We start from the raw sequence: 136,421 nt of genomic DNA on the forward strand, positions 1-136,421 counted from the left end.
TGAAGTCTGAGACATTATCAGGCCCAAGCTCTCGGAGGAGGGACACTCACTCTGCAGCAGCCCTGGACTTAGCCTGCCGGGGCTGTGCAACCAAAGGTCACAGCTGGGTGGCTTAACCAGCAGGGACCTTTATTTTCTCACAGTTCTGAAGGCTGAAGTCCAAGATCAAGGGGCCAGCAGGTGGCCTCTCCTTGGCTGCACCCTCCCCCGCCTTCTCACCATGGCCTCACAAGGCCTTTTCTCTGTGTACACGCCAGGTCTCCTTTGCCCGTCCCAGGAGGATGACCGTCCCACTGAACGAAGCCTCCCCCACCCCCGCCTCATTGACCCCCTAACCGGCCTTCCAAAGGCCCTACCTTCAAACACAGCCTCCCCGAGGGCGAGGCCCCAGCACGTGAACTCCACTGGTTCACTCCTCAAATGCCTGCAATGGGGGCCAGGCTAAAACCAGGAGCCTGGAGCTCCATTCTGGTCTCCCACGTGGGTGGCAGGGACCCGAGCACCCGAGCCATCATCTGCTGCTTTCCCAGGCCCGTTAGCCGGAGGCGGATCGAAGGGCAGCAGCCGGACTTGAACCAGCGCTCGTGTGAACCCACTGTGCCACAACACCGGCCTCCGTAGCGTTCTGATCTGCCTGAGCTCAGGTAGCCCCACCTCGTACCCCAGGGATCAGACATCATAAAATCCATTTTAGGGCCATGGGTTCGGTGCAGGGGTAAAGACATTGCCTGGCGTGCCGGCAGCCCATAGTGCAGCACCTGTGTCGGGGTCCCAGCTCTGCTCCCAGCGCTGCCTTCCTGCGAATGCGCACCCTGGGAGGCAGCAGGCACAGGGCTTGGGCCCCCGCCAGCCACCTGGGAGACCTGGAAGAAGCACCTGGCTCCTGGCTTCAGCCTGGCCCAGCCCCAGCTCCTGTGGGCATTTGGGGAGTGAACCAGTGGATGGAAGATCTCTCAATCGATCTCCCTGTCTCTCTCTCTCTCTCTCTCTCTCTCTCTCTCTCTCTCTGCCTTTCATGTAAATATAAATACTTTTTTTAAAATGCAAAATAAAAGCTGCTTTGTGGGAAGGAAATAGGGCTGAGAGGTGACTTGTCCAGGCTCACAACAGAACACAGGAGAAAGCGCAATTGACACTCACGCTTCTCCAGGCCACACCCCCGATCCAGAACATTTTCGGAAGAAGAGGCAGAGAGGCAGCTCCGGGGCTTGGGGCGGGAAAGGTCTCTGTGAGGGCTTGGCAGCGGCTTCCTCCCAAGCTTTCTTTCTCTTTCCTAACCCCCCAACAGGCCGCCTGCCGGGAGTCCCAGGTTCTCCCCGCTGCTCCGCCAGCAGAGGCCTGACTCAGCCAGCGGGAGCCCCACAGCCGCAGGCAGGGGTGTAGAACGGCAGCTGGGAGACCCCCAAAGCCGGTGGCTGGGGGAGGGGCCGCCCAGCTGGGGCGCCCAGGTGTCAGTATAGCGGATGCTGCGGGAGCAGCTGGCGGCCCCCCTGGTGCCCTGCAGCAGACGCTCAGCACCTGCGCTGGCCACGCCCCCCGGGTGCTCCCCCAGCCCTCAGCCCCTGCCTCGTCCTCCCCAGCCCAGGGGCGCTGACCCCCACGACAAGGCCTGGCCCCTGGTGCGGGATTTCAGCTACAGCCCCGGCGCTGTGCAAACCACATGAGAGAGAGAGAGAGATCGAGAAAAAACCGTTTGCAGTCAGAACGAAAAGTGAGACTGAGAGAAACTGAGTGAGAAGCTCTCGGCCCCAGAAAAGCACACGTTGGCTTCCATGTAAGAAACACGGCCCGGAGGTGGGGGAATGACTCAGCTCTGGGGCCCGCGCGGCCGGGGCCGCGGGCTTCTGCCCTGCAGCTCCTGTGCGTGTGCCTGCGTGGGGGGTGGGGGTTGAGCGTGAGGGAGGCGTGTGCAAGGGTGCCCACAAGTGTGGGAGGTCATGGACATGTGCGTGCGTGTGCGTGTGCGGTGTCAGCCAAGCACGAAAGGCACCCTCTACCCCTTCACAGCAGCCTGGGCAGCTCCGCCCCCTTGCAGGGGTAAGCAGGGCTCGGAGGGGCGACTGGCCGGGAGCCCCTGGTGCAGCGGCCACAGACAGGATCTTCCTCCTCCCCGGCCTGGGGTTGGCCACTGGTCCCTGCTGAGCTGGCACCCGGCCCAAAGCCAGCTCCGGCAGGGTTATCCCAGTCTCTGGAGTCCATAGTGGTTTGAGATGAAACGCTGGCTTGATCCGTTGCTGGCTGTGTGGCCTTACGCAAATCGCCCCACCTCTCTGTGCCTGTTGCAGAATGTCCTCTCAGCTCCCGTTCCAGCAGCCGCTGGGCAGATGTCCCTGCAGGGATCTTGTGGGAGGCTGTGGTCCTGGCAGTGTCTCTGTGGTCGTTTGTTATCACCCTGCACACGGTGGCCCCTTCGCCACCTCCTGGCCTGGTTTAGCTCTATTCCCAGGCTACGTCACACAAGGTCCCAAGTCCCCAAGGTTCCCACCCAAGGAGTCCTGGAAGCACCTGCCTGGTTCCCAGGCCTCTGACCCTCCTGGGCACGCAGGCCTGCGCGGCCCCACCCCAGCAACCACACAGGAGCAGGGCCCTGTATCAGCCAGGGCAGCAGCACGTGGCTCTTAGCCCAGGGCTGGGTCACACTGCCCCCACCTCGGTGGGGAGGGCGTTCCCTGGCGCTGCCCCTCCCACTTATGGATGTGTGGGAATTTTCCAACAGGGGCCCCCTCTGAGCCAGGATTTTCTGTACCCCCCCCCCATCAGATCAGAGACCTGGAAAATTCTCCTAGCCCTCCCTGTTCCCGCCTCTACCACCAAGGTCTCTGGTCCCCAGGAATAGAAACCTCGGCAGGCCTTGGCTGCAGACGATGGGGGCTGCATGGGGCCTTGTGGTCAGGGCCAGCTCAGTGCCACGACAGGGGGATGTCCCCAGAGGCCACCCTAGCCACTCGAGTGCCCACTGTCTGAGGCCCCACCCTCACGCCACCGCCCGTGGGGCCTGGGCTTCCCCTCCTGACTTCCTGCACCCTCAGTCCCAGGTGCTGCCCAGGGGGAAGCTTCTGGGCTCCCCCAGCCCCACCCTCCACGTCTGCAGAACTCGAGTCAAGAGAACCCCAGGAAAGATGCTGTCTGCACGCGCTGGGGGCCAGGCCATTCAGTCAGGACGTCAGCCCCTCCCTCCGTGCACGCTGTCTGCGGGGGAAGGAGCGAGCCAGGGTGTCCCTGGGGACAGAGGAGCTGCTGACAGTCCTGGTGTCTCAACACGTGTTCAGTAGAAATTGCTTCTCCAAGCTGAGTGGGGTTCTCTTGTGTTTCTAAGATTTTGTTTGAAAGGCAGAGAGAGAGAGAGAGAGGGAGGGAGGAGGCAGGGAGGGGGAGGGAGGGGGAGGGAGGGGGGGGGAGAGGTCCTTCCATCCGTTCGTTCACTACCCAAAGGTTCACAACAGCTAAAGCTGGGCCTGGCTGAAGCCAGAAGCCAGGAACTCCACCAGGGTTGGTCTCAAATCCTCGCGCCATCGTCTGCCTCCCAGGGTGCACTTTAGCAGGAGGCTGGATCAGAAGGGAAGGCAGGACTCAAACCCAGGGACTCCAGCACTGGCTGCCATCGAGCGGCTCCAAAGTAGGAAGCTTTGTTGAACGAAAATGTTGCAAATTCTTAGACACTCCAAACGCCCAGGGCGGGGGTCATTGTGGGGAGTGCGCGCTTCATCTGGGTGACAGGGGCAGGAGTCGGCCACGCAGCCTCCCTCTGGAGCTGTGGGCATCAGGGACGCTCCCATTCCTGGGGGAGTTAGTAGTCTGAGGAGGACCACAGCAGTAGGATTGGGATCACACACTCCCAGCTGCACCCCCAGGGACTGGCAGCCCTGGGAGTCTTGGCTGTCCCCACCCAGCTCCACCCCCACCCCAGGAGGCTGCAGAGTCCCCTGAGGGCCTGTGCTGGGGGTGGGGGGACCTCCCTGTCCCTGCCACCATCTGCCCGAGACACAGGGTGACCCGACGCGTTGAAAGCCGGCACCAGCCAGAATCCAGCGCCAACTCCCCAGACACAGCCTGCAGGTCCCACAACCTAGACTCCTGCCTCCCTGCCTCCTTGCCTCGCTCGGTCAGGTCACGGTGTTACCAAACGTCTCTCACCCGTGCCGTGAGCTGTGTGCCACCCTGGCAGAGCAGGAGGACAAGACAGGCTGGGTCCCCACCCCAGGGATCTCACGGATGGGGCTGGCACTGAGGCGCAGCCGACTAAGCCACCGACTTCAGTGCCAGCTTCCCGTATCAGTGCTTATTCAAGTCCCAGCTGCTCCGCTTCTGATCCAGCTCCCTGCTAATGCGCCCAGGACGGCAGCAGCAGATGGCCCGAGTGCTTGGGCCCCTGCACCCACGCAGGGGACTCAGAGAGTTCCTGGCTCCTGACTTCAGCCTGACCCAGACCTTTGGGAAGTGAATCACTGGATGGAAGCTCTCTCTCTGTTACTCTGTCACTCTCTCTCTCTCCCACTCCCCTCTCCTCTTCTCTGTCTCTCTGCCTAAAAATAAATTAATTTAAAAAAAGAAAAAAGATCTCGCAGCTGAGGGTACCAGCTGGGTGGAGCAAGGCAGGCTACAGGACCCGGACCCCGGGTGCCTTGGCCAGTTCTTGGGGCTCAGGGGCCCCAGGGAGCAGACACGCAGTTGGTACCCAGGCAGGAGTTCGGGGGTTCTGAGAGCCTTGGGAAGCGGCGAGAGCGTGAATATGCCGATATATGACAGCTCTGACCTCTCCCGCATTCCAGCATCCCTGATGTCAGGAGTCTCTCGCGGCCAGCGAGGGGCAGGGCTTGAGCGGTGGCATTCTGCTGGGTGTAGCACGACGCGCGGGCGAGACTTCGACCCAAAGTCTCTGCAGGTTGGGTAAGACGCAGGGCGTCCCGTGCCCCGGCGCTGCAGCTTCCGGTCCAAGGAACCGAGTGAGAACAGAGACTGAAAGCCTTGGGAGGTGTTTTCCAGGACAACCACTTGTAACGATTTCCCGGATGCTTTAAAGCGTTCCAGCCTGAACACAGCCTGCCGAGGCCGACGCTACGCGGGCTCTGTCACACATGGGTGGCCTGGGAGCTGACCCTGGCCCCCTACAGTTTTGTAACTTTTCTTGTACATAATGGCTTCTAGAGTCTCTTCTCCCTCTGGTCAAAGAAATTCTATCCAGGCCGGCGCCGCGGCTCACTAGGCTAATCCTCTGCCTTGCGGCGCTGGCACCCCGGGTTCTAGTCCCGGTTGCCCCTCTTCCAGGCCAGCTCTCTGCTGTGGCCCGGGAGTGCAGTGGAGGATGGCCCAAGTGCTTGGGCCCTGCACCCCATGGGAGACCAGGAGAAGCACCTGGCTCCTGGCTTCAGATCAGCGCAGTGCCGGCTGTAGCGGCCATTTGGGGGGTGAACCAACCTTTCTCTCTCTCTCTCTCTCTCTCTCTCTCTGTCTAACTCTGCCTGCCAAAAAAAAAAAAAAAGAAAAGAAAAGAAAAGAAAAGAAAAGAAAAGAAAAGAAAAAGAAATTCTATCCAAGCCACTGGCTCCCACAGCTGTAAGTGGCTTTAATTTAAAGGCTCTGTGCATCACCTGCGGAACAACAAAAAACAATTTAAAACTGGGCAAAGGGCTTGAATGGACTTCTCTAAAGAAGACACACAATGGCCAACAAGCACTTAAAATCATGAAATGAGGCCTCACATCACTAATCATTAGGGAAATACAAATCAAAACCAGAATGAGCGACATTTCACACCCATTAGGATGGTGTTAAAACAAAAACTTGAGACAAATTAAACTTAGCGGAGTTTATATGAGCAATTTGCTGCCTAGGTTTACTGGCAAAATAAGCTTATGTCATTCAGTAGATACCAAAATTCGTCAGCAAGAAAACCTAAAATGGTAACTGGTTTGGGGGCCGGCGCTGTGGCATGGTGGGTAAAGCCGCCACCTGCAGTGCCAGCATCCCATATGGGTGCTGGTTTGAGTCCCCGCTGCTCCACTTCTGATCCAGCATCCCTGCTGATGTGCCCGGGAAGGCAGCAGAGGATGGTCCAGGTCCTGGGGCCCTGCACCTGCACGGGAGCCCTGGAAGAAGCTCCTGGCTCCAGTCTGGCCGAGTTCCAGCCGTCGCGGCCACTTGGGCCATGAACCAGCGGATGGAAGCTCTTTTCCTTTTCCCACTCTCTCTGTAGCTCTGCCTTTCGAATAAAATAAAAATGGACCTGGCTGTTTCATTTCTCATCTTCATAAGGAATCCAAGCACAGCTGCTGAAAAAAAATACATGTAAGCGAAGACGTCCCTCCCACCGCACGGTTTTGGCATTCTTATCACCGAGAACGGACGGCCGGAGCTGAGGGAAACCTGAACCAACGACTGAGCGTTGCACCCTGATCGCCAATGCAACCACACCCACTGGGGGTGAGAGGGAAATCCCGTGTGCAGGCATCCGAGGGAGGTGAGGAGAAGCTGCAAGGCTGAGGGCGACTTTTCACCCTAAAGCAGAATCACTGCTTGTTCCAAAATGTGACGAGGAAAAAGTACAGGGCCCCAAAACGCCACGGTGACGAGGTGCAGAACGGTCGTAAAAGACGAATCCTGCCACAGGAATTTTATGTGATTAAGTAGGCCAAGATTAGAAGGCACAATTTGTTTTTCTTTTAAAGATTTATTTATTTGAGGCCGGCGCCGCGGCTCACTAGGCTAATCCTCTGCCTTGCGGCGCCGGCACACCGGGTTCTAGTCCCGGTCGGGGCGCCGGATTCTGTCCTGGTTGCCCCTCTTCCAGGCCAGCCCTCTGCTGTGGCCAGGGAGTGCAGTGGAGGATGGCCCAAGTGCTTGGGCCCTGCACCCCATGGGAGACCAGGAGAAGCACCTGGCTCCTGCCATCGGATCAGCGCGGTGTGCCGGCCGCAGCATGCCGGCCATGGCGGCCATTGGAGGGTGAACCAACGGCAAAGGAAGACCTTTCTCTCTGTCTCTCTCTCTCACTGTCCACTCTGCCTGTCAAAAAAAAAAAAAAAAGATTTATTTATTTAAAGTCAGAGTTAAACAGAGAGAGAGAGAGAAAGAGAGAGGTCTTCCATCTGCTGGTTCACTCCCCAGATGGCCGCAATGGCCAGAGCTGCGCCAATCCAAAGCCAGGAGCCAGGAGCCAGGAGCTTCTTCTGGGCCTCCCACGTGGGTGCAGGGACCAAGGACTCGGGCCACCATCTGCAGCCTTCCCAGGCCATTAGCAGGAAGCTCCAACATGGGATATGGGTGACCCAAGAGCAGCTTAACCCACGGCACCGCCACCCCTGCCAACCACGGCCTCTAAAATCTTGTTGAATGACGAGATTCGCAGATGCGTCTTTTCTGACACTTTCCTGAGCGACGCTCAGCCCGGAGGATGTAGTCTTCAAGGAAATTAACAGAAACAACACTGACAAGTTAGGTTTCAGACAGCTCTCAGATCGCACCATCGGACTGAGTAAGAATTCCTGGAACCCAAATAAAGAAACTGATTGGTTCATAAAACGGCCAACTCAGCATCAGGCAGAACAAGCCACTGAACACCAAGGAAATGGCCTGGCCCGTTTTCATGCAACATCAGCCAGTATGAAATTGCTAAGATAATTACCTTGGGGGCTGGCGCTGTGGCACAGCAGGTTAAAGACCTGGCCTGAAGCGCCAGCATCCCATATGGCGCCGGTTCGAGACCCAGTTATTCCTCTTCTGACCCAGCTCTCTGCTGTGGCCTGGGAGAGCAGTGGAAGATGACCCGAGTCCTTGGGCCCCTGCACCCACGTGGGAGACCTGGAGGAAGCTTAAGAAGCTCCTGGCTTTGGATCGGCGCAGCTCTGGCTGTTGCAGCCATCTGGGGAGTGAACCAGCGGATGGAAGACCTCTCTGTCTCTACCTTTCTGTAACTCTGTATTTCAAATAAATCAAATCTTAAAAAAAAAATTATTTTGGGGGCTGGCGCTGTGGCATAGTGAATAAGGCCACCACCTGCAGTGCCAGCATCCCATATGGGCACCAGTTCGAGACCTGGCTGCTCCACTTCAATCCTGCTCTCTGTTATGGCCTGGGAAAGCAGTAGAAGATGGCCCAAGTCCTTGGGCCCCTGCACCCACATGGGAGACCCAGAAGAAGCTCCTGGCTCCTGGCTTTGTGGCCATTTGGGGAGTGAACCAGCAGATGGAAGACCTTTCTACCTCTCTGTAACTCTCTCAAATAAATCTTTAAAAAAAAAAAAAAAAGCCCTTTGTACCCCTCAAACTGATGACAACCACTCCTCCCATCAGCTCAAACTCTGGGTCTTTGAGAAACAACCCCAGAATAGCCCACCCTGGCGCTCCACTGGAAGGGGCCATAGTAAGTTTTTTGTTTTGTTTTGTTTTTTAAAGATTTATTTATTTATTTGAAAGGCAGAGTTACAGAGAAGTAGAGGCAGAGGCAGAGGAGAGAGAGAGGGAGAGAGAGGAAGGGAGAGAGAGAGAGAGAGAAAGAGGTCTTCCATCCACTGGTGCACTCCCCAAATGGCCGCAGTGGCCGGAGCTGCGCCCATCCAAAGCCAGGAGCCAGGAGCTTCTTCTGGGTCTCCTACGCAGGTGCAGGGGCCCAAGGACTTGGGTCATCTTCCACTGCTTTCCCAGGCCATAGCAGAGAGCTGGATCTGAAGAGGAGCAGCCAGGACTCGAACTGTTGCCCATATGGGATGCTGGCACTGCAGGTGGCAGCTTAGCCCACTACACCACAGCACCGGCCCCGGAAGTTCTTCTCTTGGGAACAATGTCAGGGCCTTGACTGTGAGGCCCTTTGCATTCACATCTCTCCACTCACAGAGAGCCCCTCCAGACTCCCGGCACTGTACACCTGTTGCAGACATCCAGGTAAACACAACGGCACCAGAGACAGGGATGGCCTTTCCAAGCTCATGGACCAAGACCTCTCTGCCATCAGGAAAGCTTCACCCCTTTTCCTATTTCCTGCTGTCCTAACCCACCCTCTTCCTTACAGGAAAACCCTGGGACAGTCTGTGGATGGCTCAGCAAAGGCTGTGCTCAAGCAGAAAACCAGAGAAGTGTGACGCGAGGGCTAACGCCCCCAAATCAGGAAACAGCTCCATTAACCTCAGGCCAATGTCCCCAGGAAGACGCCCTGAAAGCCACAGGGAGGACGGAAAGCCAGCTGTGACCCTCTGGACATCACCGCCACTCCCCGGAAACAGGATACAGGAAACCTCCCCAGCGACTCCCACCGGAGGTGTGGTGGGCGAGCAGGCCTCGGTATCCAGAGCGGGCACTGCCTGCCTGGGGCCGAGCAATTGCTTTGCTGTTCCGGACTGAAGCTGGTTAAATTCCCGCTCCACTCGCCAGGACTCCGTCCCCTTCCTGCAGGCTGGGAGGGGCCACACGAGGACCTCGGTTAGGGCCTACGCACCACAGGCGGTTAACAACCCTCCCCGCAAACACCCCCGGACGGCTCTTTTCCACCCCAAGGGCCTCTGCTGGCCCCGTGCTGCCTCCGCGCTGGCTCAGGCCTTGCCGTGCAGCTCACTCCTGCTTTCCAGAGATTCCCCCACAGAGCTCAGAACAGGACCCCCCGCACTCAGAGGCCAACCTCAAAGCAGATGAAGGCGCCCGTTTCCGCTGCCCCGCGCCGGCGGGCCACCAGCTGCATGGAACTTGAAGCTAGGCCATGCCAGAGGGGGAATCCTGGACGTTGTAGCCGATCAGCTCTCCCCAGGTTCGGCAGACTAGACGCGTTCTCCACAGGCTGGAAGAGGACGCTGGGTTCAACGGCAGCACCCAGGCAACCCGCGCGGCCTGAGCTCGCCTCACTGCCCGTGCTTCCCGCAACACAACTGGACGCCGCACCTGTCTTCCCGCAACGGTGCAGCTGCGGAAAGCCCGCCCGGCTGCCACTGCCACCAACACGGGAAGGGAACGGCTCGGGAGGAGGAGACTCGGGAGGCAGGGACGGGGGCGGCTAACGCCGGCCTGCGGGTACCCAGACTGCTGGACGGCAAGCGTGGCTGTTCCAGGGTTCCCGATCTTCACGTTTCCGGCAGTGGCTGCTCCAGCCGCTGCGACTTGTGTTCCCAGGTTAACTGCACGAGAAGGCACTCACTGCCCGAGGCCACTCTTACCGAGACACAGCCTTCTCCCATCACGCCCCAACAGACTACCACCAGCCTGGAACCTGTTGGCTCCATCGCCTGAACTTTGAACACGTTCTCACCAGTGTGGTTCAGGGAGACCCCGTTAGGGGGCGTTCTCGGGTTCCTGGCTTCATCCCGAGGGCCATCGTCAGTCTCAGCTGTGTGCAAACCTCCAGGACCCCCTGGCCTGCAGGCAGCCTCCCCCGCCCCGACCTCCCTGTGGTCAGCATGAACGCACAACCCTGTGATTCACCCGACACTGAGTCGCGGCGTCCACACCGGGGCCGCCACAGCCCGTGACAGGGCGGCAGGAAGCAGACTCAGTGCCCAGGCTCTGGTCAGTTTCTCGGCACACAGGGGGGAGGCGGGCAGGCTGAGGGTGAGGCGCCTCAGAGGCAGGGCAGACCAGCACATACAGGGATCGAGCTGTCCCAGGCAGCACGCTTTATTTACAGAGTCACAGAACCCCCGCCTCCCTGCCCAGGGCCGGGCCTCTCCGGATCCCAGGAGGGGGACAGGCTCGCGCCCACCCGAGCGGAGCCCGGCAGAGGCTTCCGTGCGTGGGCAGCCCCTGCTGGAGCAGAGGGGCCCGAAGTAGCAGCAGAAGCTCCACGCCGTGGTCCTCAGGGCTGCTGCTGCCGAGCGGCGTGGGGCTGGGGGCGCCGGGGATGTGACCAGATTGGGGTGGGGGCTGGACCCCGCACTGGCAACGCCTGGTGAATTGGAAGATAGCAGAGGAGCCACATCAGTTCCAGCCACCTTCCTGGGGGGAGCAGGGCGGGCGGTGGGGAAGGTAGAGACCCAGGGGACAGACCCCTGCACTGCCTGCCCAATCCGGTCCCCCAGGGGACCCTACGGTCCTCGGGCCTGCTCCACGCTACGTCCCTCCCAGGGGCACCCCAGGCTGGGACACAACCCGGGCCATACCAGGCGGGAAGGGCTGGCAGCCGACAGCTTCCGGTGCTGGGCCGTGGCGAACACCGACGACCACAGGTCCAGACTCTTGGGGGCCGAGCCCTTCTCTGACCTGGGAGGGAGGATGTCCCAGCCCAACAGGCAGTGCTGTGGAGGGCAGGGGTTAGAGAGCCGGCCTGAGGCAGGGCTCCCACTGGCCGGGCACAGCTCCGGGGGAGGGACTGTGCCCCCACCAGGGTAGAGGGAAGCCCTGAGCAGTGGGGGTTGCCCCCAGGACAGGGACCTGTGTACCCCGGATGACCCAGGGCCTGGTCTTTCTCATCCCTGCTGATCCTGCCACCCTGGGGCCCTGGGGGCTGGACACAGACACCGATGGCACCCAACAGTGATCACTTTACTGAACTGCCCACTCAGCCCAGCACCCCCAAGCATGTACTGCTACACCCATTTAACAGACAAACTGACTTTTCTCTGTACCCCTTCCCCTCCCCCAGCCTCAACAGAGGTGGGTGGGTGGTCCAGGACAACATCCAGGGGAAGCACTGTGGAAACGTTAAGAACTGAGTTCAAACCCCGGCTCTTCCGCCAAGGTATCTGGCCCTCGACCTCATCCTAGGGCAGGAGCCACCAGTGCCCTGAGCCCCTGAGGACTGTGCCCGGGGGTACACAGTGCTCCACCGCGGCACACCAGGGCTCCCTCGGGGAGCAGGTGCAGCCTGGGGAATCGGCCCTCCCCAAGCCCAGCCTCACTCTGTGGCCATCCCTGAGAACCTGAGCTGGGCCAGGGACAATCTCGCTCCCACCCACCCCACGCCCCGCGGCTGCTCACCCGAGGCAGGGACAGTGTGTCCGAGGCATCGAAGCTCTTGCGCCTGCGGATGCGATACCAGTGCGGGGGGTCCAGGATGGACAGCGGGACGCTCACCCTGTGCGGGGCAGCAGTGGCCTCTGCTGAGGCACCTCCCCCAGCCCCAGGCCCATCCTCCCCCCTCAAAGCCAGCAGCCCCCCAGGCTGAGGCCCCTCATGGCTGCCCCGAGATGTCCCACAGCTCTGCCACTCACCTGACCTGTGCCGGCTCCAGCAGGGTCTCAGGGCCCTGCTGCTCCCGCAGGGTCCCGCACAGGCGGCAGGGGGTGCCCGGATCCGAAGGCACCAGGAAGAGGCGGCGGTTGACGCGGTAACAGTACACACCTGCGGGCCCAGCAGACGCTGCCTCGGTGGCCCCAGCCCCGGCTACTCCCGCCCATGGGGCTGCCCCTCTGGGGAACAAGTCCTACAGTGGCTCTGGTCTTGGGCCCGTGTCCCAAGGGGTGCAGGTATGCTGTCCTCCCAGGGGCTCTCAGGAGCTGGAACGGGGGCCCAGCCAGCGCTGAAGGCTGCTGGGGAGGGGTGGGGTGGGTCAGCAGGTCACCGTCCCCAAGGCTCCCTGGGGCCGCAAGACCTCTACTGAGGCTGCTTTGGGACGTGAGGGCGGGGGCTCAGGCCAGGGCAGAGCGAGGCTGGGCTCCTCGGCAGCCCGGCGCAGGGCTCACACTCACATTCGTGGTCCCCGTCCACGCCATCGTTCTCGTGCAAACCCAGGAACCCGGGCCTGTGAGGATGAGGGGGGCGAGTGGGGCAGGTGGGAGGGCGGGAGCCCCCAGCCGCCCCAGCCGCCCCCGCCCGGCCCTGCTCACTCAGAGTGGCTGGCCGTGCACTCCTTCTTGTTGGCTTCTCGGAACTTCTGCAGTGTTGCAAAGAAGGCCTCGGGCTTGCTGGTGACGGGAGAGCTGCTGTCCAGGGACCCTGGCGAGGCCAAAGCAGCGGAGCTGCCGGGTAGCCCTGGCCAAGGCCTGGGGAGGTCCTGCCACGGCGCACCTGCCTCAACCCCGCTCTGCCCCCTCCTGGCCAGGACGGGCCCCTCCATCCGCTGTGGCCACGGGCTCTACCTCAGCCCGTCCACTCCCTCGCCACGGCTAGAACGTCTCACACTCTGGGAAATGGCGGTGAGGCAGGGCGACAGAGCCCTCGCCCTTGCAGGCTCACGGCCTTTTTTTTAAGGTTTCCTCCTTTGTTTTTTAAATATTTATTTATTTATTTATTTGAAAGGCAGAGTTAACAGAGAGAGGGAGGGACAGACTTCCATCCACAGTTCGCTCCCTAAACAGCCATAACGGCCAGGCAGAAGCCAGGAGCCAGAAACTTTCTCCAGGCCTCCCACGTGGGTGCAGGGGCCCAAACACTTGGGCCACCCTCCACTGCTTTCCCAGGCACATTAGCAAGGCGCTGGATTGGAAGTGGAGAAGCCAGGATTTGAACTGGCGCTCACGTTGGATGCCGGCACTGCAGGCTGGGGCTTTACCTGCTAACCCACAGCACTGGCCCCGATTTATTCATCTGAAAGTCAAAGTTACAGATATAAAGAGATCTTCCGTCTGCTGGTTCACTCCTCAGATAGCTGCTACGGCCAGGGCTGAGCCAGGCCAGAGCCAGGAGCTCCTTCTGGGTTTCCCTCAGAGATGGCAGGGCCCAAACACCTGTGACGTCTTCCACTGCTTTCCCAGGCACATTAGTGGAGACATGAACTGGTGCCCATGTAGGACCCCAGTGTCGAAGGAGGAAGCTTTACCTGCTGCGCCACATGGGCCCTGGGAGGCTTACATTTTATTTACATTTTATTTTTTTAGTAGTGTGTTCATTTTTTTTTTTTTTTTTTTGACAGGCAGAGTAGACAGTGAGAGAGAGAGACAGAGAGAAAGGTCTTCCTTTGCCGTTGGTTCACCCTCCAATGGCCGCCGCGGCTGGCGTGCTGCGGCCGGCGCACCGCGCTGATCCAATGGCAGGAGCCAGGTACTTATCCTGGTCTCCCATGGGGTGCAGGGCCCAAGCACCTGGGCCATCCTCCACTGCACTCCCTGGCCACAGCAGAGAGCTGGCCTGGAAGAGGGGCAACCGGGACAGAATCTGGTGCCCCGACCGGGACTAGAACCGGTGTGCCGGCACCGCAAGGTGGAGGATTAGCCTAGTGAGCCACGGCGCCGGCCAGTAGTGTGTTCATTTTGCCAGACGTTTTATCTGTGTTTTATTTGTTTTTAAAGATTTATTTTATTTATTTGAAAGACAGAGTTACATAGAGAGGTATAGCGAGAGAGAGAGAGAGGTCTTCCATCTGCTGGTTCACTCCCCAGATGGCAGCAATGGCCAAAGCTGGGCTGATCCGAAGCCAGGAGCCAGGAGCCTGGAACTTTTTCCTGGCCTCCTATGTGGGTGCAGGGGCCCAAGCACTTGGGCCATCTTCCTCTGCTTTCCCAGGCCACAGCAGGGAGTTGGATCAGAAGTGGAGCAGCCAGGACTCAAACTGGCACCATATGGGATGCCGGCACTGCAGGCCAGGGCTTTAACCCACTGTGCCACAGCGCCAGCCCCAAGGCTGACATTCTAACGTGGCAACAGGTGAAGTTGTCACCAAAGACATCTGTGATACACTATGAATGGTGACACCTGCCGAGGAGCGAGAGAGCAGGGCAGGGGCCTAGAGTGGCAGAGACACATACAGGACCCTCATCCCCCAGGTCACTCCCCAGATGGCCACAACAGCCAGGGCTGGACCAGGCGGAAGCCAGCAGCCAGCTTCTTCCGGGTCTCCCACATGGGTGCAGGGGCCCAAGCACTTGGGCCACCCTCCACTGCTCTCCCAGGTGCATTAGCAGGGAGCTGGATGAAAAGCTGAGCAGCTGGGATTTGCGCCAGCAACGCAGACTGCAACTTAACCTGCTGTACAATCACACCAGTCCTGAGCCATGTATTTTTTTTTTTTTAAGAGTTATTTATTTGAAAGGCAGAGTTACAGAGACAAAGAAGGAGACACACAGAGAGATCGTCTGTCTGCTGGTTCACTCTCCAAATGGCTGTAAAAGCCAAGAGCCAGGAGCTTCTTCCAGGTCTCCCACTTGGGTGCGGAGGCTCAAACACTTGGGCCATCCTCCGCTGCCCTCCCAGGTACACCAGCAGAGAGCTGGATTGGAAGTGGAGCAGCCGGGACTCGAACCGGCACCCACATGGGACGTGGGCGCTGCAGGTCGGGGCTTTAACCCGCTGAGCCACAGCACCGGCCTCCTGAGCCATGTAGCAGGCAGCAGCTGGGAGGCAGCGACAGGCATTCCAGTGGAGAGCAGCCGTTGAATTCTGGAAACCTGGTGAAGGCAGGGTCAACAAGAGGTACTAATGGACTGGGAGGGGGGGGACTACCTGGGGAGGAGGCGGAGCCCAGCAACCCCAGGGTCCCAGGCCGACCTCTCAGGGACAACAGCTGCTCACAAACCCCTGGAGCAGGAGCACTTCCAGACCCCCATCTGAGAATGCCCTGGGGGGGCACTGCCCTAGCGCACTACACTGCTCCTGGGAGGCCCCTTTGGAGCTGAGCCCCCAAGGACAGAAAGGAAGCAGCGGCTGTGAGTCCCCGGGGAACAGCAAGGGCCAAGCATGGCAGGTGCAAGAACCAGCAGGGGGTGGAGGCCGGACCGCAGGGAGACAGCAGGCAGGCAGGCAGGCAGAGGCACGCCACGGGCCAGCAGAGGCCAGACGGTGCCCGAGGCTGGGCGAGGTCTCTGGGTTTTGCTGCAAGTGCTGGGAAAAGCCCCTGAGGTTGGAGCAGCGTAGTGACAATCTCACTCCCGGGTTCAACACACGTCCTGGCTACTGTGTCAAAGACGCACAGCAGGGATGGGTGTTTGGCCCAGCAGTTAGACACTCGCCTCCCAGGTCAGACCGGGAGGTTCTGAGCCCTGGCTCTGCTCCTGATTCCAGGTTCCTGCCAATGCATACTCTGGGGAGCAGCAGGTGATGGCTCAAGTACTCAGGTCCCTGTCACTCACGTGGGAGACCCAGACGGAGTTCCTGGCTCCTGGCTTTGGCCTGGCCCAGCCCCAGCTACTACAGGCATTTGGAGAGTGAACCAGCAGACAGGAGAACTGTCTGTCACTCTGCCTCTCAAATTAATTCTTTTTCAAGACTCATTTTTTAAAAGATTTATAATTTTGCTGGTGCCGCGGTTCACTAGGCTAATCCTCTGCCTGCGGTGCCAGCACACCAGGTTCTAGTCCCGGTTGGGGCGCCAGTTCTGTCCCAGTTGCTCTTCTTTCAGTCCAGCTCTCTGCTGTGGCCAGGGAGTGCAGTGGAGGATGGCCCAAGTGCTTGGGCCCTGCACCCGCATGGGAGACCAGGAGGAAGCACCTGGCTCCCATCACGGCCACTTTGGGGGTGAACCAACGGAAAAAGGAAAACCTTTCTCTCTGTCTCTCGAACTCTGCTTGTCCAAACAATTAAAAATTAAAAAAAAAAAAAAAAAAAAGATTTATTTATTTATTTGAAAGGCGAAGTTACAGAGGCAGATGCAGAGAAAGGAAGGGGGGGAGGGGGAGAAGGGGAGAGGTCTTCCATCCTCTGGTTCACTCCCCAGATGGTCGCAATGGCCAGAGCTGGGCCAATATGAATCCAGGAGCCAGGAGCTTCTTCCGGGTCTCCCACATGGATGCAGGGGCCCAAGCACTTGGGCCATCCTCTACTGCTTTCCCAGGCCACAGCAGAGAGCTGGATCGGAAGTGGAGCAGCTGGGACTTAAACTGGTGCCCATATGGGATGCCGGCACTGCAGGTGGCGGTTTTACCTGCTACACCACAGAGCCGGCCCCTCAAGATTTATTTTTTATTTATTTGAAAGTCAGAGCTAGAGAGAGAAACAGAGAGAATGAGAAACAGAGAGATCTTCCATCCGCTAGTTCACTCCACAAATGGCCGCAGTAGCCAGGGCTGGGCCAGGCCAAAGCTGGAAGCCCACAGCTTCTTCCAGTTCTCCCATGTGGGTGCAGGGGCCCAAGTACGTGGGCCATCTTCTGTTGCTTTCCCAGGCCATAGCAGAGAGGTGGATCAGAAGTGGAGCAGCCAGGACTTGAACTGACACCCACATGGGATGCCACATCACAGGCAGAGGCTTACCTTGCCACACCAAAATGCCAGCCCTTCAAATTAATTTTAAATACTAAAAGCAAACAATAAACCATAGCTGCCTTATTCCTAAGAGCCAAGAGAATGGAAACAAGGCATCCACTGCGGATGAAGAGACGAAGTGCACTCCACGCATACAATGGGTATTCAGTCTTGAAAAGGAAGGGATGGGGCCGGGGCTGTGGCGCAGTGGGTAAAGCCACCACCTGCAGTGCTACCATCCCAAAGGGTGCCGGTTCGAGTCCCGGTTGTTCCACTTCCAATCCAGCTCTCTGCTATGGCCTGGGAAAGCAGTGGAAGATGACCCAAGTCCTTGGGCCCTTGCACCCACATAGGAAACCCAGAAGCAGCTCCTGGCTCCTGGCTTCAGATCGGTGCAGCTCTGGCCATTGCTGCCATCTGGGGAGTGAATCAGTGGATGGAAGACCTCTCTCTCTCTCTCTGCCTTTCAAATAAATAAATATTAAAAAAAAAAAAAAAAAAAGAAAAGAAAAAGAAAGATTGACACCAGCTGCAACACCAATGAACTTGAGGACATTATGCTAAGTGGAAAAAAAAAATACGGAGCAGGTCAGCTGTCTGATTTCACTCACATGAGCTTCCTAGAGCAGTCAAAGCCACAGACAGGGCAAGCGCTGTTAAGCCACCGACCGAGACGCCTGCACATACATGGGCCTGCCATCCTGAGTCCTGGCTACTCCGCTCCTGGTCCACCTGGGAAAGCAGCAGATGGTCCAGATGCTCAGGCCCCTGCCCCCACGTGGGAGACCCGGATGCAGTCCCCGGCTCCTGGCTCAGCCCGGCCCAGCCCTGGCTGCTGTGGGCATTTAGGGAGTGAACCCGCAGACCTCTTTCCCTGTGTCACTCCAGCTTTCAAATAAATAAATCTCAAAAAAGCAAGTCAGAGGCCGAGACGGCGGCTGCGGGGCTGGGAGGAGGTTTAAATCCGGACTTCTGGCTGGGGAGGAGGAAAAGGTCCTGGCGGCAGATGGGGGCGATGGCTGCCCAGCCGAGTGAATGCACTCAATGCCACTAACCTGCACCCCACAAAGTGGCTACGGGGTCCACTCTAAGTTCTATTTACAGACACAAGGGCAGTGGTGGGCAGAGGCCAGGGGGACACCGCCAGGCCACCGGGCTTCTGTGGGCAGTGCGAGCTGGGATAAAGGTGGAGAGAGCAGCGGAGGCCTGCAGGTGCACAAGGCTTGCCCGCCCAGGCATCCAACAGATGCGCCTTTTCTGTGCCCACAGCCGAGAGGGCGCGCACGGCCCAGCAGGTGCCCCCAGGAGGAGAAACGGGGGGGCACAGGTGGGAGCCCAGACGAGCCAGGCCTCCCCTCCGCCTCCCCCCCCGGGGGCAGCCTTACCTGCGATCCAGTCATAGCCCAGGTATGGCCTCAGGCGCCAACTGCTCTCGGGCACCTCCAAGTCCTCGCAGGTCACTGTGGACTGAGGCAGGAGACAGGGAAGGGCAGGGGCTGGGCCAGCAGGCCAGGCCCAAAGGAGGCCCCACCCTGGGGCAGGACACAAGCTGTGTCCTAACTTAAACCCTGGCTGGGGCCCGGAGCTCGGCTGGCAGCTCCAGAGCTGCAAGATGGAAGTCAGCCCTGCGTCACGGGTGGCTTGGACAAGCCTAGCTTCTGAGCCTCAGTCTTCCCGTCCACATGATGGGGCTCGTCCGCCTTCTTCCCAAAGTGTTGAGAAACTAACGACAGCCACTCATCGCACACTTGGGCTGAGCTGGACACAACTCACAATGTGTCCCGGAGGCCTATCATCCCGCAAGGGGCTGCCTGTGAGCCCATGTGTCAGACGGGGAAACTGAGTCTCAGGGGAGCTCCCCTGTGGACGCCCTGCTTCCCCTCGTTACCCTGGATACCTTGCTTGGTTGAGCCAGGACGGACCTTGGGGCCTGTGCCTCCTGGGACCCCAGGTCACCCTGCCCTGCAGAAGGTTCTGGGTCCCTGGAGTCCGTGATGGGCAGCAAGGGTGCCGAGCGGGCTCGTGGTTGGCCCAGGGACGCTTGGTGCTGGCGCCTGGCAGGAGGGAGCGAGGTCACCCTGGAGCTGACCCTGCCGAGCGAGGCCACATCACTGGGGTCAGCTTGCTGGGCGTCAGGGGGGCTGCAGGCCCTGGAGGAGGACGAGGAAGTCTCCGGGGACAGAGACACCTTGGAGTTGTAGCTGCTGCTGGGGTCCAGGCTAGACTGGAGAAAGGCGACCCGGTCACCCAGGGACCCCCTGCCAGCGCCCACCCACCCAGGCCTAGGAACTGCTCCAGGGTCGGCACTGGAGTGCCCGGGGCCACTCCCCCCCAGGCCTGTCTTCCCACCATTAGCACATCGGGCCTGCTGGACAAGAGGACCCTGGAGGCGTGGATGCTGCCTGAGGGCCAGGCAGCCCGTCCTCGCGCCCCGGGGTTCCGTGGAGGGCACCCACCTCCGAGGCTGCCTGGGCGACGAGGTGCCGCACGGCGTCCCGCCCGGCCCACAGCTGCCTCAGGAGCTGCAGGCTGAGCCGCCGCAGCCGCGCCAGCTCCTCTGTCTCCACCATGCCGGGCTCGGGCGCCCACAGCCAGCGTGGCTGCTCTGGGGGCCACAGCACGTCCTCAGCGCCGGACCCCGGGCCCAGCTCCTCCTCCTGAAGTGGCGAGAACAGGACAGGGGGCTGAGGAGGAGTCCCCGGCGCCAGGCGCTGCAATCAAAGCCCCAGACGCTCTTCAACTGTGAGGTCTGGGCTCAGTTACTACGGAAGCCGTCACTGCCTGGGCCCCTCACCTGCCTCACCAGGCTGGGACCCTCAGCACCGTGCCTGGCCCCTGGCTGGCACTGGATCCACCACGGCCAACACGGCCAGGGTACGTCCCCGTATCTGCCGAGAGAGCAAGTCCCGCCGCACAACCTTAACCGTGACCTTGGCCTGGGCGAAGCTTCCCAGCTGGTGGGTGCCATACCCCTCGGGCCTCTCCCGGCTGCCCACTCGCCTCCTTCTCTTTCCATCCAAGAAACAACCAAGCTCCAGAAAGGGCCAAGTCACGTACCCCGAGCCCCTCGGCCAGCAAGGGGCAGAGCCGATGCGCGGCTCCAGGTCCCATGGTCCGGACCCACTCCTCCCTCCCAGCCTCGGGCCCCAAGCGGTCCAAACGCCCGAGGCCCAGATTTACAACCCACCCCCCGCAGCACGCGCCCCTCCGCCTGACCCCGGTGCGCTCGGCCCTCCCGTCGTCGGGAGCCTGGACACGCGCGGGGCCTCCCCGCAGACGGCAGCGGCGCGGTGGGCAGCGGGCTCCACACACACACACACACACACACACACACGGGGTGCGGGCAGAGCGGGCGGCTCTGCAGGTGCAGCCCGGGAGGCCCAGCGGCCCGGCCCCGGCCGCAGCGTCGCCGTTTGCGCCAGGGGCCCAGGGCACGGCCCGCACCGCCCTCCTCCGGCTCCGGCCGCGCCGCGAGGTTGCACTGCGAAGGCGATGCCCCAGGCGGCCTCCCGTCCCTGCCCATCGAGCCCTTCGCGCAGACGCACCGTGGGCCCCCGGCCGAACCCCTCCTGCCGCGCTCGGCCTCGCGGGCCCCGCACTCACCACGCCTGCGAACGCCCGAGCGTTGCCCCGAGCTCGGCCCCGCCCCGCGCGCGACGCACGGCGTGGAGGCGGGGCCTCGTCTGGCCGCCCTGATTGGTCAGATGTGAGCCGCTGACAGGACGCCCAGGCGAGCGTTACTCCGCGACTGTTTCAACGTGGAGGCGGGCCAACAGCGGAGCTCCGTAGCTGATTGGTGGACTTGCGAGCCTATTGGAGGATGAGTTTTCGGAACGGGGCGGGGCTCCGTGAGATAGGCTGTGATTGGTCAGGCGCGGAGCCGGGGTCCACGCAGGGTCCGGCGGCCGCAGATTCAGAGTGTGTGGCGGACGCCGGCTGTCTCCGCGGTTGTTGGAAGTCAGGGGCTGCGGCGCGGGGCGGGTGGCCGCGGGTACCCCTCGATGCTGCTGTGGTCCACGGAATCGAGTGCCCGCGCTGTACCAGAGTCCCGGTGTACTAGACACTGATTGATTGATTGATTGATTGAGCAGAGTTAGGGAGAGACAGATGACTACAACGGCCGGAGCCGGGCCCATCTAAAGCCAGGAGCCTCCTCCAGGTCTCCCACGTGGGCACAGGGGCCTAAGCACTTGCGCCATCTTCCACCGCTTTCCCCCACAGCAGAGAGCTGGATCAGAAGTGGAGCAGCTGGGACTCGAACCCGCGTCTATATGGGATGTCGGGGCCACAGGTGGAGGATTAGCCCACCACGCCACCGCGCTGACGCTGCAAAAATTTCTTTGACGACCAAGAGCACAACTCATAAAAGGAAAAAATGGTAAGCAATATCACAATTAGTAACTTACTCTCTGAAAGACATTGTTTAGAGAATTGGAAGACCACAAGACTGGATAAAATATTTGCAAATCTCATTACCAAAAAAGAATCTATATCCAGATTATCTGAGGAACTCCCAGAAACTCATAGGAAAACGGCGCGGTTCTCTAGATCAGCGTAAGCATTGCACAGACTTTTCCCCAAAGAAGATGAGCAGGAGTCGGAGACGCACCTGCCACGCAGGCCGGCATGCTCCACGCAGCTTCATTTTCTTTTTCAAAGATTGATTGATTGATTGATTTCAAAGGAAGAGTAGCAGAGAAAGGTATCGATCTTCATCTGCTGCTTCTCTCCCCAGATGGCCGCAACAGCCAGGTCTGGGCCAGGCTGATGCCGGGAGCCGGGAGCCCCATCCAGGTCTCCCAGGTGGTGGAAGGCCTAGGCGTTCAGGCCAACATCCGCCGCTTTCCCTGCATTAGCAGGGGCTGGATTGGAGCACCTGGGGCCAGAACGGAGCAGCCAGAACTAGAACTGGCACTCCAGTATGGGAGGCTGGCGTCCCCGCGGCAGGCCGACCTGCCCCTGGATGAGCCATGCTCATCTCCCACAACCCCACAGCTCCGTCTTGCATCCCAGGCCTCCTACGGAATCTCCTCGTGCTCTGGGATCCATTCCCTAGGCAAGGGTGAGCTAAGACCACAGGGAGCGCCCACTGCCGTCCTACTGACCTGTCTGTACTGTGGTGTAGAAAACAGGAGACTCGCTGTCCCCAGTGTTGGCAAGGACGGGGCGAGGCCGGAACCCGCACGGACTCCTGGCAGGCATGCAGACGGTGCTGGCACCTTGGGAAACCGCTCGGCGGTATTTTTAAAAGTTCACCATAGGCCGGCCGGCGCCGCGGCTCACTAGGCTAATCCTCCGCCTTGCAGCGCCGGCACACCGGGTTCTAGTCCCGGTCGGGGCGCCGGATTCTGTCCCGGTTGCCCCTCTTCCAGGCCAGCTCTCTGCTGTGGCCAGGGAGTGCAGTGGAGGATGGCCCAAGTGCTTGGGCCCTGCACCCCATGGGAGACCAGGAGAAGCACCTGGCTCCTGCCATCGGATCAGCGCGGTGCACCGGCCACGGCGGCCATTGGAGAGTGAACCAACGGCAAAGGAAGACCTTTCTCTCTCTGTCAAAAAAAAAAAAAAAAAAGTTCACCATAAAGCCTTAGGGCCCAGCAGTCCCAGCCCCAGGGAAAGTGAGAACAGGCGCGGGGCTCCGGGCAGCGTTTGAAAGTCCTGCTTGGGACACCAGCACGCACGCGGGGGCCTGGCTCCATGTCCGCTCCATTCCTAACCCAGCTTCCTGCCAGCGAGCGTCGTGGGAGGCTCAGTACTTGGGTCCCTGCCTCTTACTGTGGAGACCCGGCTAGCGTTCTGGGCTCCCGGCTTTGGCCTAGCCCAGCTCTGGCTGCTGCAGGCATCTTGGGAGTGAACCGGGGACAGAAGACCTCTGTGTCTGCCTCTCAAATAAAATGTGAGGGAATAAAAAAAAAATGTTTAAGTGAAGACAGGCTCACACAGAGCCTGGTTCACAAATGTTCCCAGCAGCTTTACTCCCAACAGCTCCCCCAGCCGGCAACAATCGGAACACCCACCACCTCCTAAGGGATCCCACAGTGTGGCCCGTCCTCACAGGGGCACTCTGCGGCGGCATGCGGTACTGACACCTGCTGCCCCGTGGGCGAGCCTCAGACACCTGCTACGGGAACAGCAGAGACGCCCCAGACAAACGGGGGCAGAGGGCGACACGTGGGTCCTCGGGGGCTAGGGTGGGGACCGAGTTACTGCGTCCAGCATGAGGGAGCCCTCGCACAGGGCTGTGGCACAGCTGCACGACTTTGTCAGTTTACTAAAACAGCTGAATCGTGTGCTTATGAGTGGTGACTTGGGGTATGAAAATGACACCTCAATAAAGCTGTATTTTTTTTTTTTATTTTTATTTTTTGACAGGCAGAGTGGACAGTGAGAGAGAGAGACAGAGAGAAAGGTCTTCCTTTGCCGTTGGTTCACCCTCCAATGGCCGCCGCGGCCGGCGCGCTGCGGCCGGCGCACCGCGCTGATCCGATGGCAGGAGCCAGGAGCCAGGTGCTTCTCCTGGTCTCCCATGGGGTGCAGGGCCCAAGGACTTGGGCCATCCTCCACTGCACTCCCTGGCCACAGCAGAGGGCTGGCCTGGAAGAGGGGCAACCGGGACAGAATCCGGCGCCCCGACCGGGACTAGAACCCGGTGTGCCGGCGCCGCTAGGCGGAGGATTAGCCTAGTGAGCCGCGGCGCCGGCCAAAGCTGTATTTTTTTTTTAAGTTAAACACACCCACATCCTGTGATCCAGTCAGCCTATTTGTGGGCCTTTATAAAGCTAAGGGGAAAGCGTCGGTTGATTTTGTGTGGCCTGCGTCCCCTGTTGCACGTCCCAGCTCCTCTGCTCTGACCCAGCTTCCTGCTAATGCACACCCTGGGAGGCAGCAGATAACGGCCTCAGTGCTTGGGCCCTGCCACCCCTGGGAGGCCCGGAGGGAGCTCTGGCCTCAGCCTAACTCCAGCTGTTGTGGGCATCGGGAGAGTGACCAGTGGAAGGGCTCTCTCTCTCCTCTCTCTCCTTCTCTCTCCCTCTTTCTCTCTCTCTCTCCCCATGTCTTCTGTCGCTCTGCCTCTCAAATCAATCAATAAAACTTTCAAAAAAAAAAAGATTTATAATAAAAAGAAAACAACTAGAAGTGTAAGAAATTATCCGTACAGAGCCGGGATGTGCGTCCCCAGCAGGTGGATTTGAGTCTCGAGGCTATCCAGAGGTGGTGGCTTCATCAAAAGGCGGCCCGGACCCGATGCCCTTGAACAACCCCCGAGCGAAGCACCCTCCGGCCCTGCTGGGAAAGTCGCAGTCACCTGCGGGCTGCCGCCTTGCTCCGTCCTACCTGCCTGCTGCCTGCAGTCCACACAGCAGCCCAGAGCCTCGTGCAGAGGCAAGTCAGCTACGTCACGCCTCTGCTCAAGTCCCCAAGTCATCCACCTCGCTCACAGAAAAGGCCGAAGTCCTGCCCTTGGCTGCAGGACACCGAGTCCACCCCCACTTCCGTCCACAAGGAACTGTTCTCTCCATCCCTCGCTGTGCTCTGACCACACCTGTCCCATTTTGCTTCTCAGGGCCGCTCCACACGCTCTCACCTCAGGGCCTTTGCATATGTGGTTGCCTCTGCCTAGAAAGCCCCACCCAGGTGGCTCATGACATCATTCCCACTTCCTCATTTGTTTCTTCAAATATCTTCCCAGGGAGGGCCCCTCCAAGCACACTATTGTTACACTGCCCACATTTTTTTAAAGATTTATTTATTTATTTGAAAGGCAGAGTTACAGAGAGAGGGAGCCAGAGACAGAGTTCTTCCATCCAATGGTTCACTCCCCAAATGGCCGCAATGGCCAGGGTTGGGCCAAGCCGAAGGAGCCAGGAGCTTCTTCCGGGTCTCCCACGTGGGCGCAGGGGCCCAAGCCCTTGGATCCTCTTCTGCTGCTCTCCCAGGGCGTCAGCAGGGAGCTGGATGGGAAGGGAAGCAGTTGGGACACAAAGCAGCAGCCATATGGGATGCTGGGATTGCAGGCCAGCACCAGCCCCACATCTTCCTTTTTTACCCGGTTCATGTCTGCCTCACCCACAGAGAGTCCATACAGGCAGAGACTTCTGGGGCCAGCGCTGTGGCAGAGCGGGTAAAGCCACTGCCGGTTCGAATCCTGGCTACACCACTTCTGATCCAGCTCCCTGCTAATGATCTGGGAAAAAAGATGGTCCAAGTCCTTGGGACCCTGCACCTGTGCGGGAGATGCAGAAGAAGCTCCTGGTTCCTGGTTTCAGATTGGCCCAGCTCTGACCGTTGCAGTCATTTGGGGAGTGAACGAACCATTGGATGGAAGACCCTCCCCCCACAGCCCTGCCTCTCTGTAACTCAGCCTTTCTAATAAAGTAAGTAAATCTTTAAAAAAAAAAAAAAAAAGGCAGAGCCCTTCTGTCTGCTGTGTTCACATCTGTATCTCCAGCAGCCTGGAACTGTGCCTAGCACTTGTGAGGCGCTTGGAGATTTTGCTGAATTACAGGCTGGGCTCTTGCGTGCACGGTCCACACGTGTGACTGGGAGCTAAACGCTCAGTAACAGCTGGTTGTTCTTATCTCAAGTCTGGGTCTAACTCAGAGTCGGAAAACCGCGCCTGCGAGGACAGAGTGAGCCAGCCGACGTCTGCCACGAGGGCCCCTGTCAGGAGGAAGCTTGCAGAACCCGGGCTCTCCCCCTCCCCAGCGCGTGCAACAGTGGAACATTCCCGGCTCCGGACTCTGATGAATAACGTCACAGACATGATAACTGCAGGACGGAAACCCCCACCTTCCGCGTTTCCCAGAACTCCCAGGGACAGCTGAGGCAGTCTGAGCAGCCAGAGAGGAGCCTGGCCGTGACGGGGAGGAGGTCACGGGTGCCGCAGTGAGCTGCGGGGTGCGGCCCCGAGCAGGAGGGGGACAGCAGTCAAGTGCGTTGTAAGCAGCATCTTGCTAAGACCGGAAACTACTCATGCATTGCAGAAAACTGGCAACTCCTTTAAAAAAAAAAAAACTTCTTATTTCACTTATCCATGGTCGTGTGTCCTACATGACAGTGCATTTATAACTCTAGGTCAGGGTAAGAAGTGAGTTTGAGGGGCCGGCGCTGTGACACAGTGGGTTAACACCCTGGCCTGAAGCACCAGCATCCCATATGGCCGCCAGTTCAAAACCCGGCTGCTCCACTTTCAATCCAGCTCTCTGCTATGGCCTGGGAAAGCAGTAGAAGATGGCCCAAGTGCTGGGGCCCCTGCACTCGTGTGGGAAACCCAGAAGAAGCTCCTGGCTCCTGGCTTCGGATCAGCTCAGCTCCAGCTGATTGGGGAGTGAACCAGCAGATAGACCTCTCTCTCTCCCTGCCTCTCCTTTCTCTGTGTAACTGACTTTCAAATAAATAAATCAATCTTAAAAAAAAAAAAAAAAGTGAGCTTGAAGGGGTGTGTTCTGGTGTAGTGGGCTAAGCTGCCGCCTGGGATGCCGGCATCCCACCAAGTGCCTGCTACTCTGCTTGCCAGCCAGCTTCCTGGGAGGCGCAGGTCACAGCCCAAGTACCTGAGTCCCTGCCACTTACACAGGAGACCCCCGGATGGTGCTCCTGGCTTCAGCCTGGCCCAGCTCCAGCTGTTGGCATGGGGGGGGGGGGGAGTAAACCGGTAGATAGAAGCACTCTTTCAGATATATACTTTTTTAAAGGTATATATATATTTAAAGATTTATTTATTTGAAAGTCATAGTTACGCAGGGAGAGGAGAGGCAGAGAGAGAGAGGTCTTCCACCCGATGGTTCACTCCCCAAATGGCTGCAACTGCCGGAGCTGCGCTGATCCAAAGCCAGGATCCAGGAGCTTCTTCCGGGTCTCCCACATGGGTGCAAGGGCCCAAGGACTTGGGCCATCTTCTGTTGCTTTCCCAGGCCACATCAGAGAGCTGGATCGGAAGTAGAGCAGCCTGGACTTGAATCAGCACCCAAATGTGGATGGTGGCACTGCAGGTGGCGGCTTTACCCACTTATGCCACAGCGCCAGCCCCTCAAATACATGCTTTTTAAAAAGGTTAAGTTTGAAGGTCAGTGCCATGGCTCACTAGGCTAATCCTCCACCTGAGGCGCCGGCACCCCGGGTTCTAGTCCCAGTTGGGGCGCCCGATTCTGTCCCGGTTGCTCCTCTTCCAGTCCAGCTCTCTGCTGTGGCCCGGGAGGGCAGTGGAGGATGGCCCAAGTGCTTGGGCCCTGCACCCGCATGGGAGACCAGGAGGAAACACCTGGCTCCTGGCTTTGGATCGGCGCAGCACCGGCTGTAACAGCCACTTTGGGGGTGAACCAACGGAAGGAAGACCTTTCTCTCTCTAATTCTGCCTGTCCAAAAAAGTAAGTAAGTTTGAAAGTCACAGGAGTTGGGGAAATTAAGTCATGGGCTCCACCCCCTTCCACCCCAGCTGCCGAGTTGAGCCAGTCCTAACGTCTCTGAGCCTCATCTCCACACAGGCTGTGCACGCTGGTTAGTGAACACACAGTCCCAGCGCTATGCCTGCCCAGGTTTCCAGTGGCGTTGTTAGTTCTGTCCCTGAAAGGCAGAGGGCAGAACAGGGCATGGGCTATGCTAGGGCAGGGCTCTCGTTCAAGTTTTCCCTGTGGTCCGGTTCTGCATCACAGTCGTCTGGATGCCTGGCAGCTATCACTAAGCAAAACTCTGAGCACGTGTTCCAACAGGCATCACAAGGAGGGGTCTCCTAGCTGTTCAGTGCTGGCCGCCAGGAAAAATGGGACTGTCACAGACACTCGGGGACGTGGCCTGGGAACCTGGGAGGAGCAGCTGGCTGCCGTCAGCTACACCACAGGGCCTCTGAAACGGGTGTGCGGGGACAGAGAAACTATCACACCCTGGCCCACGCCTGAGGGCCCTGCAGAGAAGAGAGAAGGAAAAGCAAAGTTCGCAGCAGATCCTCCGGGGGCAGCTGGGCGGCCCGGCCGAGTCGTGCCAAGTGAAAGCTGGTTTGCAGTTACAACGCGGCAAAGAAATCTCTCTGGAGCTCCGGGCCTTAAAGACCAGTGACGTCCCTTGTTCTGCACATCTGATTCTCTCCGTGACTGAGGAGCCGCCCACGAGCAAGGCGCGGTGGGAACTCCCCAGAAACAAAGCCACCGTCACCTCCAAGCCCAGGAGTCTGCCCGAACCTCGAACTGACGGGAAGAGGTCTGATGGAAGGTTTCCAACTAGGTTTTATTTTAGGTTCCAATATTATGAGCAATGATACAGGAGTAATTCAGGCAAGTACACTGGAGAGGAATCACTGTGTGGGGGCCGCCTCGCACTCCAGCAAACGAACAGACAACAGAGAACAAAGGTAGCAGCATCGAAGTAAAGTGCTTCCGGCCACGTCTTTCTGAAAGGGTGGATCTCAGTGGCCCGGATTTGGCTTGTGTAAGAAGCTTCAGATTTCATTCATTCCCCAGGGGCTATGTTGAAAAAAATTCATGTTTATTCTAAATAACTTTTTCAAAAAGAGCACAAAATTCATTGGAATTGTGTGATACTGATTTTCCTGACATGGTGTGAGCTGACCCCACCCACCCAGGCCTGGCCCCGCTCCAAACCCCATCCCATCACCCGTCACCCTTGACAAAGTCCATCTCTCAGGCCGCAGGCCAAGGCAGACCCAGCATCTGAGGACAAGAGGGGATGCAGACATCACCTGCACGGAGGCCACCAACTCACTTCCCCGAGATGGACGCTGCCGGGACACGGCCAGCACGACACAACCAGCCGGGCCTGCCCTGCCTGGGAGCCCGATCCGGCTTTCCCCAGGCACTTAACCCCCTAGGCTGATGAAGACAACAAACACTTGCCAGGTCGGCGTGAGGCTCTGGGCGGCGGGGAGGTGGGGCAGGGGGTGCTGTTTCCCTGTTTCCTGGCCACCTGCAGAGCCTGGCACGGGAGAGTCCAGAGCACTGTGGCCAAGGAGGGGTGGGCAGTGCCTCGCAGGGCTGTAGCAGGGTGCAGTGAAGTTGGTGGGACTGGGGCCCAGGCCTGGGAACGCCTCACACAGCAAGGTCCATCGGGGTTCCTGTTTGTCCATTCCAGCGTCCAGCCAACCCAGGCAGGGCTCCCCTCAGCCTGCCACCAGGGTGCTCACCTTCCCCCACCTCCCTCCCACTACGTTCTTTAACCACCTGGACAGGCCAGCTTTCTCCAGGACCACACGGGCCGAGGGCTGAAAGCAGAGCAAGGGACATGTATCCCTCCTGGTCACGTGATGACCCACCCCCCACCCCACGGCACCACATGCATCCCACATCCTCCACGTCCCCCTCCTCAGCCCTGCACGTCCCTCCCTCCTCTGGGGTGCTGGGCCTGCCTCTGTTTTGAGGTCCTAAGACCAGCAGAAGAGTGGCAAACGGGAGGACGCACGGCGGCTGGAGGACCAAACCCAGCCGAGCCGCATGGCCTTCTCGATGGTTCCCGAGGCTTCTGGGGAGACCGCCCAGCGCCCCAGTGCAGCCTCCCTGCCGGCATGCTGGGGCACGAGGAGGGCAGGGGTGCAGGGCCACAGGGAGCTGAGGGTGTCTGCCTAACACGTGCCAGGTCCGGTCAGTCACCCTGAGTCGCTGACATCTGAGACCGCATCAAGTCACCAACTGATGCTCAGTCAGGTGAGGCTGACAAAGCGGACAGGGGCCCTGGCGCCCCGGCCCACGCGTGCCCAGCGTGGTCAGGTCTCCACGGGGTGGGGGATGGGCAGATCCTCCTGCAGAGCAGGCAGAGGGGAAATGACTAGTGCTGAGGGCTCGGGACAGTGGACACAGGGGTGTTTCATTAGGCAGTGGCAGGGACCAGAGCTGCACGCGTCCCCGGGGCCCCGGGAGCTGCGGACTGGCGGCCCGCCCTTCTCTGCGAGGCCCCGCTCCGCGGACTGGCGGCCCCGCCCTTCTCTGCGAGGCCCGCTCCGCGCTGCCCACTATCTGCTGGGCTGCAGGTACTGGTGCGTGAACATGTTCAGCTCGCTGTCCAACCAACCAGCCTTATTCCTGCAAAGAAACGGTTCGTTTGCAACACCGAGCCACTCCCCAAGGCCTGTGACGGGGTCCTCAATCAGCCTCCCTTACCCCGCCTACTTCGTGATGGCCAGGAGGGCACTAACGTTGCCAGGTCCCGTGCTCCGGGCTCTCCTGACCCTCGGAGCCGGGGTCTGCTTCCGGGGGCACTGCCTACCGCACTGCTGGGAGCTGTGTCGCCCCGCTGTCAGGCCAGGGCTTGGGGGCTGACACGTGGCCCTGCCAGGCTCAGCCGTGTCCCCAAGGCTGACAAGCAGCAGCCTGAGGGTCCCCAGTGGGGAGCAGCTGTCCCAGGGTGGGGCCGGGGTGGAGCACATCTGCACAGGCCGGGCACGAAGCGCGGGGTCCGCACATGACGTCACCACGGGCCGAGGACTTTAGCAGAGCCCTCCCACCAGCAGCTCATGAAGTCTGGCTCCCACTACTCAGATAACAACACTGACACAGGAAAGCTGAGCAGGACCAGACCCCAGGGCTCCTGTCTCACACTGGCACCCCCGCTCGCAAGCTGCTGAGGGAACTCCAGGCTCGGGAGATGGTTCAATCCTGCTTCTGCCAGTCCAGCCGGAAACCAGCGTCCCCATGGGGAAACATGGTGCTACTGCCCCTTCCTGGGCTCTGAGAGGGACTCAGTGGAACGTGGGGACAGGGCCAGCCCACTGCCAGGAGACTCACACGCAGGGTGTCAGGCCACCGAGCACAGGGGGCCTCGAGTCCTAGCCGGGCCATTTCCTAAGGGACTCTGGACAAGCTACCCATCTTCCTACTTAGGAAGCGGAGTTGACCGAGCTCACGGGACGGGCAGGGCGGAGCGGAGCAGCGCGTAAGTGCCTGAGGCGCTCCCTGCAGAACAGGGCCTGTGAGCTGCAGCCTCATGGGGGCGGGCCGCCTGCTGCAGTGACGTCAGCAGGTGCCGGGGCAGTGAGAACCTTCAGGGCCGGTCCTCATGCCCAGCAGGGCCTGGAAACATCTAACGCAAGTGAGCAAATCCTCGCCAGAGACGCCCGCGTCCGTGCCCCGGGAGGACGCAGCAGGGCCGCCCGCGTCCGTGCCCCGGGAGGACGGCAGCAGGGCCCCCCGTGTCCGTGCCCTGGGAGGACGGCAGCAGGGCCGCCCGCGTCCGTGCCCCGGGAGGACGGCAGCAGGGCCCCCCGTGTCCGTGCCCCGGGAGGTTGGCAGCAGGGCCGCCCGCGTCCGTGCCCCGGGAGGTCGGCAGCAGGGCCGCCCGCGTCCGTGCCCCGGGAGGACGGCAGCAGGGCCGCCCGCGTCCGTGCCCCGGGAGGACGCAGCAGGGCCGCCCGCGTCCGTGCCCGGGGAGGACGGCAGCAGGGCCGCCGCTCGGCGCCCGGGCAGCCTCACCTGAGCAGTTTCGCTTTGCTCTGCAGTGAGTCGAGGACCTCGATTTTCTTGTTCATCGTGGCGATCTCCTGCTCCAGGTTCTCCCGCGTGACGTCGACTTGCTGGCATAGGTGAGCAAAGGTCCCAGACAGTTCCCTGGTGGAGACGGGAAGTCAACCGGGCACCCCTCTGTTTGCACAGGACGCCATCAGTGGCCAAACCCCCCAGAGCAGGCCAGCAGCTGGGCCTGCTCACCTCACTGACATGGCTGTGCCCTGCCGCTTCTGGGACGAATCCTAACTCCCGCCCCCCTGGCATCACCACGGTGTGGGAAGCCGCAGCCCTGAGCAGCACAGCCCGGCCGGGCACAGACAGCAGCACTCGGGTCCCGCCTCTGCTGCGGCTCAGCCCCCAACCGGAGTGCCACACAGCAGCACAAACAAGGACGCAGCCGCATCCCACTGACCGGAGACACCTGCAGGAACACGCTGCTACGTCCGTGGCCACGCCCTGCAGGGAACCTCTACAAACTCCTCCATCAGATCCCTCTTCGTCCCGTCCCTTCCTCCCCGGGGGACCAGCATCCTACTGCCCCAGCCCAGGCGTCCCTGAGGGGCCTCTCCCTGCTGATGGCCTCCAGGCCGGGCGGGGCACTCACTGCTGGACCTGGTGGCTGCAGTTGGAGCCCGTGTAGCTGATGATGAGCTGCAGCTTCTCACTGGCGTACTCCACAAACTGGCGCTTGAAGGCCCTCTCCTTGGCCTTGGTGGTCCAGGTGAGACGCTCGTAGACGTAGAGGAGGCCATAGAGCCCGAAGGAGAGGGCGATGAGCCGCCAGCCCACGGCCTTCCACACCTGCAGAGGCACACGGTCAGCCCAGCCAGCAGCTCTCTCTGACCCAGCCCTGTGCTCCCGGGCCCGTCCCTGCCAGGGCTGTCTCCAGAGCCCCAGCCACGGAGCCCCCCCCGGGCAGCTGGAAACGAGGGAAACCTGGTGTCGGCTCGGTGGCTGACACCAAGAGGAGGTGGGGCCCAGAGCCCGGGGCCAGGTAAGCAGAATTCTTGGGTGAGTGCTGGCGTGCTCTGAGCAACGCCGCCCTGAGGGCCCTGACGCTGCACCTCAAGCACGGGTTCCCCTGGTCTGGGGTGCACAGCACGGTTCACGGCAACCGGCTGGGGTCCGAGACCACAGGGCTCAGAGCTCCCAGTCGAGTGGCCACCGTGCGGGCTGCATGAGCTGAGCAGGCCCCTGCACGCCTGGTTCCTTGTTCACGTGACAGACACGCGGGCTCCGACCACTCACAGGACGCCCCGAGCACGTGACAGACACGCGGGCTCCGACCACTCACAGGACGCCCCGAGCACGTGACAGACATGCGGGCTCCGACCACTCACAGGACGCCCTGAGCACGTGACAGACACACGGGCTCTGATCATTCACAGATGCCCTGAGCACGTGACAGACATGCAGGGTCTGACCACTCACAGGACGCCCTGAGCACGTGACAGACACGCGGGCTCCGACCACTCACAGGACGCCCCGAGCACGTGACAGACACGCAGGCTCTGATCATTCACAGATGCCCTGAGCACGTGACAGACATGCGGGCTCCGACCACAGATGCCCTGAGCACATGACAGACATGCAGGGTCTGACCACTCACAGGACGCCCTGAGCACGTGACAGACACGCGGGCTCCGATCACTCACAGATGCCCTGAGCACGTGACAGACATGCAGGGTCTGACCACTCACAGGACGCCCTGAGCACATGACAGACACGCGGGCTCTGATCACTCACAGGACGCCCTGAGCACGTGACAGACACGCGGGCTCTGATCACTCACAGGACGCCCTGAGCACGTGACAGACACGCGGGCTCCGACCACTCACAGATGCCCTGAGCACGTGACAGACATGCAGGCTCCGATCACTCACAGATGCCCTGAGCACGTGACAGACACGCGGGCTCTGACCACTCACAGATGCCCTGAGCACGTGACAGACACGCAGGCTCCGATCACTCACAGATGCCCTGAGCACGTGACAGACACGCGGGCTCCGACCACTCACAGGACGCCCTGAGCACGTGACAGACACGCAGGGTCTGACCACTCACAGGACGCTCTGAGCAAAAGACGCTGCACGATGGTAGCACAACTGCCAAGCACCGCACCTCAGCCCACGGCCCTCTGCCGGGTCCCTGAGGACCAGGGAATGTGCCACCTGCAGTGCAGGGGCAGGGCATCTTGCTCTGCACCCCTCGTCCCACACACTGGGAGTGCCATGGCTCCACCACCCCAGTGTCCACAGTAAAGAGAACGTGCCCTCACCCCGGGGTGTGCATGACCCCGCAGCAGCCAGGGCGTCTTCAGCCCGAGGCAGGGGGAACCTCTCTGACAGAGGGCAGCCTGCTACCCAGGCCTTGACGGGGGTGGGGGGGACAGGGCCACAACGCAGAGCTGGAGAGCTGAGGGTCCACGAGCCAGCTGCAAAGTTCTGCTCTGGTCTCCCCAGCTGCAAGTGAGAAAGCCTCTCTTTCAAGCCTACTCCTCTCAAAAACCAAGTTGCCAAAACCTCAGGCCACTCCCCACCCCACCGTGTAGCACAGGCCCTACAGGGAAAGAACGAGGCCTTACAGTCAGATGGGGCCAGGGTTCAAATCCTAGCTGGGCATCCTTGACAAGCCACTGCCAATCTGCCCACGTGGGAAACAAGAAAGCTACAACCCAAGTGTCCCGCTGGCCGAGGGAGGCTTCGACGGGTCGGTAACTTCCGTGAGGGGCTCCGGCCACACAGCCGTCCACAACAGCCTGCCAAGACCTGCGAGGCCAGTGCAGGGCTCCCCAGGCCCACCCACCCACCCCTCTCCCCACCTGCCCAAGCAGGCCTTGCTACTGACCACGCCTCCAACAACCAGGATGCCCATGGAGGTCCTGGACGTCAGGGAGGCCAGGCCCGTAACCATGGAGACCATGAGCTCCTCCTGGGTGAGTGAGCCCTGTGGCAGTGGGGGCATGCTGGGGTTGGCTGGTGTCAGAGGCACAGGGCGCTGAACCTGGAGAGAGAAATGACAGAGGTGAGCAGAGTTTGCCGAGCCTCATTCGCGGTAACCCTTGGTGACCCTCAAGGCTGGGGAGCTGGGACAGGAACACACAGGGCGGCTCATCCCTTTCCGAAAGGCAAGAGGAGGGGAAATGAGCCCTGCAAGCAGCAGACGGGAGAGGAAGCTCTTGCCCCACACAGCAGCAGCCACGGCCACGCCTGCTCCCTTGAGCACGGTGCCCACTCTGTAGACCCCAAGGCCCTGTCCAGAGACGGGTGTGCACTGCGACACGCCTGGGGTGGGGAGCCTGGCTTGCCTGGTCGTTGTAGCCCATCAAGGCCCGGCGGCTGTTCTTGGGGCCCAGGAACCTATTCACCAGCATGGTCCACCCGAGGGAGAAGTGGAACTCGATGTCCTCCTGGAAGTCGGCACACAGCTTGTCACAGTTCAGGTCGTAGCTGAGGGAGAAGCACTGGCGAGGCACCAGCACGTCTACCTGGCTCCGCATGGATGCAGGAAGCAGGGGCTTCAAGCCGTCTGCCGGGACACAAACGGGGAGAGCCGGGTCACCGAGCCCTGCCGCGCCGGCGCCACGCCCCCAGGAACCAGGGCACCCAGGTCCCCCAGGAACCCCAGGAACCAGCGAGCTCCTGCCAAGGATGCAGCACAGCTCCGCACAGAAACCACAGCCCGAGCGAGGCTTGTGTGTTTATTTTGGTGCAAAGAAATTTTGAAATCCATGCAGGTTTTTTTGTAATACACATTTCCATGAACTTCGTAAGACATACTGTCTGCACAGATTTCTAAACATTTTACACCAAAATTAATCTGTGTTTTCATTCCATTTCCTACGAACTCTGCAGTACTCTCGTACAGAATGAATTCACAGGTGCCGGCGCTGTGGCACAGCGGGCTAGGGTACCACCCGCAACGTCAGCACCCCTCACGAGTGCCAGTGTGGGGGTTGGCGCTGTGGCATGGGCGGTTAATCCTCCACCTGCGGTGCCGGCATCCCATATGGGTGCCGGCTTGAGTTCTGACTATTCCACTTCCCATCCAGCTCTCTGCTGTGGCCTGGGAAAGCAGTGGAAGATGGCCCAAGTCCCTGGGCCCCTGCACCCATGTGGGAGACCCAGAAGAAGCTCCTGGCTCCTGGCTTCGGATCAGCTCAGCTCCAGCCCAGCTGCAGCTGTCACAGCCATTTGGGGAGGGAACCAGCAGATGGAAGACCTCTCTCTCTGTCTCTCCCTCTCTTTGTCTGTAACTCTGCTTTTCAAATAAATAAATTTAAAAAAAATTTCCAGTGTTTTTGAACTTGCCAGTTCAAGTCTCGGGGCTGTGCCACTTCTGACCCCGTTTGCTGCTAATGTGCCTGGAAAAGCAGCCGCAGATGACCCGAGTGCTCAGACCAAGCCACCCACATGGGAGACTAGGATGGAGTTCCTGGCTCCTGGCTTTAATCTGGCATAACCTTGGCCATTGCAGCCACTGGGGAGTGAACCAGCAGACAAGGATCTCTCTCTCCCTAACTTTGAAATAAATAAATAAATCTTAAAAAAAAAAAAAAAAAATTCACAAGACGCACACCCGAACTCAAAGGCACAGCGCTGAATCCTTACCAGAGATGACAGATAGGAAACAGCCAGCATCTCTTTGGCCTGGCCTCCCACTCTGACCTCCGGGCAGTCCCCGAGCCCCGGGCCCCACACTCTCCGCACGCTAACCTATCATGTCCTGCTGCATGGTCTGCAGGGAGCTGGTGATGGCCGTGGAGCAGCGGTCAGACATGTTCCGGCCCAGGCCTTCCTCTATATGGCGATGAAGCTCCTGCAGGCAGAAGGGCGGGGCTAGGAGGAGCAGCACCCCTGCCCTCAGGGTTGCTCCCGCCCGCACCGTCAGGTGGCCGCAGAGGCTGGGGAGCACCAGTCTTGTGTCCCCGACTGCCGCTTCCACTTCCATGCTCTGCGTGGTGACTCCACCCAACAGCAAAGGTTGCAGGGGGAGGGGACCCGCCAGGAGCACCTGCTGCTTCGTGACTCACGTTCTTATAAACCTTGAGGACCACTGGGGAAGGGTGGAAATCCATCTGGTACTCGTCCACCAGCACGGACAGGCGCCTGATCTCCTCCGCCATGGCGGTGGACACCTGCAGAGAGGAAGTGTGCAGTCAGAGTGGCCCCATCCTGCCGCGCCAGGAGACTCCCACAGCCTTCCCGCAGCCACTGGTCTCCCTGGCTGCTCTGTGGAAGACCGGCTGTGCAGACACCCGTCTGAGAAGGGGAACAAGAGGCCCAGTGGCGGGGGACTTGCCCAGGAACCCAAGGGGACGTTCCATGTTCTCGAATCAGAGCCACCACTTCCTTCTGGAAAACTGAGAAGGCTCCAAGACGAGGACGTGTGACGATCTGTTGCCAGCACCCTGTGGACTCTCCGCACAATGCAACCTCTCCGAAGCACTTCCTCTGCGTCTCTCACCTGCCTTTCCACTTCCTCAGTAATCTGCTTGATTCGCAGTCGGTAGTCCTGAGCCAAGAGCTCCAGCTGCTTGTCGATGAACCTCAGCCGGTCTTGCCGCTCCTCACGCATCTCCAGGCAGTAAACCCTGCAGACAGAGGACTCGTTAGAGGAGCTGCCTTCCCACCTGAGTAAGCAAAGCAGCAAGCCGGATCAGGGCACACAGGCAAGGGTCTCCTCCCTCCACTGGGCCCGAGCAAGGATTCACCCACACATCCGGCGCACGGCCTTCCCCTTCCCAGACAGGAGGGAGACACCGCAGCGACCACTGCACTTCGCGGTCTTGCACTTGCGGGAAGATGTGGGAGGGACAGTGGGGAGGTGCTGAAGGGGCTTTAGGACAAGTTCCAGAGCTCAACCTCACTAGCGCTCACGACAACGATAAAAAGCAGCACTACTTTCCCCCGGGAAGTCTGGCCCAAGTGACCACGTCTGAAGTTCCGGCGAGAGCTAAGGAAATGGGAGTTCCCACAGGGAGCGCCTCTGGGAGGAGGAACGGGGCACAGCTGTGGTGGAGAGCAGCAAAGTAAAACCCAAAAGGCTGACTCTCCACCCTAGAGCAGCTGCCCTGAGGCCTGACTCCCGCAGGGTCCACGCAGAGCAGCTGCCCCGAGGCCTGACTCCCGCAGGGTCCACGCAGCTGCACAGGGGGTGCACAGGCAGCTGCCCGCTGCAGTGGGGTGTGTGAAGGCAGAGAGAGCAGAAACAACCCAGAAGAAAATGCCCCCCATCCCATACATGGGACACCTGCAAAAACTTAAAGTGAACAGTAAATATACAGCTTACGGTAATCTTACAACTGTGTCAATTTTGCTGAAATGTTCCCAGAACGTGGAACCTTGGGACTAATTAATATTCATAAACTCAAAACCAAGAAGCCTGGCAAAAATAACCAAGTCGCTGACCAACCAGGACCAAGGAGAAAACGGGTGAAAAGAGCCAGTGCAGTGATCTGCCCAGAGTGACCCCCGACAGAGCGAGGAGGCACCGCCACCCGTCGTCCAGGACACAGCTCGAGACGGCTGGGAGAGTGCGGACCCTGACGCTGTATCCGAGCGAACCTTCGACTCTTCCCGCTTCTGTTTACTTAAAACAATCAGATTCCAGCAGGTCCATCTTAGTGACACAGCGAGCTGGCGCCTTTCAAAGGACTGCCTATGGTTGAGTCACTTAGAAATCTTATTTTCTTATAACTGAAGTGCAGTAAAATAAGTGTTTGCTCATACCAAAAAAAAATTTTTTTCTGGAGCGTGTGGCGGCCGGCACTGCGGCATGGCCGGCTAAGCCACACCTGCAACACGGCTTCCACGTGTGCCGGCTTGCGTCCCAGCTGCTCTGCTCCCATCCAGCTCCCTGCTAATGCGCCTGGGAAAGCAATGGAGACGTCCAAGTGCAGGGGACCCGCGCCACCCACGTGGGAGACCTCAGTGCCAGGCTCAGCCCCACCCTTGTGGTCATCTGGGGAGTGAGCCAGCAGATGGAAGACCTTTCTCTCTGCTTTTCTCTCTCCTTCTCTATCACTCCACCTTTCAAGTAAGAAAAAAAAAATGTTTAAAAAAAAAAAAAAAAGAGTACTTTTTCAGTGGGAGGTGAGACTGCTATAACTTAATATAAAGCAAACATTGTCAATTCTGGTTGGAAGAAGCAAGTGTACTATATCATTCTCTGTTATTTGCTGTATTTTAAGTTTCTCGTAAAAATGTTGGCTTCACAACACGTGTCCAGGCTCTGAGAAGAGCCGCCGCGCTCTACAGGTGCAGACTGAGGTCTCTGACACCCACGACTGTGCTGCACAGGCCACGGGGCCCAGGCACCCAGCCGCCCTCCTCGCCAGGCCGTTCATGTGGCTCTAAGGCGCTCTGGCAGCTGGGGAAGGGCCTTGGACGGGAGCTCAGGGACTGCGCTTTGCCAGCCGGGCACGGCCTGGCGGCCTGGGCTGGGGCAGAGGGCACCACCTCTCGGCAGCCCTCTCTGCCCGTCCGCAGCCTTGGGCTCTTACCGCTGCTCCTGAGCCGCGATGTGCAGAGAGTCCATGATGAGACGCACGGCCTCCGCGATCTGCTTGGCCCGCACCGTGTGCTGCTCGAATTTGGTCTTCACCGCAGACTGAGAAATGCACTCCTGGAACAGGCAGAGGCACTGAGGGGGGTGGCGGCCGCCGGCGCCTGTAGCCAAGGGCCAGGCACTGAGGGAGGTGGGGGCCGCCAGCCTGTAGCCAAGGGCCAGGCACTGAGGGGGTGGGGGCTGCTGGCCTGTAGCCAAGGGCCAGGCACTGAGGAGGGTGGGGGCTGCTGGCCTGTAGCCAAGGGTCAGGCACTGAGGAGGGTGGGGGCCGCCAGCGCCTGTAGCCAAGGGCCAGGCACTGAGGGGGGTGGGGGCCGCCGGCCTGTAGCCAAGGGCCAGGCACTGAGGGGGGTGGGGGCCGCCGGCGCCTGTAGCCAAGGGCCAGGCACTGAGGGGGTGGGGGCCGCTGGCCTGTAGCCAAGGGCCAGGCACTGGGGGGGGGGGGGGGCGGCACCTGTAGCCAAGGGCCAGGCACTGAGGGGGGTGGGGGCCGCCGGCCTGTAGCCAAGGGCCAGGTTCTGCCTTTCACTGCCTGGACGCAGCAAGGGAGAGCTCAGAAGGCACAGGATTACCAGACACCAGCACCAAAGGACTCACCTCAAATCTCCTCTCAAAATTCTGAAACTCAAACATCCGCACTTGAAAGCCTTCAGCAAGAGCGCCCCCTGGGAGGAGAGTACGGCATCGGTGGGGAGATAAACAGGCCACGTGGAAACCACCCCGAAAGCCGCCGCCAGCAGGCACTTGGCTGGACACCGGCAGGACAGCCAAGACAGCCTCGCTCCAGGTCTTGCAGCTTCCTGTCCTTAGAGAGACTCTCTACCGACTGACTTGGCTGGAGCCCAGACCCTCAGACGTCAGGGAAGAGGAGGCTGTCTGTTCCCATAGTTACCTCCTTCGGGCATGCCCTGGGCCTTCTGGATCCTGGCATTGAGCACCTCCTTGGCAGACACAAAGAAGATGCGGTCCCCGGCCTGAGCGCGATCCACCACGCCCAGCTCGTCCACCAGGAAGCCGGTGCACCGCTCCATGTGCTGCCGCCGCACCTGGAGCCCAAACAGGCGAGTGTATGTGACCGGCTCTTCTGACGGAGCCGCAGCCTTCCCTGGACCGCCTCTCTAGAATACAGTGTAGTCACACAACTCGAGGTTCAAAGGCGCCAGGGTGCACACAGTGAGAGGTCTCCCACCACCGCTGCTCCCCAGCCCCGTGCTTGGGGGAACCCGTGTCCTCCCCGGGGGTTTCCTGGAACACGGCCTGCCAGATACTCTCCGTGTGCACAGCAGGAACCCGTGTACACAGCAGGGACCCGTGTACACAGCAGGAACCCGTGTACACAGCAGGAACCCGTGTACACAGCAGGAACCCGTGTACACAGCAGGGACGCTCCCACATTCCCCACCTGCCTCGCTGGGGGGCCCCGGAAGGAAAGGCACTCGCAGGGCAAGAAATCTAAGCCCGGGCTCGCGCTCTGACCAGCCGAGTCCTCCCTGGGCCTTAGACAGAAAGTCCCTCCTCGCTCCCACATCCTGGGGTCCCACTGAGAGCCGAGTGGAGACGCCCACCAAGCGTCAGGTGCTTCCAACAGATTTCACCCTCGGGACGCCCAGCTCACAGGGGAGGAGATGCGTCACCAGGAGGGCTAAGAAGCCCACCGCAGTCTCAACGCCCCGTGCAGGCCAGAACGTGGCCTCTGACCCGCAGGTGTGCGTACTTGATCGAGCAAAGCCATCACTGCTAATCTGTTGCCCTCTCTTTCTTTTCACGCTCATAAAGTGAGCTGTGACTGTCAGTGAGAACCAGCCATCTCTGCTCTTCTCTCCTGACGTCATCCTACGCGGCCCAGGTCAGTACTGAGAACCTATGAACAAAAGGAGCACCTGGCCCCAAACAGAGCCCACCACTGCGCTGGGGCTGCTTTCCCGACCTGGGGGAGAGCGCTGACTGAGGGACCCACCTAGGAAAGGGTGGGGGAGCGTTTCCAAAGCCAGCGGAGACCTGGGGAACACTTGGGGAATCTTTGGCAATGAAAGGAAGTCAGGGAAGTCAAACACCTGTGCCCGGGAGCGCAGGGAGCGGCCACCGGGGCCAGTGCTCACAGGGCCACAGCCCCCAGACTGCCCCGCGGCACCCACCTCCTCCATGTACTCGGGCTCTGAGGCAGATGCATCCCAGCGGTTGTTCAGGATGAAGATGTTGGGGCGGGACAGCCGCTCGCTGACCTTGTGGAAGAACTGCTTTTCCTAGACAAGGGGACGAGACCTCAGTGGAGGAGGGGCTGGGCCAGCCAAGGCCCCACCAGCTGCCGGCCCAGCCAAGTCCTGGGAGCGAGGGGAGGCAGGGAGGTGTTACCGTCTGCATCAGGGTGGACTCCGAGTTGGCCACCAGCACAAACACGTCAGCGTCCAGGCAAAACTTGTCAATCCAGCTGTCCAGCTCTGTGGTGACATCGATGCCGGGGCTAAGGGCACAGAGGTAAGCCAGCACGGTCAGACGCAGCACCAGCCGTGTCCTTTCTGCTGGGGGCACGCCAGGGGAGGGGGATCTGGCCCAGCCCTGGGTGGGGGGGTTACTTCCACGTCACATCGCCCCAGGGGGCCTGGAAGTGCACTCTTTAATATACCACCATTACTTCTGTGAAAACGGGGTAACTTGTCTTACTTTGGGGACGTAAGATTATAATGGAAGTTCTGTATTTGTATGAGTCGAGGTAGGCGCTATAATCCTGTATTGCTTGGTACAGTCACCGACTGCCCACAAAGCAGGGGCGAAGTGTTCCTTCAAGAGAAACAAAACCTCACGCCGACTCCCCTACCTCAGCCCCTCTGCAGTACCCACGTCAGGCCAACTCCCCTACCACACCCGCTCCCCAATACCCACCTCATGCTGACTCCCGCACCACGGTCCCCTCCGCAGTACCCACCTCACACCGACTCCCCCACCACGGCCCCCCCCTCCGCAGTACCTACCTCACGCTGAGCCCCCCCACCACACCCCCTCCCCAATACCCACCTCACGCCGACTCCCCTACCACGGCCCCCCCCTCTGCAGTACCTACCTCACGCTGACCCCCCCACCACACCCACTCCCCAGGACCCACCTCACGCCAACTCCCCCACCACACCCACTCCCCAATACCCACCTCACGCCGACTCCCCTACCACACCCGCTCCCTAATACCCACGTCACACCAACTCCCCTACCACACCCGCTCCCTAATACCCACCTCACGCCGACTCCCCTACCACGGCCCCCCCCCTTCACAGTACCCACCTCACGCTGACCCCCCCACCACACCCGCTCCCCAGGACCCACCTCATGCCGACTCCCCCACCATAGCCCCCTCCCCAGTACCCACCTCATACCGACTCCCCCACCATAGCCCCCTCCACAGTACCCACCTCACGCCGACTCCCCCACCACAGCCCCCTCTGCAGTACCCACCTCACGCCGACTCCCCCACCACAGCCCCCTCTGCAGTACCCACCTCACGCCGACTCCCCCACCACAGCCCCCTCCACAGTACCCACCTCACGCCGACTCCCCCACCATAGCCCCCTCTGCAGTACCCACCTCATGCCGACTCCCCCACCACAGCCCCCTCTGCAGTACCCACCTCACGCCGACTCCCCCACCATAGCCCCCTCCCCAGTACCCACCTCACGCCGACTCCCCCACTACGGCCCCCTCTGCAGTACCCACCTCACGCCGACTCCCCCACCACAGCCCTCTCTCCAGGACCCACCTCACACCAACTCCCCTACCACAGCCCCCTCCGCAGGACCCAGGAGCAGGGGCTGAGGTTCAGACCCTCCCCCATCTTGGGCACCCTCCCATCTCTCTGAGAGCCCCTCCCTGGACATCTGCAGGGCCCCTGGGTAGAAAAAGCACCCTCAGAGGAAGCCCACGAGGCAGGAGGGCCTGGCTGCACTGGCGACAGGCAGTGATACTTAAGTAGTGTGGGAACAGGGCCCGGGGCCTCCTGGGAAGGCCCGCCCCCTTACCTGTCCATCAGCACGAGGTCGTCCTTCAGAAGGGGGCACTTGGAGTTGGGCCACATGACGCTCACCAGGCTGCCGGCGTGCAGCTGCTCGTCCTGATGCAGGGCGTGGGCCAGCTGGTTCACGGTCTGACAGGCGGGAGGAGAGAGCGGCTAAGCGGGAGGCGCCCGGCCCAGGGGCCCCACGTGCCGCTGCCACGCAGCACAGCACAGCGCCGGTGCTGCCGCCCAGCCTCCCGGCACCTGCTCTTCCGTTTTACAGAGGCTGAGGGCTGCGAGGCGCCGGCAGAACCAACTTCACTCAGTCCCCTTCTGAGCTTCTTCCCTGGATGTCACCCCGGAGCTCAGTCTGTTCTACACTGGCTAATTCTTTATAACCAAAATGAGCTGTGGCTTACACAGGATTGCAGCTGCCACTCAGAAAAGCCCACGTGGCCCCGTCAGAATCACAGAGCACAGGAACACCCAGCGTACAGCAGGCTCCCCTCCTCGGTGCAGAGGCCAGCTACAGGCCCTCTGGGCGCCCTCACTCCTGGTGCTCCACCTTCCTGACCCTCCCCAAAGCGCTCTTAACGTCCCCAGGAAAGCTGGTCTTGGGGTCGGCGCTGTGGCAACAGTTCGAATCCCAGCTGCTCCACTTCCAACCTAGCTCCCTGCTAATGCGCTTGGGAAAGCAGTGGAAGATGGCTCAAGAGTCTGCGCCCCTGCATCCGCATGGGAGACCTGGATGAAGCTCCTGGCTCCTGGCAGTTGTAGCCATTTGGGAAATGAATCGGCGGATGGAAAATCTGTCTCTCTCTCTCTCTCTCTGCCTCTCCCTCTCTGTAACTCTGTCTTTCATATAAATAAGTCCTTAAAAAAAAAAGCAAAGCAAAGCAAAGCAGGTCTCAAATGGTTTCCCACACTTCACCACAAGGAGGCGCTGTCCTCTCTCAGAGGCGGGGTCAGCCCTGTCGCAGGGGAAGCCAGCCCTGGCCGGCCTGAGCCCAGGCCCCCTCACCAGCAGACAGGCTGGGGGCCAGCAGGGCCCTCACCTTCACGCTCCTCTTCTCCTCGGAGCCCTCCGTGAGCAGGAAGGCCTCGTGGCCGTCTGTGCCCTCCACTCGCAGGAAGCAGTTGGTGGTGTGGCCGATGCCGGAGGGCAGCACTTTGTCCCACAGCATGGCGTTGATCACAGTGCTCTTCCCGTTGCTCGTCCTGCGGAGGCCGCGGCCGTCAGTGACCAGCAGGGAGGTCCGACACCCCGCCTCCAGCATTCACAGTCTGGATCCGGGCCCACAGCCGGCGCTCTGCTCGTAAAACCCCATGGACAACCCACCTGGGGCGGGCCTGCCATGACCCTGGCTCCGTAAGTGCCGCGAGGCCATTCTCGACCGGCACAAGGGTAGCACCCAGATGCAAACCTGCCCCTGAATGGCGCAGCTGCCTCTCAGCCTCACACCCGGGGACTGCCGGTCTGAAACCACTCGCTGGCCCCCAGGGTGTCTCCCTCGGCCTCGAGGACCTCAGCTAAACACCCCAGCGTCCTCCGCTTCCTCACAGGGCAGTTGCTGCTCTCTTCCCATCATGCCCCCCTCACCTGGCCAGCTCCAGGCTAACGGGAAGCTTCCCTTAGCGCTCTGACCTATCACATCCCTTTTCCAAATTCTGCCTCTTGAAAAGAGCTCAACTTCTGCGCTGGGTCTCAGAAAGTTCAGTCTGCGTCCGCACGGTCTCTCGGCCGAGCTAGGGCCTCCCAGCCCCGTCACTCACCGCAGACCTCCCCTGCTTGCCGGCCGGCTCACCTAACGGGGCCATACCTCCCAGGTCCGGATGCAGAAATGAGAGCCCAGAGGAGCTCCCACCTGAGGCCACACCTGAACCCCGGTCACTAGGGACAGCGACCACTCCTCAGGCTGAGACATCTTCTTTCCCTGCGTTGGGTTTTAATTTTCTTACCCGTATCTAATAGACCTTGGGGTGTAAAAAGAAGGGCACCTGATGGCTGAAACTAGATAGCTCTTACAGGAAAACACAGGGGCGCTTCATGACATCAGACTTGGCAGTTATTTCTTGGATACGAAACCAAAAGCACTGGCAGAAACATATAAACAGAAAAACTGGGCTACACCAAAGTAAAAACACTTCTGAGCCCCCCAGGACGAGACCAATAGAGGGGGCCAGCGCTGTAGTGTAGGTTAAGCCACAGGTCATGCCGGCACCTCATGTAAGAGGACCAGCCTGAGTCCCTGCTGCGCCACTTCTGATCCAGCTCCCTGCTAAGGTCCCTGGGAAAGCAGCAGCAGATGGCGCAAGTGCTTGGGGCCCTGCACCCACATGGGAGACTAGATGGAGCTCCAGGCTCCTGCTGCAGCCTGGCCCAGCCCTGGCTCTTGTGGCCATTTGGGGAGTCAACCAGTGGATGGAAGACCTCTGTCTCTGTTTCTCTCTCTCTGACCCTCTTTCATCAAATAAAATAAAGCAAATCTTTTTTTTTTTAAGGGTGCTGGTTTAAGTCCTGACTACTCCACTTCTGATCCAGCTCTTTCCTATGGCCTGAGAAAGCAATGGAGGATGACCTAAGTGCTTGAACCCCCGTACCCACATGGGAGACCTGGAAGAAGCTCCTGGCACCTGCCTTTAGACTGGCCTGGCTATAGCCAATGTGGCCATCTGGGGAGTGAACCAGCAGTGGAAGCTCTCTCAGCCTCTGCCTTTCAAATAAATAAAATCTTTTTAAAAAAAAATTATTTATTTGAAAGATTTACTTATTTACTTGAAAGACAGAGTTACAGAAAGACAGAGGCAGAGAGAACTTCCATCTGTTGGTTCACTCCCCAGATGGCCACAACAGCTGAAGCCAGGAGCCAGGAGTTTCTTCTGGATCTCCCATGCATGTGCATTAGCAGAGAGCAGGATTGGAAGTGGAACAGACAGGATTCCAATTGGCACCTGTATGGGATGTTAGCACTGCACGTGGTGGCTTTACCCATTATGTCACAGCAGAGGCTCCACAAATTAAAAAAAAAAAAAAAAAAAAAAAAAACCTCAACAACAACAAAACAAACAACCCAATTTTAAAAAATGGGCAAAGGGCTGGTGCCGTGGATAGCTGGTAAAGCTGCCACCTGTGAGGCCAGCTTCCCACATGGGCATCAAAGTCCCGGCTGCTCCTCTTCCGATCCAGCTCTCTGCTATGGCCTGGGAAAGCAGTGGAAGATGGCCCAAGTGCTTGGGCCCCTGCACACACATGGGAGACTCAGAAGAAGCTCCTGGTTTTCGGCTTCAGATTGGCCAGCTCCGGCCGTTGCAGCCACTTGGGGAGTGAACCAGTGGAAGGACGACCTCTCTCTCTCTCTGCCTCCCTGTAGCTCTCTCAAATAAATAAATAAATCTTTTTAAAAAGTTGCTCAACATCACTCATTAGGGAAATGCAAGTCAAAACCACAAGGAGATGCCACCTCACATCCGTCAGCATGGCCATTACTGAGAGAAAACAGAAAACGTTAAGTGTCGGCAAGGATGTGAGACATCGGAACCCTCCCGTGCAGCCGCTGGGAACGGAGCGGCCGCCGTGGAAGTCCAGCGTTTCCCGAGGAGATGAAACACAGCACCACCACAGGATCCGGCAGCCCCACCGCTGAGCACAGCCTGAGGAACCGCAGTCAGGGGCTCCGCCTCGCTCACAGCAGCCGAGACGGCCGCAATCACGCGTCCACCCCGGGGGGAATGGATGCCCACGTGGTCCACGAACACAACAGAACCGTTCAACCTTAAGAAGGAAGCAGACCCTGACGCGTGCGTGCTACAACACGGACGAACTCTAGAGGACGTTACACCGAGTGAAACAAGTCAGTCGCCAAAAGACAAGCGCTGGACTTGCATAATTCCACGTACATGAACACCCAGAAAAGTCGATTCCAGACAGGACTGGGGGACGGGGAGCCAGCGTCTCCTGGGGACAGAGTTCCGGTTTTGCGAGATGCAAACGCGCTGGAGCCTGGCTGCACCGTGTGGGTCCACTTCCCACTCAGCTACACACCTAAGACAACTGAGACGCTAGGTTCTGTCACACAAGCCACCCTAGCTCCCTGCCTCGGGCGCTGACTGCATCCTGCACGCAGGGCCTCCCTCCCCGCCGGCCAGGAAAGAGGACGCTGTGAGGAGGCTTCAAGGACTCACCGGCCAAAAAAAGCCACTTTCATGTGCCGCCGGGCCAGCACCTCGCTGATGCCCCTCACTTTGGACAGGTACCCTTTGACGTCCAGAACCTGCTCCTCCGTCGTCACCGGGTCCAGCTCGGCATTCCTGTAGGTGTCTGCAGGGGACCGACAGCGGGTTACCATGTGATCAGAGGAGCGCCACCAGCCTGGGAGCCGGGCGCCTGGGCTCCCGCGCTGGTTCCACCACTTCCTGACTCTGTGGGCCTTTGTGGGACTCAGTTTTCTCATCCAGAAAATGGAGATAACAGCAGCGTCTACTTCCTGTGACTATTGTGAGAGCAAATGAAGTAAAACTCCGCGTGCTAAGGATGCTGCTGTGTCTTTTTCTTAGCAAATACTTAAACACTCTCGCCATACGCCAGGCCCTGTGCTGGTCACTTTTCAGACTAGGTCTCAGTCGACCCTGGTACCCACCCAGCTATCAGTAATGAAAGAGCCGGGGGAGGTGGGAGGTGAACCGGGCAGCCTGGTTCCGGAGCGTGGGCTCTCAACCACTCCGCGTGCTCCACGCCGGCCTCTCTCCACATCACCACATCTACACCCCCCCCCCCGCCCTTTCCCCCTCACTGCTGCCCGGCCCCCTCTTCCACACCCCCTGAAGAACTCATGCACCACCTGGGGCAGTTTAGCTTCTCCTACGTCCTCCCTGACTGCACCCCCCCAACCTGAGTTGGGTCCTCCTCGTCTATGCACCCACAGCACCCTGCACTCTGTCTCAGCATCACCTCACACAGCCTAACCATCTAACTCCCGTGTGCTGCATCGCCTGCCCCATGAGGGCCGCTACCTGGACCCAGCACTAGGACGTGCACAAACACTGGCCAAGTGAATGGGTACCTGGGCTTCCCCCAGTGCCATGACAGGCTGACAGCACCCTGCGACACTTGCTCCAGCCAGCTGCTGCAGCTGGCAGGGGTATGGATGGGTTCTGGCCCTTGGCACACTCCTGCCAGACATGCCCCAGCCGTGAGAACACTCTCAAAACTTCTAAAGCATGGCAAGTAACATGTCATAGACACCCAGCAGGTGCCCCCTGTGGCTAGGACCATGACAGGAAGTGCCCAAGCCGACCAGGCCCTCATCGTGTCCATCAGTCATTCCCACCCAGACCCGTCCAGATCCTTCCCTAATCTGGCCGTGAGCAATCTTGGGAACAGCCCTTGGAAGAAGCTGGCTCTCAAGTTTGTGGCTGAAAGGCAGGAGCCAGCAGACCCCCAAGCTCTTGGTCCCCGCCACGTGGAGAACCATCCTCTGTGCACCCCGAGCAATCCTAACCACAGCTCAGGCCACTCCAGGTCTTTCCCGTCCACCTAACCAACAGAGGCCTCACACTTCACAAGCAGGGTGAGCAGGGCACCCATCGCACCAGCGCCTCCCCGAAGCCTGTCTGCGCACAGCATCGTCCGAGGAGGCGAGCCAGGGTGCCAGAGCGGGTGCCAGCCTCGCCTCTGCATGCCCACGCCTGGGCCAGGGCCAGGCCCTCTAAAGCTACTGCTGAGCAAACAGGGGGTGACCCGCAGTCACTGCAGCCAGTGACCACACAACTTGAACGTTCAGATTTTTGACTCAGTGAATATTTAGGGGATACCTTCTCCTGCATAAAGAGACCTGCAAAGGGCAGGGCACAGGGAGAGAAGAGACAGGACACAGTCCCTGGGGCTCTGGGTGCAAGCAGGGTGGAGGAGGGAAGTGGCCAATCGAGGCAAGGGTTGACGAGAACCTGAAAATCCGGTCTCCCTGAGGCCCTCGGCCACAAACGTGGAACCCAGGGGCCCCTGGGATTCGGCTGCTGGGTCCTCACAGACCCAGGACCTGCAGCCAAGGTGTCCATCTAGGGAGGGAGCCAGCGGCTGTGAGCTGGCGCCAGACACGCAGGGCTCAGGGAGGAGTCTTTCCCATTGACCCACCAAGGAAAGGTTGGGCTCGAATTAGTAACCAGTACAAAAGGCAAAGGTGAAGTGCTTCCTATTCATAGCCCTGTCACCAGTCTAAAAATAGCAAAGAGAGGCACCCTGGTCAGAGACAACCAACGCCCGTATAGTGCCTGGGCTACTCCCCGGACCATGGAGTGGGAGACCTCACCAGGGTAAAGAGGGGCTCGGTCACTCACAGATGTTAGCCAAATCTCCAACCTCAGTCTGTTTGCCTTGTAGATGGGGACAGACTCACCTACCCATCACGAGTCAGTGAAACAAAGCACACGGAATTCTTACTGGGCCTGCGTGCCTGGCCCAGCCTGCCCAGAGCCCAGTCCCACAGGACCCCAAGAGCAGAGCACTAGTGGGGGTGCCAGCCACCTGGGCACAAGTTCCCCGAGCAAGGCTGCGCCTCCCTACCCCCAATCCCACAGCCTAATGTCTCGGCCGGGAAGCACGGGCCCAGCGGAGCGGGCGTGCAGCTCACCCTCCAGGAAGGTGGCGCTCTCCTGGATGTAGGCCCCCAGCTGCTCGAAGATGCCATTGATCTTCTTCTTGGCGGTGACAAAGTGCTTGAGTGGCGACGCATTCACCTCAGCCATGTGTCTCTTGTCCTTCTTGACTGTGATGATGGGGTTGCATCGAGAAAAGAGCAGGGACATGGCGCTGCAAGAGAAGACAGTGTGAGCGAGCCCGCGAAGCCACCGTGGATGCCTGCTGGGCGTGGCAGGGGGCGACAGGGAGGGCTGGGACAGCTCAGGAGAACAGAGCCCTCCAGGACGAGGCCCAGTGCAGCAAGGGAGCAGCAGCAGCATCTCACGGCCAGGAAGGGGGCTCTGAGGCCAGACGTCCTGGCACGCAGCACGCGATGCTGGAGCCAGGGCCCTGAGCTCAGGCCTCGGCGGCGACGCACACAGAACCGCTCCCCTAAGTCTCAAGCAGAAAAGTGTGACAGAAATCTGAATTTTCTTTTTATTTTTTTTATTTTTTGGACAGGCAGAGTGGACAGTGAGAGAGAGAGACAGAGAGAAAGGTCTTCCTTTGCCGTTGGTTCACCCTCCAATGACCGCCGCGGCCGGCACACCGCGCTGATCCAATGGCAGGAGCCAGGTGCTTCTGGTCTCCCATGGGGTGCAGGGCCCAAGCACCTGGGCCATCCTCCACTGCACTCCCTGGCCACAGCAGAGAGCTGGCCTGGAAGAGGGGCAACCGGGACAGAATCCGGCGCCCCGACCGGGACTAGAACCCGGCGTGCCGGTGCTGCAAGGTGGAGGATTAGCCTAGTGAGCCACGGCGCCGGCCCTGAATTTTCTTTAAAAAAAAAAATTTTTTTTTTATGTATTTATTTGAAAGGCAGAGAAAGAAACAGAGAAACAGAGATCTCCCACCCCCTGGTTTACTCCCCCAAGTGGCCACAATGGCTGGGCTACGCCAGGCTGAAGCCTGGATCCAGGAGCTCCATCCGGGTCTCCCACATGGGCCATCATCTGCTGCTTCCTTGGCCATATTAGCAGGAAACTGGATGGGACGCAGAGCTGCCTGACTCGAACCGGCACCACAATATGGAGAGCGGGCAAGCAGCGGCTTAACCCACTGGGCCACAACACCAGCCTGACTTCTTTTTTTCCCCCTTCTTTAAAGATTTATTTATTTATTTAAAGGCAGAATTACAGAGAGGCAGAGAGAGAGAGAGGTCTTCCATCCGCTAGTTCACCCCCCAAATGGCCACAACAGCTGGAGCTGAGCCAATCCAAAGCCAGGAGCCTCTTCCAGGTCTCCCACGTGGGTGCAGGGGCCCAAGGATTTGGGCCATCCTCCGCTGCTTTCCCAGGCCACAGCAGAGAGCTGGATTGAAGTGAAACAGCCAGGACTCGAACTGGCACCCATATGGGATGCTGGCACTGCAGGCAACGGCTTTACCTGCTAAGGCACAGCGCCCAACTGAACATCATCTACCCAAGAAAAAGCACGAAGAGTAACCGCGATGTGCCAGGTCAGCAACTCGCATCACCCTCTCCTGCCACTCTGCTGTTCAAGAGCCCAGTGGTCCTAATTCCTAACACGGTTTGTCTTTATTGTTGGAGGGGGAAGACAAGGAAGGGCGATTTCAGGTGCGGGGTCTACTTCCACAATTTATTTAAAAATATGAATTGGTCAGCCGGCGCCACGGCTCACTAGGCTAATCCTCCGCCTGCAGCACCGGCACCCTGGCTTCTAATCCCGGTTGGGGCGCCAACTCTGTCCCGGTTGCCCCTCTTCCAGTCCAGCTCTCTGCTGTGACCCGGGAGGGCAGTGGAGGATGGCCCAAGTGCTTGTGCCCTGCACCCACATGGGAGACCAGGAGAAGCACCTGGCTCCTGGCTTCAGATCGGCACAGCGCACCGGCCGTGGCGGCCATTTGGGGGGTGAACCAACGGAAGGAAGACCTTTTTCTCTCTCTCTAACTCTGCCTGTCAAAAAATAAATAAATAAAAATAAAAATATGAATTTGTCTCATTCAGTGTAAGATGAGAATATCCCCAAAAGTCAGGGGAAAGGGGCCGGCGCTGTGGCGCAGCAGGTTAAGCCACTACCTACAATGTGGGTATCCCATATGGGCAACGGTTCAAGGCCCAACTGCTCTACTTCCAATCCAGCTCTCTGCTGTGGTCTGGGAAAGCAACAGAAGATGGCCCAAGTGCTTGGAGCCCTACACCCACATGGGGGACCCAGAAGAAGCTCCTGGCTCCTGGCTTCAGATCCGTGCAGCTCTAGCTGTTGTGGCCATCTGGAGAGTGAACCAGCAGATGGAAGACCTCTCTCTCTGCCTCTGCCTCTCTATAACTCTGCCTTTCAAATAAATAAATCTTAAAAAAAAAAGTTGGGGAAAATGCACCTTATAAAACTATGCATGGATTTCAATTTTTTTGCTCTACAATAAACTTATCTTTCAGTTGCATGTTCCTGAAACTTTAAAGTACCTTCACGCATGCACTACAGGAAACTACCCCAGAGTGCTCAGCTGCTGCCCCTCGTGATAAGCGCTATCACCCAAGCGTCTCGCAGGCTTCTTTCACACAGTGACAGCACGTCAGGGCTGTGAGACTTCACGCCAAGGTCCTAGAGGTCTTTGGTCAAAGGCAAAGAGGCAGAGCACGTGGCGCCCAGGTGCAGCTGGGAAGCCCATCTTGTCCCCGGGAGACACAGACCCCGGCAGCAGAGTCCGCATATCCTGGGACGTCAGAGGGAAAAGGACAGGGGTGGTACGCACCACTGTGAGGGCCTGGATCCAGCACTCCCCCAGGCCACCCCCTGGCCCTCCACCCTCCCCACACCTGACTTCCAGCTGTCCATCAGCGCAATGAGTCACTTCTAAATGGCACCAAAAGTGTGCTGAACAAGGTTCTGAGACGCAGCAAGAACACCTGGAAAAACTGCAGAGACCAAGTACCAGAGCTGGCTCGTAGGAACCATCCCGAAGAGAGGCCAGGAAGCCCGACAGACGCACAGGGAGCAGCAACCGCGTGCGCTGCCCAGATCCACGAGTTCTTTTGCAATGCCAATGATTACCCCACGTCCGTTTCCACCTTCCGCCTCAGTGCAGCGCCGCAGCTGAGATGTGTTCCCAGCAAGGAGCCTCAGGCCTGGGCCTTAGAAGACAGCAGTGCTCTGAGAGATTCAGAAATAGCACAACTCTGGCTCCTCCAAAGCAGAAAAGGAGGGCGATTAGGCTCAGCAGGGCCCAGCACGTAAGACTCTTAGAGCAGAGGGGAGTGGCAGGCGGAAGAAGTCATCACAAGGAAAGCACTGGGGTCTGGGATGGAGCATGACGCAGCGCTGCCATATGAAGGGCAGCGCTGGGAGCAAACTGCGCGTGTAACTTTCATCTCAGAGCCTGGCCTGTGCACCACAGCAGGGCAGCACACAGCTGAGCAGACTGGAGACAACGCACGCAACGTGCTTACCTCTCGGTCAGAGCTCAGAGGTGCCAGTCCATGAGCTACAGCGACAGTACAGAAACTCTACCAGCAAGAGCACGTGACTCTCCCCATCAGCCTTCAGGGGAGGGCAGGCAGCCCCACCAGCTCCTGTGGAGACGGCTTGGGCAAGGATCCGCAGCGCCCAGCCCCACGGAGACTCGCGCAGGATACAGATACCCTGACATCCGGCGGGCTTCAGAGGCAGGAGCCCTCAAGTTCTGGTCTTTGCAAGCCCCAGGAAACGAGGCCAAGAGCATATTCGGTAACTTCAAGATTCAAAGGCACGCACACTGGTAAAAGCCTAGTGGTTGGGGGCTACGAGGCCTAACAGCAGCTTGGCTGGTGTAGCAGCGGCCCTGCGCTCACCATTCCTCGGTCAAGGCCCTCGCCTGAAACCACCGCCCACCCCACTGAGCTGGCCGCCGCTCCTGCCGCGCCCCTGCCAAGCGGAGGTTCTGCACTCGTGCTGCACCTGCCACTCTCCACCTGGAGCTCCTGCTCTCCTCCCAGACCCCAACCGAGTACCGCCCGCTCCATGACACCGTCCCTGACGCCTGCGCGGAGGACAGGCAACCTCGCCAACCTTGCATTTCTATCACACCCTGCGTCCCCCCGCAACTCTGACACAGGGCAGAGACGTCCTTCTATTCCTTCTATAGCCAAGAGAGCTGTGGGGCAGGCAAGCTCATCTTACGTCTTCTATCCTGAACACACAAACCCATTTTTTTCTTAAGAAGCAGCTTTGATGAGTGTCTCTTAGTATCTGAAGCTGAATCAATCAAGAGTTCAACACACTTATTCCTTTCAAAGAGCAAACTGGACACATATGTGCACACAAATAGGCGGAAGTTGTAAAATACAGGCAGAAAAGCCAAGACAGGGCCCCGCTGTCTCGGGCTTTGCCTGCTGGCTCCGCACCCTTGCAGGGAGGTGGGAGGCAGCTGTGTTCCTGCTCCTTCTCTGGAAAGCCCTGATAATCCCTGCTTCACCACAGGGCAGCCCAGCCCCCACGCGCAGCCGAGCCAGTGCACGTCCAGCCTCAGTCACACAGCAGCAGCACTCAGCGTCAGTCACACAGCAGCTGCACTCAGCCTCAGTCACACAGCTCACAGCACTCAGCCTCAGTCACACAGCTCACAGCACTCAGCGTCAGTCACACAGCTCACAGCACTCGGCGTCAGTCACACAGCAGCTGCACTCAGCCTCAGTCACACAGCTCACAGCACTCGGCGTCAGTCACACAGCACTCAGCGTCAGTCACACAGCTCACAGCACTCAGCGTCAGTCACACAGCAGCTGCACTCAGCCTCAGTCACACAGCTCACAGCACTCGGCGTCAGTCACACAGCAGCTGCACTCAGCGTCAGTCACACAGCTCACAGCACTCAGCATCAGTCACACAGCTCACAGCACTCAGCGTCAGTCACACAGCAGCTGCACTCAGCCTCACACAGCTCACAGCACTCAGCCTCAGTCACACAGCTCACAGCACTCAGCGTCAGTCACACAGCAGCTGCACTCAGCCTCAGTCACACAGCTCACAGCACTCAGCGTCAGTCACACAGCTCACAGCACTCGGCGTCAGTCACACAGCAGTTGCACTCAGCCTCAGTCACACAGCTCACAGCACTCAGCGTCAGTCACACAGCTCACAGCACTCCGCGTCAGTCACACAGCAGCTGCACTCAGCCTCACACAGCTCACAGCACTCAGCGTCAGTCACACAGCTCACAGCACTCAGCGTCAGTCACACAGCAACTGCACTCAGCCTCAGTCACACAGCTCACAGCACTCAGCCTCAGTCACACAGCTCACAGCAGTCAGCCTCACACAGCTCACAGCACTCAGCGTCAGTCACACAGCTCACAGCACTCAGCGTCAGTCACACAGCAGCTGCACTCTGCCTGCTCTCGTGACTGCCTCCCAGTGCTCAGAGAGCTTCAGCGCGCGGGCCGTGCGCCCCGGCTGCACCCATCGCGTGCAGCTCCAGCGTGTGCGACACCGTCTGCGATCCGCCCTCCACTGGGAGAAGCGCAGGCCTGGGAAGGAGGCTCTGCTACAAAGACGTGCGATTCTTCGCGCTGGACTGAAGGCCGCATCTCGGGATGTGCTCAGTGAAGAACTTCCAGAAGGCAGGCTTCACAAGTCTGAGCACCAAGCGTTTGGGAGAGGGCCCTTCCTCCGGGAGTCGCCAGGGGCTGGTATTAACAGGTATTAACCAGAAACAAAGCGAATTCTAAACGGAAACGGCCAGCACTCCCAGGTGAACAGCTTAGCCTCAGCACAGGCCATTAGTGAGGAGGATTAGTTATCCGGGCGTGGCGACGGCAGCTGCGGATTCACGGGGAGCCGTGTCTGCGTCCCAAGCAGCGGCCGAGTCCACACGCGCTCCTTACCCAGCTCTACGCACAGCAACTCCTAGCAGGGAAAAGAAAACGGATCCGCGGACCGTCCGCTGGCTCAGTTGGAGCAGAGAAGCTGAGAAATCGAAACACAAGAGCACACGGGTGAAGGGAGAGAGCACTCAGAGGAGCGGTGATGAGAGCACTCAGAGGAGCGGTGATGAGAGCACTCAGAGGAGCGGTGATAAGAAGCCAACCTCCACCGGGCAGGGGGGAGGAGCCAGCGCAGCAGAGGAGCAAGCAAAGGAGACGGTGACTCGTCCTTCCGGAGAGCCAGGCCGCTCTGACGTCGGCCCTCAGACCGCTCTCCCGGCAGCCGGCGGAGCCCCCACCGGGTGGGACGCAGAGACGCCGGCATTTTGAGTACAGCTCCACACACAGGACCCCGGCCGAGTCTCGCCGCGGGCGCTGCCAGAGCACAGCCCGGGTCCACGGTGCCGCAAGTCACCGCTACCACTTACTTTCTGGACGGTGACGGACTTCACAGGGTGTGCATCACGGACATGGCTGCAGCCCGGAAGGTGGAAAGAGCCCGGTCCTCTCTGTCCTGTCTCAGATTGAGGCTATGGCTGTGTTGACTCCCCCAGCCCGAACCTGCAGGAAGGAAAAAGGGAGATGTCAACAGGCCGCCCCCAAAATCCCGAAGTGCTGGGCAAAACACCTCCAAGCACGCTTGAAAGCCAAACAAACTCGCGCCCGAGGGAGGCTTACTCATTGCGGAGCCAGGAAGCTTGGGCTGGCACGTGAGGGAGTGCCCGAGGGGCAGACACAACACCAGACGTGGGGGTTCAACACTGGGCGTGCACAACACACACACGGTCAGGAGTGCCCGAGAGGCAGACACAACACCACACGCGGGGGTTCAACACTGGGCGTGCACAACACACACACAGTCAGGAGTGCCCGAGAGGCAGACACAACACCAGACGTGGGGGTTCAACACTGGGCGTGTACAACACACACGGTCAGGAGTGCCCGAGAGGCAGACACAACACCACACGCGGGGGTTCAACACTGGGCGTGCACAACACACACACGCGGTCAGGAGTGCCCGAGAGGCAGACACAACACCACACGCGGGGGTTCAACACTGGGCGTGCACAACACACACACGCGGTCAGGAGTGCCCGAGAGGCAGACACAACACCACACGCGGGCGTGCACAAACACACACACACACACAGTCAGCCACGGGCCGGCGGGAGGCAGCAGGGAGGACCCCGCACGTGTGCGGAGCGAGAGGCGAGCAGGGAGGCGAGCTGGGCTTGAGGACTGAGGGCCGGCGGAGCGAGAGGCGAGCAGGGAGGCGAGCCGGGCTTGAGGACTGAGGGCCGGGGTGAAGAAAGCAAAGTGGAACTGATGGCCACCACGTGGCAGCCGCCGTAAATAACGCCCGGCGCTCCCAGTTCTGAGGCCAACAGCGGCTCGGAAGCTTGGAAGGCTGACAGAGGAGTAGCCACGCGGGGAAGGCAGGAACCCAGCTCTCCGCCACGCCAAAGCTCGCGCGTTCTCCACTCCAAGGGGCTGCCTCCCCCTCCCGGCCCTGGGGAGCCCTTTCGGGGAGAAGGGAGAGACGACTGCGATTTCAGAGAAATCGGGCAATGCGGGACCCGGAGAGGGGGCCAGGCACTTCTGCCTCCCTGCATCCAGCTCTTCATTCTGCAGCGTGCTCTGCGTGCCTTCTGTGGGTGTGGTAGGGGCTGGGGTTCGCGATGGGGAGTGAGCAGTCCTCGCCCTCCAGGGCCCCGGCGTCCGCGGAGAAGCCGCACGAGCAGAGCGGTCGCTTTTTGCCCCAGAGAAGCAAGCGCCCGAGAGGGGGAGGGCGGGGCGCCCCGGAGACGGACGTGGGCACCCGTCCTGACCAAACGCTGGACGAGAAGTGGGGACTGCGCAGAGGCGGAACGCGGCCGTGAAGGCTGGGGAAGTGGGAGCGATGAGGAGTTTTTCAGGGGACCCTACCCCCGAGTCGAGTCCCGCGTCCCGCCCCTCCTCTCCGGGCCGCGCAGGGCCCAGCGGCGAGGACGAAGCGTAGGGACGCCAACCTGACCAAACCCGGAACCCCGAGAGCCCCAGCGTCCCACCGGTTCACGCTAGGCTGCTCAAGACTCTCCCGGCCGAGCCGGGCCGGCCCCACCGCCCCGGCGCGCTCGCCCTCTCACCTTCACCTTCCCAGCCTCGCGGCGGCCATCACACCCACAACGTCACCAGGAGCGCCACCGTGGGGACAGGCGGGGAGGGGGGAGTGCGCGTGTCACCAGCAGATTTGCCGCTGGGCCGCAGTGAGCCCGCAGACTCCGAGCTCAGCCACTTCGACCCCACTCTTCCTATGCCTCAAGGGCCCCGCGCCTCCGAGTCTCAACAGGCTTCTCAACGCTCCAGTTCACTCCAGGGCGTCCTCGGATGATGACGTAAACGGGGGTGTTGACCTCTCGCTGCATCATGGGAGTTGTAGTTCCGACGGGCGCAAGCCAAGGCTGCGGAGGGCGGAGCCTCGAACTGTCAAGAGACCAAAAAAAAAAGGGCGTGGATTACAGGTTCCCGCTCTTTCATCTGTGACCCCGGAGCCTGACTCCATGGCCTCGCCAAGCTCTGGAATTCAGACTTGTGTTTTGCTATCTACATAAGCGTGTATATGAGGATTAAGCCCTCAGGGCGAAGTGACTCATCCAGGGACGCAGAACAAGGTCGGGCCTGCCGCCCTGCAATGGCCTTTGAGGCCGGAGGAGCAGCCCCCAGGGGTACAGCTCCTGCTACAGCGCTGGGGGCTCCGGGCAGAGACGCCCCCGCCCCCAAGCTCTCCTGTCGCTCACTGGGCCCTCATTGTGTGCCAGGCGCCAGGACACAGCCGCCAAGCGGCTCTGCGGGACTGGCCTCACCGGGGAGCCGCCAAGCCCACGCCCACGTGCGTGACACGCAGCTGCTGCGTTGGAAGACCTCACGGGTGTCTGTGTTTTGACGACGCGTTGAAGTGATCCCATGTGGGATAAATGGGGTGGAGTGAATTGTACTACCTAAATTAACTGCACCTGGTTTTCCTGTTAACCATGTAGCTATGACAAAAGTGGTTCACTTTGGGGGTCGGCAGTGGATTTCTCCAAACCCCGGGTAGATTCGTGCTACAAGGAGCCCCCAGAGGCAAACCCAGACTCCTGGGAGGTGGGTCAGAGCAGGCCACGCCCAGCCCTGCCCCAGGTGTGGCCAGGCCTGTGTCTGGGGTGTGGCTCGCCCTGGCCTGCTTCCCGGAGAACCTTGTGACTGCGTGAGTGTGGCCCATCCCCCCCCGAAATGCACGCTGGAGTTTCGTCCCCACTGTGCGGTTTTACAAGGCTGCAACTTTGAATTCTCTTCCGGAGGTGACTAGGGTCAGGCGAGGTCCCGAATGTGGGGCCCCCGTGGGTGAGTCCTGGGGGCTTCACGGCCTCGGGGCTCTGTCAGTGAGATCAACATCAGATGCGGCCCCTCCACCTTGGATCAGAGCCATGAGCGGGATAAACCCCTTTCCCCTGAAGTCTACCCGGTCTGCGGTCCTGCGTTCTTAGCTGCAGAAACCGGACCATCACAGGCAGGAACTGTCAGTCCCATTTCGCTTTTCTTTGGCAGAATCTGGCCAAAGTCACAGTGGCGGCCTGGAGTCTCTCCCTCCTGAACTCCTCCTGGTTGCCTCTTCCAGACACCTCCTCGCAGACCTCGCCCAGCCCTGGCTGCTCGCCCGGGCTTCCAGGCTCCCCCTGCCCCCCTGAGGGCCTGACTCCACCCCATCAAGGACAAGACTCTCCCAGGACTGCTAACAGCACTGCTGGGGAGGCCGCAGGGCAGGGCTGAGCCGAGACCTTTCTCACACCACCCAGTCCTATCCTGATAGACACGAGTGGCATTTGTAATCAGCAAAGGAGAGAGTTCAGAAAACCCCAAACCCAAACCTTCGTGTTTGTGCCCATGCAGACAGCTCCAGGGTATCCAGAGAACCACGGTACCAGGCAGCAGCCAGGGGCGAGGAGTAAGACAGGGATCGATTTGTGCTGCTTGGATTCACCACGAGCCAATTTTTTTAAAAATGTATTTATTTGAAAGGCAGACAGATAGAGAAACAGAGAGAGAGAGAAAGAGAGAGGGAGAGAGAGAGAGAGAGAAAGAGAGAGATCTTGCTTTTGCTGGTTCACTGCCCAAATCGCCAACAGCCAGGGCTGGGCCAGGAGCACGGAATTCCATCTGGGTCTCCCTCGCGGGTGCAGGGGCCCAAGGACTTGGGCCGTCATCCATTGCTTTCCCAGGCCATAACGGGGAGCTGGTTTGGAAGCAGAGCAGCCGGGACTCAGACCGGTGTTGATATGGGCTGCTGGTGCCACAGGCAGCTTAACCCACTGCGCCACAGTGCTGGCCCCGAATTTTTAAAAGTAAAAAACTTAAAAATCCCCCAAGCCCTTGGATGCTCTAGTTGCTTCCCAGATAAGGCCCCGGCTCCTCCTAGCTTGGTGCGATTGTTTGAGTGTGTCCAAAGCTCGAGCATGGGAAACGTAGTCCCCCCAAGCCATGCATTTGGAGGTGAGGTTCTGGGGGGTCACTGGGATTGCACGGGGTGATGCAGATGGCCATGGGATTAGTGACCGTGTGGACAAGCGCGCAGACCCCGCACAATGGAGATGCCCCCCAGGGCCTCCATGACATCATGACACAGTAAGGCCCTCCAGGGCCCCACGACGTCAGGACGCCATGACATCATGACGCAGCAACGCCCACCAGGGCCCCACAATGCCACGCCGCAGCAAGACTACCCTAACCAGGTGCCGGCGCCCAGCTCTTGCACTTCCCCACTCCAGAACCGAGAGCTAAATAAACCGTGTTCTTTATAAATTGGCTGGTCTGTGGCATGCAGTCACAGCGACAGAGCTCCAAGACACCTGGGAGACCGGCCCCTCCACCCCGCCCAGTCCAGCCACCCTACCGGAGCCGGTGTCTGCCGCCCCCTCTGCACCCAGCCCAAGCGCACCTGCTGTCATCCTGAGCACCACTGGCTCGTGGGGCTGCAGAAGGCGGGGCGGTCCTGTGTATTTCAAGATGTTTAGGAGCTTCCCCGCGGCCCCCCCTCCCCAGCTGTGACAACCCACCCCTGGGGGCGCAGGAGTCCTGTGCTGCACAAGCCAGCCGGGCCCTCCCGCTCCCATGCTGCTACTGAGAGCCACTGTGGCATTTACCAGCCAACTGCATTTGGTTCTTTCTGTTTCCACCGCTCACCTCTGCCTAGGCACAGTGGGGGGGAGATCAGATTTCTCTGGTCACTGAAATCCTAACTCAAATCCTTGTCCTCGCCACTGACTTGCTGTGTGACCGTGGGCCAATCGCTTGGCTTCTCTGAGCCTGTTTCCTTGTCTATAGAAAGGAAATCCCAGCCCCTACCCCCGATATTGGTGGGCAACGCCCAGCCCACAGCATGGGGAGTGTAGGCGTCGGCTGTTAGGGTTGAGCAGGGCCCTGCAGTGCAATCGGTGCCACCAGCCCATCTGTCCAGGTACAGAACTCTTCCCTGTTGGTCCAGCTTCATGTTTGCAGGAAGGCTTCAGAGGGCACGGGGCAGCCGATGAACAAGTGCGCCCCAGGCAGCCAGCGCCCGACTCCCGGTCGGGCCTTCCGGAATATAACCGACAGAGCAAGCCTGAGCCTGGGCTCGGGGCTCGGAAGTCGCCGAAGCTGCTACGCAGACTTTCTTACCATCACGGCTCCAAAAACCTCTGCCTGCCTGTAGGCACCTCCCGCCCGCGCCAGTCATCTCCCACTCCTTGGTCAGAAAGACCTTTAATAGCAACTCTAGTTCTGACCGGCTGGCCCTCTGTCTGGAGGCACCAGGGACAGGATGACCCGTGGCAGTGTGTGGACATGTCCGTGGCCCTCGCCCCAGCAGAAGCCAAGTTCAGGACCGAGAGCTGTGGCACACAAATGCCCTCCCAGTCTCCCGGGAGGTTCTCTGAGTCGCTGTCTCCAGCGGACAGCAGTGCGCAGCCCCGACAGGAGCCCTGGAGGAAGGGGCTTCCGCAGTCTCCGGCTCAGGGTGGGAGCTGTACGCTGATCCAGGTCTCTGTCTACCGGACTCTGGCAGCAGAAGTCACCGAGGCCGCCGCCGCCGCCGCCGCCGCCCCGGGAGGCGCTCCGGGGCCTGGCGTCTGTCCAGGCAGCTCAGGCCAGCCCTGTTCTCAAGTCTGGAAGAAGTGTGGGAAGGGGATTCTGCTTTTCAGGCAGCTGGGCGGGTTGGGAGGGCGTCTCTCCAAAGTGAACAGAGTGAACAGAGCGAGCGAGCAAGGTCCCAAGGTCGCAGAGGGCCCCGCCTCTGGCCTGCGCCCTGTCACCCCCACAGGCGCTCCCAGAGCCATGGGAGGTCAGGAGCCTGAGGCTGGGCCGGCTTCCCTGGGACCCCAAGGCCTCCGGGAGCTGCAGGGCAGTGGTCGTCAGCCAAGAGGAAAGGTTCGAGGGGGCGGGGCCTGGCCCGTTAGGGGTCGACGAAGGAGACGGCGATGTAGCGCGTGCCCTTGGTGGTGGGGAGCCCCTCGTGGTAGTGCGTGAGCCGTCCGGGGTGCATGAGGGCCCAGCCTTTCCTTGGGGCTCGGATGGAGCAGTTGTAGCGCAGGAAGCGACAGCCTCCACCCTAGGAGACAGGAAGTGTCAGTGCCCCGACAGGAAGCGGGGCCCTTCCCGCACCGCCCAGTCTTCTCCCAGCTGTTCCGCCACAGCCGCGCGCGCCCTCCGGTGGATGCCTCGTAGGGGGACCGCCACCGGCTGCCTGAGACTAAACAACCAAGCACTCTGGCCCTGGGCCCAGGCAGCCCTGCACCAATTCACCCGTCATTAGCTTGGTGACCAGCCCACACCTGTTTCCCCTTCTGTAAAACGGACGCCAAACGGCACAGGGTGGTGAGGAAGCAAGAGATGGCACAAGCAGGAGCTTGGGGTCGAGTTCGGCCTCGCCACTAGCACACTTTGCTGGGGGGTGGGGGCGCTGTCCTGGGCACCCCTGACCTTGGCCACTAGATGTCTGTCTGTAGCACTCTCATCCTCCGACAACCAAAAATGTCTCTAGGCACTGCCCGGGTCCCCTAGAGGGCAAAAGCGGCTCCTGGCTGAGAACCCCCAGTTTAGGCAACGCCTGATCGCTGTAAACCCAGAACACGAGAGCTGTTTCCCCGGCCGCCCTTCACCGTGCCTAGTCCACGGCACAGTCACGCTTTAAAATGTCCAGCTTGGGACGGCGTCGGGGTGCGCCAGTTGGGCTGCAGCCTGCACCGCCAGCTCCCCTATCGGAGCGCTGGCTTCAGTCCTGGCTGCTCCCCTTCGGATCCAGCTCCCTGCTAGGGCCTGGGAAAGCAGCAGAGGGCGGCCCCAGTCCTTGGCCTCCTGCACCCACCTGGGAGGTCTGGATGGAGCTCCAGGCTCCTGGTGTCAGCCTGGCCCAGCCCTGGCCATTGCAGCCATCTGGGAAGTGAACCAGCGGATGGAAAAATGTTTCTCCCTCCCTCCCTCCCTCCCTCTCGCTCTCTCTCTCTGCCTTTCAGATAAATAAATAAATAAATCTTTGAAAAAATAGGTAAAATAAAAAATCCCGCTGGAGGAATGAATGAATGCATGGGCGGTCCCCCGCTGACCCCCGCTGATGCAGAGGCCACACCTGGGGCCCAGAGGTCGCCACCACTGCTGGTTCCCAATTCTGGTTTCCTGGGCACTCTCCTCTAGCCACACCCAGACCAACACTGCCCGGCCCCTCCCCTGAAGACCCCGCCCCCTCCTGCAGGCCAGTCTCAGGCTCTGGGTCCTGTGCCCCACCCACCCTGTCAGCTGCTCCCCGGCCCCCCTGTGCACCTCGTAGTCCACGCCAACCCGGTTCAGGGCGATGTTGACGGTGAAGGTGGAGGCATCGTGGTGGGGCATCAGCGAGGGCTGCTCGTCCGGCTTGTAGCGGACCACGAAGGCCAGGTCGAACTGGGCCTGCGCCACGGCGGGGTGGGGGTGGGGGCAGGGTAGAGCGGGCATTAACGGACAGACAGGGGTGAGCAGCCGGCTCACCAGGGCGGCTGCAGAAAACCGAGGGAGGAACGAGGGAGGGAGAACGCCCGGGATGCAGGCACAGATCCACCAGTGGCGGCGCTGGAGAGCTACCGCGGGAGGGAACGGGTCGGGGCTCAGGGTCCCGGCTCAGGGGTCGGAGGGCTTCTTTGGGGGCTGCTACGGGAGCTTAATGACACCGAGGAGGAAAGACTCAAAAGGGGGCGGGGTCGGAAGCGAGGGCAGAGGGGAGTCCTTCCCGCCTGACCTCCGTTCTGGAGACCCATTTCCAGGCCCCTCCCCTCCCCTGCCTGCCACCCCACGCCACCCCCATGCTGGCTGCACCCCCGGCGCCCACCCTGGTGTAGTAGCCGGGGTAGAGCTTCTCCGTCATGGGGGCGATGTACTCCACCAAGAACTTGTGCCACTCGCGCTCGAAGCTGATCTGGTTCATGTGGATGTCGATGGTTGGCACATTCTCATACCCACCCTGGATGCGGTTGTCCTGCAGTGACCACAGAGAGCGTGGCAGGGCGGGCGTCAAGCTGCCACTTGGTGCACCTGCTTCCCGTAACCGGAATGTTGCACCAAGTCCCCACCACCCTGCTTCCAATCCAGCCTCCTGCTAACGCACACCGTGGGAGGCTGTCGATCGATGATGGCTCAAGGACCTGGGTCCCTGCCACCCACAAGGGACACCTGGGTAGAGTTCTGGGCTTCTGGCTTCAGCCTGGCCCAGCCCTGACTGGTGTGTGCATCTGGGGACCGAACCAACAGATGGGCAATCTCTGTCTCTCTGCCTTTCAGATCAACAAATACATCGTTTTGATGCCTGAACTTTCTTTTTTTTCTTTTTTTTTTTTTTTACAGGCAGAGTTAGACAGTTAGAGAGACAGAGAGACAGAAAGGTCTTCCTTCTGTTGGTTCACCCCCCAAATGGCCGCCACGGCCGGCGCTGCGCCAATCCAAAGCCAGGAGCCAGGTGCTTCCTCCCAGTTTCCCATGTGGGTACAGGGACCCAAGCACTTGGGCCATCCTCCACTGCCCTCCCGGGCCACAACAGAGAGCTGGAATGGAAAAGAAGCAGCCAGGACTAGTACCCGGTGCCCCAACCAGGACTAGAACCCGGGGTGCTGGCGCCGCAGGCGGAGGATTAGCCTAGTGAGCCGAGGCACTGGCCAATGCCTGAACTTCCCAAGGTGAGTGCAGGTGTGGGATTCAGAGAACACGTGGCTCTCACACCAGCGGCCCACTTCTGTGTCTGATGACCTCGGACCTGCCACAGCCCCCCGATGCCCCCTCACCCTTTTCCCCTAAGGCAACAGAAGTCCCACAGCAGCCTGGGGCCAACACTCCATCTCCAGTTTCCCACTCTCTCTACTCCTGACTGCCTGCTGCAACCCTGCCGGCCCCCCACGTCGAGTCCCTGCGAGACTGCGGAAGCAGCCAGAACAGCCCAGGAAATGGGCAGCCCCGGCACCGGGGCCCCCACCTTGTTGTCACCCAACGACCACTGGCCAAAGTGTTCCATCTCTTCCACCAGCTCGTCGCAAGCCGCCTCCGTGAAGATGGGGAACCAGTAGACATCCGGGCAAGGCTGGGAAGGGAGGGGACTCTGTCACAGGGGCCTGGGGTGGCACCCCACCTCCCCCCGCTCTAAAGAACCTGCTGCGGGGCCCCTCCTGTGGTCCAGGCAGCCCCCCAAAGCCAGTCTGGGAGCCCTCGCCTGTCCCCGGGGAGCAGGCCGGATGCTGGACAGACAGTGCGCTGCTAAAGGCAGGCGGGGGTGGAGCTCAGGGCCTTTCTCAGCTGAGGTCACACAGCCACCGGAGCCAGGACTGGGAGAGGACGGCGCGCACCACGGGGCAGAGGCCCACAGCTCCAGGGAGCTGGTGGTGAGCGAGTGGGAGAAAGTGCCCCCTCCTCGGCCCCAGCCAGGGACCGCGCTGGGGAGTCTTCCTCTGCAGCCTGGGCCAGGGAAGAGGCCCCTGCAGGCTCGGGCTGGGGAGACTCGAGGGACGGGGCCATCACCACCCCCCAGGCACAGCCAGAGCAGACAGAGGCGCCTCTGCCCACTCAGCAGGTTTCGCTTCTCTGTCCCCGGCTCCCGCGGCAGGCGAGGGTGTGGGTCCAGGGGCCGGGTCCCCTCACCATCTCCACCAGCTTCCCCGCCAGAGCCTTGCCGTAGCCTTCATGGATGTACTTCTCCTTCCAGTCCTGTGGGCGGGCAGCAGGAAGTGGGCTGGGGCCCGGGCCTCGCCTCAGCCAGCTGCACTCCCCGAGCTCGGCTTCCGGGGGCTCCCCGTGGGGCTCTCCTCGTGAGCCCCTCGAACTGTGAGTGAGCGAATACACGCCTGGGGAACACACGTGTCCCCCGTGCATATGCACGTGTGTGCCTGAGTGCGCCACCCCACCCCTAGGAACGCTGTGACAAATGTGACAAATGTCTCCTCCTCTGATGGCAAGTGTTCGGCCACACCTGGCCCCTCTTCCACTAGATGGCGCTGTCTCTCAGACGCCCTCTGCACCCTGCCAAGTCCCCTGGGGACAAAGCAGGAAATCAAGGGACCCAGGGGCTCTGAGACGGCGACGCCTCTGACCACTGGATCACCGGGTTCCTGCCCGTGCCCGCCCACCCTGGCCCTCACCTCGGGGTTGCTGAACACCTCCCAGAGATCGTTGTGGAGGTGGGTGGTCTGGTAGTTGTCCAAGGACAGCAGGTGGCCAAATGAATGCCGGTTGGTCAGGAACATGAACACCTCCTGGGGACAGTAGGCCTGATGGGCGCTCCCCCAGACCCTGGTCTCACGCCCGATGCCCCGCGCGCCTCTCTTGGGAGCTCCCAAGGCCATGGTGACAAGGGAGCCCGAGGGGAGGGGCAGAGCTGGAGACCCACCTTCCCCCCACCCCCGCAAAGGGCCCCTGCGGCCGGCCGGCCCTGCTGACCTGCTTCCGGAGGTTGGCACAGAAGGCCATGTCGGGGTCCAGCTTGCTGTAGCGGTACAGGTCGGGGGAGTGCAGTTCAGCCCGCAGCGCGCTGCCCTTGATCAAGTAGACGTTCGAGATGTACGGCACGTTCCAGACGCCACTGAGGCAGGGAGAGGGAGATGGAGGGGGCCTCAGGCTGGAGGCCCCCAGCTGGGAGGGCAGGACAGGGGCCTGGGACGCCGGTGGGGAAGTCCCGCCGCGTGTCTGACTGCTGCTGTCTTCCTTGCTTGAGATCACGTGGCAGGAATTCAAGGACAGCCAGCAAGTTGGGGGACAGAGGAACTGCACGCCCCGGGGGGCAGCAGGGGGCGGTGCTGCCCCGCCAGCAGGTACTCACACACGCCGCCCCTGCACGATGTCCACGTAGTCCTCGGAGCGGGCGTAGTAGCCATCCGCACTTAGAGCCCCCCAGAAGTTGGACCACAGCCTCCCGTGGCGGGTCATCAGCGGGGCCAGGACATTCCTGAGGACAGCATTGCCTGAGAGGGGGTCCCGCGGGCAGTCGGAGGCCCACCTGAAGGGGGTGTCCTCCCACCTGCACACAGGCATCTCCAGGTCCCTCCCTGGGCCAGGGCAGGGCCTTGGCCCCAGAGGGAGGTTTGGCTCAGCTGGAAGCCGCCTCCTCCCACAGGGTGGCTGGGAACCAGGAAAGGTGCCATTATCTACCAGCATCCGGTCTAGCCAGGGTGGGGGTCCCACAGCCCAGGGGAACAGGCAGGCTGAGAAAGGAGGAGAGGGGTGGGTTGGGGGAGGGGCCCCCAGGCCGGGCCCAGGCCTATCCCCAGCTGTGCCAGGCCAGGGCCGGGCTGCCGGGCTGCCGGGCCGTCCCCCAGCCTCACTTGTTCTGCTCGATGAGCAGCCGCAGGCTGTCAGGCTCGGTCAAGGCCACGTCGGCGTCCATGCTGAAGTAGTAGGTGCAGGCACGGTCCTGCCGGCACAGGTCCCTGTGAGGAGAGGGGTGCAGGCTCATCAGGGCTGGTCTCAGAGGCGGCCCACAGCTGGGGCCACACCTGGCTTCCCCGTGCACCAGCAGCCTCCACCCCGGCTGATGCTGTGAGGCTGGCATCCCATGTGGGCGCCAGCACAAGTCCTGGTGGCTCCACTTCTGATCCAGCTCCCTGCTGATGCACCTGGGAAAGCAGCAGAAGGTGGCCCAAGTGCTGGGGGCGCTACCATTCCCGTGAGAAACCCGGATGGAGTTCCAGGCTCCCGGCTTCAGCCTGGCCCAGTCATGGCTGTTGTGGCCTTTTGGGGAGTGAACCAGCGGGTAGAAGACACTTCTCCCTCTCTCTCTCTCTCTCTCTCTCTCTCTAACTCTGCCTTTCAAATAAACAAACCTTTAAGAAAAAAAAAAAATGACTCCCTCCTGGCTCCAGGACACACAACCCAGGCAACTGTGCTCGTGAGACGAAGGCCCAGAGCTTAGCAACTGGAATCCAAGCCCTGAGAACACACACGGTCCCATCCGGGTCCCTGCGCTGCCTCCAGGAGGGGACTTGGTTATTGTACACCACGGCCTACAAGCCTGTGTTCTTTTTTTTTTTTTTTTTTTTTTTTTTGACAGGCAGAGTGGACAGTGAGAGAGAGAGACAGAGAGAGAAAGGTCTTCCTTTGCCATTGATTCACTCTCCAATGGCCACTGTGGCCAGCGCACCGCGCTGATCCGAAGCCAGGAGCCAGGTACTTATCCTGGTCTCCCATGGGGTGCAGGGCCCAAGCACTTGGGCCATCCTCTACTGCACTCCCTGGCCACAACAGAGAGCTGGCCTGGAAGAGGGGCAACCGGGACAGAATCCGGCGCCCCGACCAGGACTAGAACCCGGTGTACCGGCGCCACAAGGCAGAGGATTAGCCTAGTGAGCCGCGGTGCCGGCATAGCCTGTGTTCTTTCTGTTGATCTGGGCCGAGGCCCAGCAACCCACGATCTACGGTGCCAGTTCTCCTACTGCCTGGGTCTGTCCAGCTCGTGAGCTATGAATGGCTGTAGGTTTTTAAATGGGGAGGGGAAAATCCAAAGAAGACATGTGGAAATGATGTGAAAGTCAAATTTCAGTGTCCCAGAATAAACGTAGCTGGAACACAGCCACATAGGCTCAGTGACACGGGGCAGAGCCGGGGGCTGCCGCAGGACACAGGCCCCACTGCACGGATTTGCTGTGGGGGCCCTCTGGGGAAGCTTGCCCACCTCTAGCCCAGCCTGGCTGATTCTTCCATGGCTCACATCCAAGATTAGGGGCAGGCACTGTGGTGCAGCAGGCTAAGCCACCTCCAAGACATCCACATCCCACGTGGAAGTCCCACCTCCGCTTCTGATGCAGCTTCCGGCTCAAGTGCACCCCAGGAGGGGCCGGCGCTGTGGCACGGTGGGCGCAGCCACCCCCTGCAACGCCAGCACCTCACATGGCTGCTGGTTCGAGTCCCGGCTGCTCCACTCCCGATCCAGCCTCCTGCTAGTGAGCCTAGGAAGGCAGCAGATGACCCAGTGCTGGGCCCCAGGCACCCACGTGGGAGACCCAAATGGAGGTCCTGGCTCCTGGCTTTGGCCTGGCCCAGCCCCAGTTGTCGTGGGCATTTGGGAAGTGAACCAGTGGACAGAACCTCTCTCTCACACACACTCTGCCTTTCAAATAAATAAAACCTAAAAAATAAAAAAAAAGAGGGGTGGTGTCGTGGTGTAGCAGGTTCAACTGCCACTTAGGATGCCTGCATCACACACTGCAGCGCTGGTTCGAGTCCCGGCTGCTCCACTTCTCATCCAGCTCCCCGCTAAGGCACCTGGGAAAGCAGCAGAGGACGGCCCAAGTGCTTGGGTTCTTGCCACCCATGTGGGAGACCAGGATGGAGTTCCTGGCTCCTGGCTTCATTCTGGCCCATCCCTTGGCGGGGTGGGGGGTGAACCACCAGGTGGGAGACCTGTCTCTCTCCCTCCCTTCCTCTCTGTCACTCTTTCAAATCAAATACATAATCTTTTTTAAAAAACAAAAAAGATCAGAAATCCTCTGATAGTCAGCGCTGGCCTATCCCGCCTGCCAGCCCTCGCCGCATGCTTGACTTATTCCCTGACGCTGCTCGGCCCTGCCCAGGAGCCCTGAGGTTGCAGGACAGAGACCGCCTCCCCACTCAACAGACAGGAGGTCTGAGGCCCGCCAGGGGCAGGAAGTGCCGGACCACACAGCCTTCTGCAGGCCTGTGGCCCAGCCCACGGCTCCGACCGACAGCCCCCTGCCCGCCACCACCAGGAGGACACCCAGGGTCCGCCACTCACGCGCCCAGGTTCCTGGCGTCGGCGTTCGCCATCCGCGCCTCCGGGCCCACCAGCTTCACAGACTGGTACTCGTCGCCATGCTCCAGCAAGAACTGCTCCACCTGCGCCTTGTGGTGCTGCTCCTGGGGGGGGGGGGGGCAGGCGGGGATGAGGGCACAGGCGACACCCCGGGGCCCTGGGCACGTTCCCGGTCACCCGCAGTCCCACCCCCAGTCCATCACCCATGCCAGGCCCTCTGCCCGGAGTGCCCCTCCCTGGCCCGCCTTGATCATCCCGCTGAGCCACAAATGAGTGAGGTTTGTGAGCCAAGGGCCCCGTGGGCGCCTCTGTCACCAGGACACTGCTCCTCCCTCACCCCTGGGGACACATCCAGAGACCCTGCCGCCCCCACAGGTCTGGGCCGGTGCCCAGCATTCGGCGTTGCTATAAGACGTACCAGGTGATCGGTGGCAGAGCTTTGAAAACCAGCAGTCCCTACCTGAGGCCCGCCCCAGCCTGGGAGGAGGCAAGAGCGGGGGCCCCAGAGCCTGGCTTTGCCAGGATGAGCTGCAGGGCCCTGGCCAAGTCCCTCCACCTGTCTCCGCTTCAGTCTCCCCGCTCACCGGCCCCGCAAGTGGCCAGCAAGGCCAACGCTGCACACAGCAGGTCCCCAGAGCCCCCTGTGACAACTCTCTTTTCTCCCTAGAGCCCCAGTTCCTGGTGTGCTGCTGACTGTCGCCGGGGGAGCTGCGGGCCTCCCCAGGGCAGGCCGTGCCCCCTCTCCTGTCTCCAAGCGGCCCCCTGCACAGCTGACAGGAGTCTCTGTGCCCAGGCAGAGAGCAGAGTAAGTGTGGGCCCACGCGTCCCTGGGGCAGGCACGGGGAGGGCAGCTGAGAAAGCCTCAGGAACTGAGCCCCCAAGAACAGGCACGAGTGGACCTGGCATCCCCGGGAGGGCGACCGGCAGGAGCCGAGAAATGGGACTTCATGCGGTAGGAAAGGTGGGCAGGAAGGAAGGGGCCTGGAACGCTGAATCCAGGCGGGCTCCCAGAGGGCACACCCGAATGAAGACCCATCCAGCTATCAAATTAGGACAGACTAAAGGGGGCAGGGACAGAAGTGACAGTGACGACAGTGGCAGCATCTCCCGTGTGCTCCCCCTGTGCGTGCCACCTGTCAACCCGCTTATCCCTGCAGCAACTGGAGGCGGCTGGCATCACTGCCATCGCCCAGGCACAGAGAGGTTGAGTAACACACCCAGGGGCACACAGCCCATCATAAAAGGGGTGCTGCTGAGAGTCCAGCCTGGCCAGTCTGAGTGATTCGGGGACACAGCCCGCCATGCACTGGGCGGCCCAGTGAGCTCCTCGGAGGTCTCGGTAGCACCTGCGACTCACGTGGTTGTGAACGAACAGCCGCATCTGTTTCCGGGGGTAGTGGAGGCGCAGCAGCCGCTGGAAGAACAGGGACAGGAACGGCGTGGGCTGCTCAATGAACACGCCGACCAGGACCGTGGGCAGAGCTTCCTCCTGCACGGGGAGAAGGCACCAGAGTCCGCCAGGGTCCAGACGCTGCACGCTGCCCAGCCCTGAGGGTGGGCTGAGCCAGAGGCAGGCGTGTGTGGACTTAGCAGCAAGGTGTCTGGGTCAGGCAGTGCCAAGCAGGCTGTGCAGGCGTGCAAGGGAGCAGGCGATGGGGTCCCAGGCGTGGAGTGAGGACCCAGTGGACAGCACTGGTCAGACCCGGCTGCCATGGCATGTGACGTGAGCCACACATGAGTGAGGTTTGTGAGCCGGGGAAGGGCTGCAGGACTGGGCAGAAGAAACCAGAAACACAGGCAACGTGGGGGGTGCTGGCGCTGTGCAGTCTGGGAAGGCTTCCAGGAGGGGGCATTGGGTGGCAATGGGGCTGCAACCCCTTTCCCTTCCAGAAACAACCAAGTCTCTAGAAACCACCATCCTCCTCGCACGGCCCAGGAGGCAGAGCCCCCAGCACCCCGCAGGCCTAGGCGGGCCCGGCAGTCTCACCCCGATGCCTTTGAGGCTGCGCAGGCCCTCGTCGCACACGGCGCAGCCCGTCTCGAAGGTCCAGAAGCGCGGGATGTAGTTGCCCAAGTAGTTCAGCTGCAGCTGTCGGAAGATGTGGGGTCAGCAAGGAGCCGGGTCAGCCCCACCCCCACAGCCACGAGTCCCATCTCCTGGGGGCCCTGGTGGACCCACACCCACCCCTCTCCCGCTCGAGTTTCATCGCCCGAGACCACCACGGCTGCTCCAGGGAGAGCAGGGGAAAGGGGGCCTCCAGCGCATCTTCCGCTTTGGATTTCCCGAAAGCTTGTAAAATGCAGGTTCCCGGGCCCCGTCCCCTGGAGATGCCAGCAGGGCAGCCCCCCGGGGGAGCCAGGAAATCTGCCTGCTTATCTCCCCATCCATGTGAGTGAGACGCAGGTGCTCCCAGACCACACTCAGAGACACTGGGAGCCATCCACCAGTTCCCCAGCGCCAGTCAGGTGCACCTGCCCCCTGCCCCCTGCTCCCGGCCACGGATGACACGCGCCATGGCCACAGGAGCCCCTGCCCGCTCGCGGCTGGCCATGCCTACTCCCCAGTGCAAACACTCAGGAAATGTTCAGAGAATGTACAACTCCGCCTCGGTGACACCGGGTCGAGGGCTCTGGCAGCCCCGCGTGGGCCTAGCGGGGGACAGTGGCCTCTTGTGTCTGCCGCCCAGCAGGGAGAGAGGCTCCAAGTGGGGCTTAGAAGTGAGGGCACGAAGCTCCCAGGGGGCCTCGAGCAGCGGTGGGCCCACAGTGGGGGCAGGGTCGGGGCCCTCCCTACCTTGGTGGGTCCGTCGCCATGGATGAGGACAGGGAGGGTGTCGTAGGCCAGGTTCCGCGCCCGCACATGGCCCATCTCAAACTTGAGCACGACCTCATCTAGGGGTCAGAAACCACAATGCCATCGGGCGTCTGGCCCAGAGGCCTGGACTCCAATCCCAGCTCTGCACTGAACAGGTTCTGACCTTGGGCGAGTCCCTCCACCCCCTTAGGCCTCAATGTCCCCGCCTGTAAAATGGGCACACTCCCCTCCTCATGGGGTGAGAGGGGAGACTCAGTGTCTGGCAAGTGGTGGGGGCCACAGTTGGCCGGTGGTGATCCCAGAATCCACCGCAGCCCCTTCATGCATCCGTGCAGACGGGGAGCTTCCAGAAGCTCACGGAAACACTACGCACAGATTTCCACTGTTTTTTTTTCTGCACCCAAATAAGCTTATCTTTGAATTCCATTTCCAGGGACCCCTGAAGTCCTCCCCCCACCCCACTAGAGAGAGAACAAAGACCTGGAACATCCCAGCTCCAGACACAGCCCCACCGAGCCCCACACACGAGGGTCCGGAAGGCAGGACTGGGAGTGCACCAGTCATGCCAGGGGGCCGGGGCAGCACCGGGGACCCTGTCCCGGCAGAGGGAGCCCCGGCAGTGGGGATCCAACACCTGTGCTGTGAGACTTCACGGAAGAAGACGGGCCAGCAACAACTGACAGACGCGACAGTGCCTCGCAGTCAGGATGCCCACGGCCCTCACGGGAGCACCCGGCTTCCACTTCCGGCTCCCACTCCTCGGAGCCCAGCCTCCTGCCAACATGCACCCTGACGGCTTAAGGAGTTGGGTCTCTGGGACCCCTGTGGGAGACCTGGACTGATTTCCTGGTTCTCGGCTCTGGCCCAGCCAGTCTCAGCCATTTCAGGGTTTGGGGAGTGAATCGCTGAGTAGGAGCTCTCTTTGTCTCTCTCTATAAACGGGTGGTGTGTCTGCCTCTCAAAGAAACAGTAGGGATTCTGAAAGTTTGTGGAAATGTAATTAAAAGATAAGTTCATTTTGGCACTTTTTTTTTTTTTTTTTTTTTTTTTGGTAAACCCATGTATACAAGCGGTCTTTTAAAAGTTCATGAAAAATGCCTATTATGGGGGCGGGCGCTATGGTGTAGTGGGTCCCAGCTGCTTCATTCCAATCCAGCTCCCTGCTAACGAGCCTGGGAAAGCAGCAGAAGATGGCCCAAGTGCTTGGGCCCCTGCACCCAGGTGGGAGACCCTGATGGAGTTCCATGCTCCTGGCATCAGCATGACCCAGCCCTGGTCATTGTGGCCACTTGGGGAGTGAACCAGCGGACGGAAGATCTTGCTCTCTCTGTCTCTCCTTCTCACTAACTCTGCCTTCCAATAAATAAATAAACCTTTTTTTTTAATGAAAAAACTATGGATTTCAAAATTTTTGTACCAAAATAACAGCTATTAAAAATTTATTTTATTTATTTAAGAGGCAGAGAAACAGAAAAAGAAAGGCTGGAGACAGAGAGCATCTTCCATCTATTAGTTCACTCCCCACATGGCTGCAACAGCCAGGGCTGGGCCAGGCCAAAGCCTGGAGCCAGGAGCTCATCCAGGCCTCCCACGTGGGTACAGGGACCCAGGGACTTGGAGCCTTCACTGCTGCCCCCCAGGGTCTGCGTTAGCAGGAAACCGGAATCAAACAGAGCTGTGGCTCAAACCAGGCGCAGGTGTCCCAAGGAGGGGCATCCGAGCTACTGCACCCAGCACCAGCCCCCCACCAATGTCTCGGAGTGGCCTCCTGTGCTACGTGGGGGCCTCTTCTTCCCAGAGGCCTCTGGCCGTGGGGGAGCAGAGCCCCTGTGCGTGGGCTCCTGGGCTGCCAGGAGGGGACGGGGACCCAGCTCCCTAACATAGGACCACGAACCCTGGGAACCCCAGGCGGGGGTGTCCCGTTGCTGCATTTCTGGGAAAAGAGCCACGGCTTTCATTAGGTTCTCCAAGGGCCCATTTGCCCCCATACAACCACCAGGAACCAAAGACAGATAAACTGAGGCCCTGGGGTAGGGGGCAGGGAGTTTGCCATGCTTGGGGTCACCTAGTAAGACCTGTGGCACAGCTACATCACCACCAGCCATGGCCGAGAGGCTGGGCCCAAGGGCCAGGCAGCCTCTGCTTCCCAAGTGGTCCATCAAGTCCCTGCCAGCTCAGGCCCCACCCCCAGCCAGAGAACCCTTCACCTGGAAGGTGGGAGGGCCGGGAAAGGAGGGGGAGGAGGCCCACCTGTGAGGCTGAGGCCGGCAGGGCGGGCGGGGTCCAGTGTGTGCAGGACCCAGCTCCACCCAGGCAGAACAACACCCCCTTCCCTGCCCCCTGCTGAGACAGACACAGCTCTGCTCCGAGGATGCCGGTGGTCTCTGGGGACACTGGGGGCGGTGGAGGGAAAAGGCCACAGCCCCCCAGCACAGCAGCCAGACCGGAAGCAGCCTGGATCTCCTCCTGGACCCCTCCCCTCCCCCCTCCCTCCCTCCCCAGGGTCCGTCTGCACCGGGGCCCCACCCCTCCCGCAGGGCTGCTCACCCAAGGCTCCGTCCAGGTTCTGGAAGATGCGGCAGCGGTGGTCCAGCGTGATGTTGATGCGCTCCTGTGGAAAAGAGACCACCGGCCTGCAGCAGGGACCAGAACCCCCTCACACCGGGGCGGCGCCTGTCCCCGCCCGGCTCTGCCTTGTCACATCAGGAGCCCGGCGAGGGCCAGCAGCAGAGCGCTGGGACCCACTATTCCCATGGCTGCGACCACAGAGCGCGGGCTGCAGTGAGGACAACCAGGACCACAAACAGCGTTCAGCGCTTTGCTGCGGGCTCACCGCCGCCTGGCAGCTTCCACACACGTCCACTAGTTTACTCCCCACGGCGGCCCTATGGACACCACAGCCATGGCTGCGCTTTATGGCCGAGAACCCCACCACTGTGTTCACACACCCAGCCTCCTGGACTGGTGGCATGAAAAATGTCTGTTTTTTTTTGTTTGTTTGTTTGTTTGTTTGTTTTTAAGATGTATTTATTTATTTGAGGGGCAGAGTTGCAGACGGGGGAGGGAGGCTTCCATCTGCTGGTTCACTCCCCAAATGGCCACAATGGCCAGAGCTGGGCCAATCTGAAGCTTCCTCTGGGTCTTGAGGCACATGGGTACAGGGGCCCAAGGACTTGGGCCATCTTGTGCTGCTTTCCCAGGCCATTAGCAGGGAGCTGGATGGGAAGTGGAGCAGCTGGGACATGAACTGGTGCCCACATGGAATGCCGGCGCTGCAGGCAGAGGGTCAGTCCACAACACCCCAGCGCCGGCCCCAAGAAGTGTCTGCTGTTCCTAAGCCACTGACAGCCGCTGTAACGGACAAAGTCACCAACCCAGGGGATCGGGCCCCGAGAGGCTGTCCCCATGCAGCCTGGCCGGTCGGAGTCAGGATTTCCCTCCCCTTTGCTCGGCCCACCCGTTGCCTCTTACCCGCTTCTCGGGGTCCAAGAAGATCTTGGTATAGAAGAGCTGGTCGCTGTCGCTGTCCTGGCCCTCCCACTCGGCCACCAGTTTGCGGAGGCTGGGGGCGTAGCCGATGAAGCCTGGGGGTGAGGGTGGGCAGCGACTCTAAGCCAGGGCCCCCCCCGACCCCTCCCTCTCCTCTCAAACACCTCCCACTCCTTTATTCCCAAATGTGCCTCCTCTGAGAAGTCCTCCTGGATTCAGGACATGTGGGTTGCAGGCCTGAAATGGGCCTGCCACTCAATGTTACTGGCTGACAATGCGTCCAGAAAGATTAATTAAGTACAGCGCCTCAGCACTGAGCGCCATCCCGGTGGTGAATAGGACTGGACCAGGGACCCCCGGGGAGCAGAGCCAGTGGGCACAGGCTTGGAGCCCCTTTTACCCGGTAATCTGGGAACCACAACCCAGAGAAGGGCAGAGACTAGCCAAGGTCAGACACAGTAATCTGAAGGCTGAGCTGTGGCATAGTGAGGTGGCCACCATGTCCAGCACACAGACTGCTGAGAGAGCGGAGAGAACCAGGACACTCCTACCCATGGGCCAGGCGGGGCCGGGGCCGGGCGTCCAACTGTGCCCACCCTCTGGGCCAACGGACAGGGGCCGCTGGGGACAGATCCCCCAGCTGAGGCTGGACGGGGCCTCTGGGGACAGATTCCCCAGCTGAGGCTGGACGGGGTCTCTGGGGACAGATCCCGCAGCCGAGGCTGGACGGGGCCTCTGGGGACAGATCCTCCAGCCGAGGCTGGACGGGGCCTCTGGGGACAGATCCCGCAGCCGAGGCTGGACGGGGCCTCTGGGGACAGATCCCGCAGCCGAGGCTGGACGGGGCCTCTGGGGACAGATCCCGCAGCCGAGGCTGGACGGGGCCGCTGGGGACAGATCCCCCAGCCGAGGCTGGACGGGGCCTCTAGATTTGATTCTCCTGCAGCAGAAGTCATGCAGACGTAAATGCATCTGTAAGTTTTGTGAAGACCCCTCTGGCTGCTGGGCGGGGGATGGAAGGGGAGGGGACGGAGGCAGAGGCTGGCAGAGCAGTCGGGGGACACTGCAGATGGCGGGGGCCCAGTGAGGGTGGGGACCCCCAGGGCAGTGGCGAGAGATGTTCCGGAGGCGAGGGGTGATGTGGTTCACCAGTGGACAGGAGGTGGAGGGAGACCGGGAAGAACCGAGAGTGACTCCCGGGTCTGCCCGTGCGGGCAGGCGGCTGTCTAACAGATCTGGAGCAGGTCTGGGCTTACACAAATCAGAATCTCAGGGCCGGAGCTGCGGCACTGTGGGTGAAGCTGCCACCCAGGACGCTGGCGTCCCCTGTCGGAGTGCAGGTTCCAATCCCAGAGCCCTGTTCGGGACGTTCCACACTTGGGCCCTAGACACACGCACGGGATGCCACGCGGGGGAGGGGCACGGAGGCGGGCCCCTCTGCTGGGCCGCACACCCTGCCCCCGTCTCTCACCTCCAGAGCCCAGGAACCTCTTCCCGTCCGACACCACCGGGTATTTGGCCTCCAGCCTGCGGTCCGGGTAGATGAGCTCCTCGGCAGAGAAGACCACCTGGCTCCTGGCCTGCCGGAACTTCTTCAGGAGCTCCCGGGGCCCCGACGCAAACACCACGTCGTAGCTGCGGCCAGAGCAGGGGGAAGCCAGGGGGCGCAGAGGTGAGCAGGGGCCCCGTGGGGGACCAGGGGCCGCAGCTCTCCCCAGACCAGGGGCCGCGGCATTCCCCAGAGCCCTCCACGCACGCCAGCCTGGGCCCCCATGTGGAAAACGGGTCTGCTCCGTGGTCCACCTGCCACACTTCTACCCCTGCCCAGGGCAGAGACCTGCCCCTGTCTCAGGCAGGCGGCCCCTCCCATCTTTTCACCAAGCGGCTACAAAGGGCTACACCAGGGAGGTTTTGTTTGTCTGTCTGTTTTTAAGATTTAGTTATTTGAAAGGCAGAGCCAGAGAGAGACCTTCCACCCATTGATTTTCTCCCCAGATGGCCACAACAGCTGGGGCTGGAGCTCCATCCAGGTCTCCCACATGGGTGCAGGGGCCCAAGCACTTGGGCCATCCTCTGCTGCTTTCCCAGGTGCACGAGCAGGGAGCTGGATGGGAAGTGGAGCAGCCAGACTCAAACAGGTGCTCATATGGGATGCCGGCATCACAGGCAGCGGCTTAACCTATTGCACCACAGTGCAAGCTACCTACACCAGAGGGTTTTATCCGAAGTTCATGGGTCTCCTGAAGACTACGGGCGCCCCAGTTAGACCGAGGCGCTGTCATCCTCGCTACTCTGGGGCAGCCTCGTTTCTGGACACGGGCACCCCTCGGAGACACCGCAGGTCCGGTTCCAGAAAGCTGCAAGAAAGCAAGCTCCCTGAAGCGTCTGGCCTCCCACTGCCTGTGAGTCATGTTGGCACTTTAGTCTACGAAGCGAGCACCAGCATGGTATCTGAAACACAACGGACAGGGGCCTGCGCTGTGGCACAGGGGTTAGGCCGCCGCTGGCAATGCCAGCACCCCGTACGGAGGGCCGGTTACAGTCCTGGATGCCAGCATCCCGTACGGAGGGCCGGTTACAGTCCCTACTGCCAGCATCCCGTACGGAGGGCCGGTTACAGTCCTGGATGCCAGCATCCCGTACAGGAGGGCCGGGTACAGTCCCGGATGCCAGCACCCCGTACGGAGGGCCGGGTACAGTCCCAGATGCTCCACTTCCACGCAGCTCCCTGCTGGTGTGCCTAAGAAAGCAGCAGAAGACGGCCGAAGGCCCCTACTATACACGTGGGAGACTCGGATGGAGTTCCTGGCTCCAGGCTTTGGCCTAGCCTCGACCTGGCTGTCGCAGCCCGTGGCTAGAAGAGCCACCTCTCGCCTTCTCTCTCTGCACCCCGCTCACCTGTCAGTGAAGAGAACGACCAGGTCCTCCTTGTCTGCGTGCTTCTCCAGAGCCTTCCTCAGCAGACGAACCTTCTGCCCTCCCCCTGCGGACAGCCCCTTCTCCACGGGCCAGTCCTCCCCCAGGCCCAGCGCCTGCAGAGAAAGACCCCTTAGCACCGGCTTCTGGTAAAGGCTTTTCCAGTCAAATCTCCACCCTCAGCTGCACCAGGAACATCTTTGCCTTTGTTTGCCCAGCACCTCCAATCCTCCCCTGTGGGGAATGTGTGTGAGGCTGACCTGGCGCCTCCAGCGGTCACATGACCGCATCTGGCCAATCAGAATGCCCCATCCCTCCTGCCCCTCCCACACGTGAGCATGTGACCCAAGCATGGCCTATCAGAGCCTTCCCTGGGACTTTTTAAAATTAAGGACAGGTTGTCTTAGTATGTGTATGGGGTATGTGGGTGTGTGGCTGGCAGTCACCTGGCGACCATGTGAAGAAAGTACATCAGCAAATGAAAACAAATAGCAGCACCCCGGGGTGGAAAGACAAAGCCAAAGTCTTTGTTCTGCATCTCGGAGCCTCGGATCCGGCGAGGCCTGAGGGCCCACTCTGCTCCAAGCTTCACTCGTGTGAGCTAGTAACACACCTTCCTTCTGGCTCAGTGCCACTGGACGGCAAGCTCTAGGCAGTGGCCTGGGGTGTCTCGTCCATCGCTCTACCCCAGGGCCCACCACAAGCACTCGGGACACTCAGCTGAGTGCAGGGCAGTCCCCCTGTGGGGCTCAGTCCCCAGACTGTGCAGAGGCCCCCAAGCCCAGCCCACTGCGGGACTGGGCATTGGCTCCCATTGCTTGAGGGAGGAGTTCACACCACAGGCGAGGTCTCCACACCGTGTCCCTCCCAAGCTCACCTTGGGGAGTCTGTGGGAATGCTGGTTCCCAGGCCCTGTCCTCGAATCCTGCCCCCGCCCCCGCCCCCGCCCCGAGTCTTCTGCATGCTAACGTCCGAGCACCACCCTACACCTCGCCAGCCCAGCCTCGCCGTTCGCCCACCTCCTAGACTTGGCTCAGGCTGTCACCCCTGCTGCCTCCTCCTCTCCTAACCCGCTCATTTGCTTTTTTTTTTTTTTTTTAAGATTTACCTATTTATTTGAAAGGCAGAGTTTCAGAGAGGCAGAGAGAGAGAGAAACAGAGAGAGACAGAGAGAGAGAGAGAGAGAAGAGTGTTCTATCCATTGGTTCACTCCCCAAATGGCCACAACGGCCAGAGCTGGGCTGATCCAAAGCCAGGAGCCAGGAGGTTCCTCCAGGTCTTCCACATGGGTGCAGGGGCCATCTTCTACTGCTTTCCCAGGCCATAGCAGAGAGCTGCACTGGAAGTGGAGCAGCCAGTAGGATGCAGCCAGTAGCATCCAGTGGGATGCCGATGCTGCAGACATTGGCTTTAACCTGCTGTGTCACAGCACCGGCCCCAACTCAGCTCATTTTCCTCCAAGTCCGCCTCAGGGGCCCTGCAGTGTCGGGGCGGGGGCGGGGGGGGGGGGGAGACGTGGGCCTCCAGGTTCCCCTCGCAGTCTCTGCCTTGCCCAGGAAGCCCCATTACCTGGATCTTGTAGTTGAAGAACTGGGCTGAGCGCTTGAAGCGGCGGAAGCCCTCCGTCTCCTTCGTGGCCACAGTGAGGACCAAGAGGTTGTCTGCGGACACGGGAGGGCGTGGATGGGAACAGACAGACAAGGGGAGAGGTCACAATCTGCAGGGACCTGGCAAATCCTGGCCTCGCACATCTCCATGTCAACAAGTTAACCCACAAGGGTGCAGGCAGGAAGAGAGGTGGCCGCGAGCACCCAGCCGGGTCTCCTGATTCCCTCCCAGGGCTCCTTCCACCTGCTAACTGACCAACCGCTCAGGCAGCAGCCACGGGAAAGGTGTCTGCACCTTCAGCTTTCAGGGGCAGGGGAACATGTGCTCCAACTGCTGCTGCCAGGGGCGTCTCTCCAGCCAGTGCGGGACGTTAGCACCGGGATGGCAAACACAAGGCTCAGAGGCACCGTCTCCATGCCTGCACCCAGGGCAGACATTACTAATCCATCCCACACTCGATCTCCCCAAGCTTCACATAGCCCTGCGTTCTCCCAACACCACGCTCCAGGCTGAGTTGGTCCACCGTAGAAAGTGACTTGAAATTCCTCATGAGTCCACTTGTGACCTGGGGCCAGAGCAGCTGTCACTGCCTCTCTAACAGGTGGCCTCTCCCAGACTCTGCAGTGTGGCTCCTCTCTGCAATAGAACCTGCTGAGACAAATTCCCCACCCAGCAGCTCTGGGAAACCTGGGAAGCCGGGTCTGGAGCTGGCCTGCCCGATGAGAATTCCAGCTCTGCCCCTTACCAGCTGTGTGCCCCCCGGCAAGTCCTCGGCTTCTCTGAGGCTCAGTTTCCGTCTTGTGAAGTTGTGATAACGACAGTGCCCACTTCCCAAGTCACTGGGCCAGCTGAATGAGGCCTTGCCCCAGCAGTCAAGGCCCTCCCTGGTCCGGCTAGGTGATGTCCTCACCCCTCCACCCTGCAGTCCTCCAGCTGGGGCCTCCCCTCCTGCCCTGGCTACCTACGTGTCTCCAGTCTCTAACCTTCCTCCAGGCCACACGGCTACTGACAATGACACCCTTTCCCCACCACTGCCTCCATGAAGCCTCCTCAGATTGCTCCTGCCCTCTGGCCTCCAGCCTCAGAGGCAGGACCCAGTGGCAGCTGTCATCATTGGTGCCACACTGTGGAGGGTCCCAGACTCATGGGTTTCTGGGTGAACGGAACAAACAAATGGCCAGGCCAAGGGCAGGCAAGTGAGCCCTCCCCCTTCCCCAGCCCCAGGGAGTCAGGAGACGCCTGGGGCCAGAGAACAAAGAGGTCTCACTGGTCAGAGCTGGCCGAGGCTGTGCAGAAGCCCCACTGCTGGCCCCAGGGCAGAGGGCTGGCGCCAGGCAGCCCTGCAGGGACTGGCCGGCATCAGCTGGGGGCCCTTGCTGGGGCAGGAGTGGGGCACGAATGCACCAGCAGGTATGGAGAGGGGGTGCTCGTGGTGGAGAATGACTTGGAGGCCGGGAAGGAAGAGAAAGGGTTCCCCGACTCCTGCCAGGATGGCTGGGTCCCCATTCCCCGAGGTGAGGGGAGCCAGAGCCACCCGCTGAGGCCCTCTTGTCAACAGGGGCTGGCTGGGGACAGGAAAGGGGTCACATTTCACAGATGGAAAAAGCTCTGTGTGTAAGAGTCTAGCTGCGCCTTTTGGAAAAGTCTGGTGAAGGCAGGCAGCAGGGGAGGGGCCGAGGGTGGGGGATGGTCCCGGGGCTCCCTTCTCAAATTCCTGCATCCAAATCACCGCAGTGGAAGCCGCCAGCCCCCATGCAGCTGCGCACTGTGCCCGGAGCGCCTGGCACACAAGGGCCCTGCACTGGGCACTGGACGGTGAGGAAGCCGAGGCGCACAGCCGGGGAGGACCTCGCCCCAGGGGCAGGCCCCAAGATGAGCGCACCAGAAGCCCGGACCCACGTCCCCTCTCTTAGATTTAATCTGACTGTGTGCAGTGCCCAGGCCCTGGCCGCCAAGCCATCCCTGTCTCCCCATCTGTCGTCCAGGAAACTGGCTGGGCTAGAGAGGCGGGCCCTGGCCACGCGGCACCCCCCCCCCATGCCCACCGGCCTCCCCTTCGGCCTGCCTCTTCCCTGCTGTCAGGTGCCTGCGCTGGGACCTCAACAAACCCCAGCTTCCCTGGGCCATGCAGCACCCACGCCCCTGCTGAAGATCCCACCAGATCTCAGATTCCTGGGCCCCAGGGCCAGAGGTCCAAGGTGGGCCCAGGACTCTGGATCCTTCCGGCGGTCCCTGGGTCATTTCTGAGGTCGGCCATATTGGGGAGCCACCATCCCAGCCCATGCCCCCCTGGCGCCAATGCAGGGTCTGGGAGGTGTTCACAGCAGAACACAAGGCAAGCCCCACCCCCAGGGACCCTGGCACCACCTCTCACTCCCCCCATACAGCCAGGCTGCCCCCTATTCCCTTGACCTGACTGTGACACTTGCTCCTTCCCGCCAAGAAGCGGCTGGTCCACCTCCTCCAGGAAGCCCCACTTAATCTCATGCCCTCATCTGGTCGCTCTGGTTGCCCAGCACTTGGTAGTCGGGCACAGACACAGACCTGCTCCTCTGTCCCGTGCCAGGCCTGGGCCACATCATTTCCTCGGCTCCCCTCCCCCAACCTGGCTGGGACTGAGCGTGCCCGAGGAGCGGTGTGCGACAGGTGTAAAGATACCACGTGCAGGTGCTGTGCGAAGCGTGTGGCATTCGTCATCCTGTTTGACCGTCGCCACCTGATGAGGCAGGCACAGAGCGGCTGAACAACCTGCGGAAAACCAGGTCTGCCATTCCAGACGCCCACGCCCTGAGCCTCACCGTTGCCCTGCCCAAGAGCCCAGCATCTCCGAGTGCCAGAGACCCCCACCGCAGCATCCCCACGCCCCCTCTCAGGCCTCCCCGGACAGGGACCCCAACGCCAGTCACCAGGCCTTTTTCCAACCCACCAGCCCGCAGGCCCGGACTCTGGGCAACCACAGGGAGGCGGGTGGAGGATCGGGTTTCTGAGCCCCAGGGCCCCGCCCACCTGCTTTCTGTCTGCCGCCGCGGCCAGCCTTGGGCTAAGTCCAGGGCCCACATCAGCCTGGCATCCGGAACACCCAGCTTCCCCCACCTGCTGCCCAAAGTCCAGCAATGATTTCCCCAGATGGACAAAGGATGGGGCAGGAAGACAGGCTGCTAGGAAGGCCAGTGAACCTCCGTGCCTGGCCTCCCATGCAAAGTCTGTAAGAGCGGATACCGCGGATAACGGCAATACAGCTGGCCCTTCCTCCTTGCAGGTCCAGTTCAACCAAGTGCAGCCCCGAAACAGTCGGCAAAAAGCTGCTTCTGTGCTCAACACGTAGATTTCCTTTCCTGTCATCATTCCCTAAAGAACGCAGAGTAGCAACTGGTTGGGTTTGGGTTTTGTTTTTTTGGTTGTTTTTACATTTATTTTGTTTATTTGAAAGGCAGAGTTACAGAGAGGGAGGGAGAGACAGAGAGAGAGCTCCCACCTGCTGATGGCCACATGGCCAGGGTTGTGCCACACTCCAACCAGGAGCCAGCAGCTCCAGTTAAGTGTCCCACATGGGTGCAGGGGCCGAAGCCCTAGGGCCATCTTTTGCTGCTTTCCCAGGCACATTATCAAGGTGCTGGATCAGAAGTGGAGCAGCTGGGACTCAAACTGGCACCCACATGGGTGGCAGCATTGCAGGTGGTGGCTTCACCTGCTATGCCACAACACTGGCCCCAGTGTAACTACTGGTTGTGTAGCATTTATATTGTATTAGGGGTTACCAAGCATCTAGAGTTGAGTTAAGGTGTAAGGGGGGCCCAGCATTGGGGTACAGCAGGTTAAGTTTCCACATGTGACGCCAGCATCCCATATGGGCGCTGGCTGGAGTCCCGGCTGCTCTGCTTCCCATCCAGTTCCCTGCTATTGTGCCTGGGAGAGCAGCAGAAAATGGCCCAAGTACTCGGGCCCCTGCCACCCACGTGGGAGGCCTGGATGGAGTTCCAGCTTCCTGGCTTCAGCCCGGCCCAGCCCTGGCCATTGTGGCCATTTGGGGAGTGAAGCAGCGGATGGAAGATCTCTCTCTCTCTCTCTCTCTCTCTCCCTCTCTCCTTTTTCCTCTCTCTCCCTCTCTTGTTCTGCCTTTCAGATAGATAAATCTTTATACATAAATAAAGTATATGGGCAGGTGTGTGTCGGTTCCATGCAAACACCACACCGTTTTACGTACAGAACTCGGGCAGCCTTGGGTTTTGGCATGTGTGGGAATCCTGGAACCCACGTGCGTGGACACCAAGGGGCCCTCCAGGGACCCGTGACAACTGGACGAGCTGATGTCTGTAAAGTGCTCAGCACCCACTCCTTGCCGTGGGACAGCACGGCCCACCCAAGTCCAGCTGACCTCCTGGGAGCCTCTGACCCCAGCAGCTGTCCTTCCCTGGACACGGCCAAGCCAAGGCCTGCAGGCACAGCCACGGACCCAGCCAGAGAGCCGGGAATCAGTCTCTCCCAGAGCCAGAGAGGGCTCGGGCATCCGGGCCCGCTGCTTGTCTGCACATCCCACTGCTAAAGGCCTTTTCTGACCCTCACACTGGTCTGGAAGCTTCCAGGACAAGACAGCATCTCCTCCCTCAGACACAAGGGTCCCTGGGGCTGGAGGGGAGTGTCTCCCCCATCAGATTGGGGGGGTCTGCCGAGGTGAGGAGCTGTGTGTCCCCCTCGCCTGGTGCCCCTGCATGTGAAAACCGTCCACAGGTGTTCAGGTGAGGGGATACCCAGCTGCCAAGGGCGCCCCCTCCCACCACACTCCCCAAGACCCCAAAGCAAATCCCCTTCCCCACACTGGGACCCAGGCCACGCCCCTGTGTCTGCTCCTCGCCAGCTGCCTGCCGGGGGAGGGGGAGCTGGCCTCCCTGGGGGTGCGGGGCTGCCCCGGCCTGGGGTCAGCGAGCAGCTCTGAGGCCAGCAGGGAAAATGACCATCTCGTCCGACTGCCTGTCCGGCCGGCTGCAGGTGTCATTGCAGCCGGGTCGGGGGGCAGAGGAGGCTCCCCGAGGCAGCATTTCCGGCGGCAGCCCCTTGCCTGCAGAGTTGGAGGCCAGCAGGTCTGGGCCCCAGTCGCTGACTCTACTTGCAACGAGATGCAGCAACCCAAGACAGGTGTGTTTAAGCTTTCAGGGCCTCGGTTTTCCCACCTGCAAAATGGAGCTGATAACTTCTCACCTAGTCGAAGGGTGCAAATGGAGCTAGGAGAGCGAAGGGCCTCACCCCGCTAGTGGCCTGGCGTCAGGCCCTGCTTGGGGAGTGCACGGGTTCTGCTGGGCGCTTCCCCTGCGTGGCCTCAGTAGCGCCACCCTGAGCCCGCCCCCGCCCACAGCAGCACCCTGGGAGTCGGGCACCTGAGGCCCTCTCATCAGTTCGGCCCCTCTCTGGCCTCCTCCGGGAACTGTCCTGGGAGAACGAGGCTCACATCAGCAGATGCCCAGGGCAAAAAGGAGGGGTGGTTATGGGGCTTCTGGCTTTGGGCAGTCAGGGGACCCAGGCCACAGGCCCTCTGCACACACTCCCAGCCCAGCCCTGGGCTTAGCATCTCCCCCACTGACTTTTTTTCTAAAGATTTTTTATTAAAAGGCAGAGAGACAAGGAGGTCTTCCATGCGCTGCTCCATTCCCCCAAAGGGCCACAATAGCTGGCACCAGGCCAGGTCAAGGCCAGGAGCCAGGAACTCCATCTGGGTCTCCCAAGCGGGTGGCAGGAAACCAAGCACTCGGGCCATCCTGTGCTGCCTCCCAAGGACATCAGCAGAGAGCTGGAGCAGAAGCGGAAGCCGGACTCCATCCCAGGCACGTCCATATGGGACGCAGGTGTCCCGAGCCATGGCGGCCTAAGCCATTGTGCCACGCCGCCTGCCCCTCACGGGCGTTTTGGCCTGTCCTGAGGCCCTGCCGGCCTCCTGGAAAGCCGGCAGCCCTGGGCCCAGGGAGATCACGCCCACCGCTGAGGGTCAAACTCTCACCCACCGGCCTTATCCCATGGGACCCCTGCAGCGCGAGCGAGGTATTATCACTGGTTTTGCAGCTAGAACACCGAGCCTCATGGGGATGAAACCACACAACAGCACAAAGAAGGTCCAGTCGCCCGGTAATCCCCAGGGGATTGGCTCCAGGACACCCCCACCCACTCAGGACACCAAACTCCAAGGCCTTACCCAAAACGGCACGCGAGACAGGCGTCTGGCACAGCAGCGAAGACGCTGCTCGGGAGGCCACATCCCTCTCACAGCGTCTGGCTTTGGGTCCCAGCTCCCCTTCCGGTTCCAGCTTCCTGATGATGTGCACCCCGGGAGCAGGTGATGCCCAAGCCCACGGGGCCCTGCCAGCCACGGGGGAGGCCTGGACTGAGTCTGCAGCTCCTGGCTTTGGCCTGGCCCAGTCCCAGCTGTCACAGCATTCGGATGGATTTGAGGATCTCTGCCTCTCTGTGACTCTGCCTTTCACATGGATAAAAATAAATAAGTAAAACAAATAAATAAATAAACAGGGTCGGCGCTGTGGCGTAGCAGGTAAAGTTACCGCCTGCAGTGCCAGCATCCCATATGGGCACTGGTTCAAGTCCCAGCTGCTCCACTTCCGATCCAGCTCTCTGCTATGGCCTGGGAAAGCAGTGGAAGATGGCCCAAGTGCTTCAGCCCCTGCACTCACGTGGGAGACCTGGAAGAAGCTCCTGGCTCCAGGCTTCGGATCAGCCCAGCTCCGGCTGTTGGGAGTGAACCAGTGGATGGAAGACCCCAATCTCCCTCCCTCTCTCTCTCTCTCTCTCTCTCTCTGCCTTTGCCTCTCTGTAACTCTGCTTTTCAAATAAATCTTTAAAAAAATTTAACAATAGGGGCCGGTGCTGTGGCTCACTTGGTTAACCCTCCACCTGCGGCGCTGGTATCCCATATGGGCGCCGGGCTCTAGTCCCGGTTGCTCCTCTTCCAGTCCAGCTCTCTGCTGTGGCCTGGGAGGGCAGTGGAGGATGGGCCAGGTGCTTGGGCCCTGCACCCGCATGGGGGACTAGGAGAAGCTCCTGCCTCCTGCCTTCGGATCAGCACAGCGCCGGCCATGGCAGCCATTTGGGGAGCGAACCAATGGAAGGAAGACCTTTCCCTCTGTCTCTCTCTCTCTCTCTGACTGTCTATAACTCTACCTATCAAATAATAAAAAATAAAAAAAGTTATTTGAAAAATTTAACAATAAGAATATTTGCATATAACTGGGCCGGCGCCACAGCTCACTAGGCTAATCCTCCGCCTTGTGGTGCCGGCACACCGGGTTCTAGTCCCAATTGGGGCGCTGGATTCTGTCTTGGTTGCCCCTCTTCCAGGCCAGCTCTCTGCTGTGGCCAGGGAGTACAGTGGAGGATGGCCCAAGTGCTTGGGCCCTGCACCCCATGGGAGACCAGGAGAAGCACTTGGCTTCTGCCTTCGGATCAGCGCGGTGTGCCGGCCACGGCGGCCATTGGAGGGTGAACCAACGGCAAAGGAAGACTTTTCTATCTCTCTCTCTCTCATTGTCCACTCTGCCTGTCAAAAAATAAAAAATATATATATTTGCATATAACCTACACACGTCCTCCCATAGACTGTAAGTCATTGCTAATGACTTATGATGCCTAGCACGTGTAAATGCCACGTAGAGTTGTCACGCTATGTTGCTTAGGGAATCATGGCAGGGAAAAACAGCCAGTACAGGCGCGGGTTTTTTTCCATCTGCCGGTGGCTGGATCTGTGGACGCAGACGCTGAGGACCCGGAGGGCTGGCTGCACTCACCACCCAGGGGTGCCCCTTTCCGGGGCCTCTTTCCGGGGCCGAGCAGCAGAGCCCAGGTTCTGGCTGCTGTGCCACTGCCCCCCCCCCCCCCAGCTCCCTGCTCCCTGGTTCTCCAGGAGCAGGGATGGCCAGCCTGGCTCGGCTTGGCTGGGGTTCCGCACAGTCTATGCTGCCCCCCTCGGGGCTCCTGGGTGCTCAGTGGGCAGCCCTGGAGGAGGCCCACGCAGGGGAGGAGAGTGGCACCCGCTCAGGGCTGAAATGCAGTCTGCCTTGGGGAAGAAGGAGCCCTTGGATGGGGAGTCCAGGAGACCAGGGACCAACCACCCCAGGGCTAGGGAACCCCCAGCAGTCACCGCACTGACCCACCCTAGCCTCAGTGTGAACTGGAGAGAGGAAGGCCAGCCTGGCGGGGAGCCCAGCCCACGGGTGGGAGAAGGCACGGGTGGGAGACGCTGCTCCACCTTCTACCTCCACTCCTCACAACACCGCAGGACCCCTCACGCCCGTGGTTCCGGGCTAGGCTGGACCCAGAACCGGGGTGGATCCCGGTTCCAAGGCCCATAAACTGGGCGTCCTTGGGCAAGCGAATCAACACTGGCCGTCCACTTCGCCGGCTGAGAAATGGGCTTATAGCAGGAACCGCGTCCGAGGGAGCAATCGCGCTGCCCTGGTGCCTGGCCGCAGGCCGGTAGCCTCCGAGCACCGCCCCCGGGCTCCACCGGACTTCGGCGGGCACCCTCTCCCCCCGGGCGCACCAGTGGCACCCGGAGGCCCCGAGAAGAGAAGCCGAACGAGTCGCCGGCACCCGGACCCCTCCCAGCCCAGGCCTCCCGCTCACGCCGCCCCTGCCCAGGCGACCCCGGGTCCAGCCCGCCCGCCTCGGCCCCTGCCCGGCCGCCGCGCCCTCACCCTCCGGCTTCGCATCGCCCTTCGCTGATGCCAGGAGCAGCCAGCCCAGCTGGGCCAGGAGCAGGAGGGGCCGCATGGCCGGGGCCTGGGGACGCTCGGCGGCTCGGCGGCGCTCGCGGGACTGGAAACTTGGCGACGCGGCCGGCGGGGCCGCTGCCACGCACGGGGCCCGCCCCGGGGGCGGTGCGTCCCCGCCCCCGCCCCTCCCCGAGCCCCTGCCCGCCGGGGAGGGTTTTCCTGCGGGTGCGCACGGAGCCCGGGGCGCGCGGAGGGCGAGGTTCTGAGACCCCCGGTGCCCGGCCCGGGCTTGGCGGCTTCGGGAGCCGGGAGCCGCGGGCGGATCCCCCGAGAAGCGGGGCTGCTCGCTCCTCTGCTCCGCGGGTCTTGTCCGGGTTGGCGACGTTGCCGGTAGCGCTTAGGACAGCCTGGGACTGGCCCCCAGGAAGCCAGGCCCCTTTGAGTGCGTTGGTGGGGCGGGAATCTCAGCCTGGAATGGGCCAGGGTGGGCACGGTGTGCTCAGAGCCCTCCACCTTTTCCAAACAGTGCATCTGCACCCCCAGCCCCAATGAGGGAGCCAGTTAATCCGCCTTTATCCCTGGAGGCAAACTGCGGGGCCCCAGGTTCATGGTTAATGAGTAAAATCAGGGGCGACCCTGTGTAGGACCCCTTCCCAGATGCGCAGAGCCCAACAAAATTCAGGGGGCCCTGGAGCAAGGGGGCCCCCACCGAAGTCAGCGGGAGCATCCCGGGCTGGACAGGAGCCCTCCCTTCTCAGGAAGACACCCTCGGACAGGAACCCCTGCCTCTCTGCAGCACAGCGAGGCTCTGGCGTTGGTGGGGGGGGGGGGGCTCAACCGGGGTGGGGGCGGCTCCTGTACAGGGGACCCCCTGGAAGGGGATGGCACGGATGTCACAAACAACCGGGGCAGGCGGGGGGGGGGGGCAGGGACAGGGAAGTCAGCAGCACGCAGGGTCAGCCGGGCAGGACGCTGACCCCAGCACTGGCTGCCCAGTGGCCCTGCTCGGTGAATATGCCATTGTCCCAGCAGACAGGCATAGAGACGCTGTCTCTTACAGCCAGAGGTTCACATGGATTTTCCAGGCTGTGGGATTTTTTAAATATCTATAAACTTATACTGAACGATTTCTAGGTAGTTTGATTTTCTTATTTCTACTTTTTTTTTTTTGCAATGAATATTCTCTATTTGTACAATTCCAACAAAACCAACACTTTTTTTTTTTTCCAAAGATTTATTTATTTGAAAGGTGGACTTACAGAGAGAGGAGAGACAGTAAGAGGAGTTTTCCATCCACTGGTGCACTCCCCAAATGGGGGCTGGGCCAGGTCAAAGCCAGGGGCCAGGAACTTCATCCAGCTCTCCCACGTGGGTGCAGGGGTCCAAGGACTTGGGCCGTCCTCTGCTGCTTTCCCAAGCACATCATCAGGGAGCTGGACAGAAGTAGAGCAGCCAGGACTTGATCCAGCGCTCATATGGGATGCTGGCACCTTGGACCGTGGCTTAACCGCTGTGCCACAATGCTGGCCCCAACGCATGTTACTTTTAGGAGAGAGGGACACTCTCTGGGAACGTGGAGATGGCCTGGTTGCACAGAGTTTTGCTGAGTGCAGATGGCGGCAGCGAGGCCCAGAGGGACCTACAGCAAGCTCCAGGCAGACGGCAAGCAAAGGGAAGAGGCGTGGGTGGGATCCAGGGCTCTGCCTCTCCCCTGGGGCCCGCAGCTGGGAATCCTGCAGCTGGGGACAGCACTCGGGCCAGAAGGCACCGGATGTTTTGGATCCGGGAGGATACAGATGAAGGTTCCAGACCTTGGGAGCAGGAAACGAGGAAACGCGGGGATGAGCAGAGGCGGTGCTGGCTGGTCCCGTCGTCCATGCGCTCCTCGGGTCACGCTCGGTATTGCCACCATGCGTGAACTGGGGAAACTGGGGCTCGGAGAAGTGGAGGTGCTGTGGGCGGCGGTGAGGGGAGCAGCCTTGGACCCCAGCGCTGACGCCCCTCTTGCTGGGATGGAGGAAACCGCCGAATCGTGGTGACAAACTGCAGATAGGAAAAAAAAAATACAAAAACCTGAGCTACGAGGCTGCGAGGGCCCAAGTCCCCCGAGGAAGACCAAGGATTCACTCGGGCACTGTCTGCCCCTCTGCCCCTTCTGTATCTGTTTCTGTTCCCTCTGTTCCCTTCCGGCCAGTGCTTGTTCCAGAAGGAGGGGCCTGTCTCTTTAACCAGCAGTGGCTGCCTCCCAGATGTTACTCCTGCTACTCCAGCTACGTGCTACACGTGCTGGGGACAGTTAAAGGCGCAGGACTCACTGGACTGGGAGGTACTGGAAGACCAGGCCAGGGGAGGCCCCGGGGTCGGGGAGGGGGAGCAGCCTCCGGTGCCCCGCCCCTTGCCCCGCCCCTCAGCTTTTCTCACCTCCTCTGCTTTTTCCGATTTAGTTTTGTTGGTCACAGAAGAGCAGTGGCCTCAGGGTATTCAGGCTACTCCTTTAATTTAAAAAAGTAAGAGTGGGGCCAGCACTGTGGTGTAGGGGGTACAGCCGAAGCCTGCAGTGCCAGCATCCCATATGGGCACCAATTCAAGTCCACCAGCTGCTCCATTTCTGATTCAGCTCCCTGCTGTAGCCTGGGAAAGCAGTAGAAGATGGCCCAAGTGCTTGGGCCCCTGCACCTGCATAGGAGACCCAGAAGAAGCTCCTGGCTCCTGGCTTCGGATCAGTGCAGCTCCGGCCGTTTCGGCCAACTGGGAAGTGAACCAGTGGATGGAAGACCTCTCTCTCTCTCTCTCTCTCTCTGACTCTGTGTGTGTGTGTGTGTGTAAGTAACTTTGACTTTCAAATAAATAAATAAATGTTTTTAAAAAACCTAAGATCCAAGAATATATCATGATGCTACAATTTCTGTGACAAGAAAAATATCAATATGTAGATATTCATACGAGGGTGCTTCAGAACGTTCATAGAAGATATACTTTTTAAAAAGATTTTTGTTTACTTATTTGAAAGTTAGAGTTACACAGAGAGAAAAGGGAGAGAGAGAGAGAGAGAGAGAGAGAGAGGTCTTCCATCTGCTGGTTCGCTCCCAAAATGGCCACAACAGCTGGAGCTGTGCTGATCCGAAGCCAGGAGCCAGGAGCTTCTTCCAGGTCTCCTATGTGGGTGCAGGGGCCCAAGCACTTGGGCCATCCTCCACTACTTTCCCAGGCCACAGCAGAGAGCTGGATCGGAAATGAAGCAGCCGGGACTCAATATGCCCATAGGGGATGCTGGCACTGCAGGCGGCAGCTTTACCTGCTACGCCACAGGGCCGGCCCCTAGAAGATATAATAAAAATATGTTTATTTCAATGCAAAAAATTTTGAAGGAGTTTTCAAAAAGGTCATGGAAAATGCATATTTATGAAAAAACCATGCATGGATTTCAAAATATTTGTGCACCAAAAGAAACTTAATTCCATTCTCCATGACCTTTTGAAGATTTATGTATCTGGAAGCAAACTGCGTAGCTGAGCCGATGTCCTCCAGGAAGGAGCAGGACTTACTGGTCACCTGGCGCCCTTTTGTGCTTTTTAAAGGTTACGTTTTTCATGTTAATTCATTTATCATTATTTATTTGAAAGGCAGAATGACCGAGAGAGAAGGCAGAGATCTTCCATCCACTGCCCCAAATGATGGCAACAGCCAGGGCTGGGCCAGGCTGAAGCCGGGAGCCAGGAACCAGCTGAGCTTTTTAAAATTTTTTCTGGGGCCGGCGCCGCGGCTCACTAGGCTAATCCTCCGCCTAGCGGCGCCGGCACACCAGGTTCTAGTCCCGGTCGGGGCGCCGGATTCTGTCCCGGTTGCCCCTCTTCCAGGCCAGCTCTCTGCTGTGGCCAGGGAGTGCAGTGGAGGATGGCCCAAGTGCTTGGGCCCTGACCCCATGGGAGACCAGGAAAAGCACCTGGCTCCTGGCCTGGCTCCTGCCATTGGATCAGCGCGGTGCGCCGGCCGCAGTGCATCGGCCGCGGCGGCCATTGGAGGGTGAACCAATGGCAAAGGAAGACCTTTCTCTCTGTCTCTCTCTCTCACTGTCCACTCTGCCTGTCAAAAAATAAATAAATAAATAAAATTAAATTAAAAAAAATTTTCTGGTCATCCCCGTTTCCCAGCTGGGATGGAGGCTGTCCCCACGCTCTGTCTCCCAAACACCTCTGCCCCCATGAAGGCCATGGATGGGCTGGTGGCTTTGTAAGTGTAGACCGTGGGGTGGGGTGTGTGAGTTCCTAATGAGATTCAGACTGTGGGGTGGGGGGATGGGGCAGGATCACCTAGGCAGACGCCTCCTAAGGGGCTGGCACTCACAGCCCCCAGTCTGTTCACAGACCCAGGAAGCCCACCTCAAATGACCCTGTAATTTCCAACAACCACGAGGCCCCAGTATCATCCAGCCACCAAAGCAGAGACCCTCGGCCCCCAGCCTGGGCTCAGATGGAGCTTCCCCACCAGGGTACAACGCGTCTCTTGCGCTGAGAATTCACAATTACAGCCATTGTCAAGTGAGGTTGTGGCATCTTGATTAATAGGTCAGAACAGGGTGGACGTCCAGGAGATGGTGTCCTGGGCTGGACTTGTGTGTCCATCTGGTGTGCGAGCCGAGACGGTTTGCAAGGGGCGTCAGCAGAACTCTCCAGGAAGTCCAGTTTCCGTGGCTCTGCTCTTTCTCCTCCCCTCCCCTCCCCTCTCCCTTCCCTTCCCTTCTTTTCCATACGAAGTTCTTTCACAGTCAGGATCATCATTTTTACAGAAAAGATTTTTTTTAATCTCAGGGCTGCAGAATCCATCAATAGCAAACGGGGCCAAGCACGTGTTCGACTTGGCGGGCTCTCACGGAGGCTCCCAGCCAGCCCAGCTCCCGCACTCTGCTCGGGAAAACTGCCCTCTTCCCAGCCCCGGGCGGCTCCGCACTTTGGCTCCGCCCCCTCCTCTTCGCCCCGCCCCTTCCCCGCCCTCTACACGCCCCTTTTTACATCTGTCGCAAAACACCAGGCAGCGCCTGACGGTTGGTGGCGTTTGACGGCCGGAGGCAACCGAGAAGGAGGAGGAAGCGGCGCTGGTGGCTTCCCTGACGCCTGTGGAGGAGGTCGGGGCGGGCGCCGCGGTCCCGGCCGAGGAGTGAGGCGCGGGCGGCCGGACCGGTGGGCTGGGCGGCGGGCCCGGCGGCCGCCCCCGCGCCGTCGCTCGCGCCTGGCGGCCCGATGTGGCTGCAGCAGCGGCTTAAGGGGCTGCCGGGACTGCTGTCGAGCAGCTGGGCCCGCCGCCTCCTCTGCCTGCTCGGCCTCCTGCTGCTGCTTCTGTGGTTCGCGGGCTCCGGGGCGCGGCGGGCGGCGGGCGGCCTGCACCTGCCGTCCTGGGCCCGCGGCGAGCCGGGCGCCGCCGAGCCCTCCGCCTGCCTGGAGGCGGCCACCCGCGCCTGGCGCGGCCTGCGGGAGCGAGGCGAGGCCGTCCCGCTGGGCCCTGGGGTGCCGGCGCTGGTGGCCAACGGCTTTCTGGCCCTGGACGTGAACGCCAACCGGCTGTGGGTGACCCCCGGGGAGCGGGAGCCCGCCGTGGCGCCGGACTTCGTGCCCTTCGTGCAGCTGCGCCCGCTGAGCGCGGTGGCCGAGGCGGGGGAGGCGGTGCTGCTGCCACGGGAGGGCCTGCTGCGCCGCGTGCGGTGCCTGCAGCTGGGGACCCCAGGTTCCGGCCCCGCCGCCGCCGGCCCCGGGCCCGCCTCGGCCTCAGGCCTCGCCGCGGGGTCGGGCCGTGACTGCGTGCTGCTGCAAGAGGACTTCCTGGCGCACCGGGGCCGGCCCCACGTCTACCTGCAGCGCGTGCAGCTGCACAACCCCACGGAGCGCGTGGCCGCGCTGCAGACCGTGGGGCCCACGGCCGGGCCGGCCCCCAGGGGCCTCACCAGCACCCTGGAGAAGGTCGGAGACCATCAGTTCCTCCTCTACTCGGGCCGGGTCTCGCCTCTGCCCACGCGGCAGGTGCACCTGGTGGTGGTGGCCGCCAAGAAGCTGGTGAACCGGCTCCAGGTGGCCCCCAAGACGCAGCTGGACGAGACGGTGCTGTGGGTGGTGCACGTGTCCGGCCCCCTGAGCCCCCAGGTGCTCAAAAGCAGAGCGGCCAAGGAGCTCAAGGCCCTGCAGGACGCCGCGCGGAAGGAGATGCTGGAGCTGCTGGCGATGCCGGCGGCCGAGCTGCTGCGGGACCACCAGCGCCTCTGGGCCCAGCTGTTCAGCCCAGGTGAGGCTCTGCACCCGGGGGGGTGCCCCAGGCCCGTGAGGTGGCCTGCATTGGGTAGCAGCCGCTGGAGCGACCGCAGAGGGCGAAGGGGAGCCTAGTGGTGTGTCCCTGCTGGTGGGCCGGGGGTGGGCAGCGTTGAGGGGCAGTGGGTGGAGGGCGGAGCAGCAGGTGCCTCCCCAGGGCCTCTGCACCCCGCACCCTCCGCCTGGTGACAGGCAGGGCTCCCTGCCCCGCGTGCCCTCACGGAGGCCGGAGCGTCTCCTGTTCCCGCCACGTGGAAGCTCCCTCAGAAGGCCCCGTCTGGGGTGAGAGGGGCTTCGGTTTCCAGCCCCAGTGCTGGGCTGCTCCGAGAGCGTTCCTGGACAAGTGTTTCTCAGATGTTTTGCCCGGGGCCGCTCTGCACCTGGCGTAGGCAGAGTGAACAACGAAGTTCCCGTTTCTGGTGCTTGCTTAGGCCACAGACGTCAGGGAGACAAAAACGTACACAGGACAGCTTTGTAGATGAAAGCGCTGTGGTGAGGAATGGGATGTGTGATGGAGGGGGACCAGTGGGAGGTGGGAGTGAGGCTGCCAGCGGGGGGGGCCCCCCCGGCCGCCTGGGGATATCAGGGAGGCCTCTCGGAGGAGGAGCCCTCGGGCTGGGCCCTGAATGGCAGAAGCAGCCGTGTGGCCTGGGGGCCCGTGTGGGCGGCTCAGCCGGTGCGGCTGGCAGCCAGGAAGCGAGGGGAGGGCGACGGGCAGCGGGCAGCGAGGTCGGGCAGGGGGAGGTGAGGCCTTGTGCCCTTCCGAGGGCGCTTCACAGAATTCCTGGAAAACGGAATTCAAAGGAGAGATGTGCTTTGTTGTGAAGACTTGAAATCCGTGCCCAGGGCTGCCATGGATATGCGTTTTCCGTGAACTTTGTGAAGTCCTCTTGTCTGGACGGGAGGCGGGTCAGAGACCTGGTCAGAGTGTAGACTGCAGGGGGCGCAGTGGAGGCCATAGGCGCTGGGCCCAGGTGGGTGTGGGGACAGCGAGAAGAGGGTGCATCTGGCACTGCTGGACCTGCGGGACGACTCCTCCGCCTGGGGGCTCGAGCCCGGCCGAGGGGACACCTCGGGGAAGGCTGGACTGGGTCTGAAACCGTCCCGACCAGGTCAGGCTTGACACGCCTGTCGTGTCCAGGTGAGGGTGCTGGGCAGGTGAATTCATACAGATTTGGGAGACACCTGCCTGGTACCCAGCTTCCTCCGAATTGGGAGGCCATTGACCGCTGCAGGGCTAGGGGACAGCGGATGTGGCCAGGGGGCCCGACTGTGGAGTCGGCGCTGTCTGTGTTCTTGGCCCGGGCAGGACGTTAGGTTTCAGGCTCAGGGCGGTCCTGTAGGACGAGCCGAGGGCTTTCTCCCCCGCTGCGGGGAGACTGGGGCTGCCGTCCCTCTGCTCCTGGTCTCTGTCACCCCCTCTGCCTCCCGGCGCCCGCTCCTTAACTGCAGCCTTCATGTTGCTACAGGAGTGGAAATGAAGAAGATCACGGATGCCCACACGCCTTCCGGCCTGACCGTGAACTTGACCCTGTACTACATGCTCTCCTGCTCACCAGCCCCGCTGCTCAGCCCCTCCCTGAGCCACAGAGAGCGAGAGCAGATGGAGTCGACGCTCAACTACGAAGACCACTGCTTCAGCGGCCACGCCACCATGCACGCCGAGAACCTGTGGCCGGGGCAGCTGTCCTCGGTGCCGCAGATCCTGCAGCTGTCTGACCTGTGGCGGCTCACCCTGCAGAAGCGCGGCTGCAAGGGGCTGGTGAGGGCGGGCGCCCCGGGCATCCTGCAGGGCATGGTACTGAGCTTCGGGGGGCTGCAGTTCACGGAGAACCACCTGCAGTTCCAAGCCGACCCCGACGTGCTGCACAACAGCTACGCCTTGCACGGCATCCGCTACAAGGACGACCACATCGACCTGGCCGTGCTCGCCGACGCCGAGGGCAAGCCCTACCTGCACGTGGCCGTGGAGCCCCGCGGCCAGCCCGGCAAGATCTACGCCTGCGAGGCGGGCTGCCTGGACGAGCCCGTGGAGCTGACCTCCGTGCCGGGCGGCCAGACGTTCTCGGTCATGGTGACGCAGCCCATCACGCCGCTGCTGTACATCTCCACCGACCTCACGCACCTGCAGGACCTGCGGCACACGCTGCACCTCAAGGCCATCCTGGCCCACGACGAGCACATGGCCCAGCAGGACCCCGGGCTGCCCTTCCTCTTCTGGTTCAGCGTGGCGTCCCTCATCACCCTCTTCCACCTCTTCCTCTTCAAGCTCATCTACAACGAGTACTGCGGGCCTGGAGCCAGGCCCCTCTTCAGGAGCAAGGTAGGCGGCCTGCGCTGCCCGGGCCTGGGCCGGGAGTGGCCTGGTCAGGTGGGGGTGGAGACCTGGGCCGGAGTGGCCTCGAACCCAGAGAGCAGCGAGTGTGTTTGGAGAGGGAGAGGAAGTTAGACAGTGGCCTCCCCCGGGCAGGTGTGGGGTCCGTCACTCGGGGTGCCCATGGCCCGTGTCAGGGTGCCTGGTGTGAGTCCCGGCTCCACTCCCAGTGCCAGCTTCCTGCTAAGGCAGCAGGTGACGGCTCGAGTGCTTGGGTCCCCGCCACACACGTGGAGACCCGGATGGAGTTCCTGGCGCCCAGCTTCTGTCTGGGCCAGCCGTGGCTGTTGTGGGCATTTGGAGAGTGAACCATTGGGTGGCAGCCCTCTCTGTCTCTGTATCTGTCTCTCTCCACTGTTTCTTTACCTTTCAAATAAAGAAAGGAAATTTAAAAGATCAGAGAAAAGAAAGTGGACCCCCCCAGGGGGGATCCCAAGGAAGGGGCGGCTGTGGAAATCCAGTTGTGATGCGGCGAGGCCAGTTCCCTGCCACGCCTCGCCCCCCACCCCCACCCCGGAATCTCAGGACTTAGGCCTCTGTGTGAGCTGCTGTGGGGCCCACTGCCCCAAGGACCTGCCCGTGGGGCTCAGTCAGTCCCCTTGTGGCCTAGCTGGACGCGGTCCCCTTATCGGTTGCGGGCGTTTGTCCTGGCAGCGCAGGACAACAGGACAACACCATTCCCCTCCTGACTCCCAGAACACCTTTGCCCCCAGTTCTGGTGAGACTGTGCCCCGGGAGCTGCCGGGCCGGGCTGCCTGCGGTGGGAGCAGCCACTCCTCTGTGCCGGCTTCTCAGGAGAAAGGCCGAGCCAGCCTGCAGCAAGTGTTTCCGAAGGGGCGGAGCTGTTCCCTCCTCTCCCCTCCCCGCGCTCAGCCCTGCACCCTCACCCCACCCCCCTGCCCAGCGCAGCTACAGGCGCCTTGGGGCCTCCGGGTTCTAGTTTCTGGCCCCAGGCCGGGCCCTGGAAAAGGAGACAGGGCGCTGATGCAGCAGCCTGTAGCCTTGGCGGGCTCCGTGGGGCAGGCTGCTGCTCCCCCTGGGCGGGGCTTCTCTGCTCTTCCCGCTCTGTGTGCCCCTTTGTTCCCCACACAGGTGGGGACACAGCCACACCGCTGTCACGGGCCACGGAGCCTGGCGATCCGAGCCCGAGGCCGGGGCAGAGCCCAGGTGGGGGCGCCAGGGCCGTCTCCGCGTTGACATTTCCGTGGCCTGCGCAGGCGTGGCGGTGAACTTGACAGCCTGTTTTGTCGCCCGCACAGGAAGATCCCAGCGTGTGAGGGAGGCGACAGCCCTGCTTCCGGCTGCCATTTGCACAGGCGCCCGGCCCGCGCGCCCTGCTGCTGCGAGCACCCACCCTTTGTGCCTTGTTGGGGGAGCCCAGGGACGCAGACGCGTGCGGAGACTCGAGTTAGCTGCGGAAGGAAGGACGCGGGAGTGGGGGAGGGCCGGTGGCTTTTGTACGCTTTCCACTCAATAAAATGAACCCATGTGGAAAATACTTGAAATTGAACTCACTCCTTCCACACCCCCTGGCTTCTGTCCCGGAAGCAGACCTCTGAAAGGCTCCTGGGAGCCACGGTGTCTCTTCCTAATTTAACGTGTTCTTTCTTGGATGAACTTCTAATTTATTTTGTTGATGTCACGGGGGGGTGCTGGCAGGGACGCCCCCTCCGAGGCCCCGCGGTCCTGAGGCCGGGGTGGGGGGTGTCCCGCTACCCGCCGCGGCTGCTGACATGAGCCTGTGGGGGCCGTGGGTTTGTACTGCGGGGCTTTGGGGGAGCTGTTGAACTTTCTGGTGATTGATGATTGTTGGGTTTTGAAATACCAAAGCTTTTTGTTCTGTTTTTAAATAAAGATCTGTCAAACTGCAAGACTGGGTGTGTGTGGTTGGAACGCCCCCTGCCCCGCCCCCAAGCCCGAGATTTCCTGGAAGGGACCATCGCAGACAATGGCTCTTCCCGCAGCTTCTCCCCTACTCCAAGGGGCCAGCCGGCCGTCTGGGCGCTGCTGCGAGGCCAGCTGTCCAGGCTGGGGAGGGCCCTGCTGCCCCCTCCCCCGTCCCTCCCTCACTGTGGCCGCCTCGCCCCCCATTGGCCGGCTGTTGGGGATTAAAATCCCAGTTTGAGGGGCCAGCATTATGGCGTAGCAGTAAAGCTGCTGCTGTTGACGCCGCCATCCCATATGGGCACCGGTTCCTGTCCCAGCTGCTCCACTTGTGATCCAGCTGCCTGCTAATGCTGGGAAAGCGGCAGAGGGTGGCCCAGGTGTTTGGGCCCTGTCACCGTGTGGGAGACCCGCCCGGATGAAGCTCCTGGCTTCAGCCCGGCCCGGCCTAGGCCATTGTAGCCATCTGGGGAGTGAATCAGTGGATGGAAGAGCTCTGTAACTCCGATTTCCAAAACAAAGATCCCAGTTTGAGAGGTGAGGAACCTGGAGCCTGGGTGGTGAGTGATTCTGTCCAAGGTCACACGTGGCTGTGGAGTGCAGGTGGGCTGGATACAGATGTGCCCAGGCCCGCATCTGCCCCCCGGGGCGCCTCTGAGGAGGCAGGCACACTGGGAGCACTGCTTCCAGGCCGGCCCCTGGGACACACGCGATGCCGCAAGCCAGATGCTCTCGGTGCCAGCCAGGTCTGCGTGGCACCACTGGCAGCGCACAGCGAGCAAGGCGGGCACCAGGGGACACGAGCAGGTTTCATCCAGTGGCTGCCAGGGCCCAGGATCAGGTGTGGAAAGTGCAATGGCGCCCGAAAAGCCGGCTTGGAGACGGCTCCCTCCCTAGAAACAGCCCTGCAGCCTCTGTGCCCTGTGTCCCAGTCGCCTGCCCCCCCCCCCACGGCTGTTGCTACAGCAACCAGCTCCAGCTCCGCGCGGGGGTCAAGCAGCCTGTGCAGCCCCTGGCTGGCTCTGGCCCTCCCCACTCTTCTGCAGGAAGCGCTGCTTCTCTGGTCCCTGGGTGGGCGATTCCACGCCAGGGCCGCGCCCCACTCGCCCTTTGGTTTGCCTTCCCTCGCTGCTGTCCCCTCCCCCAGGCTGTAAGCGCCTGCACACCTGAGGCCGGAGCTCAGGCTCTGCTTCCCGGCTCGCAGGCTGAAACACAGACCCTCCGGAGAATTCTTCCGAGAGCAAACTGGGCTGAGCGCTTGTGTCCTCCCAAACGTCCCAGCTTGAAGTCACGGTCCCCGGTGTTAGGAGGCGGGGCCTTTGGGAGGGGGCGGGGCCCGTGGGGTTAGTGTCCTGGTGAAAGCTCCCCCCCCCCCGCCACTCCCAGCGCGCTCCTGTTCTCTGCTTAACACGGGGACGCTCTAAGAAGACAGCGCAGAAGAGGAGCCCCCACCCCACCCCAGAAGCAGCCGTGCGGGCACCTTGGCTCCAGACTTCCCGCCTCCAGGATCAGGAGAAATTCCTGCAGCCTGCAACACCCCCCAGCCACGGGTGCGTGGCGCCGCCCACGCCCACGCTGCCTGGCAGGTGCAGCCTTGCCCGGGGGAGGGCGCCGGCGGGGACTCCAACCAGCAGGCGCAGGCGCATGCGCGCAGGACGCTGCGGGAGGAAGACAACCGGGAGCTGGCGGCGCTCCAGGGCAGCGCTGCCTCCCAGGCCAGGGTGTGGCGCGGTGGGTGAAGCCGCCACTTGTGGCCTCCCGTACTGCAGCGCCGGTTCGAATCCTGGCTGTGGCTGCTCCATTTCCAATCCAGCTCCCTGCTAATGCGCCTGGGAAGGCAGCAGAGGATGGGCCAAGCCCTTGGGCCCCTGCCACTCGTGTGGGAGACCCTGAGGGGGTTCCTAGCTCCCGGCTCGTAGCAGTCCCAGCTGTTGTGGCCAAATGGGGAGTGAACCAGCAAGGGAAGAGTCTCTCTCTCTCTCTCCCTCCCTCCATCTGCCTGGCAGGATGGATTTCATTCCCATTTCGTGGATGAGGACAACTGAGGCTCTGGGTTGCTAAGTCACACAAACAGGTGGCGTCCAGGATGAGTTCCCAGGCCCATCCAGCTCCCAGATCTGATGCTCCCCTTACCAGCCCAAGTTGGCTCCAGAAAGAGCCACCGCGGGCTGCGTGTCCAGTTTCTGCTGGATGGAGGCTGTCCCTTTCCCGTCCAGGAATCTCTCTGGGCCGGGCCGGGCCTGGGGAGGCTCAGAAAAGACTGCTGCGGGATCCGGCGGGTCATCTGATCTTTGAGCTCACACGTGTGAGGTGGGACCCCAGCCCCCAACAGCACCCAGGTCCCCAGACGGCACAGCGGGGACAGGGTCCCAGCCTCCAGGGACCAGCACGAGCAGAAACAGGCAAATGGGGAACCGGATGATGGCCCCACTGCCACGTGGCTGCAGGGCCGGGCCGGCGCACCCACCCTCCAGGGCCAGGCTGGCTTCCAGGAGCAGGGAGGCTGCTCGGAGCTGGACACTGAGGGGTGACAGGTGTCAGCTGGGTCAGCGTGTGGGCAGGGCCCCGCTAGACTACAGAGCCCCAGGCTGCGGCCCGGGAGCACCAGCTCCGCGGGGCGCTCAGGCCCAGAGGCCGTGAAGGGGAGAAAGTGGGCGGTGGGGCTCGGAGCTGGCTTTGCTCACCCACACCCTCTGGCAGCCAGGCCCTGACTCCTGGCCATGGTTCCTCCGTGGAGATCGCTTTTCTCCTCCCTGGGGACGGTCGAAATCTCAGCCTCTGTTTCCCAGAGTGAGTCCCAGCGGGGAAAAGCAGAGACCAGGAACTTGCCCAAGGTCACAAGGAAGTCAGTCTGCACCCAGGGCCTTGGGATCTGCCAGCTCCCAGCGCCAGGTTATCTTTGGCTTCCGCTAACACCGTGGAGGGCACGGGCGCCCGGACGCCCGCAAGCGCCATCAGACTCCCCACGACTGCTCCGTGGTGTCCCCGGAGGGGCCAGGGGCCGGCACCAGGCTCAGTGGCTAGGCTGCCCCTTGGCACGGCGGCATCGTGGTCCGTCCCAGTCCCCTGCTGACACACCCCCGGGGAGGCAGCAAGCCCCCTCCACCACGTGGGCGACAGGATTGAGTTCCAGGTTCCTGGTTCCCGCCCGGCCCCTGCTGTTGCAGGAGATGAGGGAGTGCAGCAGCGAGTGACTTCTCTGTCTCGCTGCCTTTCCAATAAATAATAAATAAATCAAAATTTTAAAAAAGAGGGCAGGCCAGCTTGTGGAAGAAAAGGACCCGAGCTGCACTCCCAGGGGAGGGCGCGCAGGCTGGGAGTGGGGGACCCGGTCCCGTGTCCAGCTCTGCCATTATTGTGTGACCTCAGCCGAGTGAGCTGTTTTCTACTCTACACCTGTAAAACGGGCCTGATGGCACCTTCCAACGCAGTCAGACGGCAGGAAAGCCCCCGTGAGTGGCCATGCATTAACAAACAGGCTTTGATCAGCTCAAGTTTTCCACCCACAGGAGGCCGAGGAATGCGGACCGGCGCTTTGAGACCCGGGGCCCTCGGGTCTGAGGGCCTGGGCCAGGAAAACAGCTTCATCCGCCTGCAAGAGAAACTTCGCATGTTCTCCCGTGATCCGCTCAGACGCCCGTGTCACGGTCACAGCGGATCACAGACACCAGCCCGCTCCTGACCGTCCACCAGCGCCAGGCACCTGGAAGTGGGTGTTATGAGAGGCTGGCCCCTCAATCCCAGTGTTCAGTCTACAAATAAGGAAGCAGACGTGTGGCCAGATCTCAGATTTGTCTTCCAAACAGGCTTCCCGGGGCCCGCGCTGTGGTGCAGCCGGTGAAGCGACCTTTTGCAGCGCCGGCATCGCACGCCAGTTTGGGTCCCAGCTGCTCTGCGTCCGATCCAGCCCCTGCTAACGTGCCCAAGAAGGCAGCGGAAGGTGGATCAGGTGCTCGGGCCCCGCCACCCACGTGGGAGGCCCTGAAGAAGCTCCTGGCTCCTGGCCTCTGACTGGCCTCGCTCGACATAGCGACCATTTGGGGAGTGAAACGGGATGGCAGAGCTCTCGCTCGCTAGCTCGCTCTGCTTTTCAATTAAGTAAATAAACATTTTGAAAAAATGAAAATGAAGATTCTCAATGTATTCATCTCTCTTTTTTTTTTTTTTTTTTTTTTTTTTTTTTACAGGCAGAGTGGACAGTGAGCGAGAGAGACAGAGAGAAAGGTCTTCCTTTGCCGTTGGTTCACCCTCCAATGGCCGCCGCCGGCCGGCGCACCGCGCTGATCCGATGGCAGGAGCCAGGTGCTTCTCCTGGTCTCCCATGGGGTGCAGGGCCCAAGCACTTGGGCCATTCTCCACTGCACCCCCGGGCCACAGCAGAGAGCTGGCCTGGAAGAGGGGCAACCGGGACAGAATCCGGCGCCCCAACCGGGACTAGAACCCGGTGTGCCGGCGCCGCAAGGTGGAGGATTAGCCTAGTGAGCTGCGGCGCTGGCCCTGCAGTCAGCATTTTTTTAAAAAAATATTTATTTATTCATTTGAAAGAGTTACAGAGAGGCAGAGAGAGAGAGAGAGAGGCAGAGAGGCAGAGAGAGAGAGAGAGAGAGAGGCAGAGAGAGGCAGAGAGGCAGAGAGAGAGAGAGGTGTCTTCCATCACTGGTTCACTCTCCAAAGCCAGGAGCTTCTTCGGTGTCTCCCACTTGGGTGCAGGGGCCCATTCCCAGGCACATTAGCAGGGAGCTGGATGGGAAGTGGAGCAGCTGGGACTGGAACCGGTGGCCATATGGGATGGCGACACTGCAGGCGGCGGATTCATCCGTTAGGGCAGAGCGCCAGCTCCATGTATTCAACTTGAACAGTGTTTGTTTCCATCGAGCTCCTGACACTGAGATGGGTCAATATATCTTTTAGGTCTTTTCCATCTGTAGCTTTCTCTTCCATTTAATTTTATATAAAAGGAAAAAGTTTATTACTCTTAAAAAGTATTTATTTGAAAGGCAGAGAGAGAGAGAGAGAGAGAGAGAGAGAGAGAGAGAGCAATCTTCCACTGAGGGCTCACTGCCCAGATGTCTGAAACACCTAGGTGGGCCAGACGAAAGCCAAGAGCCCAGAGTCAATCCCAGTGTTCCATGTGAGTGGCAGGGCCCCCCTGAGCCATCACCATGGCCTCCCAGGCACATTAGCGGGCAGTTGTGTGTAAGCGGAGGAGACGGTATCTGAGCCCAGGCACGCTGAAGCGGGAGCCCCGGCACTGTCCAAACCCCACGGCCCCACAACGCCGCCCTGTAAGGTTCATTTTATCTCCCTCTCCATGTTTTCCCAGGTTGTTCCCTCCAGCCTGGACTCTGTGGGTGGTGATGGACGTGTGCCCCTGCCCTCGGGTGGCCGCTGTGCCTCGGAGGTCGGATCCCGCTTTCTCCTGGGAGCGGCGGTTCCTCGTCTTCACTGCTGATCTCCCCTACCAAATTAGGGGAGTGAGACAAGAGTCAGGCTGGCCTCAGATCACAGGAAGAATCCCACCAGGGCCGCCGCTGGGGCCTGGTGAGTTTGGCTTCTGCCCAGACACCGGATCGAGTCCTGGCTACTCTACTTCTGATCCAGCTCTCTGCTAGGACCGGGAAGGGAAATACAAGGTGGTCGAAGTCTTTCTGCCCTGCACCCACATGAGTGGCCTGGAAAAATACACAAAAAGTAAAAGTGGGTTTATACTACTGCCAAAGTGCAATATTCTTCCAAGTACTCCAAGACTAGACATCCCACTAACACCAACCACAGCATCATCTAACTTTGCACACCACTAATAAGCCCTGCAAAAGCAAGGCCCTCAAAAAATTGGGTAACGACTCAGAATTGTTCCTCTCCACGGAAATCTTTAGTAAAAGGCGAAAGATTTATACGATCTGAAGAGAAACCAGAGTATACCTTACAACCTCCGCGCGCCGCCCTCACCCCGCTGCCATCCCCATTTCTCTCACGGCGACTGATAGCCCGCAGCAGTCGCCGACGCCCGTCCTTTTTGCAGACACGCACACAACAGCGATCTCGTTTAGGCTAAAAGTGGGTAAGAAGAACACAGGGACTCGTGATTTTAAAGTCGGGAAAATGGCTTGGCGTGCAGTGCATTGTGGGTATGCAAATGACGGGCTCGGCCACGCGGCCCGGGCTTCCGGAAGCCTCTGGGTTCGCGCGCTCGCGCTGGGCCCGCGGCCACCAGCAGGGGGCGGCGTGGAGGCCACCGGCACCGAGTCCCCCGGGGTGTGGTGTAGCCGGTGCTCTGGGGGTCCGTTCCTTTAGAATTTCTCTATTCGGCACTCCCCGAGACCGGCACTCTTTCCCAGGTGCTGTCTGGAGAGGTGCCCATCCGTCCTTACGGATGTCCCTTCCCTAATAAACCTTGCTTTTTACCTCCCACTGCTCTCTGTCTCACGCCTGAATTCTTTCTTGCGCGAAGACAAGAACCCTGCAATTTCTCCGGTAACATTTTTGGCAACCACGAAGGGATTTTGAGAAGACATCGGAGGTCAGTATTCCTTCCCTCAAGCGGGACCGGAGCTGTGGAAGTGACCGTTGAGTGTCCGGCACCCCACAGCTCTCCGAGAACGCGGAGTCCCCCGGCCACGGCCTGGCTACGGCCGGAACTCCAGAGGGATGGTAAGGAACGGGAGGGCGATTAGGAAGGGCCGTTGGCTGAGAGCCTGGAGACCCCCTGGGCTCGCTTCGGCTTCCCGGCGGCCGGACTGAGACCCGAGGACCGGGTCTCTCTCTCGGAGGGACGCTGGGTCACGCTGCCTACTGCTACGCGAGCAGGGCTTGGCTTCGGTCGAGGCTAATATTGGCCCTCCAGGTAAACTCGGACAACTAGGTAGTAGGTAACCTTGAGCGATAGGAGATTGCGAACCCCACTCAGCCCCAGGCATCAGGGCCTTTCCCTGTGCTCTCCTCCAGCTGGGATTCCCAGGGGAAGGCGAGGCAGCCGCTCACGTCTCGTCCTGTCGCTTTCCGTCTCCCTCCCCCACTCTTTGCTCTGCTCATCTCCATTCCTACACCGCAGGCCTGGGGAAAGCAAGAGGGAATTCCACAGGTCTGTCCACCTACGAAAGGGAAAAGGCTGTTACCTGTTAACCCTTTCCGACCTGGCAGAAGGTTTCCGTCTTTGCAGCTTACGGTAGCTCTGGCGCGTCCTGAAGTTTTTGTGAACTGTTACTGTGGCTAAGCTTTGACTGCCTGAGGACTGAATCTGCAAAGGAGCTGAAGTCAACTCTCTGTTGTAATTGACTGAGTGTCTGCAGTCGTCCTGATCCATCTGGCTTTGGTTGAATTACAGGAGGTTCCCAGCACTCTTGGTGAAGGTGCACCTACCCAACCCCACGGCCAGTCCTGCCAGGCCCCGGCGTGTGCAGTCTTCCCTGTAAATGGGGGACCACAGCCTTTCTCTGCACCCCATTCCAGTCCACGTGGCCTGCCGCACCCAGGCAGGCACAGCCAGATTTCTCTAGGGAGAGCCCCCCCCCCCCCCGGGCTGCGATGTGCCGGCTGCAGTGCGCCAGCCGTGGCAGCCATTGGAGGGTGAACCAACGGCAAAGGAAGACCTTTCTCTCTGTCTCTCTCACTATCCACTCTGCCCGTCAAAAAAAAAAAAAAAAAAAGTACTGAGACTACGTTATTTGTCTGTTTTAATGTTTGAGTGATTACCTAACTGATCAGAAACATACTAATTTTGGCTAAACGGTTTGACTCTCTGACAGCTAAAATTTTTTTTTTTTGACAGGCAGAGTGGACAGTGAGAGAGACAGAGAGAAAGGTCTTCCTTTGCTGTTGGTTCACCCTCCAATGGCTGCCATGGCTGGCGTGCTGCGGCCGGCGCATTGCACTGATCCGAAGGCAGGAGCCAGGTGCTTCTCCTGGTCTCCCATGGGGTGCAGGGCCCAAGCACTTGGGCCATCCTCCACTGCACTCCCTGGCCACAGCAGAGAGCTGGCCTGGAAGAGGGGCAACCAGGACAGAATCCGGCGCCCCGACCGGGACTAGAACCCGGTGTGCCTGCGCCACAAGGCGGAGGATTAGCCTAGTGAGCTGCGGTGCCGGCTCTGACAGCTAAAATTCTAAACCGAGTCTTCCAACTTTGGGCTTCCAGTCGGATCCCTGGAACTCTCAAAGGATGAGACTCTAAATTTGTTAAAGTAACAGCTGTTTGAGTCAATTCAAATTATGCAAAATGTATTAAAATGTTGTAAATGGTGTCAGACCTATGCTGTATTCCTGTTTTTGCTTTCCAGCTAGAGTGGTCTTATGAAAATGAGAGTAAATTCTGTGCAAACAAGCCTTTATGTTGTTAACTAAAGTAAGCCAATGCAGATTGGTTCAGAGAATTGAGTTAATGCAAACGCCCTTCGGTTTGCTCAGTGGCTCCCTTGCTCAGTGTTACATGTCTTTGATACGCTTTAAACTTGTTTCTCTTAATGATGAAGATCTTTTCAAAGTTGTAAACACGCACTAGTGTCCGTGTTTGCTGTCCAGGAGGTGTTATCCTCATGTTACTTAAAAGCATGGAAATGTAATTTTGACTTTTAATCCAGATAATGTTGTGTTCACTAATGACTCAGTGTCGTAAGTCATCTAGGCATCAGTGCTAAGTAAAACGTGGGAAAATGTATTATGTGTACTTCTCACATCTTGAATTCGATAAGAGACTGTTTGAGTTTGTTAGCATGTATTCCCATAGGTTGTCGATACGTGACAATTCAAGACTATGTAAAAGTAACTACGGGTGTAAAGTTTTAGAAGGTGTGAGCAAGTCATGAAAAGTTTTAAAAAGTTTACAATTTTAAAATTGTTTAGAGTTTTCTTTAAGTTGAGTGTTAATGCCAAAATTACACTGACCTAAAGTTGAAGTCTGATCTTCTGTTATAACAATGGGGTTTTTTAAAAAATGTGCACTAATGTTAGTAAATATCTGGCAATGGTCTAAATCATAAATCTTGGAATCTGTTTTTGCAAAAACTATAATGTCTATTTTAACAGTGTCTGCTTAATTGATTACTTTGCCATTTCTAGAGTTAGGTCCTGTAAGCTCTTTTTGACTCTGTTAAGTAGTTCTGAATTATGTGAACTCTCATGTGCAAGGTTTTTATTTCTGGTTTTCTCGACAACAAGAGACATAGAATCCATGTTCTGCCAAAGTAATCTACTGTGTACTCTACTGTCTGTTAAGTTCAGATTGATGAAAACCATTGTTAAGTATCATTATGATCAGGTCTGGTCTAAAAGTGTTAAAATCGCCCTAAATGAATGGCTATCATTTCAGGATGTTAAGGAATTCTGTTTTGATCAGATACTCTAAGTTCTCTTGGCACCTTTAACAGACTTTCTGAAAATCAAAGTTCTAAATTCTCTGGACTTTTGGTATCTCCAGAGGGGCCCCTGGAGATGTCAAAAGAGATATCTCTCATCTTGCAGAGATAATAACCAATCGCTGTTTAGATTAAAAGTGGTGCCAAGATGTGAAATGATGCTAAACTTCAGTTATAAACGTGTTTCTTTCTAGCTGCTCCAGTCTCTGGCTCGGAAGCCAGATCCTTTAAAGAGAGACTGACACAGTCTCCGTCCAGCTAACGCTGAACAACCGGGCATTGCTAGTTCAAATGTGGATCAAACGGGAGGTCTAGCCAAAAGGGAGAAAGTGTTCCAAAAGAGACTTAGAGATGACGGGAGATGGTTATGCAGCAGATGCTAGAGCACTGGGCTCCAGGAGCCCAAGAGAGCTCTAGTGTCCACAGGCTACACGGTGAAAGCCCAGAAGCCCAAAACCTAAACTTACAGGCTACATGGTAAGACTAGTTAAACCCGGAAACCCAGGCCCATAACCCACTGGCTACACGGTAAATACCCGGAAGCCAAAGGATGGCAGAGACCTCTGCCACAACTTCTCCTCTGAGTCAGGCTACGCAGTAAGCACTGGTCAAACGCCAGTTAAATGTGAAAGCCCAGGAAGTCAGGCTAGAGACCCGACTCGCTGCCTCACTTCTCCTCCTTTCTCTTCCAGAAGGGAAGTTACTACTGTCTGCAGGACTCTCCACGGTGATGTACGGTGTGATCCCCAGACCTTATGTGAGGGATGACTGACCTTTTCTGTAATAATGCCTGGCCACAGTATAGAGGACCAAACAGCACAGTCAGAATAAGAGGTTGAACTATGAAATAATGTGACAGCTAGATCGATTTTCCGGTGTACACGGTAGATGGGCAGAACTCCCCTTTTAAACCAAACTGAGGGATAGATAGGAAATTGCACTGATGACCTCAAAGTATGCAAGCAGGTCACCACAGTTGATCTTACCTAAAAGGTCATAGTTCTCCTCATGGGCACGGTCTTAACTCACAGGAAAATACTAAGTGTCAGAATTTGCCCAAGACCATAGCTTTCTAGCTCACCCTGATGATATTAAAGAAATCTTCAAAAATCAGGGTTGGTTTGAGCACCCCCTTGACTGGCATCATAGAGGCTGCCTCCTTGTTCTACTTTATCAGAGACCAGGAGAACGAGGAGCAAGCTAGCAGCAGGAGCGATGTAGGGATAGGCAACAGGCCAATCAATGAGTGTTCTGCACGGCAATCTGCCGTCAAGGAGACCCAGCAAGGCCAGTGCACCCCAAACGGCACCTGTTGCTGATATAAGGAGCCAGGGCATTGGGCAAGCAGCTGTCGTGACGGCAAATGCCTTCTGTCAGCTCTGCCAAGAGCAAGGCCACTGGGCATGGAACTGCCCTGGGTGTCGAAGGACTCCTGGTTCAGAACCGCAGACCCTGTGGCCCTGAACTAAAAAGTCTTTGGCTCTGCCCAGCCTCTGCCCAGCTTCCAGCTCCAGCCACTGCTATTGAGGGATGGCCTAGGGTCAGTGAAACGCAAGTTGCCTATTTCTATCAGCCTCCTATTCAGCTCTCCTCCTAGTCCAGCCATGTAATGCAGTCAACAGGGTGCTTCCCTTAAAGGAGATTTGCATCTCTTGCAATTCTCTTCCAGCACACCATGGATAGGTCTGGGCCTCACACACCCAGCCAGGCCTTAAAAGTCTATCCAATAGCATTAAGCTTAGAAAGCCCTCCCTGCCAGTTCCTAAAAACAGGGCTTTCAGTAACAGCTAACTCAGATAGTCCTGCACCTATTTGGACAGGTCCTCACTAAGGACTTAAAGGGCCTATCTCTTGAGGGGGGTGCACAATAGTCCATAATGTAGATGGTTAAATGTAAATGATTTGTTAGTCTGTCTCCTTTCGCAGCCTGAGACTCTAGTCTTGTACATTGGCTTCACTTCCTAGCAAAACTGGCTACTAGATATCCAGAGGAAAACAAAGCATAGACAGTCCATTAGAGTGTTAATTATTTAACCCTTATCCTAATCCCTGGGGAGAGAAAACCTGCCCCAGGGAGGATATGGGCCATGCAGCAAATTCCTACTTCTGCAAACTTCAGGCAGTCCCAGTTTTCTCTGTCAGGTCCCTAGATACAGGGAAACAGCACAGTTCCTAAATGAGGCTCTCGACAGGCAGCCAAAGCAGAGCCCCCTCCTTTGGGGGAAAGAGCAAACCACAGCCTTTGTTCAGCTAAAGGATGCTGACTAGCCCCTGTGCCAGGCCTGCCAAACCCAGAGAGACCCTCCCAGCTGTACATCACTGGAGGCAGGGAGTCACCTTAGGAGGGTTAACTCAGGATCTGGGACCTGTTAAGCAACCTGTGGGCTACTTTTCTAAAACCTTAGACATGACTGCACAAGGCTGGCCTCACTGCCTAAGGATGATAGCAGCAGCTGCCTTGCTGACAGAGGAGGTATCTGGAATTACATTGGGGCAAAATATCGCCCTTTATACCTCACATCAAATAAATTCTCTATTAGAGCAAAAGGGCTCTCACTGGCTCACAGATAGCAGGATACTAATGTATCAGGTCCTCCTTCTAGAAAACCCTCAGGTAAAAATAAGGCACTGCTCTACCCTAAACCCAGCAACTTTAATGCCAGTCCCAGGGGAAAATGGTCCCCTCCACTCCTGTACCGAGACTATAGACTTGATCTATGCCAGCAGAAGGGACCTAAGACAGCCCCTTGACTAACCCAGATGAGGTTTGGTTTGCAGACAGAAACAGTTTTGTCAGACAGGACCTGCTTCTCAGGGTGTACAACAGTTACAGCCTGGCACCTTATTGAAGCGTGCTCTGGCCCCCGGAACTTTTGCTCAGTTAGCAGGACTGATTGCCTTAACCAGAGCTCTAGATCACACAAGGGATTTGTAAGGCACCTTCACTCTGCATGGAGACCTCAGTCTTCCGGTAAGATAGAAAGAGCCAACCAGGCTCTGTGGAAAACATCACAAGGATAGAAATGTGTGCTTGGTAAGAAAGGCTTAGGAGGAAAGAGTGTTGTTGGTAAAAAGGGTTAAAAAGGAAAGAGCTTTTTAAATAAGGAAAGGACATGGTTTGTAAGAATCCTGATGGCTAGTTTACTCTCGACTGGCATGGAAATGATGGAATGTTTCAAGTAAGTTGAAGAGGGTGTGCAGAAGTCACAACAGGTCATGAAAGAAAGAAATATTGGACATGCTAACTGCTGCTCCAGGGGGTATCTGTGCCATGTTCCAGCAAGAATGTTGTCTCTGGGTCAGTCAGACTGGACAGGTACAAATCCAAATTCCTACTTTTCCTGAACAAGCCAAACAGTTCCAGGACCGGGCCAAGCAGGGCTGGGATTTCTGGCCTGACATCTAGTCATGGAAATCCTGCGCGCTCAGCCCTCTGCCTCTCTGCTGAGCCGCCCGCCTGGCTGGCCAGGTGTAATCTCTCCACTCAACCATGTAACCTCCACCCCCACCCCCAGTCTCTCAGGCTCTGTCTGGAGAGGTGCCCATCCGTCCTTACGGATGTCCCTACCCTAATAAACCTTGCCATTTTACCTCCCACTACTCTGTCTCACGCCTGAATTCTTTCTTGCATGAAGACAAGAACCCTGCATTTCTCTGGTAACACACCCACGTGGGAGACCTGGAAGAAGCTCCTGGCTTCAGATTGGCACAGCTCCCACCATTGCAGCCAACTGGAGAGTGAACCAGCGATAGAAGACCTCTCTCTCTCTCTCTCCCTCTCCTTCTCTCTCTGTGTAACTCTGACTTTCAAATAAACAGTCTTTTTAAAAAAGAGTTATTGATTTATTTGAAAGTCAGAGTTACAGAGAGAGAGAGGGCGAGACAGAGAGCTCTTCCATCCACTGAGTTCATCCCCAGATGGCTGCAACAGCCGGGGCAGGGCCAGGTCAGAGCCAGGAGCCAGGAGCTTCATCCAGGTCTCCCACACTTGGGCCACCTGCTGCTTTCCCCAGGCCATTAGCAGGGAGCTGGATCAGAGGCGGAGCAGCCTGGACTCAAATGGGACACTGGCACTGCAAGTGGCGGCTTTACCCGGCCTGCCACCACTCAGGCCCTTGGAGTGGAGTTCTGCCCCTTGCTGCAATGTCGGCGAACCTTAAGGACGTTCTAAGCGAGAGACGCCAGCCAGCCAGGCCTTCTATTGTTCGAGTCCACTTATGTGAATTATCCAGAACAGGCAAATGGACCTGGAGGTACCGGGGGCTGGGAGCAGGCGAGCAGGAATTACTGGGTACAGAGTTTCTGTGGGGTGATGAGAAATTTCGGAAGTAGTGGTGGTGACTGTATAATATGAATATATTTATTGTCCCTGATTTGTACGTTGAAAAGGCTAAGGGGCAGGCATTGTGGCACAGCAGGTTAAACCGAAGCTCATCACACCTGTCCCAGGTGCATTAGCAGGGAGCTGGGTCGGAAGTGGAGCAGCTGGACTCAGACCGGCACCTTTATGGGATGCTGGCACTGCAGGAGGTGGCTTTACCTGCTACACCACAGCGCCGGCCTCTTATTTTCTTTTATAACAAAATCGAATTCCCTATACACACCCTCCTCTTTCTTCATGCATTTATCCTGGAAATCACATCAGTTCATAGAGACATTCTTCACTCTTTTTTTGGCTTCGACTCTATTGTGTGGCCATAACGTGGTCTATTCAGTCAGTCATTGCTCATGGGAATTCAGGTTGTTGATAACATTTTTGCTGTTATGAATAATACTGCAACAAACAACCTGTTCTCATTTTTAAAAAAATTTATAAGTATGGGGCTGGCGCTATGACAGTTCTGATTAGAGTCTTTGCCGATCTCCTTTTCCCAGCTCTCTGCTCACACGCCCGGGAAGGCAGCAGATCATGGCCCAGTGGGGCCTGGGCCCCTGCACCCACATGGGAGACCCGGATGCAGTTCCTGGCTCCTGGCTTCAGCCTGGCACAGCCCTGGCTGTTGCAATCATTTGTGGAGTGAGCCAGAAGATGGAAGATCTCTCTTCCCCCCACCCCATTACATTACATAACATCCTTTTTTTTTTTTTTTTTTTTTTTTTTTTTGACAGGCAGAGTGGACAGTGAGAGAGAGAGACAGAGAGAGAAAGGTCTTCCTTTGCCATTGGTTCACCCTCCAATGGCCGCTGCGGCCGGCGCACTGCGCTGATCTGATGGCAGGAGCCAGGTGCTTCTCCTGGTCTCCCATGGGGTGCAGGGCCCAAGCACCTGGGCCATCCTCCACTGCACTCCCTGGCCACAGCAGAGAGCTGGCCTGGAAGAGGGGCAACCGCGACAGAATCCGGCGCCCCGACCGGGACTAGAACCCGGTGTGCCGGCGCCGCAAGATGGAGGATTAGCCTATTGAGCCACGGCGCCGGCCCCATATCATCCTTTCAAGTAAATACAGAGAGGCAGAGAGAGAGAGAGAGAGAGAAAGGTCTTCCACCCTCTGGTTCACTCCGCAATTGACCGCAAATGCCGGAGCTGCGGCGATCCGCAGCCAGGAGCCAGGAGCTTCTTCTGGGTCTCCCACATGATTGCAGGGGCCCAAGGAGTTGGGCCATCTTCTACTGCTTTCCTAGAGCAGAGAGCTGGATCGGAAGAGGAGCAGCCAGGACTAGAACCGGCGACCACGTGGGATGCCGGCACTGCAGACGCCGCTACCCTCGGCTTTCCGAGCCCGAGCGGCTGCGTTCCTGATAGGAGTAGAAACCGGGGTTGAGACCACACCGAGGGCAGCTGGAGGCGGCGAGGCCACACAGCTCAGAAGATCAGACGGTGCGGTAAAGAGAAAAGCGCTTAAAGCCGAAGCCGATTACGCTGCAAAGACAATTCTCACTAACCTCCGCTGAGGTATTACAGGCACACGCACCCACAGGCAACTCGGAGAACACGTATATGAGTTACCAAACCAACTGCTTTTGGAACACCTTTATTAGCCTTGCAAAACGCAAGGCCTCAAAAAATTGGGTAACGACTCAGAATTGTTCCTCTCCACGGAAATCTTTAGTAAAAGGCGAAAGATTTATACGATCTGAAGAGAAACCAGAGTATACCTCACAGCCCCCGCGCGCCGCCCTCACCCCGCTGCCATCCCCATTTCTCTCACGGCGACTGGCAGCCCGCAGCAGTCGCCGATGCCCGTCCTTTTCGCAGACACGCACACAACAGTGATCTCGTTTAGGCTAAAAGTGGGTAGGAAGAACACGGGAACTCGTGATTTTAAGGTCGGGGAAATGGCTTGGCGTGTAATGCATTGTGGGTATGCAAATGACGGGCTAGGCCGCGTGGCTCCGGTTTCCGGAAACTCCTAGATTCGCGCGCTCGCGCTGGGCCCGCGGCCACCAGCAGGGGGCGGTGCGGAGACCTCCGTGGTGGCCTGGCGCTCCAGGAAACCCTTTCGAACCAAAAAAAAAAAAAATTCTTTCTTTGAATGACATATACAAAATGGTTATTTGGCTGTGTTAAGTTATAATACGTACATATGTCAAGTTTTTTAGAGTTTAGCTTGTTATTTTCCCATCTTCAGAATGGTGTAGTGTATCCTTTGGCATTAAGAGGTGGGGCTTCTGACCATGGCCGCCAAGGCAGCATGCTGGGTGGGGTGGGGGCTGGAACCGACTTTCCCGATGAGGTTCCCCCCTGGAACCCTGGGGTGCAGCTGTCCAGCCCGGGAGCTCAGTGCTGTTTCCTGAACTCCTCTGGGGCCTCCCAGTCCCTGTCCCTGGAGTCAGCCTGCCCCTGGTCATCCTAGGGCACAGCCGCGGCCGGCTCAGGGCTCTGTCCTGCAGCCGTGTCCTGGGGCCTCCCGCGTCCCGATGGCCTCTTGTGTCCTGCTGCCTCCCGTGTCCTGCTGGCCTCCCGTGCCCTGCAGGCCTTGCTCCTCCTGGCCTTAGTCAGACAGGGATGGGCAGGGTGTGTGTCCACCACCTGGTATGGCAGCTGGACACGGCTCAGTGGGGGAGTCCTTCCAGCAGCAGGTGGAGTGGCGTCTCGGTGTGCCCTGGGAGGCGGGCGCTGAGCTCAGCTCGCTGCTTCGGCTTCTAAAAGACCCCAAGGGACCCCTCACACCTCTGAACGCCACACCTGGCTTGGAGCGAGGTAGCCCTGGGCCTCCTGCAGGCCCGGCAGCTGCCGCACCCGGGAGCACACAGGTGCCACACTTTACGCAGGATGCCACATCTGGGAGGCTTCTGGGAACTTCAGGCTCGGGGGGCCCTGCCTCCTCCCAGCACCGCTGGGAGATCGGGGGCTAGGGTGGGGGGAGCAGCAAGGCCGAGCTGATGGTCCTCACCGCCAGCCTGCTGCGGGGGCGGCCTCCTCCCCGTCAATCCCACCTCCCCCTCCCCGTCCATCCTCCCTCCCCCACCCCATCAATCCTCCCTCCCCCACCCCATCAATCCTCCCTCCCCCACCCCATCAATCCCTCCTCCCCATCAATCCCGCCTCCCCCACCAGCACGAGAGCTGTGGGCATGGGGTGATGGGAGTGGTGGGGAGCAAGCCCAGGGCAGGGGCCACTGAGCAGAGGCCAAGGTGGCCTTGACCCTGGTCCTCATTTCCCAGGGACCCCAGCTGAGGAGGGGGGGTGCTCTCGCTGGGTGTCTCCCCACTGGGTACAGACGCAAGCCCTGTGCCTGGAGAACAGGACCAGGGCTGAGTTAACAAGTGCGGGGCCTGTAGCCACGCGTGCAGGGAGCGCCCGAAAACTTCAGCCTCTCCCATCGATGGCTCTCAACCCTGCCTGGATGTCGGAATCATCCTGGAATCTTCTAGAGAACATGGGTAGTCTCTAATTTCTCTACAGTGCCAGCATCAGCACAGTGGCTCCATCGGGGGCGGTACTGGCTGGCCGGGGCCCACGAGCCCCGTGGTTGTGGGGATGTCCCAGATGCGAGTCCTAACCGGTTTCCTGGGGGCACTCAGAGGTGCGCAGCCCCTGCCTCCACAAAGCTCACCGGACAGTTCTCCCAGAAAGAACTGATGTCTCTGACCCAGCTCCGAGGTTGTCTTGGCGCTCAAAGGAATTGAATGACGGCCTCTGCTCTGTGGAGTCGTGTTCCCGCCCCAGCGGACAGAGTGGGCTGCTTTCCATTCACTAAAAAGCACGAGGGCCGGGGCCAGGGCCGGCGCTGTGGCGTAGTGGGTAAAGCCGCCACCTGCAGTGCCTGCATCCCATATGGGCACCAGTTCAAGTCCCGGCTGCTCCACTTCCAATCCAGCTCTCTTGCTGTGGCCCGGGAAAGCAGTAGAAGACGGCCCAAGTGCTTGGGCCCCTGCACCCGCGTGGGAGACCTGGAAGAAGCTCCTGGCTCCTGGCTTCAATGGGCTCAGCTCCGGCCGTTGCAGCCAACTGGGGAGTGAACCAGCGGATGGAAGACCTCTCTCTCTGTCTCTCCTCTCTCTGTGTAACTCTGACTTTCAAATAAATAAATCAATCTAAAACAACAACAAAAAACCACAAGGGTTAAGCCTCGGCTTGTGACACCAGCATCCCGTATCTGAGTGCTGGATCTGCTTCTGGTCCAGCTCCTAGGAATGGCGCTGGGAAGGCCGTGGAGGGCGGCCCGAGCACTTGGGCCCCTGCCCCAGGCATTTGGGAAGTGAACCAGTGGATGAAGATCTCTCTCTGTGAGTGTCCCTCTCTGTCACTCTTTCAAATCAATCAATCAATCAATCAATCAATATTTTTTTAAAAGGGCGGTCAGGGAGGGGAGGGGCTGCCCGAGCCTGCCTCGGAGGACCACACCTGGCCGTGAGTACCGACACCAGGTATGCGTTAGTTATCCTGTAAGCGTGATCTTAGGTCTTGGGCGCAGCGCTGGGGGAGGAACACTGAGGCTGGAGGAGGTGCTGTGGCCTGCACTGGGTAGGGCACGAGGTACGGAGCCAGGAACCGAACTCGCGCAGCACGGGCACTTGTGGGCCCCTAGCCTGGGCGCTGACCCACTGGACAGAGGTGCCCGGCCACACAGCCTCTGTGGAAGGCTTGGCGCAGCTGAGTGGGCTCAGCTGAAACCCACCTGAGCTCAGACAAAATTTAAAATTGAAGGAACTAAAAGGCTGCATCTCACAAGGACCAGATCCCTCAGCGTGGGCTCCCCCGACACGGCCGAGCACCAGAATGGGGTCTGGCAGGTGCCATCCTAGGGCTATCACTTCCAGAATGGAAGCTCCTGTTCGCTCAGCGGGGTGGGCGGGCCAAGCCACGTCCAGCCCTGTGCCCCTCCCTGCTCCCGGGGGACCGTGTCCTCTGACGCGGTGGGCTCAGCAGCGTCGCGGCCCACTGCGCCCCGCGGCAGGTGCTGGGGACGCACGGCCAGCTGCATGGGGGCTGTGACTGGCGTGTACCGCCCAGGAGTCCAGGAGGCGAATGGGGCGGAGCCTGGGGCATGGGCGGGGCTTGGGCTTGAGGATCGGGGGACTGGGTGGGGCCAGGGTGGGATCAGAAGGCGGAGCTTGAGAGGGGACTGGAGCCTGAGGGCGGAGCCAGGGCCTGGGCGGGGTCTGAGTGGGTGTGGCCTGAGGTGGGGTTTGCCATCGGGGTGGGGCAGGACCAGACCCACAGAGGCGGGGCCAGGAGGGGGCTGGACCGGCGCAGCGGACTTGAGAGCAGGGTGGTGAGAGCGGTGGGTGACCCGGGGAGATGGGCGTGGCCTGGGGGCGTGGCCAAGGAGTGTCTGGAGGCAGGGGCTGTGGCTTGAGTGGAGATAGGGGCTGTCCTGGGCCCTCTCCGGCCCCGGGCTGTGCGCCGCAGGTGGAAACCCCACGCGACACACGCGAGGTGCACCTGCTGCTTGCACGACACAGGGAGGGCGGTGCCGACAGGATCGCCGAGGTGGCTTTGGGCCTGGCCTGGTGGCCGCCCTGCGGCAGGTTCCAGGGGCCACGTGAGAGGTCAGAGTGTAGGGCGGAGGCTGCAGTGCAGGAGCTGGGCAGCAGGCCCTCCCCGCAGCGCCAGGGACGCTGACAGCCGCGTCTGCTGTGGGACTCCGAGGCCTGGAGTCCTGGCTCTGCCCTCAGCCAGGCTGCACCCTGGCTCCCACCTGTGCGGCCTCTCCTTAAGCTGCTCGGGCAGAGAAGCCTGCCTGCGGCAGTCTTGGGTGTCAGTGGTGCGGTGAGTGCTGAGTCACGTGGCTGCGGCCCTCACGGGGAGACAGCCTTGTGGGCGTGCTGCTGTGTTAGGTCTTCTTGGGACTCCTGCATCCCACACGGGAGTGTTGGTCAGAGTCCCTGCTGCTTGGCTTCCTGTTAATGTGAATCGGGCCAGGAGAGGGAGGGCAGCTGGGCCAGGCTGAAGCCAGGAGCCAGGAGCTTCATCTGGGTCTCCCCTGTGGGTGGCAGGGGCTCAAGCACTTAGGTCATCTTTTGCTGCTTTCCCAGGCACATTAGCAGGGAGCCAAATTGGAAGTGGAGCAGCCGGGACTTGAACCGGCGCCTGTAGGAGATGCCGGCGTCACAGACGTTGGCTTTACCTGCTACGCTGCAGTGCTGGCCCTGTAATTGAAAACGTTTAAAAACCAGACACGTCTATAGTCTGGCCGCACCCAGCAGGCGTAACTGACTAACCGGAACAGTGGCACCCACCAGACTAACCGGAACAGTGGCACCCACCAGCGGTTACGTTCCTTGCCACCAGCAAACAGTGAGATAATTCAGGTGCCTCCACACCCTAAGAGGTAAAGGAAGGACTATTTTGCCAAAGAATATTTATTTACTTGAAAGGCAGAAAGATACAGAGACCTCCCATCTGCTGCTTTACTCCCCAAATATTCACGGAGGCTGGGCCGGGCCGGGCCAGAGCACAGAGCCTGGTACTCGGTCTGGATCTCCCATGTGGGCAGCAGGCACCCAACCACCTGCCCTGCCCCCTGCTGGCTGCCAGGGCGCACAGCAGCAGGCAGCTGGAGTTGAGCGGAGCCAGGACTTCGGTCCCGGGGCTCTGTCACGGGATGTGGGCATCCGAGTCGTGTCTTGGCTGCTGTGTTAAGTCAGTGCCCACCCTGATAAAGGGCTACCATAGCTCGAAGGATCTCATGTCGCGGGTGAGCATTCGGCCTGGCAGTTTGGGCAGCAGTGGGAGGCCTGCATCTCATATCAGAGTGTGGTCCCGGCCCCAGCTCCACTCCCAACTCCAGCTTCGTGCTAACGCTCACCCTGGGAGGCAGAAGGTGATGGCTCAAGTGGCTGGGTCCCTGCCGCTCATGTAGGGACCTGGACGGAGCTCCCAGCTCCCCTGTGCACATTGGGGCAGAAGCCAGCGGATGGGAGCTGTGTGCTGTTCTCTCTTCCTCTCAAACACATCAAGTTAAAGAATTAATGTCAGACCATATAAAATACCAAGATAACAACCTGAAGCGGATGAGGCTGGCAGACTTGGTGCCTAGCTCACAGGAAGTTTAGAGGACGTGGGAACAGATCACATCTGAAGGGGGGCCGGCGCTGTGGTGTAGCAGGTAAAGCCACCACCTGCAGTGCCGGCAGCCCATATGGGTACCGGTTCCAGTCCCGGCTGCTCTACTTCCTACCCAGCTCTCTGCTGTGGCCTGGGAAAGCAGTGAAAGATGGCTCCTGGCTTTGGATCGGCGCAGCTCCGGCCATTGCTGCCAACTGGGGAGTGAACCCAGCGGATGGAAGACCTCTCTCTCTCTCTCTCTCTTTCCCTCCCTCCCTCCCTCCCTCCCTCCCTCTTTCTCTCTGCCTCTCCTCTCTCTGTGTAACTCTGACTTTCAAATAAATAAATACATCTTTAAAAATTTTTTTGAAGGAAGAAATTCCTATCATGAGGAAAAAATTCAGACAAATTCATGACGAGGAATATTCCATGGGACAAATGACCCAGTCCTTCAAAAGTCAATGTCAATGTCACACAAGTGCATGCATGTTCACGCACACACATGCACACTCTCACATACATGACACGAACACACATACATGACACACATACACACATGTGCATACACTCACACATGACGTGCACACACTCTCACACATGTACACACTCTCACTCATGACATGCACACACTCTCACACACATGTGCACACACAGTGTCAGGGAAAAAGAGCTCTTCAGATTAAAAGAATAAAAAGATGGAATTACCAAACACAATATAAAGATCCTTTTTGGGTCTTGATTTCAAGTGAGCAGCCCTACAGTGTCATTTTGGGGACAGCCGGGGAAATCCAGGTAGACATGGACAGTTTCTTCCTTGTCAGAAATAGCAGAGGCTGGAAGACGATGGAATGACCCCTTTCAAAGGCCAAAAGGAAAACAATGGCTAACACCAGCTTCTACCCCCAGCTAACATCTCCTTCAGTGAGGAGGATAAAAGAAAGACTACTGGGGCTGGCGCTGTGGTGCAGCAGGTTAACGCCCTGGCCTGCAGTGCCGGCATCCCATATGGGTGCCATTTTAAGACTCGGCTGCTCCACTTCTGATCCAGCTCTCTGCTGTGGCCTGGGAAAGCAGTAGAAGATGGCCCAAGTCCTTGGGCCCCTGCACCCATGTGGGAGACCCAGAAGAAGCTCCTGGCTCCTGGCTTCAGATCGGTGCAGCTCTGGCCATTGCGGTCAATTGGAAAGTGAACCAGTGGATGGAAGACTCTCTCTCTCTCTCTCTCTCTCTCTCTCTCTATCTCTATCTCTCTGCCTCTCCTCTCTCTGTGTAACTCTGACTTTCAAATAAATAAACAAATCTTAAAAAAAAAAAAAGACCACTTCAGACAAGAAAGAACCGAGAAAAGTGATCCCAACAAAATCTGCACAATGAAATACTCCAGACTGGAAGGGAAGAGACAAGGGGGAAACTCATTCCTCAGGGCAGGGGAGGCCCAGAAAGGATGAGCACCTCAATACACATAAAAGACAGCTGTTTTAAAAAAAGCCGACTTTCTGTTTGGGGAGTTTAATTTAACTAAAATATGTAACAAGGAGAGCAGGCAGGAGGAGGTTAAAGGAAGGATAATGTCTTAAAGTGCTTGCCCTTTAAGTGGAGTGGCAAAAGCTTAGTTCCGGGCACACACTGGGCGGTGAAGAACGCATCCCAGCGTCCCAGGAGCCACGTGAAGAGGCCGGGGTTGCGGCGTGGCACCATGGGCTGGGCAGCGGCTTGCGACACCAGCCTCCCCTTGGAGCACCGACTCGAGTCCCGGCTGCTCCACTTCCAAGCCAGCTTCCTGGTAACGGGCCTGGGAAGGGAGCCGGAGAACGGCCCCAGTGCTTGGGCCCCTGCCACCCACGGGGGACCTGCACTGAAGCTCCTGGCTGCAGCCTGGCCCAGCCATGGCTGTCGTGGCCACTTGGGGGAGTGAACCAGTGGATGAAAGATCTCTGTCTCTTCTCTGTCACTGTGTCTTTCAAATAAATAAATCATATTGATAAATATACACACCACTCACACACACACACATAAAGGTTTGGTAACCATTCATCCACACTCGCTGGGTCAAGTCCCTGCTTTGAGCCTCTTAGCCGCCACTTTCTGAGGTTCTAGCAGCAGGTGGAATCCCCACACCTGTTCACAGGGTCAAGTGCAGGAGCTGATCTCCCGAGAGGCCCCGGGTCCCCTCCCACTCCCACTCCCAGAAGGGGCCTCTTGGAGAAAGTTGCCGCTACCCTTTCTCCAGCAGGTGGCGCCAAATGCTCAGCTCGGTGACCCTGCCTGCTCCATTCAGGATTTGGGAAGCAGCCTGGGGCCAGACAAGGCCGTGTACCCCCACTTCCCTTCCGAGGCCAAGGAGTCAGGGGCACTCTGGTCTTTCGTGGGTGTTTCTGGGCCATGCAGGAGGGCCTTGAATCTGGCCTTGAATCCTCTGCAAAGTGGTTGGAGTCCACCCACCTCATTGCCTCCCCTGAGAGTCGTGCCTGGTGCATAGACCTTGGGTTCCACAGGTCTCGGTTCAAACCCCAGCTCTGGCTGCTGGGGGCCGTGCGACCTTTGGGCAAGTCTCCGGGCCTCAGTTCACCTGTCAGTGGAATGGGGTGACGCCTGCTGCTCAGGTTAGCGTCTTGGTTAAATGCGTCTGATGAGAACGCACTGTCAAGATGAAGGGCAGGCTGCCCGCCACAGGTGTCCCGTCAGCATCGGGGCCCAGCATGGGCTGCACTCACTCTGCTCTGTCCCCAAACAAGGACAGAGTGGGCTCCTGGTAGGACAAAGCTGAGGGGTGTGGTGAGGAAAGTTCCAGAAACTGCATCTAAACCTGCTGACAACCACAGTAATAGCTGCCCCCCACCCCCCCCACCCCGGGGACTTGGGCACATCTCCCGGACTTCACGGTGCTCCCAGGGCTGTCACGGCCGGCCTGGAGGGAAAATTGCACTTTGCTTCCAATACAATGACTTTAAAAGAGCCTGGGGGGGGGGGCGGTGCCGTGGCTCTCTTGGTTAATCCCCCACCTGCGGCGCCGGCATCCCATATGGGCGCCGGGTTCTAGTCCCGGTTGCTCCTCTTCCAGGCCAGCTCTCTGCTGTGGCCCAGGAAGGCAGTGGAGGATGGCCCAAGTGCTTGGGCCCTGCACCCGCATGGGAGACCGGGAAGAAGCACCTGGCTCCTGGCTTCGGATTGGCGCAGCGCCGGCCATGGCGGCCATTTGGGGAGTGAACCAACGGAAGGAAGACCTTTCTCTCTGTCTCTCTCTCTGTCTATAACTCCACCTGTCAAAATTAAAAAAAGAAAAAGAAAAAGAAAAGCCTTAGTGGGGTCAATGCTGTGGCATAGCAGGTAAAGCTGCTGCCTGCAGTGCCAGCATCCCATATGGGCGCTGGGTTCGAGTCCCAGCTGCTCCACTTCCAATCTAGCTCCCTGCTATGGCCTGGGAAAGCAGCGTAGAATGGCCCAAGTGCTTGGGCCCCTGCACCCACGTGGGAGACCTGGAAGAAGCTCCTGGCTCCTGGCTTCTGATCAGCCCAGCTCTGGCTATCACAGCCATCTGGGGAGTGAGCCAGTGAATAGAAGACCTCTCTCTCTCTCTCTCTTTCTCTCTCTCTCTCTCTCTCTCCCCCTCTCTCTGTAACTTTGCCTCTCAAATAAATAAATAAATCTTAAAAAAAAGCCAGAGAGACAAAAGTCTTTTTTCTTTTCTTAGGATTTATTTAAAAGTCAGAGTTATGTAGACAGAGAAAGAGATAGACAGATCTTCTATCCATTGGGTCACTCCCCAAATGGCTGCAATGGCCAGGGCTGGGCCAGGCCAAAGCCAGGAGCCAGGAGCTTCTTTTTGTTCTCCCATGTGGTTGAAGGGTCCCAAGTACCTGGGCCATCTTCTGTTGCTTTCCAAGGCATATTAGCAGGCAGCTGAATCAGAAATGGATCAGCCAGGTCTCGAACCGGCGCCCTTATAGGATGTCAGTGTTGCAAGCAGTGGTTATACCTGCTATGCTACAGTGCCAGCCCCAGGCAAATGTCTTAATATTAATACGGTGACTTTTTAAGGAAAACACCAAAAGCCAGCCCTAGAGGTGGGGGATTGGTTTAGTCCCCTGTGAAGGCCAAGCCTGACCAGCAAACTGGTCCTTGGGGCCAAGTGATGGTGGCAGATTGCCACGGGCTGGGCAGACTGCAGCCGGGAGAGGGACGGGAGGTGTCTCATCCGGGAAGCAGCAGTGACTATAAACCCCAGAGTCCAGAGCTAGGGGGCTGTGGGGGCAGCATACAGGGGTCCCCAAGTGTGCCTGTGTCCTGGACGTTCAGGGCTGAGCTGCAGGGAGGGTCTCTCTGTCCCATGCACCTCCTGGGGCCCTTTATAGGGACTGGTGATGTCTGACTGGGGGGGGTGGGGTCCTCAAAGGCAGGGTCCATGGCTCCTGTCCTGTGGGAAGGATGAGTCCCAGGGGAGGCGTCTGGGCCACCCTCCCCCGACCAGGGACCTCATCTCAGGGCTGCCACCCCACGAGGCAGGCAAGTCACAGTGATGGTGGGGAGAGGACTCTTTGGGGGGTGGGGAGCCACGGTGGCTGAGACACAGGAAGCCCAGGATGGGGAGGGTGGCATTGGAATAGGGCAGGTGCAGCCCGGAGCCCCAGGAATGAGCTGGAAGCTGCGCCCACAGATGCGGCCGGCCCTTCCCTCCTGCACCCCACAGCCAGCCCCGGGAGGGGAGCCACTGTCTTCACATCACGTGCCCTGTGTGCGCCTCTGCAGCTGCGTCGCCCCCCTTAGCTTTCGGCAGGGTGCTGCGGGTCCCAGTGGCGCCCACCTGGCTCCAAGTCTCCCCCCTCCCCGAGCCTTGAAGGAGTGGAGTGGAAGGGGCACCTCTTGGGAATTGGAGACCTCGCCTCTAAATCGGCCACTGCCGCTGCAACGCAATACTGGCAAGGTGCTTCACTCACTGGGGCCTCGGCGCTCCCAATCTGTCAGATGGGCACAGCGGGGTTGGAGGGACCATGAGACAAACAATCAAGGCAGAATCTCAGAGTCAGGCCTGCCCCCTTCCCGGCCTGCAGACACATTTGAATTGAAACTCTAGCAGTGAAAAAAATATCTTAATTTTATGCCAACACTTAAAAATTAATTTCCATAAGATTGTAAAAAATATTTATTTACCTATTTGAAAATCAGAGTTACAGAGGAGAAGCAGAGACAGAGAGAGAGAGAGAGAGAGAGAGAGAGAGAGAGAGACCTTCCATCTGCTGGTTTAGTCCCCAAGCGGCCACAGCGGCAAGGGCTGGGCCAGGCAGAAGCCAGGAGCCGGGAGCTTCTTCTGGGTCTCCCACGTGGGTGCAGGGGACCAAGGGCTTGGGCCATCCTCTGCTGCTTTCCCAGGCACATTAACAGGGAGCTGGATAGGAAGTGAAGCAGCCAGGTCTAGAACTGGCGCCCATATGGGATGCCAATGCTGCAGGCAGTGGTTTTACCTGCTGTGCCACAATGCTGGGCCTTTCATAAGATTTCTTAAGAATTTGCCTGTGTGCCAGCGCCGTGGCTCAATAAGCTAATCCTCCGCCTGCGGCGCCGGCATACCGGGTTCTAGTCCCGGTCGGGGCACCAGATTCTGTCCTGGTTGCCCCTCTTCCAGGCCAGCTCTCTGCTGTGGCCCGGGAGTGCAGTGGAGGATGGCCCAAGTGCTTGGGCCCTGCACCCCATAGGAGACCAGGAGAAGCACCTGGCTCCTGCCATCGGATCAGCGCGGTGCGCCGGCTGCAGCGACCACTGGAGGGTGAACCAATGGCAAAGGAAGACCTTTCTCTCTCTCTCTCTCTCTCTCTCTCTCTCACTGTCCACTCTGCCTGTCAAAAAAAAAAAAAAAAAAAAAGAATTTGCCTGTGTGTCGGACGGTACAGGTGCACTCCCACGAGATGGGAGCGAGGCACGCTGATGCAGTGCCCACAGCCTCCGAGAGCTCTGTTCTAGGGGCAGGTGCTCTGTGTCCCCTCCTGGCCCTGGTGGGGTCTGAGTCTGTATCCCCCAGCTCCCTCCCCCAGCAGCTCTGTGACCTCGGGGACAGTATAGGACCCACCTCGCAGGGTGGCAGCAAAGCCCTTGGCATCATCGTAAGCGCCCAGAAAAGGCCTGGCCACTGTTACTGTGGGTTCAAGGGTGGAGCAGCACCTGTGACAGAGAGTCCCGCTCCTCCCCCACCCAAGGTCAAGGTGTCCACTCTGCTGTGATTCCAACTGGCAGAGGCAAGGGGCTAACCAGGCAGCCTGACCTCCAGGAGATCTCTAGATCTGGGTCCCCTAATGCGGGATATGCCTGAGCATGGCCGGCCACCAGGAGGCGGCGGCAGGTGGTGCTCGCTGGGGCCTGGCTGTGGGGCTCCGCCGTGGTGGGTGCTGGGAGCCGCTCTCTTCAGCCACACGGGACGGCCGGCAGGGACACAGGTCCTTCCACCTAAACCCATACAAGGCCCTGGGCTTGTGCTCACCAGCTCAGGTCACGGGGGTGTAGGGGTTCACCTTCCCCCAGGAAGGGCCGGGGCACTAGAGAGAAAACAGGAGCTATTTCGAGAAGGTGTCGGAGGCCGGGACACTAAAATTAGAGCCTTGGTTCCTAAAAAGACATTGGCGCCAACCAAGGCCTTGGAGAGGGGCTCTTCAGCGCAGAATGTGACCCCAGGAAGCACTCCGGCGGGCCTGGGCGATGAGGTCAGCCGGGAGGGCCGATGGGGCCGCCCAATGGTCGGTGCTCACAGGCCCCTCTGCCCTGGCGCTGGTCCCAGCCACGTCCTGTGTGCACCAACCCCACGTGGAAGGCCAGCGGGCAGAGCCGCCCATTCGGGCACCCACTGCCCTTCCTGGCCACGTTTCTCCTTTTTTGACTGTGCTTTCTGCTCCATTCCAGGGCTGTGGAAGGTGCAAAAGAAGTGGCCTTCTTGGGGCCTGGTCACAGTGGGAACCAGAGAGGAGCCTGGTTATCCTCCAGCCCAACGGGGCCCTGGCCTCTGCCCCCATCAGTGGGCCAGGGATGCCCCGTGTCTTCTCCACTGGTGTTCAGCCTCACAGCCCTGCAAACTCAAGGATCCGGCCTCAGGGCACGCAGGGGAAGTCCTTGGGAAGCTGGCTTCCTGGGCCTGCAAACTGTGGTCAGCCCCGCTCCCTGGAGGCCACTCCTCTTAGGCCCTTCCAGGGCCCTGGCCTGAGCTCTGGGACATCTTCATTTGCCCTGCCCCCTACCCAGGGTGTTTTCCGGGGGGAAGGATGGCACACTGAATGCTGCCACCACAGTCCTGTCTAAATCGCCCAGTGACTGCTCACTCCTCCCGGGAGGTCTGAAGGCCACACGGCGTCCAGCCCTGCCTGCCTCTCCCCTCGCCCCCCACCCATGGCTGTCCCTCTCTTCTCCAGCACACAGGGTCCCTTTGGCCAGGGCCTGTCCCCATCCTGTCCCGGTCCAGACCCAGGTGAACCCTGCTTTCTCAGCTTAATGTCATTCTCTCAGACAGGCCCCCCCACTTTGGTGACAGCTGTGTGTTGGGGCTCCTGTTGGCCTTACTGTGTTTTATGCTAACAAAATTTCCGAGCCTGGGTAATCGGTAGAGTAGAAGTTTCTTGGTCCTGGAGGCTGGGAGGTGAGAGCAGGTGCACCAGCGCCTGGTGAAGGATTTTTGCTGTGAGGTGTGGGGTGAGGTGGAGCAGGTGCACTGTCGTGGCTCTCTCTCTTGTTTATTTATTTAGACAGGCAGAGTTAGAGAGAGAGAGAGAGAGAGAGAGAGAGAGAGAGAAAGGTCTTCCTTCTGTTGGTTCACCCCCCAAATGGCTGCCACGGCTGGCGTGTTGCGCCGATCCGAAGCCAGGAGCCAGGTGCTTCCTCCTGGTCTCCCATGGGGTGCAGGGCCCAAGCACTTGGGCCATCCTCCACTGCACTCCCTGGCCACAGCAGAGAGCTGGCCTGGAAGAAGGGCAACCAGGACAGAATTCGGCGCCCCGACCGGGACTAGAACCCGGAGTGCCGGCGCCGCAGGCGGAGGATTAGCCTAGTGAGCCGCGGCGCCAGCCTGAATAAATAAATCTTAAAAAAAAAAAAAAAAGAGTACAGGTGAGGGTTAAGTTTCTGACTCATGAATTCATATTTGAGCCATAGCATGTGAGATGTGAGCTCCGTGTGAACTGCAGCCGGCGGCTCGCTCCTATTACCTCCATGCTTGGCAAAAGCACAAGACGAGATGAGACGAAACCCTAGACGGGTGCCCTGGTCACTCCTGGACAACAGGAGCCTACGAATCCGGGGCAGCGGCTGCTCTGTTGCAGACAAGCCGTCTGGGCAGAGGAGACTTGGTCTCCCAGGGGAGGCCACGGGAGTGAGCGGGTGGGGAGGAGAGGCATCTGATATAGGGTCGGGGGCAGTGTCACCCCGAGAGGTGACTCATCACCCAGCGGCCAGTCCCAGCAGGCTCCCTGCCTCTGCCTGGTTCCAAGGCTGAAGGGGACAAGCAGATGGGCCTTGAATGACGGCTCAGGGACTGCTGGTGTGTCCAGCGCAGAAGCAGGGGAAGTGCTGGGGCAGATGAGCGAGGCTGGCACCCCCGTTCCCCTCTGCACCCCAAGCTGCGTCCAGGGAGGAGGGAAGGCCCAGAGCCTGTGGGAGCTCAGAGCCCTGAGGAGTGTCCCCACCCCAGGTCCCTCACAGGCTAAGGCTGGTTCAACACCAGGAAAGACGTGTTCAGTCGCATGGATCCGATTCAACTTGACCCCAGTGGGCGCCATCCCGGCCCCCTCTGAGCCACGTTGTCTAGGCTGGCTCTGGTTTGCATCCATTGCTGGCTTCCCACACCAGCCCATGTCACGCTCCGGGCAGCCCGGTTTGGGCTTCGTTACGTGGCTACGCAGTGAGGTCTAACTGTGTTCATATGGAATTGTCTCTAAGATAATTCAGTTTAGTAATTGATTAAGTTGATAATTTAAGGTCAAAAAAGGTAGAAATATGCAAAAACTTGGTCTGTGCAGACACAGGCCTGTGCTGGCACGGGGTCGGGATCTCCAGGGAAGGAGACACAAGCAACCGGTCGGTGATGTTGGCAGTGATGTTGGCAGCGGATGGGGGCTCAGCTCTGGGCCTCCTGCTTGCCGGGAGGCCGCCCTGTAATTCTGTGGGAAGACAAGCGTGCCTGGGGGGCCCCGGCACCCACCCCTACCCTGAATCTCCAAGGCCTTCTTAGCCTCAGCTGTGGGGCTGAAAGCAGGCTGAGGGCGGGTGGGGGGTGGTGCAGGGACCCAGAGAAGAAATTCCACGGGTAGAAGCGGCCATCCACAGGCACCCTCCTGGGACTTCCTGGGCTCACCGGGTGACACAGGCGTCAGCACAGTAGGGATCACGGTGACGGCCACGTCTGGAGGGGCTACAGCGTGCAGGACTTGTGTGGAGCAGCTTAATCCTCACGGGGACCCCCGGGGCTGCTGCTGTTACTGCCATTTTACAGATTGCAAAACCGAGGCCGGAAGATTCGGGGTGATTTGCTTGCACAGCTGGTGGGGGCCAGAGCCAGGAGTTGAACGTGGGCCTGTCATTCGGACCTCCCTCCAAGTGGTAACTCCCCTCCCACCCGGATCAGCCATTCCCCACGCTAAGAGGCCCCCACCACGCAGCCCTGGGCGGCTCAGCCGTGGGCCTGCGTGGGTTGTTTTAGCAGTTATCTGAGGTGTTGGCGGGAGGCCCCGGCCGTGAGCAGCAATGAAACAAAGTTCCTGGAGACCCAAGCCCTGTTTTCAGGGCCCTGCTAAACACTAGGATCCTCTTCTTCACCAAGAGAACACCAAACGGCCCTGGTGCAGCGGGAGGGCCTGGGTGGGAGGGCACTAGCTTCTGAGGAGGTCACGGCCAAGGTGGGGCGGGGGCCTCGGCCAGGGAGCTCACAGAGGCAAGGCCAAGCACCGGGAGTGGCTCCCCGTCACCAGGCCGGGCCACTGGTCAGGCACATGATCAAGTCCCCGGGGAGACCTGTCTGGTCTCTTCGCCCATCATGGAGTCTGAGATCACTGACTTTTTCCTACAGGTGCTACAGCAGACAGGGGCTGGCCAGAGGACTAGGTTCAAGGCCTTCCTCTCCATCGGGGACTGCAATGGCCGTGCTGGCCTGGCTGAGCTCCAAGGAGGTAGCCACCGCCATCCGAGGGGCCGAGCTCTTCTTGTGCCGGTGCGGAGGGGCCGTGGGAACAGCTCAGCACAGTTTATATGGCCCCTTGCGAGGTGACAGGACTGTGGCTCCGTGTTGGCGCCTCATCCCCACTCGCAGAGGCCCTGGCGTCGTCTGGGTCCTGTCCCCGAAGGCTGATGCTACTGGCTGGCATTGGTGACTGCGCCGCCTCAGCCAGGGGCTCCGCTGCCACCCGGAGCAATCTTGCCAAGGCCACATTTGATGCCACGTCCAAGACCTAAGCGACCTGACCTCTGACCTCTGGAAAGCCCTCAAGTCTCCCCCTCAGGAATTCAATGTGCATCTTGTAAAGACGCACACCAGAGCGTCTGTGCAGAGGGCCCAGCTCAGCTGTGGCTACAACGTAGGGTTTTACACAAGAAAAGTCAAGCGAATTAAGCTTGTTTTAAGATAAATACTAGGGTTCTGCCCCCAGAAGAAGAAATAGGAGGGGTCTTCAAAAAAGTTCATGGAAGGGCTGGCACTGTGGTGCAGGGGGTTAAGCCACTGCCTTCTGTGCTGGCGTCCCAGATGGGCACTGGTTCGAGTCCCAGCAGCTTCACTTCTGATCCAGCTCCCTGCTAATGCACCTGCGAAAGGCAGTGGAAAGAGACCCAGATGGAGCTCCAGGCTCCTGGCTTCAGTCTGGCCCAGCCTGGCTGTCGTGGCCAATTGTGGAGTGAACCAGCAGATGGAAGACCTCCCTCTCTGTCTCTCCCTCTCTCTCTTTCTGTAACTCTGACTTCCAAATAAATAAAGTAAATCTTAAAAAAAAATGTCATGGAAAATTCATGTCTGAAAAAAAACATGGGGCCGGTGCTGTGGCGCAGCTGGTTAACGCCTTGGCCTGCAGTGCCCGCATCCCATATGGGTGCCGGTTCGAGTCCCGGCTGCTCCTCTTCCAGTCCAGCTCTCTGCTATGGCTTGGGAAAGCAGTAGAAGGTGGCCCAAGTCCTTGGGCCCCTGCACCTGCGTGGGAGACCTGGAAGAAGCTCCTGGCTCCTGGCTTCGAATCAGCGCATCTCCGGCCGTTGCGGCCATCAGGGGAGTGAACTATCAGACAGAAGACCTCTCTCTCTCTCTCTCTCTGCCTCTCCTCTCTCTGTTTAACTCTGACTTTCAAATAAATAAATAAATAAATCTTTTAAAAAAAGAAAAAACCATGCATGGAATTCAAAATCGTTTGCACAGAAATAAAAATCCTGGAGCTGCCCCACGAGCAGGGCCACACACGTGGGCCACACACCGGGGGCCCCTGTGTCTCCCGCTCCGCGCGTCACCTTTGCTTATCTCTGCGTGGCTCTACTTGGACACGCTCTGCCCTGGTCTGGCTGCACCTGCACCTGCACCTGGCGTCGTCCTGCGTGTCGCCGTTCTGTGTCTAAACGTCCCCTTTCACCAGTCAGAGTGGATCAGGGCCCACTCTCGTGGCCTCATTTTAGCCTGACTGCCACCGAAGGACACAGAGTCGGAAGCAAGCCCTGTTCTGAGCTCCTGGGCCCTGGAGTTGCATCCTTTGTGGGGGGCGGGGGCAGGATTCCAGCTCTGGGCTTCTCTTTGCTTGTCTGTGGGACGGGTTCACGGTCATCCCTCCTGCCCTCCGAGCTGCTGGCACCACAAGGAAGAAAGCTGCTCAGCTGGGGCTCAGGAAGCCACAGCTGCCATTTCCAATGTCCTTCCCAGAACGAGTCCGGCCGTGAGGCACCAAGGCCAGGAAGCCCCTGAACTTGAGAGCTGAGGAAGGGAGCCAGCCTTGGGGAGATGCCGGTGGAGCCTGGCCTTTGCAGGGACACTGGCACCTGGCCTGTCCCCAGGGTCCCAGCATCTCTGAACAAGGCATTGCGACCTCACCGGCAGGCTTGCCCCGGGGTCCTCCAGCTCGGGCTCCTCAGGTGTGGTGTGAGTGGCATTGGGGGCCAAATGTCATCTTGTGGTGGGGGCTGCCATGTGCCCTGGGGGTGCTCACCAGTCTCCCTGGCGCCTGCCCACTGGATACCGGCAGACGCCCTCCCTGGCCGTGACGAGCAGAAATGCCCCGGACACAGCTGAACGTCTCCCTGGGTGCCTTAGGCTGGGCCCGTGGCTGCTGAGCTCCCACGGGTAATTCGCCCGTGGCGCTCCCGGCGCCCTCTCCAGCCACCATTCACAGACACCACAGAGAGCCGGGGAAATGAATCTGGAGACAGGGACCCGGGACAGAGAACCTCCACCCCTGGACCCTGTCCATGTGCTGCACCTGCCAGCCTGGCTCCCTGGGGGTCACCTCAAGGTGACCCCAGCCTGGCCTAGGCACCAGTGGTCAGGGCCTGGCGGCACACAGGCAGCGGGCGGCGCGGAGCAGGCGTGGACGCGCTGTTGACAGGCGCTACTTATCAGGGCTGCAGGCCCGGGCTCAGGCTGTAGGTGGTGGGGCTTTATCAGCCACCAGAGTGACAGAGTTTGCAGCAATCCTGTGGCGGGGAGTGGTGACAGCCTGGAGCCAGGCGGAGGTGCACGTCCAGGGACATTTGAGGAGAGAGGAGCTGGTGGTGGGAGGAGCGGGGGTGGGTGGGGGAGACCACAGGAGCCTGGGGGTCTCTCCCCCATTGCTCCCCATCAGGGGCCTTCAAGCGTGTTCTTCCAGACGCGTTCACAGGCGCCGGGCTCCTGGGGAGGGCTGGGGAGGGCGGGGCAGCGTTAGGGGGCAAGGGCAGGTGAGTGAGAGCCGGAAGGAGTGAGATCCAAGCCCTTCCCACTCTGGCTCCCACCCTCCCTCCCCCGCCTCCCTCCCCAGTGTCTTCTCACTCCTGCGGCACAAATCCCAGAAACTCAGCGGCTCAAAACCCTGCTCTAGTCGATCATCAGTCAGGAGCCCAGAAATGGAAAAGTCGCTGGAGTCAAGATGGGGGAGCAGGGATTTAGCCTGGAGGTCGAGACCTGCCTCCCCCGTCGGAGTGGTGGGGCTCCGTTCCTGACCCCGGCTGCCTGCTGAGGAGGCCCGGGGAGGCAGCAGGGAGGGCTCCAGGCACATGGGAGACCGCCCACATGGGAGACCGGATGGAGTCCTGGACTCCCGGCTTCGGCACGGCCCAGTCCTAGACATTGTAGGGATTTGGAGAGTGAATCAGTGCAGATGAGAGGTCTTTTCTTTCTCTCAAATAAGTTGAAAAAAAGGAAAAAGAAAAGAAAGAAAGGCTGTAGGTGTCCACCTGAGTACAGGAAGAGAAGGAAGAAGGGGAGGGAGGAAGGCAGGAGGGAGAGAGGCCAGGGCCTGCTTGCGTGGCCGCCACTGCCCTGGGTATCTGTCTCCTTTTCCGGATGAGGGGGTCTGACTCTGTGGCACAGTAGGTTAATCCTCTGCCTGCAGTGCCGGCGTCCTACGTGGGCGCTCGTTAGAGTCCCGGCTGCTCCTCTTCCGATCCAGCTCTCGGCTATGGCCTGGGAGAGCAGTGGAGGATGCCCAAGTGCTTGGGCCCCTGCACCCGTGTGGGAGACCAGGAGGAAGCTTCTGACTCCTGGATTTGGATTGGCTCAGCTCCAGCCTTTGGGGCCACCTGGGGAGTGAACCAGCAGACGGAAGACCTTTCTCTTTGTCTCTCCCTCTCTCTGTCTGTAACTCTACTTCTCAAATAAATAAATAAATAAAATCTTTTAAAAAGTCTCTTTTGTTCTTCTCATTTTTTTTTCCAAATATTTACTTATTTATTTGAAAGATAGAAGTAGAGAAAGAGAGAGAGAGAGAGATCTTTTATCTGCTGGCTCACTCCCCAAATGGCCACAACGGCCAGGGCTGAGCCAGACTGAAACCAGGAGCCTGGAACTCCGCTGGGTCTCCCATGTGGGTGGCAGGGACTCAAGCACTTGGGCCATCTTCCGCTACTAGAAGGGAGCTGGATCGGAAGTGGAGCAGCCGGGACTTGAACCGGTGCTCACCGGGATGCTGGCACTGCAGGCAGCCCCTTAACCTTCACTACAACACTGGCCCCTCTCGCTTGTTTTTTGACGCTGAGAACAGCTGAGCTGTCTGATGACAAGGGCCAGCCCAGAGGGTGGGGAACAAACTCTCCTGGAGAGAGGGGTATGGCCCTGCAGAGCTGCTGCCTCACTCCCAGCTCGGCTGGGCGTCGGCCAAGGGTCATGTGGTTCCAAGAGAAGAGACCTCATGATGCCGGTCAGCCCCGAGCGGACTGATGGGTCCCGAGACTGGGAGTGACCCAGTACCGACGGTGCACAAACAGGATCTGGTGACGGTTCGGAGGCTGGGAGCCGCGTCCAGATCCACTTCACATCGAGCCAGCAAAGCCATCCTGCTAGGAAGCCTGAGGGCGTGCCCCAGGGGCGAGGTCCTCCGCTCCCACGTGTTCCCACATTGGGAACACTCCTGCCTCTTTCCTCCCTCCCCAAAGCCTCCCGCTGGAGCCCAAGTGCTTACCTCCACCCCTCACCCCCTGCCAGGGGGCAGGGACTGCACCTCAGCCCTGGAGGAATCACTCTGCAGGGTGGGAAGACCCCAGGTGTGGGTGACTGAGGCCGAACCTTGCCTGTGTCCCTGCCTCGAGCTGAGCCAAGGCGGGCGGCCAGGGAGGGAAGGGTCCTGTGTGTCTGGCTTTCTGCTGTGGTCCTAGCGCTTAGGCAGTACTTGGTTTCCAGTAGGCACTCAGTAAACAGGGAGCGGGAGAATCAGTGAATGCCTTCCTTTCTTCCTCTCTGCGGGAATTTGGAAAAGTTCACGGGGAAAATGCACAGCGGGTGAAGCTGCCACCTGTGACGCTGGCATTCCATGTGGACACCAGGTCGAGTCCCAGCTGCTCCGCTTCTGATCCAGCCCAGCTCCTTTCTTTTCTTTTTTTTTTTTTTTTTTTTTTTTTTTTTTTTTTTTTTTTTGACAGGCAGAGTGGACAGTGAGAGAGAGAGACAGAGAGAAAGGTCTTCCTTTTGCCGTTGGTTCACCCTCCAATGGCTGCCACGGCCGGCACTCTGTGGCCGGCGCACCGCGCTGATCCAAAGGCAGGAGCCAGGTGCTTCTCCTGGTCTCCCATGGGGTGCAGGGCCCAAGCACCTGGGCCATCCTCCACTGCACTCCCGGGCCACAGCAGAGAGCTGGCCTGGAAGAGGGGCAACCAGGACAGAATCCGGTGCCCCGACCGGGACTAGAACCCGTTGTGCCAGCACCGCAAGGCAGAGGATTAGCCTAGTGAGCTGTGGCGCCGGCCTCCGGCTCCTTTCTAATGCACCAGGGAAGGCAGCAGAAGATGGCCCAAGTGCGTGGGCTCCCGCCACCCACATGGGAGACCCAGGCTCCTGGCTTCAGCTTGATCCAGCCCGGCTGTTGCGGCCATTTGGGGAGTGAACCAGTGGATGAAAGACTCTCTCCCTCTCTCTGACTTTGAGCTCCTCGCTTCCCAGCGAAACTTACAAGGTTCTGCTTGGTTGAAAAAGTATGTGTCTCGAGTCCACGGTGTGCATCCAAAAGAGACCACTTGTCAGCGGGGCTTGGCTGTGAAAGATGGTCTTGTTGTCGAAACCCTAGCAGAGGGCTGCAAGGATTCAAAAGCTGGTATTGCGCAAAAAGGATGTTCTAAA

At 59.6% G+C, this 136,421-nt stretch overlaps 4 protein-coding genes, 2 long non-coding RNA genes and 2 other non-coding genes across 17 annotated transcripts; 1 reads left to right on the forward strand and 7 right to left on the reverse strand.

Annotated features, from left to right (window-relative positions):
• Positions 1-7,021: 7,021 nt before the first annotated feature.
• LOC138850736 (uncharacterized) lies at positions 7,022-7,759 on the reverse strand. Its single transcript, XR_011390891.1, has 2 exons — positions 7,622-7,759; positions 7,022-7,481 (listed from the first exon to the last, which is right to left on the reverse strand). It is a non-coding gene; the product is annotated as an uncharacterized lncRNA (long non-coding RNA).
• Positions 7,760-8,769: 1,010 nt separating this feature from the next.
• On the reverse strand, positions 8,770-9,746 carry LOC138850735 (uncharacterized). The gene is made up of 2 exons (XR_011390890.1): positions 9,607-9,746; positions 8,770-9,384 (listed from the first exon to the last, which is right to left on the reverse strand). It is a non-coding gene; the product is annotated as an uncharacterized lncRNA (long non-coding RNA).
• Positions 9,747-10,560: 814 nt separating this feature from the next.
• MIIP (migration and invasion inhibitory protein) lies at positions 10,561-20,733 on the reverse strand. Of its 5 annotated transcripts, XM_051834367.2 has the most exons (11): positions 20,084-20,109; positions 19,821-19,914; positions 19,483-19,683; positions 18,924-19,250; positions 18,412-18,493; positions 12,740-12,848; positions 12,602-12,654; positions 12,125-12,254; positions 11,892-11,988; positions 11,075-11,209; positions 10,561-10,860 (listed from the first exon to the last, which is right to left on the reverse strand). In XM_051834367.2, exons 3-11 carry the CDS (start codon positions 19,594-19,596, stop codon positions 10,771-10,773), a joined length of 1,137 nt encoding a protein of 378 aa, XP_051690327.1. In that variant the 5' UTR covers positions 19,597-19,683; positions 19,821-19,914; positions 20,084-20,109; the 3' UTR covers positions 10,561-10,770. The 5 variants fall into 5 exon arrangements, with proteins under 5 accessions (XP_051690327.1, XP_017193070.2, XP_017193069.2 ...); XM_017337581.3 differs by lacking the exons at positions 19,821-19,914; positions 20,084-20,109 and adding an exon at positions 20,630-20,733; XM_017337580.3 differs by lacking the exons at positions 19,821-19,914; positions 20,084-20,109 and adding an exon at positions 20,572-20,664.
• Positions 20,734-28,224: 7,491 nt separating this feature from the next.
• Positions 28,225-57,913, reverse strand: MFN2 (mitofusin 2). 4 transcript variants are annotated; one of them, XM_051834364.2, is made up of 20 exons: positions 57,675-57,913; positions 55,977-56,109; positions 55,510-55,591; positions 49,642-49,820; positions 47,198-47,333; positions 44,071-44,233; positions 43,041-43,165; positions 41,389-41,497; positions 41,172-41,279; positions 39,929-40,082; positions 39,634-39,701; positions 38,972-39,093; positions 36,934-37,060; positions 36,500-36,604; positions 36,183-36,285; positions 34,775-34,995; positions 34,315-34,470; positions 32,072-32,268; positions 31,435-31,569; positions 28,225-30,048 (listed from the first exon to the last, which is right to left on the reverse strand). In XM_051834364.2, exons 4-20 carry the CDS (start codon positions 49,814-49,816, stop codon positions 29,979-29,981), a joined length of 2,274 nt encoding a protein of 757 aa, XP_051690324.1. In that variant the 5' UTR covers positions 49,817-49,820; positions 55,510-55,591; positions 55,977-56,109; positions 57,675-57,913; the 3' UTR covers positions 28,225-29,978. The 4 variants fall into 4 exon arrangements, with proteins under 4 accessions (XP_051690324.1, XP_069935369.1, XP_051690322.1 ...); XM_070079268.1 differs by lacking the exon at positions 57,675-57,913 and adding an exon at positions 57,558-57,649; XM_051834362.2 differs by lacking the exon at positions 55,510-55,591.
• A 3,376-nt stretch (positions 57,914-61,289) lies between these two features.
• PLOD1 (procollagen-lysine,2-oxoglutarate 5-dioxygenase 1) lies at positions 61,290-89,493 on the reverse strand. Of its 2 annotated transcripts, XM_070079269.1 has the most exons (20): positions 89,333-89,483; positions 86,821-87,102; positions 80,601-80,692; positions 79,014-79,147; positions 77,587-77,750; positions 76,098-76,210; positions 75,174-75,237; positions 72,606-72,703; positions 71,799-71,900; positions 71,169-71,300; positions 69,794-69,915; positions 67,368-67,472; positions 66,866-66,991; positions 66,487-66,628; positions 66,189-66,302; positions 65,692-65,757; positions 65,033-65,137; positions 63,899-64,045; positions 63,358-63,483; positions 61,290-62,149 (listed from the first exon to the last, which is right to left on the reverse strand). In XM_070079269.1, the coding sequence occupies exons 1-20, from the start codon at positions 89,406-89,408 to the stop codon at positions 61,994-61,996; spliced, it is 2,466 nt and encodes an 821-aa protein (XP_069935370.1). In that variant the 5' UTR covers positions 89,409-89,483; the 3' UTR covers positions 61,290-61,993. The 2 variants fall into 2 exon arrangements, with proteins under 2 accessions (XP_069935370.1, XP_002721561.3); XM_002721515.5 differs by lacking the exon at positions 86,821-87,102 and having other exon boundaries at positions 89,333-89,493.
• A 4,908-nt stretch (positions 89,494-94,401) lies between these two features.
• On the forward strand, positions 94,402-99,888 carry KIAA2013 (KIAA2013 ortholog). 2 transcript variants are annotated; one of them, XM_008275382.4, is made up of 4 exons: positions 94,436-95,620; positions 97,113-97,966; positions 99,110-99,184; positions 99,277-99,888. In XM_008275382.4, the coding sequence occupies exons 1-4, from the start codon at positions 94,588-94,590 to the stop codon at positions 99,292-99,294; spliced, it is 1,980 nt and encodes a 659-aa protein (XP_008273604.3). In that variant the 5' UTR covers positions 94,436-94,587; the 3' UTR covers positions 99,295-99,888. The 2 variants fall into 2 exon arrangements, with proteins under 2 accessions (XP_017193076.2, XP_008273604.3); XM_017337587.3 differs by lacking the exon at positions 99,110-99,184 and having other exon boundaries at positions 94,402-95,620.
• Positions 99,889-105,704: 5,816 nt separating this feature from the next.
• LOC127487755 (U5 spliceosomal RNA) lies at positions 105,705-105,821 on the reverse strand. Its single transcript, XR_007914888.1, has one exon. It is a non-coding gene; the product is annotated as a U5 spliceosomal RNA (small nuclear RNA).
• A 9,407-nt stretch (positions 105,822-115,228) lies between these two features.
• LOC127487754 (U5 spliceosomal RNA) lies at positions 115,229-115,345 on the reverse strand. Its single transcript, XR_007914887.1, has one exon. It is a non-coding gene; the product is annotated as a U5 spliceosomal RNA (small nuclear RNA).
• Positions 115,346-136,421: the final 21,076 nt, after the last annotated feature.

Source organism: Oryctolagus cuniculus, chromosome 7 (assembly GCF_964237555.1).
Source record: "Oryctolagus cuniculus chromosome 7, mOryCun1.1, whole genome shotgun sequence".
Lineage (NCBI taxonomy): Eukaryota > Metazoa > Chordata > Mammalia > Lagomorpha > Leporidae > Oryctolagus > Oryctolagus cuniculus.

What these genes read in the sequence shown, in the direction of transcription:
- PLOD1 (XM_070079269.1), bottom strand. Translation starts at nt 89,408, where the DNA reads ATGCGGCCCCTCCTGCTCCTGGCCCAGCTGGGCTGGCTGCTCCTGGCA. An exon ending in ATGGCGACGGACCCACCAAG is followed by an intron (nt 71,901 to 72,605) that starts GTAGGGAGGGCC and finishes ATCTTCCGACAG; the next exon opens with CTGCAGCTGAACTACTTGGG. An exon ending in ATCGTGCAGGGGCGGCGTGT is followed by an intron (nt 66,629 to 66,865) that starts GTGAGTACCTGC and finishes TCCCTGCCTCAG; the next exon opens with TGGCGTCTGGAACGTGCCGT.
- MIIP (XM_008275379.4), bottom strand. Translation starts at nt 20,137, where the DNA reads ATGGGACCTGGAGCCGCGCATCGGCTCTGCCCCTTGCTGGCCGAGGGG. An exon ending in TGCACGGCCAGCCACTCTGA is followed by an intron (nt 12,655 to 12,739) that starts GTGAGCAGGGCC and finishes TCATCCTCACAG; the next exon opens with GCCCGGGTTCCTGGGTTTGC. An exon ending in ACACACTGTCCCTGCCTCGG is followed by an intron (nt 11,210 to 11,891) that starts GTGAGCAGCCGC and finishes TGCCCTCCACAG; the next exon opens with CACTGCCTGTTGGGCTGGGA.
- KIAA2013 (XM_008275382.4), top strand. Translation starts at nt 94,588, where the DNA reads ATGTGGCTGCAGCAGCGGCTTAAGGGGCTGCCGGGACTGCTGTCGAGC. An exon ending in GGCCCAGCTGTTCAGCCCAG is followed by an intron (nt 95,621 to 97,112) that starts GTGAGGCTCTGC and finishes ATGTTGCTACAG; the next exon opens with GAGTGGAAATGAAGAAGATC. An exon ending in GGCCCCTCTTCAGGAGCAAG is followed by an intron (nt 97,967 to 99,109) that starts GTAGGCGGCCTG and finishes TTCCCCACACAG; the next exon opens with GTGGGGACACAGCCACACCG.
- MFN2 (XM_051834362.2), bottom strand. Translation starts at nt 49,816, where the DNA reads ATGTCCCTGCTCTTTTCTCGATGCAACCCCATCATCACAGTCAAGAAG. An exon ending in CCAGGGCATGCCCGAAGGAG is followed by an intron (nt 39,702 to 39,928) that starts GTAACTATGGGA and finishes CTCTCCTCCCAG; the next exon opens with GGGGCGCTCTTGCTGAAGGC. An exon ending in TCCTCAAGGTTTATAAGAAC is followed by an intron (nt 36,286 to 36,499) that starts GTGAGTCACGAA and finishes TTCTGCCTGCAG; the next exon opens with GAGCTTCATCGCCATATAGA.